The sequence below is a fragment of the Callospermophilus lateralis genome, chromosome 8 (assembly GCF_048772815.1).
Source record: "Callospermophilus lateralis isolate mCalLat2 chromosome 8, mCalLat2.hap1, whole genome shotgun sequence".
Lineage (NCBI taxonomy): Eukaryota > Metazoa > Chordata > Mammalia > Rodentia > Sciuridae > Callospermophilus > Callospermophilus lateralis.
In genome coordinates this window covers 69,468,347-69,612,525 of record NC_135312.1, presented here as the reverse complement: position 1 = coordinate 69,612,525, position 144,179 = coordinate 69,468,347, and the positions used below count along the sequence as shown (strand labels likewise).

The window sequence follows — 144,179 nt, the reverse complement described above, 5'->3', positions numbered from 1 at the left end:
TTCCACAGTGTATACCTGTATTGAAACATCACATTGTATCCCACACATGCAAATAATTATTTTTTGTTAATTAAAATTAAAATTAAACTTTGAGCACAGAGCTTTTGCTTTCAAGGAAACAAAGGAATGTGACCGTACTTCAAAGGGGACAGGAAATTAAACGAAGTTTTTATAAGATGGGAGATTCTAGAGCATGTTTATCTACTAATCATAATAAATTGGTAGTGGTGGAAGAGGCTGATTAATGATGCAATCCAAAAAGACATGATCTATAAGAGGGATATTCTTGGGACGTTGAGAAGGAATGCAATTCAGCACACAAACAAGGAGTTGAATTTTGTTTACAGGAGGAAACTTTAAGCTATTTTAGTAGAAAGACTGAGGAAAAAGAATGGATGCCATGGAGTTTATAGTCTTATAGAACAATTTCCAACTTTATCAACTCTTCCTTATCTGTTAACAGACTCACATGCTTAAATCAGCCCTTAGAAGCATGATCATATTCTTAGTCACTGCACTGAAATATTGAAGAACAAGACAACAGCATGACTTGGAAGCCATTTTTAAAAATATATATACTTCTGTGTGTGTGTATGTGTGTGTGTGTGTGTGTGTGTGTGTGTGTGTGTGTGTTAACATTATCTCCTGTGCGGTGTCCTGGGATTTTGAGCCTGGCTGATCTGCCTATCTTTCATTGACGTATCCCCTTATAGATACATCTCATAGCCCACAGCCCACTAGTCACCAACTCACAGTAATATTTATGGACACCTTTGAACTCAATCACACAGAAAGTAAGACATGCAGAGGAAGGAAAAGAATGACAACTATTAAATAACCCTTAATTTATTTTTCCATATTTCTTAGATCCAAAGTCAAGGGGAGAAATGTGTTCTATTAGGAAAGAGTGAACTGTGGTATATTTAAGGACACTTTCAAGAAACATCACATAGTAGAGGATTTTCTCTCCTCCAGAGGGGGGAGTTCTTTCTTCCCCACAATGAAGTGTCATTTTAGGTTTCCACCTACATGTGTCAATATTATTATAAAACAGATTTTATAAATCAGAAGCAATAATGGGATGCTGGGTGAGTGGGCATATTTGTGTGTGCACACGTGTGAAATTTTTAAATATTCAGTGTGAATATTTTTGCATTTCAGAGAATTAAACAAACTGTCGGGTCCAAAACCAAAAACTGAAAAGCATACACAGTGGTATGTCATGATAACTTAGCAACCAGAGCTGAAGGGGTTAAGATAGAAATTGCTGTCATTTCCTTAAATTTAAGAATTGGTGTTTTATACTCTCCCTGCTCCCCACAAACAAACACATATTTTGTCCAGGTGGTAGTTAACTGAATCGTATCTTTTACATATTTTAATGATTTTGTGTATGACAGTTTCTAATTGTGGAGGAAAATAACAATCACCTCCTGAGGACTGAATTTCAGGGCATCTGTGGATCCTTCATTGATCAAGATATTAAGTCTTCTGTACATAGCACAGGTGTTGCCAACTAGACTCCTAATTTTCCATTAGATCGTGGTACATATAGATGCTAAACAATCCCTGTTTGTAGATAAAGCACCAGAGGGGCTTAACCAGTTCTATGACAGGTGTGCTCTGGTACTAAAAGGCAGTCACTTCTGTCACACTTACAGTTGTGCAGCAACCCCTGCATGGGTATTACCATAAGACCTATCTGTTGTGGGTTTAGTCTCCCAGGCCAAAGAAATTCTGGCTTGAAATATATAAAAAGTTCTTTATCTTGATGGTGGAACAAGGAGCAGAAACGAAATATTTACAAATAAAAGGAAAAAAAAGGAGGATTATTAGAGTCTTAGGATGCTGATACATTTCAGTGTGTATAATGTCCTGAATGAATTAGTAAGAAGGCAGAGGAAGTTGTTTATCTTGTTGCTCCCAATCTTCTCAACATTGATCTGTCATATTGAGCACTCTTTATACCAGGCTCTTATGTAAGCAAAAGAGGCTTATTTGAGGGTAACAAAGAGCAAAGATGAAATGGCATCAATTTATTAAACCCCTTCTCCTAAGCTGACCCTAGGGTATGTTGCTTATAAGATCATGTGTTTCCTTAAGACAAGTGTGGTTGATGGTTAATTAAAAAATAATCATTCACCTTGAATATGATATGATTGTGCTAAATTTTTGCTGATACTTTCACCAACAATAACACAACTAATAAGAATCTCAAGGTACTGTGTGAAAAACAAAAACTTTTGGAATTGCATCTTAGGAGTAGTTCTAAGGAGCAACTCTCTTCATTGTTCCTGGGCCTGCACCTTTCCATCCAAAATAATGCTTACCTCACTGGCTCATTTTTTGGGGGGATTACTGAACTCAAAAGCAAGATATAAGTGTTTATTTATTTATTCCTAAAATGAACAATAACTTAATTATTGTCTCATTATTATATCTTAATTAAAGAGATACACTTAAGTACCTAAAATGAACAATAACTTAATTATTGTCTCATTATTATATCTTAATTAAAGAGACACACTTAAGTAATTATTTTACAGATAAAAATATTTCAGATCCAGGATTTATTGAAAATAACGATAATACAAATTTTATTTTTTGCTTGTGATTACATCATCATATCAGTTCTTGCAATTCATAAAGAAGCTTTTTATTTATATTTTTGCAGTTTTTTTCCTTTTACAAATGTGAAATTATATCAGCTAGATTCATGGAGATCATATGTATTAGGCACATATAGAAAGGTAGATATTAGCAGAAAGAAACAAGAGAAGCCATAGGGTTTCTTTCTTGACTTTTCTTATTCTGAATCTGATTTTTTTCTTTTATAGATATATACTTACAAGGTCTAAAAAGTTGCTTGCTACAGATACTGTCAAGCTACTTATACTTGTACCTAAACCTAGTGATAATCATACCAGGTTTTAGTTTTATTCCTTTTTATATCATTGTTGAGTCTGTTTCACAGCATCTTTTTTTGCTCTTTGTGGTCATGTATTTATTCATTTAGGAAGTATTAATTGAGTTCCTTTTGGGTCTGGTTCCATAGTCTCAGAAAGGAGGCTGTTTTCATCTTACAGTTCTGGGTCTTGGCTGGGCCCTCTGTGCTGTCACGTGCATGTCAGTTCAGCATGTCTGCTTCTAGGAGCTCTCTTATTGTCAGAATGACTGTGAGACTAGGCTGCATTTCAACCACCTTCTAGTTAGTTTGTCCAGATATGTTTATATGTGGTCACAAGAGTGGCTTGACTTAGAACTGGTAGACTATTAGCCTATAACAAGTAACAAATTTGGCTCAATTTATCAGGTAAGGAATTAGACTCCATGATTTCATGGAGGAGCTTGTACTGACCTTGCAAAGGTGCAAAGAGGGGCTGTATTTGCAATTGACCTCACGAATCAATGGCACTACATGCTAGACAATTTATATACATTTTCACCAATTTTTACAATAACACAATATGTTAATGATCACTTCCTCACTTAAGAGTTGAAGGCACTGAAGTTTAGAGAGACTAATTGCCTTGTCCAAGAATGTAAATAATAATCAGACAAGCTCTATCTTGGACAATAATTTGTGTGAAACAAAATCTTTAGGTTAATTTTTTTCTTGTTCAATTTCATATATTTTTTTTCTTTTATTGATCTTATCTTTTAATAAATACAGGACAACAGTGGAATGCATTACAATTCTTATTACACATATAGAGCACAAATTTTGGTCTCTCTGTATATAAAGTATGTTCACACCAATTTATGTCTTTATACATGTACTTTTTTGCATTACAATTCTTAATACACATATATACCACAAGTTTTCATTTTTTGTCTTCATAGTTTCACCTTCTGTTAAGTTCTGGTATCAAATTCTACCATCTTTCTTCCTCTGTTAAAAATCTTATTATACTTTAACACTATATTATTTTTTTCCAGTAATAATTTCTTTTTCTGTAATAAAAAAGCAAAAAATAAAATATTTTTTTCTTTAATAAAAAAAAATTTGAGAATTTCTTGATTTTATAAAAATCTAAACCTCATTATCTTAATTTTAAATAGTAAAATCTGGATAGTAGTCTGTAGTATGGATTTATTCACTATTAAAAACATTTTTGGGGGCTGGGGTTGTAGCTCAGTGGTAAAGTGCATATTTAGCTTGTATGAAGCCCTGGGTTTAATCCCCAGCACCACCAAAAAAAAAAAAAATACTATTTTCCAGTCCTCATGAGTATAATAAAAATTGGGGTAAGGGAGGAGAGGAAGATGTATGTCCAAAAGACAGGCAGGTGTTATTAGGACGAAGAAAACAAAGAGATAATAAATGTTCTAGAAGAAATGTGTAATTCTATATACACATCTATATGTGCCTTGACTAACCTTCCAGGGCAGTAGTAGAATGCAAAGAGCCACGTTCTCAAGCATTTGCATCTAAAGGTTTCTTGCACAACTGACTACTTGTTTGCAGTTGGTGCATCACCTCACTGCTCTAGCCCTCATATTCTGCACTAGAAAACTAAGGGTATTAGATTTATGAACAACTCTGAATTAAAATAATCCAACCTTCTGACTTTCTACACAGGACATCTGGAGGAATGTACTTACGGCTGAAATTTAACCAGCCTACTGTGTTGGGCTCTATCTGCTATGTAGTACCTCGTGTAATTTTCAGATTGTCAGTTTCTTAAAAAAAAAAAAAAAAAAAAAAAAAAAAAAAAAAAAAAACATGAATGTTCCATATTCCTACCAAAGGCAATGCCATTTAAAATTCTCTTAAATTGATATGAGGCTAACCTTGTTATTGTCCTTAGTGGTCTCTATTCATTGTCTTTCATAAAATGGGAGGGATACCTATACAGTGTTCTTCTCTTAAACTGTGGATTAACATAATTATCATTTCCTTCTAATTGAATGCAAGCAATTGGTGACAGCAGTAATGCCTAATCCTTATATAAAACATCACCTAATATTCAGTAATTGTTTTGACATTGTCTCCCCTTATGTCTGCTGTCCAAGATTAACTCCCTCTTAGAAGGAAAAAAATCAAGGGAAGGCCTGGGAACAAATGTTTAGAAAACCATCAGTCAGATAAACTCTAGGCTTCAGAAAAAACACTTTTTATTTTGTTTTTTTTTTCTTGCTGCTTCTCATCAAAATTGAGACCTTAGGATTTCAGATAAGGGTATGAGCTAGAAGTAAGAGCTCAAAGAGGTCTGTGTTTGGTGGGGTGCTATTGAAGAGTATGGCACAAAGAATCCTCTTGCTAGCCAGGCACCTCATGATTGAAGTTCTGCATGATACTTGGAATCAGAAAATCAACTTCTAATAAGAATATTCATTTGCTGTTTTTGTGCCTGATGTAGATCTCATTTAGGAATCTGTAACTTGAGCAGACACCTAGAAAGTTCACAGTGTCAGATGGTGGGGAACTTGGAACCTAAGTAATCTAATAAGTAATCAAGAGCATTATCCATGCAAATTCTGTTTGAGTACATTCTTACCATTTCTTATTTCTATGATCACTGAACTTTGCCATATCCATGGGTTGAGCATTGTTGTTTTTCAATTTGCTTTTACTATCTCAAATTACTCTTTTTCTAACAGGGCTTTAGGCTGTTAGAATACCAATAAAGATTTGGTATATTTGCTCTGAGTTTTCTGATAATGTTTTTCAAAATCAAACAGTTCCTTTATAATAATAATAATAATAATAATAATAATAATAATAATAATAATAGTAGCCGCTACTATTATAGTTTGTTAGAGTTGCCATGAGAAAATATAGATTGGGTAGCTTAAACCAAATAATTTTTCTCACAATTTTGGAAGCTAGAATTTCAAGATCATGGTGTTGACAGGTTTGGTTTCTTTTGAGGTTTGTCTTTTGGCTTCCAGGTGACTAGCTTTTAGCTATATTCTCACATAGTCTTTCCTTTATACTCAAGTGCCCAAGTGCCTTTGTCTAGCTCTTCTTAGGAATCCAATCATATAAAGGTCTCATTTTAACTTAGTCAATTCTTATCTCCTAATACAGTTATATTTTGAGGAACTAGGGACATAATAGATGAATTTGGGGGAACACATCTCAGCCCATTACAGTGACCTTTCTTTATTTCTGCCATGCATTATTCTAGTCACTTTGAATGAATTCAATTCAGGGTTCTTCAATCTCAGCACTAAAGACATTTTATACCTGACAATTCTTTCTTGGGGTAGGGTTAGGAGACTGTCTTATGCATTGTACCATTACTAAATGCATTTTAGTATCATCCTTGGCTTCTGCCAGTAACTCCCTCTCCCCAGGTAGTGATGACCATAATTATTTGCAGACATTGTCAGATTTTCCCTGGGGAACAAAATTGTTCTAATTGAGAACCACTGATTAAGTCTAATCTTCTCCACACTGTTTCAAGGTAGCTTTAATATCCCCACTTTATTAAGGAAGGTACTGAGATTAAGAAAAATTGAATAACTGGCCAAGTTCAATAGAAACAAAGGGGCAGGGCCAGGATTTGAACTTTATTTGTTTTTTTTCCATGACATTAAGCTGCTGCTTAGTGGTTATCCTGCACCTTTTCAGCTTTCACCACTGTCTCTAAATCTGCTACACCAAATGCTGAATCATGGCCTTAAAATAATCAGTAATCATGTGATGATCCTTTCTTTGTAATCTTTGTGAAATATTCTAAACCATAAACCTATTATGCTTTCTGAAACAGTGACCTAAGGGTATTACAAATTGTCCGCAGAGCCAGGCACCAATGCCACCCTCTTTATGGTCATTAATTGAACTGAGAACAGGCTGAAAGATACACATCAGCTGGATGTGATGTTATACAACTATAATCCCAGTGGCTTGGGAGGCTGAGACAGGAGAATCACAAGTTCAAAGCAGCCTCAGCAAAAGCAAGGCACTAAGCAACTCAGTAAGACTCTGTCTCTAAATAAAATACAAAATAAGGCTGGGGATGTGGCTTAGTGATTGAGTTCCCCTGAGTTCAATCCCCAGTACCCTCCCACAAAAAAAGACTGAAATACACATTAATAATAATAAATTACAAATCTTAGCTAAAACAATTCATCTTTTCACCTCCAAAATTATATGATAACCCAATTTTAAATATGAAAATGAAGTCTGGGGAATTAAGTTGGGAAATTGCCCTGATTAGTCAGAGTTAGGTAAAGAATGAAAATTATACTTCTGCTGTGTGGGAAATTGTTTAAAAACAAAAAAAATGCTTGCATAGTGCATCCCCAAAAATGTGACAGCTTCAGAATGGTGTTCAGGTTTTCCTAAGAACCCAGATGTTCAATGACTAGTACTTGAACTTTCAATAAACTCCAGAAATGTAAAGAAAACTAAATAATTGTGCATATGTGTGTGCTGCAGTGTTCTGAGAAGAATCCTTCTCTAATTCTCAAGAAGTAATATTTGCTTCCCCACCATGAAGCCCAAGACTTGATTAACTTTATCTTAACATACCAATAAATGTTGTATTGGCCATAAAAACAGTCAGCTCTAGTATAAATCCAACTCCAGTATTTAATTCCTTGACCTTCTATGTCAGGGATTCCCAGAAGCAAGCCTAAAAATCACCTGAAATCTATTTTTCAAGTTATAAATTGAACTTTATTGAAAAAAAATTCTGTTTTGTATAACATACTATTAATAGTATCAAAAACAAATCTTAAAATTGGGGGAAAGTATTTGCAAATCACATGTCTTCCAAAAGACTTATCAATGATCATAAACAAGGGAATTCACAGTAAAAAGAAAACTGATATAAAATCTCAAGACAGTTTACCAAATAAGTTATACAGAAATCCACACCTGACAATGTCTTCAACATCATTAGACATAAAACCACAATCAGATATTCTAATACTTATTAGAATGGCAGAAATTTTCAAATGAAACTAATAATTTCTGACATAGATTCAGAACAGCATATTACATGTTTCATGCAACAAGCTTCAATTTCATGCTTCTCTGTCTACTTTGAGAAAACTAAGTCTATGTTCACACAAAATCCTGCCAATGGAAATTGATATAAGCTATGTTTTTAAACTCAAAAAGTGGAAACAACTCCCAAATATATTTTAAATTGCGAATACATGAACCATCTGTATTATACTATACAATGGAATATTAATCAGCAATAAAGAAAGACAAAAAGTAATATGTGTAACACTAAATGTGAAATGTGTGAAAGAAAGCAAACACAAAAGGCTGAATTTTAATTATGATTCCAATTTATATGACTTTTATGCAAATACAAAATCTTAGGTTCAGAAATCAAATCTATCATTGCCAGGGACTAGAGGTGGAGGATGATTAGACCAGATAGAAGCAGAGAGGAATTTTGGAGGGTTGTTCTTCATCTTTTTTTTGCAGTTTTGCATATTATTACAATCTTTTTCAGAACTCACAGAGTTCTAAACAAATAAATGTTACTTATATACATTAATTATTAAAAAGTGGAGGCAGTTAGTTGTGATTGTTTCTAAAGAGATGGACAAATGATCATGTAGCACAATCCTCTTTCTTTGTTCATGAACTTTTAGTACAGACAGACGTATCATTCACTCATGTAGTCCATTATTTGGAATGAATATAGGAAGGGGGGTCTGTGATGGTATCAGGATAGAAGATGCAAGAATGCCTAAATACTGCTATTTTTTTAGATAACTATGACAATGCCTTAAGACGAAAACTGTTTCACCCTTTTCAGTCATAACAGTCAAATCTTGGAAATTCCTATACAAACAAGGAATGGATATTATTACAAATAAAAAGAACATGTAAAGGAAATAGGAGATAAATTTTATTTGTGTCTGGATTAGAATGTAGATGGTCAAGACCATTTATGTCATGGCTTTTCCATATGGGATATTTCCTAACTCTGCTTTAATATGAAAGAAGTGAGAAAATAAATATAAATATAAAAATGTTGCCCCAAATTGAAAGGCATCTAGGTATTCCATATTTGCCATGTATATGAACAGGAAAGGAAAGAGAATGCTATAAAATTTGACAAATTTCTTTGACTGATTCATATGTTTTCATAGTCAAACAGAAAGGAGAGAATGGGAAAAAGAGGGGATCCCTGAAATGATGAGATATGAAAGCCAGTATGCCAGCATTCATCTGACAGACCATGATAGCTCTCCTCTTCTTGTGTTCATCAGTTAATGCAGGGATTGAGTTACAAAAAGAGTACTAGGTTGAAGAAAGGAGGTACCCTTGATCTCTGGAAAAAGAAGTGTTTCTCCTGAGGAAATCACAATATTATTTTAAAGCAACAAAAATCTCATTGAATTGCTCTTTTGGACCATCAAAAGTGGGAGATATGGAGAGCTGATGGTAGATAGATATATAGATAGATAATACATTATTATAATAAAGGGAATTTTTAGAGATGATATGCTGGATGGATGCATTTGCCATACCTATTGAGTCTATTGTTTATTTTAGGGGTTATGAACATGCACAACATGATAATATTCACATATACAGGTTTCAAGTTGTTTTGGGCCAAGAAAAGTATGATTTCAGAAGTCTCAGTCCATAGATGGCCAGCTGCATTGCTCTGGGCCTGAGTTGAGGCAGAACATCATGGCAGAAGAGTGTTGGAGGAAAGTGACTCAGGACATAGCACCATGAAGCAGAAAGAACAATCACCTAGTATTTTTAATGTTTTCTGTCTATTTTCCAGCCCAGTGTGCCTCAGCCATAACTCCTCTTGACAGAACAGTTGATTCCCCAATACAGCTAGGAGATAGTGGAGATGAATCCACCTAGTAATTGCCACCTAGTCTTTTCTTGGTAAGCATTATGCTGAGTGGTGAATGAACTCATCAGATTCCTTCCGGATAGCAGGGCTGTTTAATTTTGTTTTGAGAAGGGGAAGGAAAGAAAGGAGATACTAATAAGATACCTGATAAGTAACAAAGGACAGTCTTTCCAGGGGCAAAAGTATCCAGAGTACTTTTCTGGTACTCTTGATGCTTTCAGACTTTGGAATAGGCGGGAAAAAGGTTCCCACCATTTGATACTCCCAAATAAGCATTTAAGTGAAACAGGAGCAGAAGCACCCCCAGACATGGATGGATTCAGTGAAAACCTTTGTGGTTTAATTGGAGGAAAGCAAAAAGCCCACCAATTCCTGAAAGTGTTCCTTTGATGACATCAAAACAGTGTATAATGCTTCATTTAACACATATCACACATGGGAGTTTGGCTCCATGAGTCTCTTATTGAGATGTATTAGTTATTTTTAGAAGTAAACTATTCTCTGACTATTAAAGCTGAATGATTTTATTTTCTTTTTGTTGTACTCAGGTTGAACTAATGCCCTCAAAAATGCCAAGAAAGTGTTCTACCACTGAGCTGAATCCCAAGCCCTTTATTTTTTGAATATTGATACAGGATCTCATGAAATTGTTCAGATTGGCCTCTAACTTGCAATTTTCCTGCCTCAGAATCTTGAGTTGCTAGGATTACAGGTATGTACCATCATATCTGGCCTGAAGAACCTTAGAAGTTCTCTATTTCTATTAATTAATTTATTTGTTTTAATTAGGTATATATGACAGCAGAGTGCATTTTGATTTATTGTACACAATTGCAGCACAACTTTTCATTTCTCTGGTCGTACATGATGTAGCATCTCACCATATTTGCAATCATACATGTACCTAGGGTAATGATGTCCATCTCAATCCACCATATTTTTTGCCCACGTGCAGCCTCCCTCCCCCTCCCTCCCCTTTGCCCAAAGTTCCTTCATTTTTCCTATGCCCTCCCGCCTGTTATGCATTAGCATCCCCTTGTCAGCCTTTGGTTTTATATGATTGGCTTATTTCACTTAGTATGATATCAATCCATTTACCTGCAAATGCCATAGTTTTATTCTTTTTTAATGCTGAGTAATATTCCATTGTGTATACATACCACAGATTCTTTACCCATTCATCAATTAAAGGGCATCTATGTTTCTTCCACAGTTTAGCTATTGTGAATTGAACTGCTAGGAACACTGAAGTGGCTACACTACTATAGTATGCTGATTTTAAGTCCTTTGTGTATAGACCAAGGAGTGGGATAACTGGGTTGAACGGTGATTCCATTCCAAGTTTTCTAGGGAATCTCCATACTGATTTCCAGATTGGTTGTGCCAATTTGCAGTCCCACCAGCAACGTATGAGTGTGCCTTTTCCCCCACATCCCTGCCAACAGTTATATTGTCTGTATTCTTGATAACTGCCATTCTGACTGGTGTGAAATGAAATCTTAGAGTAGTCTTGATTTGCATTTCTCTAATTACTAGAGATGTTGAACATTTTTTCATATATTTGTTGATCGAATGTATATCTTTTTTTAGAAGTGTCTGTTCAGCTCCTTAGCCCATTTACTAATTGGGTTGTTTGTTTTTCTGCTGTTAAATTTTTTTTAATTCTTTATATATTCTAGAGATTAATGCTCTGATGAGCCTGTGGTCAAAATCTGCTCCCTAAATGTAGGCTCTCTCTTCACCTCATTGATTGTTTTTTTTTTTAAGAATAAACTTTATAGTTTTGAGTCCATCCCATTTATTATTTCTTTATTTTATTTCTGTGCTTTAGGAGTCTTGTTAAGTAACTCAGGGCCAAATTTGATGTGATAAAGATTTGGGCCTCCTTTTTCTCTGTTAGGCACAGGGTCTTTGGGCTAATTCCTAGGTCCACAGTGCACAATTACCAAGTTGGGTTTATTCCAGGGATGCAAGGTTGGTTCAACATATGGAAATTAATAAATATAACTATCAAATCAATAGACTTAAAGATAAGAACCATATGATTATATCAATTGATACAGAGAAAGCATTTGACAAAATACAGCACCCTTACAAGTATAAAACACTGGAAAAACTAGGGATAATAAGAACATATCTTAACATTGTAAAAGCTAGCTATACTAAACCCAAGGCCAACATCATTTTAAATGGAGAAAAATTGGAAGCATTTCCTCTCAAAACTGGAACAAGACAGGGATGTCCTCTTTCTCCATTTGTACTCAACATAGTCCTTAAAACTATAGCCAGAGCAATTAGACAAAAGAAAATGAAGGGATACAAATAGGAAAAGAAGAACTCAAACTATCATTATTTGATGATGACATGATTTTATACTTAGAGTATCCAAAAAAACTCTACCAGAAAAATTCTAGAATTAATTAATGAATTCTTCAAAATAGCAGGATATAAAATCAATACCCATAAATCAAAAGCATTTCTATGCATCAGGGATTTATCCTCTGAAAGAGAAATTAGGAAAACTACCCCGTTCACAATAGCCTCAAAAAATACTTGGGAATCAAATTAACAAAAATGGTGAAAAACTTCTATAATGAAAACTACACAACACTAAAGAAAGAAATTTAAAAAGACCATAGAAAATGGAAAGATCTCCCATGCTCTTGGATAGGCAAAATTAATATTGTCAAAATGGCCATACTACCCAAAGTGCTATACAGATTTAATGTGATTCCAAGAAAAATCTTGGCATCATCCCTATAGAAATAGAAAAAGCAATCATGAAATTCATCTGGAAAAATAAAAGACCCAGAATAGCCAAAGCAATCCTTATCAAAAAGAGTGAAGCAGGAGGCATCACAATACCAAACCTTAATCTATACTATAAAATTATAGTAACAAAACCTGCATGGTATTGACACCAAAATAGACCTGTAGACCAGAGGTACAAAATAGAGGACACAGAGATAAACCCACATAAATATAGACAAAAGTGTCAAAAACATACATTGAAGAAAAGATAGCCTCTTCAACAAATGGTGCTGGGAGAACTTAAAATCCATATGCACCAAAATAAAAATAAACTACTATCTCTCACTATGTACAAAACTCAACTCAAAGTGATCTATTTCTTAATTTTTTTTCCTTTTTGCATATTTGACTCATAATGAGACATCATCTGTGCAGGATCAATCCTCACTAGACTCCAGATCTGACTTTTTACTGAGAATTGTTTTTTACCTCAGCACATTTTCTACTATCCTCTTATTAGTAGTATTCCAAAAAGGAAAGATAATAATAGTTTAAATCTTAAAACCATAAAGGTATTGTTTTTGTGAGCAAATACTAAAGCAAAATCTATGTCCTTAAGAGTAGCATGTTGTTCATTTTGAGGGAGCATGATTGGGTTAAGGATTAAGAGACAAAGTTTATATATGTTCTCTTCTATGCTCAGTACGTGTTACTATTATGGAAAATGAACTTACCTTACAGATATGGAAACATCCGGAAATTTGTAAATTTTTAGTAAGAATTACATCATAAAAATATCAAAGTGTAAACATCAAATTTGACAACAATTGGACTTTCAATTAGCAATAGTAAATCAATTGAAAAGAGTAAACTTTGGTTTGCTAGTTATGAATATGTACAGTACTCTTTGAGATAAAATGATCTTAAGTCACAATAAATTGTATTGTCTATGGGCTTTTGCTGCTGAAGTCCAGAGACAAGGTCACATCATTACAGAAACATCCTGTTACAGAAGACCACATGTATGTTAAAATATGTAATGTACAAAAAAGGGGAGGAGGGCTTGACATTGTTTTTGACTCCTCTCCTTTATTTACAGTCTATATCCAGTTTATCAGCAAGTCAATTATACCCTCAAAACATTTCCATATAACTAGTTCCTATTACCTCTACCAATGTCCAAACAACTGATCTTTTGCATGAGTTATTTTAATAGCATCATAATCAGTCTCTCTGCTACTACTTGTGTGCACACAAATCTTCATACCAAACTACAAGAATCCTAATTCATAATTCCCTGTTTCATTAATTAAATCATAATTCATAAATCCATTTAATTGAATTAAGCATTTTCCCTGAATTGGTCTAATACCAAAGAATTAAAACAAGTCAGATCTCATCAAATTTTCTCAAAACCCTCCAGGGAGCTTCTCAGCTGTTTTATGTTAAAAGCTAGAATGCTTACAAGATCATGCAAAGCCATACATGACCTGGTCCCCTCCTGGCTCTATTTGATTGTTCTGCTTCTCCACCCTTCATTCATTCAGCTTCTATTACTAGAGCATTCTTACTGTTGCCCAGACATGCCACTCATTTCCATTTTCAAAGCTTTGTACTGGCCATTCCCTCCCTGTTACACTGGATAATATCATAGCTTGCCCCCTAAACTCTGGACTTTTCTCTGAATTCATCTTCTCAATGAGGTTTCCTTAGTCCACTTTATATAAGATGGAAAACTCTTATTTTACCTAATAAACTTTTCCATTTCTATTCTTTCATGGTTTATTCATCTATTATTTATATCACCATCTAGCATGTTCTATTAATTATTTCTGCTAATTAACTCTTATATCTCTAAAATATAACATCTGTAAGAACAGAGATTGTTGTCTAGATTCTACATAGTGGTCTTTCCAGTCTTTAGAATGGTACTTTACCTAAAGCTGACACAAAAAGTACTGAATGAAGGAATGAATCAATTAGTAATTGAAGAATAGAGGAAAACCTACGTGTATGATAAGATTTTATTTTAATTCTTATTTTTCTGCTGTTTTTAGAAATTATCTTTCAAGAAATTTCTATGATGACAAATGTCAAACAGAAAAGGTACACAAGTCTACCTTCCTCTGTTAGAATAGTAGGTTTTTATTGCTGTTTTCATTTGCCTTTAAGTAGGTCATAGGTGCTCCTTTTCCTATCCTCATGTTTTACACCTGAGTGATTGACACATTTACTTTACGTGCCTGCCTCATTTGCTAACTCTACTAACATCATTTTAAAGGCTCCATAGAGAAGTATTACAGAGGCCAAAATCATAATTCATTAATTCATTTAACTGAGCACTTTCCATCAAATGTTCTAATGACAAAGAATCAAAAATGAAAAATTCCTTCTTAATAAGAAATGTATTGGGGTCACTGAAAGTTTGGGTCTTATACTCAGCAGACCTCTTTGGTACAAACAGTCTTTCTTTTATTTCCAGGAAGAGTACATTTCAGAGATACCATCATACTAACATAATCACTGCATATTTACTTCCTTTCTTCACATTCTCATGTCTCAGGCTTTCCTCCAGAAGAGTCCTTCTACCATTCCATCTTCATTGAACAGTAGATTTATCTCTGAGAATTGCTACTTCAGTCAAAATCCTCTGTCTGTTCTTTCAGGCCTCACCAAGCTTTGCCTTCAGGCCCCATAGTGGGAGCTACAGTCCCTACAGCCAGTGCATTCTAGTTTTCTGCAGAGATTGGCATTCAGTGAGAAACCCCACAACCATCCCCTGCTTTGGCCCAGCTATACTTACACGTAGCATCCATATTCCTAGCCCACAGGCTTCCATGTGAAGGCCTCCTTCTCCAGGTCCTTGGCTAAGGCACTTTACTCTGTGCCTTTCCACTCTTGGAAATTCTCTCTCGAGTTCATAGTTTATTTGGGGCTCCTTAGCAATGAGATCATTTTCCTTGTATGTGATGTATCTCTTCATCCTCACACAGTGCTGTTCTGTAAGAGAAATGAACACTGGGAATCTGGCACTTTTGTTCCCCTTTTAATTAATTAATTAATTAATTAATTTTTGTATTTACTGTATACTTATGCAGTAAATAAAGTCTTGATTCTGACTTTTAATTTGGTTTGTTGTCTTCATTTATTACCTTGATATCTCACTGATTATTTCATTGCTGTCTATATCAAAGAAGGTTATAGAGAAACAAATTGATTGTTAATCCTCTGTCTCCTTATATCTTCCTACTTTCTCTGACTTAATTTCATGGAAACAGTTGAAGGCAGAGCATTCTTTTGATTCTTGTATGCCATTTTGAGATTATGACTTCTATTTGATAATCTTTACCATTAGTAAAGTTAATTGAATCCACTAGAAGTCAATTTCTTGTTGTACCTAGAATGGCACCTAGGTTCCTTTTTATGCACAATAATGCCCCAGATATTAGACATTCACTTCTTCTTTAATCTTACATCCTATCAGTCTCTGCTTCATTCATTGCATTTCAGCCAGGTGGCTTGTCTTTTTCTTAAGCATATCAATTCATTCCTATCTCAGAGATTTTATACATATTTAACCTCTGCCTAGAATGTTTTCCCAGGATCTCAGCAAGACTAGCTCCTTCTAGTGTCTCAGCTCAAATTCCACCTCTTTAAGTTATTCCTTTACTGGTGTGTCCTTCATCCAGCCACTCTTCACGTCATTACTTTTCTTTCTTTTTATATCGGTTATCACTACCTTCAAATATTTTGTTCATGTATTTACTTGTTTATTTATAAAGTATAAGCTATTGCTTAGCACATATTTCAGTGTTTAGGACAATATCTCTGTATTGGTCAGCTTTTACACTTCCCTAACTAAAAGACCTGAGAAGAACAACTTTAGAGGAGGAGAAGTTTATTTGGGGACTCACAGTTTCAGAGGTCTCTATCCATAGACAGCTGTCTCTTTCTCAGGCTTCAAGGTGTGGCTAAACATCATGATAGAAGAGTGTGGCAGAGGAAAGCAACTCACATGGTGATCAGGAAGCAGAGAGACAGAAACTCCACTCACCAGATACAAAATATATACTCCAAAGGCATGACCTAATGCCCATCTCCTCCAATCATACCCTACTGACCTTCAGTTACCAGTTAATGCCATTAGGTAATTAATTCACTCATTGAGTTAAGACTCTCATAACCCAACCATTTATCCTCTAAAACTTCTTGTACTGTCTCACACATGAGCTTTTGGGCGACACCTCACATCCATACTAAAACAATGTATTATACAAATAAATAATAAGTCTGCTTTCTTATTCTTCTAGCCAACATCCACCCTCTGGTGAGTCCCTCATTGTGTTTCTATTGTTTTGAGGATATGTCCAGGTCACATTAATGTCCTATTCATGCCCTATTGTACAGTTTCTCATATTTTCTGAAATGTATTTCACCATTATTCCAGCTCAGTGAGTGATTCTCAAAGCCATAATTTGTCATCATCAAACTTCTAATATCCTCCTCTCTTAGACCACAATTACCTATCTTTCTATCACACTCTTTTCTAATTCTTTCTGAAATTTTCCTTGAAGGTCTTACTGATTTATATACCTTTGAATCCTTTTTTCTTTTACTTCTGACAAATCTTCTAAATTTCATTTTCTCGCTTATCTGCTTATGATCTAAATAACTAACTAATGACTAAGCATTTCAATGAACTCTCACAAGCTTTTTAAAAACTCCTTTGTGAAGAATGAAATTATGGCATTTGCAGATAAATGGATGGAGCTGGATAATATCATGCTAAGCAAAATAAGCCAAACCCAAAAAACCAACGACCGAAAATTTTCTCTGATAAGTGGATGCGGATACATAATAGGATGGAGGGCGGGCAGGGAAGAATAAAGGAACTTTGGATTGTGCAGCGGGGAGCGAGAGGAGGGAAGGGATGTGGAGATGGGAAGGACACTGGAATGAGACAAACATGTATGATTACACTACCGGTGTGACTTTGTACCATGTTCAGCCAGAGAAATGAGAAGTTGTGCTTCATTTGTGTATAATGTGTCAAAATGCATTCTACTATAACTAATTAGAATGAATATTTAAAAAACACATTTGTTATACAATCATATACTTGGACTTAGAGTAGTATAATAGATGTCACAATGACAGAGTTCTTTTCGTCTTGTACTGTTCCAGGTTTGAAAGCAAAACTAAAACATCATTTTTTCTTCATAATTCTTTGATTTCCCCATAATGTCTAATGCATTTTTTCTCATTCTTCAAAACAAATTCTCCTCTTTCCTTAAATCTCCAGGTGCATCTTACCTAACTCCAACTGAACATAAGATCACATATTTTCTGTTAAGGAAAAAAAGACAATGAAGTAGACATTGATTCTTTCAATTCTGTACTCTTTACTTTAAAACACAAACTACAGCACTTCCTGCTCTCTTTTCTTCAAATCTCTCTCAGAGTGTGAAGTATATGTTATTTATGTTCAGTACCTAGTACACATTCCAATAGGCATTCATTATATGTTGACTGAAAAAGTGGAACAGCTGATGGGCAGTTCAGATTTATTAGCAGAAACTGGCAGAATATTCTGAAGACAAATGGACACGTGATATATGTGTATATATATATATATATATATATATATATATATATATATGTATATATATGTATATATATATATATATTCTAGACTAAAACAAAGCTAAATAAATAAATGATTTTGACATAATAGAATTAGTAGGACATTTAATTTGCTGTTACACTTGCTTATACATGACTACATGGTCCCTGATACCATGTTGGTATTGGGGTTAGGGGACACAGTTTTCTAATCTTGACTTGGTTACTAACTGGCATTGGCTCTCTAGACTTTAATAACAAGCTTAAAATGAGGGCCTTGATAGTCTCTAATTTCCCTGGCTATAAAAATATGTCATTTTTACTTTCTTGTCAGTGTGGCAAATTGACAGCTGATGTGAGGATTTTGTTATAAGACAAGTGAACCAAATGACGGGGAAAAATGTCAGAAATAAGATTCTGGGAGAAGAGAAAGCACCAAGAATATATTGATGTTGGGGCACTGAGTTTACTGTATTGATTTGTCTGGGCCTGAACATAGTGGAAGACATGAAAACTTGAGGTCTCAACATCATTCTTATCACTTATTTCTTGGAGCAATACAGTCAACAGTAGAGAGGTGGATTTAGATAGAAATGTTTATTTGAAAGATTTTATACAGAATGCAAAAGATATACTTTTACTTTTTTATTTTATTGTATTTTTATTTATTTATTTATTTATTTATTTATTTATTTATTTATTTATTTATTGGTAATGAGAGAGGAAACCAAGGATACTTTACCACTAAGCCACATCCCCAGTTTTTTTTTTGTTTGTTTTTGAATCATGGTCTCACAAGGTTGCTGAGGCTGGCCTTGAGCTTGTGCTCCTGTTCGCTCAGCCTCTCAAATCTCTGGGATTATAGGTGTGCACCACCACATGAGGTCATACTTTTCCTTTTGAGGTCAAGAGAAGACATGAAACGATTTTACAAAATAATGTAACATTTCCTTTTAGGTATCACAGTTTGATGATGATAATTGTAGGGATACCACTGAATTTCCCAGAGTTCTACAGTGGACTGAATAATAATGTAAAATTTATATTGTGAGTGTGTATCTTCTTAATTTGTTATACTTAATCACTACTTATGGACAAAATCATGAGGAAAGATCTAAAGATGAATGTAGTCATTATCCTCTATTTTTCTGAGACTATTACTTGGTATTCTTACACATACAGACTGAAAACCATGATTTTAATTATTACTTGAGAAAGTTTTTACATTTTGCATTTGTCACTTAGTCTGTCCTGATGCTTTATTAAGCCCAAGATAAACACTAATGCTTAGTGACTTAGTGGGCAAAGAAAAAGAGCATGTTGGGGGTGTTGCCCTAAACTGGATTTGTTGGTTCTGCACATTTTGTGAGACTAAAAGGGTAAGCTCCATTCCCAGATGGGTTAGTCTGTTTTAGGATAAAATTCCACATTGGGCATATAGACACAAGAGCTGATACTTGCCTTTCCACAACAAAAATTGAGCAAGGGTATTTCCATGGGGAGGAAAGGCATGTCTTATGAACATGGCAGCATCCTATTTACCAAAAAAAGAAGAAAGAAATGTTTGTATGTTCCCTCACCAATTATCAGTTGGTCTGTGACATTATTGGTTATTGAAAATTATTATTCTTTGGAAGTAAGGGTAAGAGAAATGAGTCATATCACAATGGAAGATAGGCAGATACTTAATAAATTATTTTACTCTTTAACAATTGATAGCCATTTTTATTGCACTTAGTTTAAATTTACTTAGTGACCACATAGTGCCTGACAGCTTGCAAATGGCATAGGTCCTACCCTTACATGCAAATGGTCATATGTGGACAGATAGGAAGCCAGATGTTTCACATACTTACAAAATTCACTTAAAGTAAATAGCACGTAGATGGATTACAGCTCTAGTCAACTTTGGATGGCCAAAAGTGGTAAAAAGAAAAATAGATGCTGTTAAAAGGGGGGAAAAGCTATTCATCAGCCTTTAACTTGTCTGTAATATTACTGAAAGTGAGGTAACATGGATTTATCCATTGTTTACTTGAAGTAACTTTTGTGTCACTGTGCTGAAGTATTCCTATCAAATATCCATGAGCTATGTATTTTAAGACACCTGTAAAATTACCAAGTCCTTCTCCTTCAGCCCCATGTTATGTGAAACATGAAACAAAAACAAAAACAATTTCCAGTTGCTTTTTTTCCCTAGCAAATAAGAAAATCTATTTTCATACCTGAATATTCAGTTGTAATATGTGTAATTTTGTAGTCCTGCTGCAAAGAATATTTTTCCTCTTTGTACAAAGACATAACAGATGCAATTAGAGGATATTATATTGTCATATGCATCAGAGGAATAGAGTTGGTATTAAATCTTTCACGTGGCACTCAGGCACCAAGGCATCAAAAAAGGAAATGGCATTCCTCTGAACCCCTTTTCACCCTTCAACCCCAGGGAGTCTTGTTATATCTGAAGATGGTATTTGTAAAAGTCAAGTGCAGAATTGGCTATAAATTGTCTGAGGAGCTGTGGAGAAGGAAGGGGCTCTCATCATGTCTAAAGGAGCACCTTCTCAAGAATGGAGTAAAGTGCTGATTTTACATACTTTGTTGATTCTCCAGATACTGTGAATATGGGAAGGGGAGGTTTCATTGAAGAGACAGCCCATTTAAGATTGCAGACAATAGTAGGTGATGGTGTTGAATAACAATGGCCAGAGAACAGCTCATGCACCATTACTTACAAATCTTGATTAAAAATAAGACACCTACAAACAACTCTGAGATTTGGAAGTACCACTGTCCTTGTTTTATCAGGAACTTGGAGCAGCCTCTGTAGGGTCATCAACTGCCAGTCTTCATTGTATTAATATTCTGGGTTTCATATTCATTCAGATGAAAAAGTAATGAATTTCAAAACAATGTAATCATATTACAATGCTACTAAACCTACCTTCTCAGACACCCCCCTGTGCTTTGGATAATGCTTTGTGTCATTCAACAAGACATGTTTTTTTTTTTTTAATGCTGCATTAGATTAAAAAAAAAAAGCCAGAGAGAAATACTAATGCCTGTAGAACTACTCTGATGGATGTTTTTCAAGCCCTACAATATACTCTCCTTGAACAGAATTTTCTTCTCTGTAAATGGGGAAAAAGAAGCTTAGTTGAAAGAAAATTAACTTGAGTTTTTCTCACTTTTAACCTACACAGGTCCCAAAATGTATTTTTAAATTGATTAAGCACCTACTATTTCAGTTTTATATATTCATTTAACAACTATCTGTTAAATGTCACACATTTAAGAATGAACTAATGATATAGCAGTAACAGGTAGAAAGTCTTCCTTTCTTCGTGGAACTTACCTTCTATTTGTGGGGGCTGTTGTGTTAGGCAGTTTTCTGCCACAGTAACAATACATGAGAAAAACAATTAAAGTGAGGAAGGATTTATTTTGACTCATGGTTTTAGAGATTTCATTCCAAGATTGGTTGGCCTTGTGGGGAGGCAGAACATCACAGTATGGAACATAGAATAGATCTGCTCGCCTCATGGCAGTTGGAAAACAGAGGGAGAAAGTGAGGAAGGGGCTAGGAGCATGTTATATTAGTCAAGAACATGCCTACATTGATATGTTTCCTCCACCTAGGCCCCACCTCCTAGAATTTCCATGACCTCCCAATAATGCCATCCAATTATGAATCCATCAGTGGAGTAATGCACTGATGAGGTTACAGTCCTCATGATCTAATCATATTCCCAAAGCCCCACCTCTGAACATTCCTGCATTTGGTCTCAAGATTTCAGTGCGGACATTTTCCAGATGCAAACCTTACAGTGTCCTTACAGTGTCAAATAGAACACATAAATAAATAAAAACAAATACAATAATAAATAAATAAAGATATATAGATATACATGTATATGTATATATTCATCAATCAATATATAAAGACAAATATAAGCTAGGAGTGGTAGCACATGCCTCTAATCTCAGTGGCTTGAGAGGCTGAAGCATAAGGATCACAAGTTCAAAGCCAATGTCAAAAAGAGGTGCTAAACAACTCAGTGAGACCCTGTCTCTAAATAAAATACAAAATAGGGCTAGGGATGTGGCTCAGTGGTAAAGTGCATCTGAGTTCAATCCCCAGTCCCTACCCCCACGAAAAAGACAAATACTGATAGTAATACTAACTATAATGGAACCAAACATTTATTGAACATTTATCACATGCAAAAATGTACTAGGTGCTCTCAAAAACAAAAATAAATAACCAAGTATTTGTCCTCAGGTAGCTTATAGAAGTGTAGGAAAACACAAATCATCACTTTGTTCATGTTAAAATATTGTGCACACAATTAGTTTTGTGGTTTTATCTCCAAGTTTAGTTCTTCCTGTCTGAGTTTATATGTAGTATTACCATAATAGTAAGTATGGGGAGACAAGATGAAGATGAAAGTGAGATCCAGTACCTTCATTCATTAAAGTGTTCAAAGAAAGTAAAGAAAGAAAGAAAAAGAGAAAGAGGGAAGGAGGAGGGAGGGAAGGAAGGAAGAAAGGGGAAAGAAAAGAGAAAGAAAGGAAGGAAGAAAGAAATAGAGAAAGGGACAGTATTGAAGAAAAACAGGATAATTACTATCTTGGAGGATGTGGCAGGCAATAAGTTCAGTTAGGACACATTTTGTAGAGGGTAATCAGGCTATTTGAGACTTTAACTTTTCTATGTGACATATAGGATCTTTTCTTAAATGATCTACTTTCTTCCTGTAGGCATCACCCTTAAAGTTTCCATCACTTCCCAATAACACCATTGAATTATGGGAATTGGGTAGGATACTTGAATAGGATATCAAATACATGGAGCCTCTGAAGGGTGTAGGAGAGAGTAATAAAAGTCAAAACTTTTTTTGTAGTGCTCATTATCAAACTTGGCCTTTTCCAACTAGGCAAACATTCTACCAACTGAGCTATAATATTCTCAGGCAGAAAAGTTGAAGATTTAAGGTAATTGAGAGCTTTGACTACTATGTGTTTGTAGGGACATTAAAAGACCTGTGTGATTGATTTATCTTCACCAATCTTAAGCAGCCTAGAGGTTGAAAAGAATAAGGCTGGGTAATGAGGGAAAGAAACAATGGAAATACTAGGGCTAAAGTTATTAAAGGTATTGGTGAGAGCAAGATTGAGGTAATATCCAGGGATTGGATTCTAGTTAGGGAAATGAGAGAACCAAGAGGTGGCTGATCATCTGGAAGAAAATGGAACCCTTGAAGAACCATTGCCTCTCTGAAGTTAAAGAGTAGTTATGGATAGAGTGAAGGCATGAGGAACATGATGGACAAGAGTCTGAGATCAGAAAGCAGGGATTTGCATGTACGGTTTCTGATTTGAAATAGTTCTTTTTTCTGGTTGATGATGAGGATTAGGAGAAGGAAAGTGTATAGCTCAAGTGGTACTTGAAGAAAATTTTTATAAATGACTCTCCAAGGCAGATAGGTTAAGGTCCTCAGAATAGGGAAAGAGGAAAAGGCACCATGGCATTCTGAAAGGAGACATTGGGCCATGAGAATATCCTGTTGCTAACCCTGATAGCTACAACCATGATGGCTCTTCCTTAGTTATCCTTACCTGTTGCAATGGCCACCCACAAAAATCTACCCTTACATGAAGGGTGGCTTCTCCCTGACAGATGTGCAAAAGTACAAAGTTGGACCAATTCTCTTAATTACATAAATAAGGGATTGAATTTACACACCTCTGTTTGGCTCATTAAACTCAGAGCTTGAAGAGTTTAATTAGTCCAGACTAGCATCCCTCATTAACAAAGTCTCCACCTATCACCTGTGCTAGGGCATTAGGTATGTCTTTAAAAACCCCCAGGCAAAGAACAGCCAACAGCACCCTCCCATGGGACCCCTCCTGTTCTAATGGAGCCTTTTTTCTATGCTTTAAATAAATCTTACTTCTCTACCCTCTGCTTGTCCTTGGAAATCTTTCTTTGAATTGGCAAGACAAAGAACCCAACCCACCTATTACAGAATTAATTGCTGTATTTTAGGGGAAAGAGTAGTTACTACCAGGATGGCTAGCAAAGTGGAGGGAGATTATTGAACTCATTGATTTTAAGCTGTGGTTGCCAAATAACCCTAGTGGTACACACCCTTGTAGAATTCTCCTCCTAAGGTATAGCTTGGACCTGTAACTTGCTTCTAACCAACAGAATATATAAGTGATATGATATCATGCCTATAACTCCATTGTTGTTATGTGATATAGGTGAAGAATTTTGCATATATAATTGTTACTTAATTAGTTTAAAGTATAATAATGGGCTTTTTCTGTATTGAGCCTGACCTTGTTAGGTGAAGCATTAAGAGAGGTTCTAAAGGTCAGAGATGGGTGAAGTCAGAGAAATGCTCTTCTGTACCCTTTAAGGACACAGAAGGCATGTTTTGAATTTTCAGTAGAGGAGATAGCTTTGAGGAACTGAGGGCCTATTTCTATAACACAGGAATGAATTCTTCCAACCACCACATGAGTTCAGAAAAGGATCTCATGCCACAACAAGACTCCAATCCTGACTGACACCTCGATTGCAGATTTATGAGATCTTGAGCACAGGACACAGTTAAACCATGCCCAGATTCTTGACCTATGGATACTGTGATGTAATAAATGTAAGCAGTTATGCAGTAATAGAGAACTAATTAGGTATATTAAATAGACCACCGTATGTTAACAGATTGAAGTGTGCTCATAAATCTTGTGAAATTCTACTAAGAAAACTTTTCCAATACTTCATTTTTCTATAAAACTTTTATTCACAGGAACATTTATGAGATGGTTTCTAAATTAAGACTGTAGATTAGAGCATGAGAAGCAAGCTGTGCAGGAGATAGATATAGAACAATGGGACGGATCTCAGTCATAATTTTCATTACTCCTGCTCCTCCTTAGTCAACTTGTCTACATGAGGAGAAACAAAAGGAACAGGTGCGTCCAGCAGGAGGACTGAAGCTGCTGACAATCAACACCTCAGGAAAGAAAGCGGCTAAGAGAGGGTAAAAGATGTGAAGTTTGTGGAAGAAGCTGAGATGAAGAATGGAAAAGAAGAAGAGGGAAGACAGGGACAAGGGAAAGGGAGGAGAGATTCAGCTCAGTGACTGCTTTGACAGATGCATATAATTTCATGATGGCTTCAGGCATGCACCTTCTCCCCTAAAATAAATTATCTTTCCAGCCAGTGTGGGAGAGGTTGCCTTACCAGGCAGCAGTGATAGTAAAGGTTCTTTCGCATTGTGAATTCCTCCCCACAGGGTAATCATTGGATATTCCAGGACACCAAATAGGTCTGTATATAAGCATCTTCTATTTTCTTTGATTGTATCAATGGCTTTCATTATAAACAAGCAAGAAAAGTCTTAATGTCTTTTGGCTTTACTACAAAAATGAATAGCCATGAAGGAAGAAAACATTAACTGTTGAAGTATAAGAACATTTAATAATGTGTGGATTCATATCAATTCTACTTACATAAAAATCACTTAGTATTTCAGTTTTCATCTAAAAGTTTACTTTGGAATCAGAATGCAAAACCTTCTGAAATTGCTAAGTGGGGTTTCAGACTAAATTAGTAATTATACATTCGGGCATGGATAAACATTTGTTAAACACACCACAGAGCACTTTAAAGTATGTGGTGATTCAATAGGCTATAGGAATATACTGGATTCTTTGATTCATTATTTAAATAATCATGCTTGAGCTCCTGATATACAGTGATTTTTTCCAATGGTATCCATTTTATTTTCTGATGTGGCTCATGGTTAAGGGAAGAGGAAAGATGTAGTTGATCATCAATTAAAGATGTTAAAAACGATCTTTATTGGAGTCAAAATAGTCTGGGGAGTCACACAGAAAAAGTAAAAATCAGGACAATAGCCAATATGAACATTTCATCATGTATATTGCTTGAGAGTAATTTGTGTATTAAAGACACTATTTTAAAATCACAGCCCATTCATTCATTCAACAAATGTTTTATATATGTGGACATAGATGGATATTTTTATTCAGAGTGATCTTGATGCATCTTTGAATCAGAGATAAATCAAATCCTTCTCTTTCCACTTATGAAAGTTATTTGACTAATCACATTATAATGGCTTTGTCAAAGACCTTTACCTAGGTGAGAATTCAATTAATGTAGGGTAGTCAGAATTAATCACTAATACTTTTATAGCCTGTGTATCTATCTCTATGGCAAGAGTAGGCAGAAAGGAGATTTAGTGGACCAACAAGTTAAAAATACTACTTTTGTCTGCAGTTTGTAAAATGCAGGAGTTTGGTGTTCAGATATGTATGATTTGAACTGAGCAAAAGTAGATAGGCAGAATTTCAAAGGATCATACTTTATAAAGGTACATGAGGTTATTTAAATACAATATATTAAGTAAATGAAGAACTAGTAGTAAAAGAAAAATTCCTGAGATAGGATTAGGAAAAAATTGTCATGGCTAATAAGACTACTCTGGTAGGAAATAGGAATAAGTATCTGGGGAGAGACAGCTTGTCCAAAATAAGACCAAACATTAATTGTGGAAATGACTCAATAATCGCTAGTCCTGCCTCTGAGATCAGTGATTTTTCAGAGTACAATTGGGAAAAAATACATCTTTACCACCATTAGTGGCATTTTCCTGCCTTTACAAAGTTTTAGACTAGAGAACACATCTCCCTTGTTGTGCATCTATATATAAATATATGCATATATATGCATGTGTGTGTGTGCATATGTATGTATATATATATATATATATATATATATATATATATATATATATATACACATATATGTACTATCTCCAAGTACTACAATATAGCTCCAATTTTCTTTAGAATAGAAAAATCCAAATCCCTTTTTTCTACAAACTGTTATTTTCCCTACCTTTTAATCATTTCTCTTGTTTTCCTCTCTGAATTACATCCATTTTCCAGACACCTCTTTTAACACACTGAAATTAAAATGGTAAAATGTTCTGTTAAGGTCCTGGCCAGTTTTGAATAGCATCTATGTTTCTATGTCTTATTAACACTTCAGAGTTATTGACAGTGAGTCCTTTCATGCTCACGTACAGCCTGGCTGAGCCCTCTTAAAACAGAATAGTACAAGTAAGAAGTCGATATCTGTGCTTGCTGACAAAGGAAGCTGCTGTGGTTTCTTAGAGAGTTTCTGGCTCTCTCTAGACATTTCCAATATAGCAGCAGCTCATAAACAAAGTGCTTTAAGCAGTGTTTATTTATAGGATCTTCTTCAGTGAAGTGACATGAGTCTCAAAAATGCTGTTCAAATCACTACATGATGAACTGCACATTAAATGATCTTATGACACTTCTGATATTAACTTCAAAGAATCAGTTTAGACACATGCATCTCCTTTCTCCAAACAATGGATAAATCAAATAATGATTGTTTGACATTACAGGATTTGGAGCTGATTTACAATGTGATTCTGTGTCTTGTAGATACAGTCATCAGCTGGAAATTTCTCAGGCAAAGTAATTAAGCTGCATAGGACTACAGCATTCATAGCCTAAAGGGGAAATGGATCCCAATTTAAGAGCCCATTCATGTTAATTTTTATTTATCCCTAATGGTCATCTGCATGCATTGCATGTTGCCACATATTAGAAAACCAACACCTTCAGGTTTGATACAGGATAATCCTGCAATATTGCAATCCGTGAACCCACATTGTGGTCTGTTCTTCATAATGCAATGCTAGAGCACTGTGGCATCTTGAAACCAGAGTCACTGAAAATGTGCATGCTGCTTTGGTACCCAGTAGTTACATCATCTCTATGGTTCTACCATCATGAAACTATACTCCCACAGTAGTATGCAATTTTCCCAGCCAGGTGCTGCATCTCCTGGGTCTCCCAGGACCACACCACCCAGAGAGCTTGAAAAATTGTATATTAGAAATGAAGAAAGATCTAAAATTAATGATCTAAAGCTTCTGACTTAGGAAACTTTAAAAAGAATAGAAAGTTATCCAACCTAAGCAGAAAAATAGACATAAATATTAGAGCAAAAATCAATGATATTGAAAATAGGCAATCAATAGATAAAAATCAGTGAAATCTAAAGGTTCATGAGGATATATTTTGAGAATTTACATTCCAGTAAATTGGAGAATTTAGAAGAAATGGACATATTTTTAGACACATATTATATACTAAAGTTGAACCAAGAAGATATCGAAAACCTTAAAAATCCTATAACAAGCTGTGAAGTTGAAGCCATAAATGAATGGACAAATTAATCAAATAGATATTTCTAAAAAGAAGAAATTTACATTGCCAATAAATATATTTAAAATGTTCAACACCTTTGGACTGGGTTGTAGCTCAGTGGTAGAGAACTTGCCTAGTATGTGTAAGGAACTGGGTTCCATTTTCAACATCACATATAAGTAAAAAATAAATGAATAAATGTTCATTAACAACTATAAAAATATTTTGAAAAATCTTCAACATCTTTAGCAAATAGGGAAATGTAAATCAAAAATACAATGAGATTTCAACTCATTCCTGTTAGAATGACAATCAACAAAAATAGGAGTAATAATAAAAATTGGTGAGAATGTAGGGAGAAAAGTACACTTATACACTGCTGGTAGGATTGTAAATTAGTACAACCTGTATGGACATCAATATAGAGGATTCCCAAAGAGATGGAATTGAACTACCATATGACCCAGATGTACAACTCCTCAGCATTTATCCAAAAGAATTAGCATCATCATATCTAGTAATACATGCATATCCTTGTTATAATAGCATAATTCACAATAAACAAATATGGAATCAACCTCGGTGATGTTAATGGATGAATGTATAAAGAACATGAGGTACATATGCACAGTGGAGTTTTATTCAGCCATTAAGGAGAATGAGATTATGTCATTATGTCATTTGCTAGAAAATGGATGATATTAAGTGAAGTAAGCCAAACTCAGAATGTCAAGTGTTGTATGTTTTCTCTCATTTGTGAAAGATGAGAACAAGGAAAAGAAATGTTCGGGGTGGGGAATCTTATGAAATTTGAAGGGAGATCAGTAGAGTGAAGTAAAGTGACTAGGGGGATGGAGGAATAGAGGGGAAAGAGAAAACACTGGGGAATGATATTGGCCAAAATTATATTGCTATATTGTGCATATATGAAAATAACCACAAATTCCACCATTATGTATAATTATAATGCAATAATTGAAAATATTGAAGAAAATTTGCAAGAGAGAAACACCAAGTTATTTATAAAGGTAAACCTATCAGAATACCAGAAGATTTATGAGATGTAACTCTGAAGGTCAGGAGGGCACGAAATGATGTACATAAAGACATGAAAGAAAATAACTGACAACTTAAATTACCACATTCAGCAAAGCTATCCTTCAGAATTGAAGAAGAAATAAAATCCTCCCAAGATAAGCATAAACTTAAGGAATTAATAATCACTAAAATAGTATTGAAGAAATTACTTAAAGGATTCTTACAGAAGGAGACATACAGAATTACAAGAACATAGGAGAGAATAACGCTCACTAGAGGAGTAGATTAGAAATGAGGAATAGAAAATCATCAAATATTACAGGAATTAGTACATACTTTTAATAATAACCTTGTATGTAAATGGCCTTAATTCTCTAATTGAAAGAAACAGACTGGTGCGATGGATTAAAAAATAATATCCAACTCTGTATTACATGCAATAAATACACTTCTGGTGGTGCATATCGGTAAACCCAGTGGCTTGGGAGGCTGAGTCAGGAGGATCATGAGTTAAAACCAGTGGGACCCTATCTCCAAATAAAATACAAAATAGGGCTGGGGATCAGTGGCCAAATGTTCCTGAGTTCAATCCCTAGTACCTACTCCATATAATGGTAATAAATGCACCTCACCGAGAAAGACATACACAGACTGAAAGTGAAAGAATGTTAAATGATACTCTATGCAAATGGAATCTGAAAGCAAGCAGGAGTAACAACACTCATATCTAAGGAAGCAGACCAAAAACCAGCTGGGCAAACATGTCCCAATAACTCTGTGAAGTGTCTAGGACACATGGCAAGGAGATGTATTCTCCAAAGGACTTGGGAAGTCCCACTCCTTTGGTTGTGCTAGTTGTGATGGAAATGTAATTGCTGATTATTTTTTTTAGAAATGAATAGAGATTCATAGTAACAAATGTATATTGGGCATATTTATTCCAGGTACTGGGTATTATACAGGAATTCTCTTAGGAAACACATTCTTTTTGAAACAAGGTGTATTAAATTACACAAGCATGCAAAATCTGTTTCTGCATTTATTGTCATTAAGCATCCTTGAAGCATTTGAAGTGAGCATAAATATGATGTTTACAAAATCATATACAACCTAGAGTAGAAAGCTGCCATGAGGGAGCACATTACAATGGACATGGTCTGACCCAATGGCCCTCTGCACTTAATAATTACGTTACACCAAGGAGGCCATAATGAAAACAGAATGGTCTGTCACACAGTTTAGTGACAAAATAGGGTATAACATTGTGTCTCTTCAGAGAAGCTTTATCTGGCGTTTACTTATGAGGGCTGTGTCTTTCCTGTGTGTCACACAAGGATGCAGAGGAGACTGAGAATTGGCAATGGAAGAGCCCTCTCAGTGTTTCCATAATGCATGCAACAGTGCATGTTCTAAGTGTACTTCTTGAAATGGCTTGTTGTAGTTGTAACTATCATAGTTGTAATTTTTCTTGCTTTAAGTGTTGTTTCTGAAGTCCTAGGCCAGAGATCCAAAGTGGTGGAGTCCCAGAAACTTAGGTCCAGCCACTAGCCTCTAAAAACTGGAAGAAAAAGTAATGTCAAAAAGCAGTAAAGGAATTTTAATCAATATAAGTATACTGGAAAACAAAGGGGACCAGAGTTACCAGTTCTTTGTTTAGTGGTACTGATGTGATATTGTTTAGACAAGGGGGACCATAAATAGGCATAGTGAAGCAGAGTGGGAAGGACAAGATCATTAGAGGAGAGAGAAAGTCAATGGATGGGAATGACAAAGATCTTTCAAATGGATTCTGAACTTGCTGTTGCCTCCAACATTTTAAACTTTAAAATTGTGGTCTTGCTCTTACATGCAGTCCACCTGCTTCAACCTCCAAACTATGGCCAGTATTTCTGACTGATGCTGCTTCATTTTTCCCTTCTCTTCCACATCTCTAGTTACATGTAGATCAGACACCCTTCCCATCATGCCCTGTGTTCCTTATCCTCTTATGTAATTCTCTTCAATTCAGAAAACTAAAGTTTACTAATTCTCTTCAATTCAGTAAACTATACTAATTCTTTTCCATTGTCATTGTTTAAATTGTATATAAACTCAGCTATTGAATGCTTAATGTTTTTTCCCCTGTTCTGGGGTCAAACCCATGGTCTCAAGCATGCACACTACCACTATGCTACACCCCCACAGTCCCTTATTTTTCATATAAGAGACAGAGTCTCACTGTACTACCAGTGCTACCTGGAATTCATGATGATCTTGCCTCAGCCTAATCATATAGCTAGGACTGTAGGTATGCACAACCACTTATGGCTTGAATTCTTAATTTTGATTTCTTTTTTCAGTTTTTGTTTTCAAGTCTTGATCTGCTTAACTATTGGTTTAATTAACTTAATCATTTTCATACTTAATTTGATATCTTCCTAGAATTTAAATGTTTTCCTAGTGATGAAATCTGTTGCATTATAAACAATATTGGAGATTACCTTCTTACTTGACTGAAAGTACATAATAAACAGATATGTGTAGTCTGGACTCTAAATTCAGCGAACCTTCTCCTGTCCCTGATTGCTGGTCTAAGCCCTTTTTGGTAGCAACATTATGAATACTTTCAACATTAGAAAAAAGTACAGGGAATATTATGATGCTCATGTAGGCTGTCCCTGAAGTGAAGCTGTATCATAATATGCTTTTTGAAGTCAGGAGCAGTCCTCATCTTTTTTTAAGTACTGGGAATTGAACCCAAGGGTTCTGTACCACTGAGGTACATTTAAATTTATTTTGAGACAGGGTCTTTCTAAGTTGCCAAGGTTGACCTCTGAGATTGCAATCCTCCTGCCTCAGCCTTCAGATTAACTGGGCTTACAGGTGTGCATGTGCCAATGTACCTGGCTCACTTGTCTTTTTTTCTCCTTTATGAGTTGTAGGTAATTTTCATACTCAACTATTTTGCTTATTGGAATTTATCTGACATCCAATTTGAGTACAAGCATTTAAAGTGTCATCTGTCTCCCATTTTAGGTTCTAAGATTATTCTTATCATAGTGATGCAGGCTGTTTGTTCATTGGAAAAGAATTTACTCACTGCAGCACAGTTTAAAACCATCTTGTTTTCAATGAATTGGTATCTAGAGTTTACAATCTCCTTCATGTGGAATATCAACTTACTATTACTTTTCCCTCCATAGAAAGGCAAAACCTCTGAAGATGTCTTCCAGTAATGACCAGGTTGTTATCCCAATGCTACAAAGACACACCAATGACCTCCCTGAGATGATAGCTGGTGACCAGGAGACAATTACCCAAGGATCTGTGTTGAGTTTTCATAATATCTGCTATCGAGTACAAGTGAAGGGTGGCTCTCTGCTCCAACGAAGAACGGTTGAGAAAAAAATACTATCAAATATCAGGTATGTGCATGAATTTTTAAAAGTTCACTTTATTGACCTATAGGCTTTGCTTACTACCAATAGACTGCTGTGAGCATTTGTGTACAAGATTTGCAGAGACATATAGATGTATGCTTTCTTTCCTTTAGGCTAAACAAGGACTGATATGATTGGATCAGTTATCAGGTAGTTTAAACTTTGAAGAGAATTTATGAACTGCATCATGTTTTGTTTGTTTTTATGACTGTGCAATTAATGTGTCATTTAATTATTAAAGTGGCAGTGAGTTTGGAACCTCTCACTACTTGTATCTCTATGAGCTCACAGATGCTGGCCATTAGGGTTGTTAATGTTTGTCTGATTGCTAGAGAACTGCACTTCCCTCTAATGATTAGATAGAATTGACTAATAAAAAGCTGACAAGAGTTTTGTGAGATAATCATGAGGGGAACTGAATTTGGATTTGCCCTGGCAACACTTGTTTCTTGTTTTTTTGTTTTGTTTTTTACTAGAGGAAATAAGTACTCCTAGTGTAAGCAAGCAACTTTTTCTGACTCTCCAAGGCTGGGAAAGTGGTTATAAGAGTCCTGGTATGGTTGTACCTCTATATAAAATCAGGTGTTTGACCTGTTTTCTTGACATTTTGTATGCATCTGTGGTCTTTACTGTCAGTAGTGCCTAACATCTTTCAGAAGACAAGGAAGTGACAGGGTTGGCTAGACAGTATTGGGGTGTGCCTGAGAGAAAAATGGTGAGGATCTGAGGGTTCATGGGCTGAGCTCAGGGGCTCTGTGCAGGATTGGAACTCTTCTCTGGCAATACCTGCTGTCATGCCTGCTTCTTGTCTCTCTTGTGTTGGTTAAGAAATCCTGACCAGGTGAATAAGAAGAGGAATAGTGGATCTAAAGCTTTTATCCTTTGTTAATGATTAGATAGAATTGACTTATGAAAAGCTGACAAGAGTTTTGTGAGATAATCAAGAAAATGTTGGTACTTTCAGATTTTGTGTTGAAAGAGGTAAAAGGTAATTTGATTTGAATATGTGTAGGCTAAATACATATAAAGTACATTCTTTATATGAGGGTACATTTACCTACCCCTGCCCACTTTGGTGTTGGGAATCAAGCCCTTGGCCTTGTGCACAGTGAGCCATCTTGCTACCACTGAGCCACACTCCCAACACCTCTAGATTATCTTTTCCTCCAAGTAGACTAGTGATGGGATATCCTAAGTGTCACTTCTGCTCAAGACTTTTTGTTGTGCTTAAGGCTCAGTGTTGTGCCTCTCAGCAAAGGACAGGGGTCATGGTTTTGTGCTCTTAGGCTAATAAAAGTGCAGTCAAATCTTGAAGTTCCTTTAATTTTTACAGTTTCAGGGACTGTTGTTTCTGGTGTAAGTATCTGTGGGAAAGGACACCCATTTTTGGTTGTTGTGTGTCAGATCTTTTTCCTGTCTGCTCACTTCAGGTTAGTAGGCTATGGGATGGAGGAAGAGTTACTCATATTATTTTTTATTTGTATTTGGTAGCACAAGTCACCGTTCAAAACAGTAAGCATATTCCAAGAAATGTGGTGAGAATCTCGATTTTCCTTTGGATACTTTTTTGCTTTCCTTTAGTAAGAAGAAGTTAAACCAAATTTGACCTTGAGAATTGAAAAGATTTTTATACCTCATGAAAAACTTTCCCTTAAGCTTAGTTTGTCTTCATACACAGCGCTTGAACTTTTCCTTACCAATGTTTAATAACTATGGGGAAAATTATCCATTCCTGAAGATTTATGAATATTCATATAATGGTGAGGAAAATTCATTCTTCTCTTTAGGAAATTTTCAGATTAATGATTATTTTTTAAACGATTTCAAACATAAACCTGCATGAACATAATCCTTTCACTAGACTCCTTACCTGTTTACATTCTACTGTTTACTCCCATCACTGTGTCTCTTTCTGGGGTCGGGGGGTACTGGGAAATGAACTCAGGGGCACTTGACCGTTGAGCCACATCCCTAGCCTTATGTTGTATTTTATTAGAGACAGAGTCTCACTAAATTGCTTAGTGCCTCAGTAAATTGCTGAAACTGGCTTTGATATTGACATACTCCAGCCTCCACCTCCCAAGCCACTTGGATAACAGGCACATGCCACCGTGGCTGGCCCTACTGTGTCTCCTTTTTCATCCATTTTTACTAGTGTATTTTGGGAATCATTTGAGAACAGACTGTTCACATGATCATTTTCTATCCCTAGCTCTTTCAGCCTTACTTTTTAGAAAGAAGGACCCTCTCCTGTGTAATCACTCATTTGTTGTCTGGCAGCAGCTGAGGAGACAGGTATCCTCAGAATGAAGGCAGGAGTGGCTCTGAGGGCTGCCCATCACTGTGCTCCTCACCACATCATGTTTCTTCAGGCTCATCCAGACTGGTACCTTCTAATTCCATCCCACTCCAGGTTATGTTAAAATTGATCACCTGGTCATGCATCTGTCTGCCAAATTTCACCACAGTGTCACCATTTTCCTCTTTTCACTTCATTACTATTTTGAAGGGTGGTGTTCTGACATTAATCCAGAATCTTGCTCCTTATTATATTCCAACTCACCAGCTTTAGCTCCCATTCATGACTCCTATCTAGATCAGAAAATATGATAGTTACCAAAGGGTGATTTATTTCCATTATCTCATAATTTGCATGAAACTAAGAGGAAAAAGCTTCAGTTTATTATTTCCTCTTTAATTTACTCTATTGACAATAGTCAAGAATTCCTCTTTCAATAACACTTAGTGGTAATGTATTATTATTGTTATTTATCTTGATACTTCTGTTGGTCTGAACTTAGTCAGTGGGAGACCATTCAATTTGAGTTCCCTTCCTCCTTCACTGTTTTGACTTATTCTTTCATTCTTTGAGTATTTTCTTGTTATAGCTAGAAGTTCCATACACTTTTAATGTTGAGGCATATACCTGTAATCCTAGTTATTCAGGACACCAAAACAGGAGAATCACAATTCAAGTCCAGACTGGACAATTTAGAAAGACCCCGTATCAAAGTAAAATTTTAAAAAGGCTGAAGCTGTAGCTCAATTATAGAGTGCTTGTTTATCATGTATGAGTCCCTAGGTTTAATCCTATTCCAAAAAAAAAAAATAAAATCCAAACTGTGCACTGACCCTAGGCCAGAATCAGCTGATGTTCATTCTGTGGAATTGTGGAGAATGGTATTTATAAACCATCATCTGAGTGTTTAGAATGCTCATTGCTATTCATGTTTCATTAGAATTAAACCACCTCAGTGGACATGCCTAGAGAATATATGTATGCATAAACATGCGTGCATACACACACACACACACATACAAACATATATATATATGTTTGTATGTGTGTGTGTGTGTGTGTGTGTATATATATATATATATATATATATATATATATATATATATATATACGTAACTTTGTTTATAAAAATAAAACTGAATCCCTTATGCAAGTGCATGAGGTTGTGGTTCTGTCTGTCCAGGAGGGGTAAGTGGAGTGGTGGATAGCAGATGGTTCCTCAGCACCCTTCCATCTATACTCTTCTATAACTATTGTGTAGATTAAAACCTATTACTTCTAATTAATGCACCAATTCCAATTTAGCACTGTAGATTCTTCACACATTTTCCATGTTTAAAAAATGTATTTTTTAAAAAGTCTATTTAAAAACAGTGAAAAAATGCCTCTTCATAGTCTTAATGTAATTACTGATTTGTTCAGTTCTTTTATTTTCTCATATAAGCTTCTTCACAGCCTACAACTTTTCCCCTCTACTCTCTCACTGCTTCCCATCCTGTATTCCCAGATGCTGGTGTCTGTTGCCCTACTCCCAGGACATCCATTGTATTCCTATTAAGAAAGGAAGGGGAAGGGCAAGTCTAATATAAATGACTGACACATTGTGTGAGCATAAAATCACAGGTAGGAATATAAGTTCTGTTCAGTCAGAATATACCTATTTTCAGTAAGTAATTTCCTGCTTCTTTTTTAAAAATAATTAAGAGATGTTAATGAGAATCTGATGCAATTTCATGAAATTCTCTTAAGTGTGTTTAACATAGATCCTAATTTAATATCAATGGATATCAATTCTACTTGTATCATTTTCAGAAGGGTCTGCTGATATCTGTTTTTGCCCCCCTGCCTCTTTTTCTTCCTGAGAACATACTTGAATGTATCTTCCAGTAGTCATATCATACTTCCCTGTGCTCCACTTGGATGTTCAGATGGGTGTTGAAATTCCTCCCTGGGCTCTGCAGCTGTCTGTATATGGAGTCTCTGTAGTTAGCAGAGTTGAAAACACAGCATTAACTACAGCATTTCCTTGGGTTTGTTATTTTCATCTATTGAGTTACATATACTAGAGGGATAGTATAATAAAAGACTCAGTATGTCTTATTAAAATTGTATTTCCTTTCAGAATAATGTCCCAATGATGAACACCTTGACAGAGAATGTTTGCAGTTCTCAGCATCTCTTCGCCTTCCAACAACTATGCTAAATCATGAAAAAAATGAGAGGATCAATAAGGTCATTGAGAATTTAGATCTAAGTGAAGTAGCTGATTCCAAGGCAAAGTGAAAAAAACTGGTAGAATTGTAGCCAGGAAAGCGGACCTCCCTGTGTGGACAGTGTGACCTTAATCAGAAGTTTCTTATGACATGTGTGGCTGTTTTCTGTAATGATGAGAAAAATAACTACATAGATACTTTGAAGGTGGAAATGAAGCTGAAGAAACAATCTCAAAGATGGTGGAATCCCTGGAGTGGAGTGTGGTCTCATTACTGTAGTCAGGGCTCATTTGATGTCTTTGCACTAACTTTTCTTCTTCCTGGTTTTCTCTTCCTGACTTTTTCTGCTCTTTTCCTTCTCTTCTTCTTGGGACCTTTGTTTCATGGCTTTTTGAGGCATATTTCTGGAATTGATAAGTGACAAGTTCCAGGTATTATTTCTTTGTATATATAACTTGTCTGTAATTTGACTTCCAGAATTATATTTGATCACAGTAGGACTTGCATTGCTACTAATTTTTTCTATAGCTTATCTTTGGTAGTTTTTTTTTTCCTCATCCTCTCGTTCTTCCCATTTTTTTTTTGCCAATATTTATTTCCATACTCATCTACCAGGCTCTTAGGTATGAGAAGTATGTTTGTGGGCAAGAGTAATAGAATGGACTAAGTAACTCAACCTTTTTTGGGTTATGCAGGATCATGGAGAGAATGATCAAACTTTACAGTTCACTGCTCCACATGGAGGGTTTGTTTAGGAGATATTTGGACCTTTATGTGATAATGAGTTGTTTAGAGTGTAGTGTCTCTGAATGAAGCCCCTGATCTTCCCTCCTAAAAAAATGAAGAGTGTGGGTGGAGCATCCTACTGGCTGCTGCTTCCTGTTATATTTGCTGATAGGCTTTATGTGAAGTATTTTATTTGGAAAAATAGTCCTGTGATGCTACTTATTTTTGATTACTGAGTATTGATTTTCTTTTCCTTGGCTCTCTTTATTTATTTGATCTTCTCATTCCAGTTTGGTACTTTTTTTTTTTTTTACACTGTTCTTTACCATTAAGCACTCATTGTCCTTAGTTACTTGCTTGGATTTCTGGGGAACATATGTAAAGACTGTTTTTGATTTCTTATAATTAACATAATCTAATAGAATCAAATAATTTTATATAGTTTTAGTTTTCATGATATTTTGAACATAACAGAAATCTAGAGAAGATGTTCTGATTACTATAATAATGTGATTTGGGGGTAATTAATATATTAGTTGTATATTATCTGTACATTGTATTATTTATATATTATACATTATGTTTAGTATGTATCATAATTATGTTAATTATATGGAAGTTAATATAATTACTAGTACTGTTCACCTTGATTTCTCAATTGTTAACATCTCCCATAATTATTACAACTCTGTCTTACAGAACCATTTTATACAAATTTATATGATATTTCACCCCAAAATACTTATATGCATTGGGAAAAAAGGACATTTGCCTACCTTATCACAAAGCCATTACCAACTAACAAAATGAAGAGTAACATCATATCCTCATATCATCAACTATGTCAATCAGTATTCATCCACATTTCTCAAATTGTCTTCAGATGTCTTTTTAAAGCTCAGTTATTAAAAGTTCCCAATGAAGGGTTATTATTTGCATTTGATTATTTGTCATTGGAGACTCTTCATTTGAGAGTTGTTCCCTACTGCCTTTCTCCCCAAAACTATTCTAGTCCTCTCAGTTGAAAAGTTTGAACCAGGAATCTGGACTATCCCACCTCCTGCTTTTATCTGAAAAAATTAATTGGGAATTCTGTATTGAGTTATGGTGTAGATGTTATAAATTTAGAAAATCTTATGGGAATTAAAAAGTGCTTATGTGGTATAGCAGAATGTGAGTTCTCCTGGCTTCAGGTGTACCCTTTTCTTATAAGTCCACTCAGGGACTTTTGTCAGAAGCAATGAAGTGTGTGTGGAAGGGGGAAGGGGGGTTGTTGTTAGAAAACTAATAGAATACTCAAGGTGTTTTCCTTTTTTATCTCCTAGCTTTATCTCCTGTTTTAGACTGTGGTTTCACTGTGTCAGGTCCATATCTTTTAGTTTTGTTACTCACTGTCTCTAAACCTTTGACTTGGTGAGGAATATAAAGAATGTTAAAAGTATGAGCTTCATATCAGGTCCAGCCACTTGGATCCTCTGCCCTTAGCCTCCAGGTACTTATCTGTTCAAATAGAGACCTCCTTCTTCTTTCAGGTGTCCATTTATTTGTTGTTCAGAATAATTAGGGTAATAGAGAAAGAGTATCTTGTAGGACTGAAGTTAATCCACCAAATAGAGTTAATTCACTATGGTGGTGGTGACCATAGTGGTTCTTGTTGATAATGTAATAATCTGTGTTTTAGGTTTTATCTAGAGGAGAGAAAAAAAGGACCAGTATAGCAATGGAGCTGGTTGCTGATCCTTCCATTTTGTTCTTGGATCTACTAACAACTGCTTTACATATAAGCACAGCAAATACTATACTTTTGCTCCTGAAAAGGTAAATACTGTGGGAATGTTGTTCTTTTATTTATTTACAATCAGATCACTTCTATGTACCAGGTGTTTGGGGTGCCAGGGATTCACAAGTGAACAGCAAAATTTTTCCTTTCTTCTTAAAGAGAAATAGTCAACGAGCAAAGAAGTGTTATTAAGAAAAATGAATGGAAAATTTGGGGAAGAAAGGCCATGGAGGGAGTGAGGAATTGTTTTAAAAAACAGGATAGTCATGGAGGACCACAAGTATGTGACAAGAGACCTGTGACAGAGTGAGTCCTACTCTTTCTGTCAGCAGAGAGTTCTGGTTGGAAGGAGCATCCAGTGGCCCTGAGGCATAGCATGCTTGAGGCTTGATGTGTGTGGAGCATCAGAGAGGCCACAGGGACAGAACCCAGTGCAGGTTGGCTGCTAGATTCTTATAACAAGACCACAGGCTAGGGGCTGAATAACAGATACTACTTTTCTTCCAGCTCTAAAAGCTGGAAGTTGAGATCAAGTGCCTACAAGTTGTTTCTTCTTGCATCCTTCAATAGACACAGTTAGATGAGTCACCACTTAATGGCCTTCTTTAATCTTAGTGACCTCTTTAAAGACTCTCCAGAGGTAGCCACATTCTGAGGTGCTGGGTGTTAGGACTTTTACATATCAGTTTTGGAGAGGCCACAATTCAGCCAATTAGAAATGATGTAAAGTAAAGTTGGGCTTGGGACAGAATACAGAGACCTCATTGGCCCCTGTGAGACATATTTTCTGCTGCTAAGGTCCAGGGTCATTTTGAGAGTGTCAGCATTGACTGCACAATGAGGCCAAGGTGAATGAAGGACACCAAGAAATAGCTGCAGAAGTAGGCCTTGTCCTACTAGGATGCTGGTGGTCAGGTGGTAAGAAAAGCATGGGTTCTGGGTCTTTTTTGAAGGTGGAACTAACTGGATCAGCTTAGGAAATGGACTTGGCCTGTTATGACTCCTAAGTGGGGGCCTGGAAAAGTAGAACAATGGGAAAAAAGTCATTCATTTCTATCAAGAAAGGAGACTGGCAGGAATATAATAGGAGAAATTTTTAAGATAATTTTTGAACATCTTCTTTAAAATTATAAAAAAATTATTTCAAACTGACAAGAAAGTTCCAAGAAAAGTTTAAAAAAAATTCCCAGTTCCCCACCTGGATTCCCTAACTTCTATTTTACTGCTTTGCTCCCCTCTTCTTCCTTCTGAGTTCCACCTGTGTTAAGTTTTTTTTTCTGACCTCATGCTCCATCTCTGGTAAATTCTCCCCAGTGTAAATTGCAAGAGGCAAGGATATTCCACTACACCAGTCTTCAGGTAAGGAAGTTGACAGTGGTGGCTTCACAACCATTCAGTGCTTAGACTCTAGTCACATGTCACCAGCTTCACCTGCAGTGTCTGTTTCCTGCAGTGCCTTGGGATTTTTCACTGAAACATGTCTTTTCTGGCTTTCCTGTTTTGGTTGGTTTTGATAATCTGTGTGAGTTCCACAGTCCTTTCCTGTCCGTCACACTCTTGCAAGTCTTGGTGGATTTCATGGGATGAACCTCTACTGGGTCCATCCCTATATCCCATGAGCAGATTCTGGTCTCATAGGTGGTGTGAACTTCTGTCATTTGATCATGTTGGGATCTGCTGGGCTTCCCTGCTGGGAAAGTACTTTTCTTCTTTAGAGTAGATTAGTATTTTTTTTCTGAAAAGATAATTGTCTATTATACCAAGGTTGTGTTCCTCCTCAAGTCTCACCCAGCAATTTTAGCATAAGCTAATAACTCCTGTTCTTGTGGTAGTTGTCTAACAGGTAATTGTTGACATTTTATCTAAGGAAGAGTTTTTCCCCTGTTCATTTTCTGTGTGATGCAATGGGTTGGAATCTGTTTTTCTTCACTGTTTTAATGATTAAATTGATCCTGATTTGACTAGGGGATGGCTTTTCAATGGTCTGTGTGTTCTTTTGACCTCTCTCTGATCATTCTTCCATGATTTCTTTACTTTGTAGTCACTGTGATGTTCCATGTTTGTGTTGCACTTTTCCTGAGACAGCTATTTGTGGATGGATCTGGTTCGTTCTGGTTTAATTAATATTAAGAAACCAAAATGTGGTTGCTAGTGTGCTCACTGCTATTGGAGTGGCATTGCTTTTAGATCTTCAGTAGGCGTACCTAGGCCTACTGTATGTGTTTATAATAAATTTGGAAATATATTCTATTTTATTTGGAAACATTGGTCATGGATGAATTTTATATGTGTGTATAGAGATGTGTGTGTGTGTGTGTGTGTGTAGTGGGGTTTTTATTGTGTGTGTGGCAGGGTTCCTACCCATGGCCTCGTATTTGCTAAGCACTTACTCTACACCTGAGCTGTATTTCCAGTCCTTCTTCCTCCCTCCCTCCCTCTCTCTCTCTCTCTCTCTCTCTCTCTCTCTCTCTCTCTCTCTCTCTATATATATATATATATATATATATATATATATATATAATAAAAAACATGTAAACATACTTCTGTAATTATTGCTGTTTATAAGAGTATATATTTAGATACCCATGAGTTCACATTTTTATTTTTATTTCCAGTCAAATACCTCTGTGTCACTTTTAGTTCTTTCCCTTTCAGCCTTTGCAAGTCACTTCAGACCATGAGAGATGTGGCTCCTTTTATTTTAATATATTCACTTATTTGGTCTGTCTATAATTTAATTGTTTAAAACAACCAGTCTGCCACTTGCTTTGGGCAATATCTTTGTCTCCTACCTCTGGAAACCCCTCTACTTCATACTTTAACGTGCCTGACACACCACCTTCATGGCTTCCCCTAGTACTTACCTTGCTTTCTCTGATGGCCATGCACCCATGAGAAAGTTTCTGATAGGAGAGAAAAAAACAGGACAATGCGAAGATGGCTGTTTGTTTAAATATCTTATGCTCTAGATGTCAACATACGTATAAATGAAGATGCCAGGTTACGGGCCTGGAGTTCAGGTACCTTTATAGAACATACCCAGGAAATTTTTTATTATCTACAGCTCTGCTGACAGTGTTCATTAGACAATGATGAATTGATACAGAATATTGTAACTATTTCCTTTATGTTTTTTTACTGGGTAGCATTCAAGCATCTTGCCTCTTGCAGAGATCAAGCCCCGCTATGCACAGTCATCACTTGGGGTCTGATTAAAATGCAAATTCTGTTTCTTTAAGTCTGAAGTGGAGCCCAGGATTTTCCCTAGAGGACTCTAAGAGGAGATACTGATACTAATGCCACTGCCCATCCAATCACACTTTGAGTAGCAGGGCTCTCGTACAATTCTGCTTCCTGCTTCTAGTCGTCTACCAGTTCAATGATGTCTACTGAATACAGTTCCAGTTTCTGAGAGAAGGGCCAATCTTAGGCTTGTCATTCTCTTTTTGTAGTCTCTTTAGTTACCTTATTCATTTAATACCAAGTCACTGTCTCTCAGACACATATAAACACACCTCTTGCTTTCTAACACTGAGCTTCTTTGACCAGGAGTATCCTTTTTCTTAGCTCAGTCCTGTTAGTCCTTTTGATGTTCCACTTGTATCATCTTTAACCTAAGTTGTTAGCTTCCATTTTACTTACAAGGAACCCTTAGCTATATCTAGTCCACATTCTATTGAAATTTTTGGTCTTCTTGCCCAAATATCTTTGGGGCAGAGCACCCTTGGGCACACTGCTAAACTATACTAGGAACTAATCAAATTTGTAAATTGAAGTGGGTCTGCTAAAGTTTTTTGTTGTTGTTGTTGCTCTCAGGATTGAACCTCATTGTGCTCTACCACTGATCATGTGACCTTCTTACTTCTTATTTTGGGACAGAGGTACTCCAAGTGGCTTAGGCTAACTTCAGACTTGAAATCTTCCTGCCTCAACCTCCTGCCGAGCTGAGATTATAGTCACATACCACCACACCTGGCTCATAAACATTTTGAATAACCACTTTGAACATTTTTACCTTTATTTTTTGCATCCATAGTAATAACTCATGTGAAATGGCCTTTTAACACCATTTCTACCACAAATTAAACCAGAGATTGTATCATAGCCTTACTTCCTCATAACTGTGACTTAGAGGGCATTTGCTTGACTTTTAAGTTTTTCCTGTGAAAAAATTATGAAATTATAATATTGAAACTACCTTATAACAGTAGTGTAAAAATTAAAATGAAGTAATTTCTAAAGCATATAGCAATCTCATAGTACATACTTCAGAATGTTCATTGTTTTATCACTGTAGAAAAAAGAAAACTAATCCTAAACTGATAGAAGACAAATCATCAATGAGAATTATTTGTATGACTGTTGTCTTACTATGTACTCTATTACTACTTCTCAAACTTGATTTTATATATTTGTAAGTTGCCTGGACAGCTTGTTAATAATATGAACTTCTTGTATCAACCTCAGAAATTCTGATTCAGTGTCTAGAAGGACTGTCCAGACTTCTGCATTTTTAACAAGTCTTACAGTAGATTCTAGACTGTCCATGTACCATCTTTTCAGAAGCCTAGTGTTTTTAGTTTTTGTTTTTCTTGGCAAGAATTGTCTTTTTTTTTGTTTATCTTGATTATGTATTTTAATTGCTGTTATGGAACTTATAAACACTGCAAAACTCTTCCAAGGGAAAAAACTGATTATAAATGCTGCCAAGTTATATCCTGTTTAGAACACAAAGAATATTAATAATGTATATGAACAATTCTTTCAAAACAAGCAAACAAATAAAATATGCCCTTAGGGGTTATTATTAAAGATACAAAGACCATAATAATTACTACTTTTTCATAATAATTACTAAGGCGCACAAAAAAATCTTGATTTTTTTTTTTTGCATATCTGGGTATGAAACCCAGGGTCTTACATATGCTAGGAAAGCACTTTTGATGAGCTATGTTTCCAGCTCATCATGAATTTTTTCTGAGTTGCAGTGTTGTTGAAATAATAAAGAATAATAACATGTTTAATTTATAAATCACATATTAAAGTGAATTTCTAATAATTTAGTACTAATAAAAACATTGAATTAGGGATGAGTCTGTGGCTCAGCGATAGCACACTTGCCTGGCATAAATGATCATTAGCACCATGTATTAAAAAATAAAGGCCTATCAACAACTAAAATAAATAAATAAATAAATAAATAAATAAAGGTATGGTGTCCAACTACAAGTAAAAAAAACATAAAAAAAACATTGAATTTAGATTCTCAAAGTGTCATGTAGGTAACATAAGATGAGGTGAGAAGACTGTAAGAGAAAATGAAGTTAAACTGTGAACTCTTGTTTTAATGGTAAGAATAAACTGTTTTATTAGCAAGGGCAAGGTTCATATGTTTAATGATTTATTATCTTCCCTCTTTTAACTTAGGATTTCTGAGCAGGGACCAACAATCATCTTTACCATTAATCACCCTTGGTATTCCATCTTCAAGCTGTTTGACAGCCTCACCTTATTGGCCTCAGGAAAACTAATGTACCAAGGTCCTGCAAAGAAGGCTTTGGAATACTTTGCATCAGTAGGTTTGGTTGACTTGTTCATGCACTAGATCCTTCATTCTTTGAATTCTGGGAGAGAACAGAGGGGTTGATGGAAGTGCTGTTTGATCTTTGTATAAATTTACCTCTGGGTTCCAACACTCTAAAACATTCTTGGTCACTTTGTTGCCAAACATTTTCTTCATATGGCAGCATATGTGTGTGAGAGTGTTTGTACTCGTCCTGTGGCTGTTCTGCTTCCCAGTGACTGTGTGGGTTAGCTCTTCATTTCTATAACACATATCTGAGAAAAACTAATTACAAAAGGTTTGGCGGTTTTTGGCTTCAAGTTTCAGATGTTTCAGTCCACAGTCTACTGGCTTCATTGCTTTGGGCCTGAGGTGAGGCAGAAAAATGGTGGAGGAGAGCTGTTCAGCTCATGGCAACCAGGAAGAGAGAGAGAGAGAGAGAGAGAGAGAGAGAGAGAGAGAGAGAGAGAGAGAGAGAGAGAGAGAGAGAGAGAGAGAGAGAGAGAGAAGGAGGGAAGGAGGGGAGGAGGGGAGAGAGAGAGAGAGAAGAAAAAGAAGAAGAGGAGAAAGAGGAGGAGAGAATGAAAAGGAAAGGTGGGGAGGGGAGAGGAAAGGAGAGGAAATGGGTTAGGGACAAAATAAATCCTTCCAGGGCATGAACCCAGTGACCTACTTTTTCAAATTAGGTCCCACTTCTAAGTAATCTATTCTCATTATTATCCCATGAAATGAATTAGTTTCCTGGGGAAGTTAGAGCCCTCATAATCAAATAATTTCTTAAAAGCTCCATCTCTGTACATTGGGGACCAAGTCTTAAATTCTTTAGTATTTAAGTATTTAAAGTGTATACTTTATATCCAAACCATAATATTCTGCCTGTGACCCCAAAAAGCTCATGTCCATCTCAAAATGCAAAATGCATTCAGTCCTACAAGTTCCTCTAGTCTTTAACAATTCCAACATTTCTCAAACTCTAATTCCAAAGTATTCTGTGAGACTCAAGGTAACACCTTAGCTGTGGGCCCATATACATAATAAAAGGTAAGTTACATGTTTCTAATATACAATGGAACAGAGTAGACATTTCCATTCCAAAAGGGAATAAACAGCCTCCAAAAAAGCCTTGTTCTTTGCATATATCCTTCCTCAGCAGACATTCCATGGTTCATGGCATCTCTTAGTCCTGGCAACTCCATTACTGGTTTAGCTTCCTCTCACAGAATCTCACATCACCCTCTCAGGGGCAGCCTGCAGAGACTGCAACCTTGACACAAATTCCTATCTCCCATTCCTTCCTTTGAAATCTGGGTAAAAACTTTCATGAACACCCTACTTCAGAATTCTGCATTATTTAAGACTGGCACAACACAGATGACACCAAGGCCCACTTCCTGTAGGAACAGTAGCTGGGTCTGCTCAAACAATAGCTGTAGCAGCTACTGAGTGCTTGGACAGTGAAATGAATCCTAGCAGGACAAGTTTCTAGGTGGCCCTGTGCCTGCAATGTAACCCAGGACTCTCTTCTCAAAGCAGAGTCTTTCAAACTAGTTATCATTTTTACACCTTTAAACATCTTTCTTTTTTTTCTCCATGAAACATTGGTTTCTCTTTAAAGGCTATGATTTCTTCAGCTACCACACCTTCCTTATTTGCAGCTTTACAAGTGTTTTTCTGGCCAAACAGAAAATTTTTAAATGTTTCTGGTCTGCTTTTTGTTGCCATTTCTCACTAAAAATATGACTAAAAGCTACCAGCAATAACTATGCCACAGTCCCAATGATTTGTTGCCTTGAAATTTCCTCCAATAGATTAATTAGTTCATCACTTTAAATTCAGTCTCAGAGAGTGTTGGGACATGAACAAAATGGAATATCCTTGTCAGAATATACCACTTATGGACTTTAGTCCAGTTTCCAAAACAGTCCTCATTACAATCTGAAATCTCATGAACACAATCTTTACTGTCCACATTCTTGTTGACATTCTGGTCTCCTGAGGTCACACCATAATTGTCCATTAACCTCTGCTTACAGCATTCCAAAGCTTCTTTATCTTGTATCTCCACATTTTCCAAATTCCTCCCACAAATCATTTTCAAAGGCTTCTGAAGCACATGGTCAGGTATAGTCACAGCAATGACCCCACTTCTTGTTAATCAACTCTTTATTGTTGTGATAAGTAATTGAGAACAGTAACTTAGAGGAGGAAAGATTTATTTTGGCTCATGGTTTTGGAGATTTCACTCAATTACAGCTATATGCATTGCTTTGGGCCTTAGGTGAGAACTAAGCTTCATTTCTTTGGCCTTTGGTAAGAACATCATGGCAGAAAGGTGTAGTGGTGTAGTGGTGGAAACTGTTCAACTCTTTCCAGCGAGGAAGGAGGGAGAGAGGGAGGGAGGGAGGGAGGGAGAGAGAGAGAGAGAGAGAGAGAGAGAGAGAGAGAGAGAGAGAAAAGTGGATCAGGAGCATGATATATTCTTCCAGTGCATACTTCCAGTGACCTAATTCCTCCTACCAGATAGTATAGTCCATTCAAGTTATTAATTTATGAGATTGCTACATTGTGCACCATGCCTTAAATATGTGTGTTGTGGTTTAGATATGAGGTTTCCCCCAATAGGTCGTATGTGAGATGACATAAGAATGTTCAGAGGTGAATTGACCAGACTTTGAGAGGTATAACCTAATCAATGGATTATCCACTGCTATAGATTAACTGGATCATAACTACAGGCACATAGGGTGTGGCTAGAATGAAGTAGGTCACTGAAGACATACATTTGGGTTTTATATTTTGTTCCTGGTGAGTGAAGCTCTCTCCCTAATTTCTAATTATCATGTCCTGAGCTGCTTTCCTACTCCATGCCCTTCTACAATGATGTTCTATCTCCCCTGGGCCCACCACTATGGCATTGACTGACCAGGGACTGAACCTCTGAAATCATGAGCCAAAATAAACTTTTCCTTCTCTATATTTTTATTTTCAGGTCGTTTGGTCACAGTTGATTAAAACAACATGAATCTTTGGGGAAATTCATATCTAAACCATAACAGTGATCTTTCTCTTAAAGTTCAAAATTTAACTACTTAGATTTATATCCAGTTATTCTGTCAGTTAAATATTTATGTAATGGCCCAATATTATTATTTTGAGACCTATAACAGATTGCTTTTTTATTTTTGTTTTTACCATGGCATGTAATCTTGCTCTGCCTTCACGAGAGCTCATGGAGATGCTACTTAACTTTCTAGAAACATTAGACTCAAGATTTAGGACTTAAGTGGGTGTGAGTGATCTATTAGTCAATGGAATGGCTAATCCCAAATCTGATGGGACCAATATTTCAGGGATGCCTAATTCTTTGAATTTTTTATTAAATTATGTGATTTTTAAAAAATAGCTCATAGAATCTGCTTCAGAGATATTTGGGTATGATCATAGATGCTTCTCTATGACCTCAAACAGTTGTCTTTTTAAATTTTTTTTTGTTTAATATCTCTCCTTTAAAAAAATCAAGCATGTATGGATCTGGGGAGTCCAGAGGAGACAGGAATCAGACCACAGGCAAAGTTTAGATGATTTATGCCACTAGAAGTGGAGGAAAGAGTTCAGGTGTACTGTAATGGTCATTTTCTCTCCAGAATGCTACCCTGAAGGATTTGTTCCTCTTTGGAATTATGACAGATTGACAGATGATAAATTTGAAATATGAATTTAATAGGTGGAAAAGCTATCTTGTTGTCATTAGTACTGCCATTCCAGTATTTCCTGGATCACTCAGAGAATAAAATGCATCTGGGCCTTCAAAACTTCCTTCCTGTACTTAGCCTTAGTCTTATGAAGGAGTATTGATAAACTCCAGGAAATTTAGATAGCTTATTGAACTTTACTACTTATTGTAGATAATAACTAACATAATATGTTGTAAAGAGTCCAGATTTGGTTGGATATATATGTATGTATGTATGTATGGAAATGAGGGAGGAGATGATAATTCTGCCTTCCCTAGTCTCACCTGTCTCACACTGTGTGAGTCCTCTTTACTTTCAAAGATCATCGGATTGAGTTGTTGGAGTGCCTTCTTTTGCAGGTTATTCCTGTAAGCTATACAACAGCCCTGCAGTCTTCTTTCTGGAAATTATTAAGGGAGAATTTTCTGCTATGATATTAAACAGAGAGAAAGAAGGGCATGAAGGTACATCAGTCTCAGATTCACAGTTTTTGCCTAATCAATTTGGCTGAGGTTTTGTGATATGGAAAGATATTGTAACAGGGCTTTGTGAATTTGCATTAAATTAATGTTGTGTTCTGATACCAGTCAGCAGATAGGCTTTGTTACCTGAGAGTTCTATGGGTTTTTGTTTATTTGTTTCATTTATGAGTGAGCATTTATATGCTACTTTTGATTTTATGGGGGGGTTTCCATTTAAAAATAAATACGCTTGGGCTGGGGATGTAGCTCAAGCGGTAGCACACTCACCTGGCATGCACGTGGCACTGGGTTCGATCCTCAGCACCATATAAAAATAAAAACTAAAGATGTTGTGTCCAGCGGGGGGGGGGGGGAAATACACCTATATCACTCCTTCTATCATCAGCTCAGGTGGATTGTCTGGCGTTTTTTCAAGAACTTGCTGAGTGAGCCTGAGGAAAACATATTAAATATTAAAAAATTCTCTTAAAAACAATATGCTCATTGTTATAGTATTTAAAAATGAGAAACAGTTTTTTATGCATTAACATGTGAAATAAAAGGACCAGATTTTTATATTAACATTATAACTCTGTATGAAGATATTTTTTTAATAGTTAGGATCCAAGTTGGGAGGAAAAGGTCAGTGAGTTTGCTGTTATCTGTAATTACAGTCACAGTAGTACCCAGCTCATTCACCTGTGTATTCCTAATGTAAAATGTGGCAATAAAGGTAGTAATTTTTATATTCAGGCTCTAAAATCAAATTGTTATTGAAGAAAGGAGTCAAAGAAAAATGGGTTAAATAACTTGTTGTCTAATAGTAGTGTTTTTGTTCTTTATTCATTTTCTCTTTGAAAGTCAGCAAGACTGAAGAGCTCTCCAAGGAGAAAATACCAGTCATAGAAACATTAGTTGAGTTTTACCTCAACTCCTCCATCTACAGAGAAATGAAAGCTGAGTTAGACCAACTCTCAGGTGGTCAGAAGAAGAGGAGCTCAGCCTTCAAGGAGAACACCTATATCACTCCTTCTATCATCAGCTCAGATGGATTATCTGGTGTTTTTTCAAGAACTTGCTGAGAGATCCTGAGGAAAACATATTTCAGGTGACCTGAGACTCTTTTAATTATGCTGTGAAGTACCCATGTAGAAGTAACATGGTTTTGATATGATCTACTTCAGGAATTGGTTTATTCTCTTCCATTCATTTATTATCCTTGCTTCATATGGTATATAATCATGGCCAATAGAACAACAACAACAAAAAATCACAAGTTTCACTTATGGGAAAGTTTCTTAGTGACTCTTAGATTACCTCACCCAGAATTTTTGTTGATTTAGACAAAGTATAATGGGTAATATTGAGTAGAAAAAAATTTTCTTCAAAAAAAGAAAATAAAGACAGTGTATCTCAGATATGTATGGGTATTGCATAGCTGTCCACTTTCATTTGCAGAGTCATTCACAAGATCATATGCTGCATTTTGGGAACTCACAAAGCAGTACACAAAATGAGTAAAAATAAACATTTCTGTTCTCATGCAATTCATTTGTTATGAGGGTAGAGACATGATAATTGATATATCAGATTGCAGAAGGGTCTGTACAGAAAATGTCAGCACAAATGGAGGGAGAAGAGGGGTGAGAGACAAAAGCCAGTAGGGGCCAGAGGGTTGTTTTGCCCTTGAAATGAGGCAGTGAGAGAACTTGATGTTACTGAAACAGTTGAGGGTTGTCTAGGCTGACCATTGTCTGGGCTGCCCACTGTCTGCTGGAGGATCCTGTATGCAAAGTGCTGTTCTTTATAATTCACCTTCCTTTTGAAAGATTTTAAACTTTAGAAAGCACTAGATACCTCAAAGAGTTTGCATTTTATGCACAGATAGTAACCAGACTAAACAAGGCTATTCACTGTCAGGTTAACCCTCTTAACTAGGATGATATAATGTTCTTTTCATCTTTGGGTAGCTCTGTGGTCATTGTTGATTATCAATTTTCAAGGTTTTTCTGTTGTTTTTAAACCTGTGTCATACAAAGCTTTTCTAACTTCCAGTTCATTTGTCCATCATTTGTAAGGAAATCAGTTTAGCTGAAATCAGTTTAGCCTAGACCCTGGCGCTCGGACTGCATCTTAAGGAGGTCTAGGATGAAATGTACATTATCAATCATTGATTTTCAGTTGAGTATTGAACGATGACCTTTGTAGGCTCTAATGAACTACTACTGACTATCTGACTATTTAACATTAATTATCATAATTTTCATATGTAATTATTGCCTGCATTATGTATTTTTGAACAATGTGATGTAATCCATTCATTCTTTCATAAGATTTATGTATTATGTTTCTTACTTGCTTCTCAAAGTAGTAGTTCTGGACAGAGTATGATTAGGACATAGCTACTTGCAAATACACCAGGATTGTGCATTTGGTCCTAGGTGTCCTTAAGATGTAAACAGAAGCCCAGTGCCTCCAGGCTTGGTGTTCAGCCTTCTGGTCTCATTAGTGAACTCAGTTCTGCAAAAGGAAGTCCAGCAATATTCAGAGAATAGTAGTCTCTATAAAAAGGGGAGAACTCTTAGAGATCCCTGAGCTTAGTGGGACAAATCTCAACAATTTTTTAAATGCCGGAATGTTTGTGTAGGAACAGGCAAACCCATTTTTTGGAAATTACCAAATAGTTAATATTTTAGATTTATCAGGCCCATAGTTGCTTGTGGTCAGAAGAAAAAACAGTGGCTGTCCCCATTTGGCCTGTGGGGCATAGTTTAATGATTCTTGTGGCTTAGGACTCTTAAACTGGACTGTTCTTTTTGCCTAGGTTTTGAAGACAGATTTGTTAAAGTGTTAAGACAGATTTGTTTTATGGCTTCCTTCTTATAAGACCCTGTCTGTTGTCTGATAGCTATGCTTGGTTTAAAGTAGTTATTTACATGATTCAGATTTGACCCCTATCCAGCAGTTGTATTTAGAAGTTCTTAGAATAAATTAATTATCTATGTAAAAATGTTTATTCAATGTGCTAGTTTTCCTGATTAAATTGATTTGGAAGACATTATTATCAATCTGAGAGTCATTGTTTCTATTAACATATTGAACATTTATGGATTTATTTATTTATTTAGTGAAAGCAATAGACATCTCTCAGAACACATCCTTGAGAAATGTTGGTTTAACATATTTGAACAAAGACTGAGTAACATTTTGGGGGAACTCCTTTTTCATCTTGTGTTTAAAACAATCCAGATGCACAAAGCTTGTATATATGGCCGCTATCACTATGTACTGCATTGTACAATACTTAGTTTTCTTTCTTTTTTTATGTAAGACAGAATAATATGGGTAAACTCATAAAAGCATGCATGATATTCTCATGTAATTCTTTGTTTTGTTAAATGTTTCAAAACTGATGACTGTAGAGTTTTGAAAACTCTAGGAAACATCTTAATGATAATACTTATTGGTAGTATAAAATGATAAGTTTGAATGCAAAAGAAACTAAGAATACGGAGTGTTGAAACTGAAAGATTGAATATTCTTAAAGTTATACTGTATGGAAGGAAAGACTGTGGTCTACCTGTTTATACTGCATATTGGTAAAATAATCAACATTTGTTTTGAAATCTTTCCAGAATAATGTCCTCACAAACTATTCTTTATAGATCATGCTTCATTTTTTTAACTTTGTCTTCCTTTATGCCATAAATGTCCTTCAGAGATTATTTCATGTTTTAATACTGTTATTGTATTAAGTTTCATTTGTTCCCAAATGACTGCCCCAGGTCCCTGCACATCTGTTAACTTGTGTAGCATTTGTAGGTTCAGTACGTGAGTTGAACTGCACCCTTATAGCAGTGCCTGGTGAACACTGAGAGTAATTTTAGCTTGACGAGTACTCTGCTTGTTGTCCTTTCTATTCCCTGAAGAAAAGATACCTTTAATTGCCATCTAATTCAGATAGCATTTTCAAAACATATACTGCTTTATATTCTTCTAGTGACTCTGGCCATATCATTAAAGTGTTTATTGAAATGGAGAGATGTGATTATATATATATCCATGTGTTATATAATAATAAGTGATATGAAAAATCTTAGCTCTAATTGAAATTCTTACCTTTTTATGTTCATTTTTCTTTTCAAAAAGATAATTGTGGCAGTCATTCTGGGAGTGGTCATAGGTGCATTTTTCCTGGTACTAAAACATGATTATACTGACATCTACCATAGGTAGGTAAATTTGGATCTTGATTTTGATAAAATGCCACTACTTTATTCAGGCTTGTAGACATCCATTAAAAATTTGGATTTATGATAAGTATGATGCAAAACTCAGGAAAGAGTCAATATTTCTTTTTACATATGTATACATATTTGTGGTAAATTATATGCAAGCTGAAGTTTACCCTTTCAGCCATTTTTATACATACAATTCAGTGGCATCACATACATTTATACTGAGCATCCATCACTGCTATCCACCTCCAGACCTTTCTTTCATATTCTGAAATGCATTCTTCATATCATTGAATAGTAACTCTCCATACCCACCTCTCCCAACCCTTGGCAAACTTTTTAAAGTATTTTTAATCCTTTCTTTTATTGAAGGGTATGTAATAAAAAGTACAGTTGAATGAATTACCAAAAAATGAAAATATGTGTGCACCTCCACTTTCTCTGTTGCAGTCATATAATATTTTTTTGCATGTGACTGGCTTATTTCCCTTAACTTAATAATATTAAAGATTTGGAACAGCTATAAGAACACTGATCAGGAGTCTAGGGCCTAGGTACCATGACCAATTCTTTATAAGACACCTCTTATTTGTAAACTGGAAGTGTTACACTTTATAAGTGGTTTTTATCATATAGTGTGTTATCATAAGTAGATATTTCCAGTGTATGTGTGAGATAAAGAAACATAAAAATTCAAAGCAATGACCCTGGGATGAAGTCTGAGAAAATGCAACAGTGATCTATTAAATCAATAAACCCCAAAGTAACCATCTTTCTCTCATTAATAAGAGGAGAGGGAAAGAACACATGTGTATACAGACTCTTTTCTTTTCTATATATTTCTGTAGACCTTATCAATAATCCATACCAATCTAAATTTTATCTGTATATAGTTATATGTTGAGAGACAAAGAGAAACAATATAGATAGGCAATAACTATCACAGCATCTCAGCATAGTGTTGAGTTGTTTTATAAATTATTTTTATGTTTCTTTATGATACATGGCATCTCAGTAAAATGAAGTTTTGTAAATATTGAAAGTTCTGTTGAGTAGAGCATGGGGCATGTGTGTGCAATTCCAGTTATTCAGCAGGCTGAGGCAAGATGATCTTAATTTTAAGTCCAATCTGAGAAGCTTAGAAAGACCCCATCAAGACAAAAATTTTTTTAAAAAACAGCTGGGGATGTATCTCAGGGGGAGAGTGTTTGTCTATCATCCATGAAGTCATTGGATTGATACCCAGCACTGTACCAAAATCAAAAACAAGAAGATTCACTTGGGAAAGTCTTGAAAACAATGCTCAACTGAATGGCTAGTGTTGAGCATGCACAATGGATACACACTTCCCTAGTGGTGGCCAGTTTTATACTTCTAATTGTAGGAACCATAAACATGCTGGCAAAAGAAATTGGTTTTAACACGTAAGCAAAACTAAAGACACATCCTCTTTGTATTGTTACTTACCTATCAAGAAGTATGCTACACAAGTACATATAATTGGCAACAAACTCCTGGGTAGTAAATCAAATACCAGTTTTCCAAGAAGTAAGATGATACATCATATCATTCACTAATAAGCTCTTATCTACAAAACAAAAACACACACCACACATCCCAATTAGTCCAAGGAACAGCCCAGCTGAGATGCTGCTGTCCAGGTTCCTGCTACCACCAGGTCTGCCACCAGCTGCCCATGGGCTCTAGGCTGACCCCCGCACCCTGCCCCCAGCCCTTCTCCAATGCAGGTACAGTGATATTTCTAGGGTAAAAAAAAAATCATGATGATAGCAAAACTTACTGAGACTTCTAGTGGGGTTCTCAAATCTGAGTAGTCTTTACTATGGGTTTGAGATTTAGTTAGTCAGAAAGCCAGGCTGAGGATATGGTTCTTGTGCATTTCTGGGATATTCTGGCTCTGAAATAATTTTACTCCCCAGATGTCTGGGTGGCATATATGTGGTTAATTCAGAATCTCCTGAGAGCTCTGTTAAGATACCAATGTCTCACCTTGCCTGTCCCAACACAGCAGCACCTGCAGACCTGCCTCCTTGAAGAACTTGCCAGGGCTAAATTTGGTCATTTCCAAGGCCTTTCGAGCTCTAAAAACTTTAGACTTATAGTCTAATGACAAGATCCCTGTACTTGTTGTACACCTCGTTTATTTCCATATACTGTGTTCATCCTCACCTTTATCAAGAATGGGAAAGTATTTGCCAGTAATACTGAAGTATTTTTTAATTCTTTCTTTTATTGAAGGGTATATAATAAAAAGTACAGTTCAATGAATTACAAATAATGAAGATATGTGTGCAACCTCGAGTTCAGGTCAAGAAGGTAAAACATGGCCAGCACTCAGGAGGCCCAGGTGCCCCTTTCCCAATCACTACTTCCTCTTTTCTCCGTGGGTTGTTTTTGAAATGACACTTGTGTATTCATCTCTGTTGCTCTTATCAGGAAATCACTACAGGCAGGTTTGTTCTTGTGTGCATCGGTACATAGTTAAATCTCCTTCCCACATTTTTTTTTGGAAACTTTTAATTTTTAAATAGTCTAAGATTTATAGAAAAGTTGAAAAGATAGTGTAGGAAGTTCTCATGTGCCCTTTGCCCAGATTCGTTTAATGTTGATATTTTATATGCTTCATATAAAACAAGGTACAGTGATGAGGCTAAGAATTAATGTCAAAACATTGCTGTTAATTCAACTGCACACTCTGTCCATTTCACCACTTTGCTACCATCATTGTTTCACTGTTCTAGGCTGCAATTCAGGAGGTCACAGTCCATCCAGCTACCCTTCCTAAAAGCAAAATTCTTACAGGAATCAAGCAATTTGGGGACTAGTAAACAGAGATCCCCAGTTACTGGTGATCTTGGTATATCCTTTTAGCCCTTCAGTGCTGCCGCCATGTTATTACAACATGTGTCTGAGGACAAAGGTTTTGTATTTCTATCATTGAACTTTAAGGAATTTTTTTTCTTCTTATGAATTGACTAAGGCACCATCTCAAAACTTATTCAATTTTCCTGGTTATTATGTGAATATCAAGGTGTATAAATTTTTTCTGTGTTTTGTACAATTCTGGCCATTCCTACCTCACTGTGTAAATGCTTTCATACTACATACATCTATAACTTACACTAGACCAACCAGAACAAGACAAGTGATCAAAATTTAATACCAACTTTTAAAAATATGAATTTAATAAGAATATATACTAATATGTTTATCTCACTTTTGTTGGGTTGATTTTGAAATGATCCTCTTTGTTGCTGTTATCAGAACATCACTGCAGCTCATGTTTGTGAGTTTTTGTGAATATATATATATATATATATATATATATATATATATACACTTAATTCCCTCTTCCACTATTAAAAAGCTTTTTAATATTTAAATAAGTTTATATTTACAGAAAAGCTGCAAAGTCAGTGTGGAAAACTCCCATGTGTCCTTTTCCAGATTACCTTATGTAAAAATTTTATATTCCAAGCTCTACTAAAGTTCAGAAATTAACATTGGGACATCTCTTTTAATTAAACAGCACAATTATTTCAGATTCCAACATTTTTTTTTACTAATAATCTTTTATTGTTCTGGGATACAATTTTATTCCTCATGCTATATCTAGCTCCTCTTTGTACAAGGAAATGAAGGAATGAAAAGATCCAGGGAATCACCAAATATAGACCCCTGGGACTGTAATTCTCTTGGAACATCATTTAGCTGCCACTGGGTGCTTTTCCATGTTACTGCAATGTCAGTCTAGGGACATGGCCTTATATGTTTATCTTTAAACTTTAAATAATATTATTTGTTTTTATTACAATTGATTAATGCATCTTATAATATCAGTTTTACCATATTATCATGTCAACATCAAGATCAATTCATTTTTCCTGTTTTTTGTAAAAAATTTTTTCTATATAGTGCATTACAGTTCCCTGCATGTATATTTCAACACAGGGAGAAATATATATCCATATACATATACAACATATACATGCCAGGTTAAAAAGCAGCCTAAATTATGAATACATTCTTTTAAATGTATTAAACACATAATTGTACCATATTTTATTTATTCTTTGCATTTTAATTGCCCTTTTATATGTTTGTTATTGCAGCAACAAACAATAAAATGACCATCTTATTGACTTCTAAATTGAGGAAAATTTTTAAAAGCATGATATTATTTTCCATAAGTTAAAAAAGGAAATGTTACTTTATGGAAATTTCCTTAATAATGTGGATGCATATTATATAATTTGTTTTTATTTCTTTGGATATCAGAATTATTGTATAATAGTGGGGAACTAATCTATTATGCATTAACAAATCAAATGTCAGTTGATATTTAGTCTCCAGTTACTCTTCTTGGGAGGTGAATAGAGACTGCAAGAAGATTGCTGCTATGGAAGTTTCCTCAATATTTTGGAGAGGGAGGTAGAAAGAGGAAAAATGTATCTAATATGGGAAGGTGTTAAAGAGGAAATGCATATACCACTTTCTCTGTTTTTGAAGTCATCTTCATGAATCTATGATTTGAAATTTATTAAAAGCTGTTACATTTAAGTAGATTTGAAAAGTAGTAATGCTGATTTTTGAGATGTCGTTTGCTGATTCCAGTGGGCTTTAGAAGAGAACTGCCAATGGGGCAGGGATGGAGGCTGTCAATAGATCCTACAAGAGCCTGGGCTGACACCAAGGTTGATCTGCTGAGGGCCACCTTTGTTGCTGATGTTAATGTTTCAGTATGGTACTTCCCTTCTACCAGCCAGGAGCTTGATGGCAAAATGATGACATGCAATAACTGAATGGTTATCCCTGATGTCTTTGAGGACAACTGCACTGGAATATAGGTCCTTGTGGAGCTATGTTTTTGTGATGGCTATGGATGTTTTTGTTCTTCCAGAGCAAAGTCATTGAAACAAAGACCATGATCCCCTGTGAAACCTAAAGTATTTACTCCCTCACCCTTTATGTAAGTATACAGAAACCTACATTAAATCTATATGCTCTGTTTCAAAAAGTGGGAATACTCAGGTCCATGAACCAAGCAGTACCAGCCTCTTTCAACATCATTTCCATGAACTCATTTGCAGAATCTATTCTTTAGGTCTCTGCACTTTTTGAGTCAGATGTAATAGAAATCCTGAAAACTGAAGAATAGGTGGACAGTGGCACATTGAAATACGGGAAATGTTCCACAAAATCTGACAGTGTTTAACACTTAATCACTTTGGGATTTTCACAGTGGTGTAACAGCAGCAAGAAAGGATTTATAATATTGGTTATCCCTGTAACCCTGAAGACTAGGGTTACTGCCACATAATGGGCAGAGAATTCACAGAAGTAACTCAGAGTTTCTCTGCAATAAGGTCTCAGAGGCCTCAGTAGTGAAGGTCAATACCAGGCAAATAGCTTAGAGTACAGCTGAAGTTTTGGCTAAGAATGAAGAACTTCTAGAAAGGAAAGTGGAAGAGGGAAGCAAAAACTTGTGATCATGAGCAATAGCAGCAATGGGGTCCAGCAAGTTCCACTGAAACTTTGAACCTCCTTTATTGTGTTTTCTAGAAATTACAACAGGCCTCTCCCTCAAGCTGTCCAGAGTGGACTTAAAGTACCATAACTGGATCTGTGTACTGTGAAGAGTGGGCTGAATTGGGTGGTTTTGGTTACAGCCATTGTGTGCAGTTCCATGTTGGTTAACCCAACCAGTGAATTAATCTCCCTTTAGGGATTAACTGAGTAACTGAAGGGAGGAAGGGAGTAGCTGGAGGAGACGGGTCACTGGCGGCTCGTCTATATTTTTTATCTGGCAAGTGGAGTTTCTCTGCTTTCTGATCATCTTGTGAGCCATCTCTCTCTGCCACATTCTTCCACCATGCTCTTCTACCTCACCTGGACCCCACAGGAATGGAGACAGCTGCCTATGAACTAAAGCCCCTTAACCATAAGCCCCCAAATAAATTTCTAGTTGCAGCAGCAGAAAAGCTGACTAAAACAGATATAATTTAGTTATTTTTTTAAGATGACTCTTAAGGAAAGCATATAACGTTAGTGCTAGATGAAAAACACCTGGTACCTAAATTAAGGTAACATAATTTAATATTTTTCAGTGGACTAAGAGAATGCACAGATGTTAAGACAGAGTGCAGAGAAAAAAACCTTTAAAACTATCTTAATTAGCTTATATAAAAGTGTCCATTTGTACCAAATCAAAAGACTTAAATTTTTTTTAAATAATTGTTAAAACAGTTTACATTCATTATTGGATTGAGTATCACAGGTAATATATGCATATTCTTTGTAGGTAGACTTTAGATATTTACGAAGTGTAAAATATGAATGAGTTAAAAGAGAATGTCTTTATCTTGGCATGCAATAATTCACTCAAACACTTCCTGTGACATCCTAGATCTAGCTTGCTTTTCAGTTTCTATTTTTTTTTAAAGAAAGAGTGAAATGAAAAGTCATGCTGCCAAGTAACTATGAAGTGTTAACATTTGTGTTAAAAATCATGTGAGTGAGCATGCTCTTCTTTTGAGGCAAAGCACTGTCTTAGATAACTTTATTAATCTGCACTTGTTCTTATTTTTTTCATTGAGTAAAAACATGCATATGGATAAATGTAAGGCAATGAAAATAAATATTTTTAATGCTTAAAACTCTAAATGAAAGAAAACTAAAATAAATTTTCCAAACTCAACGTTTTTTCTACTTCTTAGTTTATTTGAAACAAGCAGGAATAAAGTGTGAATAAAAGAGGAAGATTTATGAAAATAAAATTTAAATCTTTTCATTATAAACAAAACTGTACATACCAAAAGATGAAGAACAAAAAGAGCACAAAGGTAGTATAATACAGGGATCCCAAAACTTGATTAGCTTCTCTGCAAAGTTGATATCATTCAAAGTGATACAGAATTGGGTGATGGTATAAAAACAAAACACAACATAATACCATAATACAGAAACAAAGAATGTCCAGCAACTGATGCAGCATTTCTTAAGGATGATTTCACATTTTGGGATCATTACAGCTAAATGGATGGCTGCCAAATAATAGAAAATCATCAATTCCCTTGGAGAAGTCTTCTCCTTAGATCAGCAATGGAAATTTTCTGTAATAAGAATATGTTTTCATACTATATGTTATTTCCATCTGTTTAATATTAAATATAATTACTATTAAATAATTTACATAGGGTTTGGCTCTAACAATCCAAAACATAATCTGGGTGAAGTCTAGAAGATCTATATCTCTACCATGGTCACTCTGGGCCTAAAGATAATATCTTTTAAAAGAAAAGATTTCTTAAAGGATGGCCAGAATTGTATGTGTTCAACAATCCTATATTCTCACATTCATTCAAAGTGAAAGAAAAGTGGCTGGATTTTGTGAGTGCTGGGTCTTAATAAAATCATTTCCATTATTGACTTTTATCAAACACCAAAGTAAATTAGGGATCCCTATGCACAAAACCCTGTCAACTTCTTCATCATGTCATTCCTCTCCTTTCCTAACTACTAATTCCTTTGTAGATGGCACAGAAATCTGATACTGGCTCTTTTTTTTTTTGGTTTTGCTTTGTCATATTTTAAAAATTTGGGGAAGAAGAGTGAAAATTTCTATGCACTGCTACATTTCTTCTAGAATGTCTGAAATACTTATTTCCTATAACTCAAAGTTCAAAATGTAGTGCAACATATTAAACCAGAATAAAAATATGCACAAATGGCCTTTTACAGCCTCTCATGTGCAAGGAGCACTAAGAGGACCTTGGCCTTGGAATAGTGTTGGTTTTCTGTGGCTGTTCCACTGTATCTCTTTACTTGAGGGCTACAATCTTTAGCATCAACATTTCAGAATGGATTAACAACTTTGCATTGTTGATAGATGTTTTTGGAAAGGTGACTATTATCTTGAATATTTTTAACACTGTCATAGTAATCAAATAGCAACTGTGAAGATTTCTTTATCCTTGAGATGACAGTTGTTATATTTACTGATTATATTTTTCTTCTTAATTTTATTTGCACTTTCACAAATTCTTGGAAAGTACTGAGATCATCAACCAGGTCACCAAAGACAAGGTGCACTAACTGAGCCTAAGCTAAGTAAATACTGAAGAACATAATGAAAAACCCCAAAGAGGCCTTTTTCACACTGACATATATGGTGTGGACTTTTGGCTTATAGTCCTGTTAAAATTCTTGATTTTGAATAGCTCTGTAAGAGGGAAGACATCAACTGATAAATGGATAAACACAATGTGGCACAAGCCAACAATGGAATACATGTTCTGCCACAAAAAGGAATGGACTTTGGGTCTACAGTACAGCACAGACCTTGAAAACATTATGCCAAGGGTAATTGTGTGTCATAAAAGATCAAAATTTTACCCCTGCACTTACATGAAACACTCAGAGTGGTCAAATTCATAAATAAAGCAGAAAGTACATTACCAGGGGCTGAGGTGAAGGCAAGGTGGGAAGTCAGTGCTGATGGGCAGAGTTCCACTGTAGGAGGATGATAAAGCTCTGGTAATGCAGAGTAGTGATGGTGGCCCCACACTGTGCATGCACTCCATGCTACTGTGCTCCACACATTCAAATGTGAGAATGGCGAGTTTTCAGTTACATATGTTAACCACAATAAGACTAAAAGAGAGAAGAGAGAAAAAGACTTGATTTTTTTTCGGAACCCAGTACTTCTATTCTCTTTTTCCTAAAGGGTTTGTTGAATACCTACTCATGACAGGCACTGTTCTTATTGCTTGGAGGAAGCAGGCGACAGAACACAGCTGCAGCCTAACGTGGTAACAATTTTCCAGGATGATGAGAATATCTTGAAAATGGGCTTGCTTACTGTTACAAGGATTCATGATAGTTTTCCTCAAAAGACAAAAGAGAAAAAAACTAACAAATAAACACCACAAAATTGTTTTCAGGAAATTCTATTTGTGTATTAGTATCTGTCATATATTTGTTTATTAATTATGTGGATAAAACAATGGTTTAGGTCACTGCTTTGAATCTGCACAGTGACTGAAATGCTGGCCTTCTATACCCATATTTAGGTGGGACTAGGAGCCAGGAGGGACTTGCTGTGTCTGAATGGCAAAGCCACCTGGAGCACTGCTCTAGCCAAGGCCCAAGAATGTCTGCCCAGGTTGTGCAGTTCACAGCCCTGGGTATAGGACACCTGCACAGCTCTGGGGGATGTCAGAAGTGCAGTCAGGATCCTTGCATTAAAGATCTTAATGGTCAAGTTTTGGGAATTGAAACACAGCAACCCAAACTAAGCACAACCACCTAAGGTCTATGATGGGGGAAAAAAGTATTTTTCTTACTGGTCTCTTATAAAAGGTATTTGTTCACAGTAAAAGAAAAATGTAAGTGTGATGAGAAAATATCATTAGCAAAACCCCCAAATAAATAATTTTCTCCAATTCTCATGTATCATGCCAAAGACAAATGTGAAGTAGCAAATTTTTCTGTGTCATGATTGTGCTTGAGAGCTCACTGTGAATGCCTCTTGAGCTTCAGAAAGGTTTCACCTCACAAATTGGAAAATAAGTGGTACCCCACAAGTGTACATGATCAAATAAAATTTCAGTTTGTCTCCTGGGAATATTGAGATACAAAATTCTAAGGAAATCAAGGATAATATTTTAGAATAGGGTAGAAAATTTGATGTTCTCCAAACTACCACAATGATCACTGGTGTCCAGACAATTCCAGAAACCCTGAAAAATTATACTTTCTGATTGTAGATGTTCACTGTCTCTTCCACCATGTAGTAAATGATAAAGAGGCAAAAAAAACCCTCACTGTTTTCCAGAGAGGAACCAAAATTGGTGATGTATCAGTGAACTTTATCAATATAATTGATAAGAGTGAACCACACCAAATTTTGCTGGTAATTCAATCAATAACCTGCACTGCAATAAGAGAAACTAAAGCAATAACAATACATAGATATGTCCAAAAAGAGTATCTATCTCTTCTTTCCCTGCCTTTATAAGGCAAAAACTACATCCAAAACTACATCCACTTATTCCAAGTTAGCGGCAAGTCATTTTATGAGCTAATACCTTCATACTTGTAGAATCTTGCACTAAAAGAAGAACCAGACTTCTCAAGGCCTCTTTCCCAAAGGATTCCTTCCTTTTCAGGTCCCCATTAAGTCTTCTGGTACATATACTGCTCAAAATATTGCACATTTTTTAAATGAAAACTTCCCCAAATACTCTAAGGTTTCTTTTGGATATAAAGATATTTTACAAGGTAGAAAGAAGAAAAAGGAGACACAAACCATGCACTGCAAACAAATATCATCTAGTGGAGAAGACGGACATATATTTTGCAATATATAAAAATAGGAACCAAGTGTCTCATTCATTCAATCAGTAGACAACTCATGATCGGCACTGAAGTTTGCCGCTAGGGTGCTTTTCCTCTCCTGGGCAGAGCCTGATGGTTCATAAGTTCTCAGTAAATGCATCTTGGCTGAAATAATAGCATGCATATTTTACATTCCCAGGGATGCCACTGATCTTTAGTGCTTTCCTGAAACTGAGGTGAGGATTTTTCTTGTCAAATTCTCATTTCATAGGTGTCATGCTGAGAAAGTTAGGTGATTCACTTAATGGTAGCACCTTCCTGTCAATCTGGAAATATAATGTCTAACTCCATAATTTCAGACATTTAAAATCCCTGGTCAGCTATTAGGCATCACTATCTCCTCTGGTACTGGAGGGGAGGCCACACCTGAAACCTGAGCTTTCAGCACCCACACAAGCTCCAGCGATGATCAGGAAGGAGGAACTGTGGCAAGTGAGGATTCCTATTCTTGTCAAATTTCCTGTTTTTTTCTATCATACTTGACATGATGGGAGTAGCAATAGGGAGCTGCCTGCCCAGCTCTGACAAAGGCATTGACAGTATGAAACACTCTGTAGAGACTTTTCATGGATCCAGAGCCTATGGAGGGGAAAAAGCTGACATGAAAGAATAATAAGTGAAGGCTCAAAATACCAACTAAGTGATTAAGTTGATTACCTTCAATTAACATAAGATGAGAAAGTAATTTGAATGGATTAATACAGAGCTCTCGAAGTATTTTGCCATTGACTTTTATATTTGTAAAAAGAAATGTTGAAAATTTATTCTAATATTTTCATTACTGAATATGGTGTAGTTAAAATAATAATTAAATATAAATATTCCAGCCATTAATTAAAGATATATTTACTTTCTTTTGCCTATTGTGCTTAATATCCAGTATGGAATTTTGATCCTGAAGGTTTCAGGATCTGTTTAGCTTTCATTGCTTCAGTAAAGGAGATGAAATGAATGGCCTTGGTTGTGCACCACCACCTTCTGGACATTCAGGGAAACAATGCCTTGTAGCTTTGAAGAATCGATTTTTATTTTTATTTTTATTTTTTTTAAGGATGATCATTTTAACAGACTTCATTAAACATGAACCCAGTCTTTTTTCTGGGGAAGGCGCTTGGATGTCCCACATGTCATTGAGTGACAGTTCTTCACTTGGCCATGAGTCAGCAACACAATGAATTAGCAACACAATGAGTCTATGTAAGGGGCACTTAAATGACCCCCAGGTTTGGGGTCAGATGATAGAAACCAGATTTCCAACTTTGCTCCATCCTGAATATCTACCACTGAGATTCATGATTGTGGATGTTGGTTATTTGCTAGCTAGTAACTAGCTAAATGGTACCATACTCAATAATTTAACCATCATTAATCATATGGATTCAATAGTTGAGTTTCAGCACAGAAAATAACACCTACTAGTAGTATGAGAAGAATTAGCAAAATCAATTTGCTATTGGGAAGTTCACCCTACATCTCTCAAACTTTGATGGAGAAATTAGAGAAAAATTATCTAGGCATAAGAGTTTGAATTGAATATGGTACTTACTATATGCACATAAAACTGCATGCATGTTGAATATTCCTAACAATTCTGAAATCTGAAAATGAAAATGTTTGTTTGGTCAATATGATACCACAACTGGAAAATGAAAAAAATTTAAAAAAAAATTACATTCAGTTTATGTGTAAAATGTGCAAATATCTTAGGTCCATCCCAAAGAAATTCCACCATATCTCAAATCCAAACACTCCTAGTTCCAAATAGTTTGAGTAATTTGCATAAAGGATGTTCAATCTTTACTACCAAATTATTACCCACCAGAAGTATTGCCCTACATGAGTCAGAATCTAGAATCTACTGATCATAATACTTTACAATTATTCAGAGTCAAATGGGCAGGAAAATAGACTTATCAAAGCCAGCTTTGAAGAAAGATAAAAGAAAACTTTTGTTTTGAATTTATATCTTCAGAAAATTCAAGGGCCAAGAAAGCTTTCATAAGAGGAGATGGTGTTAAAGTGAGACAAGAGGGAGGAAAATATATATATATATATATATATATATATATATATATATATATATATATATATATATATATATATGAAGGTTTAGCTAGTCTATGTTAGTGAACATGTCAGTGGGGCCTGGCCAGGGAAAGGGTAATTTCTGTTCTCAACATGAGGAAGTTCAGAAGGTGTGACGGTTTGGAGCTTTAATTTCTCTTAATTTTAGATGCATTCCCATAATTTTTGAGGGAGTCAGTTTCAGATTCTTCTGTTTAGTATAGCCTTTAGTGTTGAGAGAATTGGGGCTCCATCTTATCTGGCTGGCTGTCCATCATTGGATCAGTGTGCAGAACCTGAACATAAGGAGATTCTTATTCCTAAAGGAGGCAAGTTCTGAATTATTTAATAGCTCCAGCTAGGGGAAGGGCTTTACTCTTAGTTTGTGTAATTGCTCCTTCCATGCCTTCACAGATGTTTATTTTGGTGGGGTTAGACAGGTTGCTTCACGTCTCTGTAGTAACTCAATTGTATCAGTGAAGAACAAATCATGTTTATCAAAGTAGGAGGTTAGGAAGATTTTCAGGTCTATGAGATCAGTATTAGATTAACTCAGGATAAACTCAAAACTCTAGTGTTTTGTGATCATTATTATTAGGTACCCCCACACCACAACCCTTCCTTTATAACCTTCATCTTTACTTAATTTTGCTGGGGCTGACATGAGTGTACCTCTTAAGTTACATTTGAAAAAAAACAACAACATTGCTTTCCTTTTAAATGTCCATGTAAAACCGTGCTTGGATTGTACTCTCCTGCCAGGTGTTTAAAATCAAGTTGGTCCAAACTGACCTGTTCCTATCTACCATTAAGAGTCAGCTGAGATTCCGCAGGGATTACTTTTGGGAATGCATGTGAAGCCTCTTTGCCCCTTTATTTTTCCTCTAACAGGGGTGCCATCTGCCAGGATTGGTCAAAATCTTGCTGACCATACATGGCTTCTGTTGGAAGCATCAGTGACATTTTCCTCTCAAATGATCCTTTCCTTTGCAGAATGTACAATGGTTGGCTTTCTATTCAAGAGGGTCCTTTTGATCTCCTTGACCAGCAAATCAGGTGAGTCATCAGTGTTACAGAGCCCAGAGAGGGGGTCCTGTCATTCTCTTATTTTTCCAGATGAATTTCATGACTGAATTTTCTATTTCTTTGAGGAATGTCATTGGAATTTTGGTCAGAATTACATTAAATCTGTATAGTGTTTTTGGAAATATGGTCATTCTAATAATATGAATTCTGCCAATAAAAGAGCAAGGTAGGTCCTTCCATCTTCTAAGGTCTTCTTTGACTTCTTTCTTTAGGGCTCTGTAATTTTCATTATATTGATTTCCAAGTATTTTATTTTTTTAGGCTATTGTAAATGGGGTAGTTTTCCTCATTTCCTTTTCAGAGGATTTGTCACCGATATACAGAAATGCCTTTGATTTATAGGTGCTGATTTTATATCCTGCTACTTTGCTTAATTCATTTACTAGTTCTAGAAGTTTTCTGGTGGAACTTTTAGGATCTTCTAGGTATACAATAATATCATCAGCAAATAGTACCAGTTTGAGTTCTTCTTTTCATATGTGTATCCCTTTAATTTCTTTAGTCTGTCTAATTTCTCCGGCCAGTGTTTCAAGAACTATGTTAAATAGATGTTATGAAAGAGGGCATCCTGTCTTTTTCCAGTTTTTAGAGGTAATGCCTTCAATTTTTTTTCCATTTAGAATGATGCTGGCCTGGGCTTAGCATAGATAGCCTTTATGTTGTTGATATATGTTCTTGTTATCCCTAATTTATATAGTGTTTTGAACATGAAGGGGAGCTGTGTTTTGCCAAATGCTTTTTCTGTGTCTATTGAGATGATAATATGATTCTTATCTTTAAGTCTATTGCTGTGAAGAATTACATTTATTGATTTCCATACATTGAACCAACCTTGCATCCCTGGGACGAATCCCACTTGATTGTGGTGCATGATCTTTTTATATGTTTTGTATTCAATTTGCCAGAATTTTATTGACAAATTTTGCATCTAAGTACATTAGAGATATTGATGTGACGTTTTCTTTTTTTTGATGTGTCTTCACCTGGTTTGGGAATTAGAGTGATATTGGCCTCATAGAATGAATTTGGAAGTGCTCCCCCCACTCTCTCTCTCTTTTTGTATTCTGAAATAAGTTGAAGAGTATTGGAACTTGTTCTTCTTTAAAGGTTTTACAGAACTTGGCTGTTTATCCATCCATTCCTGGACTTTTCTTGTTAGTAGACTTCTGATGGCATTCTCTTTTCATCACTTGAAATTTATCTGTTTAAATTGTGTATATCATCCTTGTTCAATTTGAGCAAATTATATACTCTAGAAATTTGCCAATGCCTTCTATATTTTTTATTTTATTGGAGAACAAGTTTTCAAAATAATTTCTAATTATCTTATGTATTTTTGTAGTATCTGTTGTGATATTTCCTTTTTCATCACTTATGTTAGTAATTTGAGTTTTCTCTCTCCTTCTCTTTATTAGCATGGCTAAGGGTTTGTCAATTTTATTTATTTTTTCAAAGGACCAACTTTTTTTCTATCAATTTTTTTAATTGTTTCAATTTCTTTGATTTCAGCTCTGAATTAAATTATTTCCTATCTTCTAACACTTTTGGTATTGATTTGTTCTTCCTTTTCTAGGGCTTTGAGATGTAGTGTTAAGTCACTTCTTTGTTGACTTTTTCTTCTTTTAAGGAATGAACTCCATGGATTCAACTTTCCTCTTAAAACTGCTTTCATAGTGTCCCAGAGATTCCAGTATGTTGTATCTGTGTTCTCATTCACCTATAAAACTTTTCAATCTCCTCCTTGATGTCTTCTGCAACTCCTTGTTCATTTAGTAGCATATTATTTAGCCCCCATTTGTTGGAGTGGATTTTATTTCTTATTTTATCATTAATATTTAATTTCATTCCATTATGATATGAAAGAATGCAGGGTAGTATCTCTACATTTTTATATTTGCTAAGAGTTGCTTTGTGGTATAGTGTATGGTTTATTTTAGAGAAGGATCCATGTGCTGCTGAGAAGAAAGTGTATTCTCTCATTGAAGAATGAAATATTCTATATAAGTCAGTTGAGTCTATGTTATTGATTGTATTATTGAGTTCTATAGTTTCTTTGTTAAACTTTTGTTTGGAAGATATACTTAGTGATGAAACAGGTGTGTTAAAGTCTCCCCAAATTATTGTATTGTGGTTTATTTGACTCTTGAACTTGAGAAGTGTTTGTTTGATGAACAGTCACTCCATTGTTTTGGGCATATATATTTATATTTTTAAGTCTTGTTGGTGTATGGTTCCCTTGAGTAGTATGTAGTGTCCTTCTTTATTCTTTTTGACTTTAGCTTGATATCTACTTTATTTGATATGAGGATGGAAACCCCTGCTTGATTCTACAGTCCATGTGAGTGGTATGATTTTTCCCAATCCTTCACCCTCAGTCTGTGAGTGTCCTTTTCTATGAGATGAGTCTCTTGAAGGCAGAGTATTGTTGGGTATTTTTTTTGATCCAATCTACTATTCTATGTCTTTTGAATGGTGAGTTTATGCCATTAGCATTTAGGATTATTATTGAAACATGATTTGTATTCCCAGCCATTTTTGTTTATTTTTGGTATTTAATGTGACTTGGTTTTTCCTCTGATTAGATTTTCCTTTAGTGTAATCCATCCCTCTGCTGATTTTCATCATTGTTTTTATTTTCTCATCTTGGAATATTTTGCTGAGGATGTTATGTAGTGCAGGCTTTCTAGTTGTAAATTTGTTTAACTTTTGTTTATCATGGAAGGTTTTTATTTCATCATCAAATCTAAAGCTATAAGGTTCTTGGTTGACTTCCATTTTCTTTCAGAGATTGGAATACATTGTTCCATGATCTCCTTGCTTTGAGGGTCTGGGATGAAAAATCTGCTGAGATACAAATTGGTCTTCCCTGATATGTGATCTGATTTCTCTCTCTTGTGACTTTTAAGATTCTATCCCTATTCTGTATGCTCGGCATTTTCATTTTAATGTGGCTTGGTGTAGACCTGTTGTAATTTTTTACATTTGGTGTCCCGTAAGTCTCTTGTATTTGGTTTTCCAATTTGTTCTTCATGGTTGGGAAATTTTCTGATATTATCTCATTGAGGAAATTGTGCATTTCTTTGGTTTGAAACTCTGTGCCATCTTCTATCCCAATAACGCTTAGATTTGGTCTTTTGATGTTGTCTCGTTATTCTGGATGTTCTGTTCATGGTTTCTTACTATCTTCACCGTGTGATAAACTTTATTTTCCAAATTGTATACTTTGTCTTCATTATCTGACATTCTTTCTTCCAAGTGATCTAGTCTGTTGATTATGCTTTCCATTGAGTTTTTTATTAGATTTTTTGTATCCTTTATTCCAAGGATTTCTAACTGGTTTGTTTTTCAGAGTGTCTCTCTCTTGAAGTAGTCCTTTGCTACTTGTATTTGCTCTCTTATCTCTTTGTTGCAGTGATAATTTTTTTGTCTATAATTGCTCATTTAGTTCATTCTTTAATTCACAGATCATTTTTACTATGAACTTTCTGAACTCCTTCTCTGACATTTCAGCACCTTTGCTGTCCATGGATTTTGTTATTATAGTATTCTGATTTGTTTGGGGCACTTTCCTCTCTTGTTTTTTCATGTTGTCTATGTGTCTTCCTTTCTTGCAGTGTGGATCTGAGATATTACAGTTTCTTCCCTATATTATTGTAGTACCCATGCAGATTGCCTGTACCTAACCTTGATTTTGGGCTTCTATACACTTCTGATGTCCCTCAATGTATGCTACTGCATCTAAAGGTGATGGTGGCAATAGCTGAGGTAAGTTGAGATAATAGTTAAGGTGCCCCAAGATGGAAGGAATGTCTTACACAGATGAGGCTGAAGGTGAGAACCTCACACTTCCTTTGAGATGCCTGTTCGGAGATGCAGCTGCTTCTAGACCCTGTCCATTGTCAAAAAGGTAGGGGCTACTATTTGGGGAAGGCTATTTTCCAGTTGTGGTGTCATAGTGACCAAACATTCTCAGATTTTTAAGCATTTTCAGATTTCAGATTTGGGGGCTAAATATGCTCAAACTGGATAAAGTTTGATGTACATATAGTAAGTCACATATTCAATTAAATCCCCTTTTGTCTACTTTATCCATCAAAGATTGAGAGAGGTAGGGTTAACTTTCCAGTTGCAATGTGATTTTGCTAATTCTTCTCATAACTAGTAGGTATTATTTTATATGTTGGGGCTCTATTATTCAATCCATGTGATTCATGGTCGACAAATTATTAAATATGGTTACATTTATCAATGTCAAATAATCTTTCAACAGGCCCCAGGTTCATCTTATACTCTCATTTAGCAGATGGGTACAATATCAAATAGCGACTTTTTAAAGCATTTTGTCCCTCCTACAACTTGCAAAGATTTATTTTAAACATTATTTTGAGCATATTTTCAAATTTGTGCAGATTTCTTTTTCATTTTGTAGCATTAATTGGAACTTGTCATTAACAAGAGCTTAATCCTTTTACATTTCTTGCATTTGTCAAAAGTCAACTATCTTATCTTTTCCTTTTCCAACACTCTCCTATTATTTTCTTTAATTTTCTCTTCTTAAATATTCTTTATTTGCTCTTATTCTAATGATTATAATTTATGCAATAGATAGGATTCTAAATATCTTGTATTTGTATTTAATATTTGTATTTATATCTTCTCAAGAATATTAAGACTAAAAGTACACCGTTATGTTGGAATAACTTTCAGTTTACAGCTAGCAGCTAGCAGCTAGCAGCTATAAGCAGCTCGGAGTGCTTAAAGAATGTACACTCATCCAGGCCTGATAGGAACGCCTGCAGGATGGGATGCTCTGCTCTAGCAAGAAGTTAGTTAAACCACATCCTTAGCACTTGTGGTTAGCATTGCCAAGCTGCCAGACCAGGAAACCGATACCTGGGAGCTTCAGGCATGAAACTCTTAACTTAGAAACCCACTCCCTTAGGGACAAAGATTCTTCCTGATGATAGCAATATTTAGAGCATCCTCATAGTGTGGTTACATTAGGCATAAGATGATTGGCTTATGGATACTATCTTGCTTATGTAAGATTGATGGGCACACCCCACTCAAACCCTATAATGATTGCATGCATTCTAAAAGTAAACTGAGCTACTGGACAATGACTTGAGGTGGGTATCCAGCCAGTTCTCTCACCAGTTCCTGGAGACTGTGTGTGGATCCTGTGTCTCTACCCCCCATGACTGAGGTAGGTGAGCAGCTAATTGACCACATCAGTGACAAGAAGCACAGCACCATTAACTATTTTAAATTGATAAACCATGTCTTACAGGCAGCTTTTGATAGTTTACATACTGTTTGTTCTAGTGTAGTTCATAGAAAATTGAAAATTTATCATTAGGACATTAGCCAAAAGTCAGAATGATTATATGCTCATCGATATATACATGATCTTGACCTAATGTATGTTAATTTTCTCTTCTTTCCAGCACTCATTTCAGGTTGTCTGTTTTTATTTATTTATTTATTTATTTATTTATTTAGATAGCTGTGTTGTTCACAATTCCTTTCATTTAGGGAGGGTGGGTGCCACATACCAAGTGACACCTTCTATTGAAGAGTGAAAGGAGAAGTGATGGAACCTTCACATTTTCATCACATTTTACAGTGTGCAAATGTTTTCACATTTCTTTAGCCAGGCTTCACAAAAGTCATACATATTGTTGGAGGCCACCCTGAACAGGAGCTATGCATACATCTTTTGAGACTTGAATAAAGAGGAACTGAACTGGCATTGCACCCACTGTGATGCATGGGGACTTACCTCAGTGGGCCAGGTGAGGTGCAGCCCTGAGATTGGGTGTCACCCTATGTGGCTGAGTTACACCCACCTGTTTTTGTAATATTACCCTTTCCTTTTTTTGGATGGAACATTCCATCAAATATACCTGCACCACCATCGATAAATTGGGCTTCAAAAAGTACTCTTGCCCTCTCTCCCACCTCCCTCCCCTGATTTTATCTTGCCTGCCTTGTGGGAGCTTACATCTGAGGTGGAAAAGCCTTTTTGGACCGCTCATGAAAAAGGTTCTTTTTGTGTTTGTCTGCATGATTATTTCTTGCTAACCCAAATTCACCTGTGTGACCCTGGTTAATTAGCCCATGCTGGATGAGGGCTACACAGTTGGCTTCTGGACAGGGACATCTTGGCGTGAATTTGGAGGGTTTGGCTTTGGTTAAGTGCACTTAAAATTTCAGAGTAGTGGGTTGGTTTGTAAAAGAAAAGAGATTGCAGCTAGAAAGTAAGGGGACGATAATCAGTAACATGGGGAATCCTTCCTGTTTGGAAGAGGCACTCTATTTCACAATCCTATAAACTGTAGTGAGAGGTAGAGGGAAAGAAATTAGAAGAGCCCAGCTCACAATGTGTTTGGGTTTGCATTTATGTGAAGAAGAAAAAAGAGGCCAAGACAAGGACTTGTTCCAGGTAATTTACTTGGCAGTTGATGTTAGAAACCTGTATTGGAAAATGAGATAGAAAAGGAGAAAAGGCCAATACCCAGGGGCTGCAGAAGTTGCCTCTGCAGGCAACCATTTAGATTCCTACTCTGACCACATGAAGGAAAGAATTCCATAATTTCCTGTCTGAAAAACATTGTGCTGGGACATTTCTGCTTGGCCCTATTTCTGCTGGTTACGAGTTCTCATGGGATGTTACCCTTGAAATTCCTCAACACATTTGCCAGCAAACTGGGGACCTTACCACATAGAAACAGGACTAAGAGCAGAAACATGGAGAGGGGTGTGGTGCAGCGTGGAGAAGGGATGCTGCTGGAATGAGCTCAGCTCACATGGAACTGCCTACCACAGCTTCAACCAAAAGTGGACGTGCACAGAGATTTGACAATGCAACAGCACCTACTTCAGCCCACCCCTCGCACAATGCATATCCACTTATGCTCACTTTAAGTCCACTCTGGACAGCTTGAGGGAGAGGCCACTTGTGGTTTCTAGAAAACACAACATGGAGAAGTGTAGAGGTTCAGTGGAACTAGCTGGTTCCCATTGTTGATCATGATCACATTTTTCTACATGTGTCTTCCACCATCCTTTCTAGAACTTCCTCATTCTTGGCCATTGCTTCAGCTGTACTCTAAGCTGCTTTCTGGTATACTTATCCACACCTTTACTCTGGAGGCCTCAGAGACTTTATTGCAGAGAGACACTGAGTTACTTCTGTGAGTTCTCTGCCTATTTTATGGCAGTAACCCCAGCCTTCAGGATTACAGGGATGACCAATATTATAACTCCTTACTCTGCTGCTGTGACACCACTGTGGAAATCCCAAAGTGATTAAGTGGCAGACACTGTTAGATTTCATTGAAAATTTTCTGTATGCCCCTACCTACCTACTCTTCAGGATTCAGGACCTCTAATACATCAGGCCCTAAAGGTGCAGAGACCTAAAGCATAAATTTTGCAAATGAGTTTATGGAAATAATGCTGAGAGAGGCTGGTATTACTTGGTTCATGGACCTGAGTATTCCAACTTTGAGGAACTGTTCCTGTAGGTTTACTTGAGGTTTCTGCAAACTTATATAAAGTGTCAGTAAATACTTTGGGTTTTGTAGGTGACAATGGTCTTTGTCTCAATGACTTTGCTCTCAAAGGGCAAAAACAGTCACAGCCAATATAATAGCATCACTCCATGAGGACCTATATCCTAGTGCAGTGGTCCTCAAAGACATCAGGGATAATCATTCAGTTTTGGCATGTCATCATTTTACCACCAAGTTTCTAGCTGACCCAGTCTCCTGGAAGGGCATTACCATACTGAAAGCTCAACATCAGCACCTGCTGCTGCCAGCTCAAGCAACAGAAGTGGCCCTCAGTAGATCTACCTTGGCACCAATCCCAGGCATTGTAGGATCCATTGACAACCTCCAGCCTCCATTCCTGTCCCCTTGACAATTCTCTTCTAAAGCCCACTGAACATACACTGGAGTCAGAAAAAGACATTTCAAAAATCAGCATTATACTTTTTAAATGTATGTAAATGCAATAGATTCTAATAATTTTGAGATCTAAGGTGCAAGAACATGACTTCAAAAACAGAAAAGTAGTATGTGTATGTGGTGAGCCGCTTCTGCAGATTATGGTCGCCATTGCAGGATGGCGCTGGCTCCACTGTGGTCTGTGACAAACAACTCCTTGTTTGGGAGAGTTGGTGCATGGTTTTTCAGCACCCTGTGAGAAAGTTCCACGTGGCAGCTTCGCATTGGGGCTTGGGATGCTTTATTAAAGCTGGGAGGGGCATCCGAGGAGGAAGTAGAAGAAATATCAAGGACCTGAATAAACTGCTGAAAGAAGATTCCTGAGTTTCGTCTTCCTTGCGGGCAAGGGGTCGCGACATGTGTACTTCCTCTTTAACATCTCTCCAAATTACCCACTTTTTCCCCCCCTCCCCAACATATTGAGGAACCTTCCATAGCAGCAGTCTTCTTGCAGTCTTAAATTGTATCCCAAGGGGAATAACTGGAAAATAAATATCAATTGACACTTTATTTATTTCTGCATAATAGATTGGTTCCCTTCCATTATAGATTAGTTCTGACATTCAAGGAAATAAAAGTAAATTACATATGTATACATACGTGTTCTTAAGTAATTTTCTATAAACTAATATTTTGTTTTTCAGCTTATGAAAAATTAACTCACATTTTGTTAACGTTCCTTCAATTAAAAGGTAACAAGATGATAATTCTATTGTGTGTTTGTTACCACAATATAAAGTATATTAAAAGGCAATTATAGTGCAAAGAATAAATAAGATATGGTCCACTTCAATGATTAATAATTTTAAAAGAAGATATTGATAATTTGGGCTGTTTTTTAAACTGGCAGGTGTACATTGTATATAAATATGGATATGTATTCCTTTCTGTGTAATAAAATGTGTATATAGAGAACTGCATCATATAGATAGAGGAAAAATTCTACCAAAAATAGAAAAAAAATTAATTGACCTTGATATCTACATAATAACTTGGTAAAACAATGTTATAAGATGCATTAGTTAAATGTTATAAAAAGAAATAATATTATTTAAAGAAAAGTTAAACATCAACAGCCATGTCCCTAGATTGACATTGCAGCAGTATGGCAAGGTATTCAGTAGTGACTAAATGATGTTCCAAAACACCACAGTAGCAGGGATCTATATCTGGCAATTTCTTAGGTACCATCATTCCTATATTTCCTTCTGAAAAGGGGAGCCAGACACATTGTGATGTCCTGAATTGGATCCCAGAACAATAAAAGAATATTTGTAAAAAATGTGGTGTAATCTGAAACAATTGTGCAGTTTGATCAACAAGGATGTTTCAAGGTTCATTTCTGATCTTTGACTGGTGAAGCTTGGAATATAAAAAGTTAACATTAAGGGAATCTGGGCAAAGGTCACATGTGAATATTTTCACACTATTTTTGTAGCTTTTCTGTAAATATAAAATTACTTAAATATTAAAAGCTTATTAAAAATATAAGAGAGACCTTAAAGACTTTTGTGCCTGTGCACAAAAAACAATCAAACAAACAAATAACCCACAAACCTGAGCAGCAGTGATGTTCTGATAACAAGAGAGGGGAACATACATGGATCATTTCAAAAGCCTCCCATAAAAGAAGAGGATGCAGTGACTGGGAAGGTGCATGCAGGGTCTTCTGTACTGGTCACATTCTAATTCTTGACCTGGACTGGCACACGGCTACACATGTGCCTTATTTTAATAATAACTCAATGAACTGTACTTTTTATTACATTTCCCTTCAATAAAAGAGAAGTTTTAAAGACACATTCATAGTACTGTTAAATAGTTCTCTACTATAAGTAAAGAATTAAAGGAGAATACAGAAATAAATTCAGTGTACAAATGTTGGGGAGACCTTGTGTAGATCTCCAAGTTATTAAACCATAAGCATAACATTTTCAGAGTTGAAAGAACATTGGAAAAGGTCACAATCAGCCCTGACAAGTTCTTCATGGAGGCACCTCTGCAGGTGCTCCTGTAGTGGGAGGGGCAGGACCTGACATCTGTGTCTTAGCAAAGCTCTCAGGAGATTCTGATGCAGCCAGATTATATACCACTGAGACATGCAAGGTGGTAAAGTGAATGTTCAGAGGCAGAATGTTCCAGAAATGGCACAAGAGCCTCATCCCCAGACCCTGGCCCTCAATTCCACATGCAGCCCAAGGGTTACAGTTAAGATCCCTAAACCTTTACAATTCCACTGTAGAATATCTGTAAATTCCATCACCCTCAGTTACCTTATCCAAGACTTGATTTTTTATCATCATGGATTTTTTTTTAATCCAGAAGAAGCACTGATTTTCCAGAATAATTCAAGTTTCATACTTCTAATACAATATTTACACATTTTATTTATTTAATGGCAGATCATATTTAATGGTAGATTCATAGACTATTAAAACTGGAGGGCTACTAACCTGACTACTCATTTTGTGCATGGAGAACCTGATGCCAGAGATAATGGAAAGTTGTTATGAGTTTCTAGAGACATGTTCTCCTTTTTCAGGTCAATAAATTAGCCTGAATTCTTCCTAATATTTACATTCTGTTGAGATAAATTAATACAATATGAAATAGCATTAGATTTTGGTTTTTGTTCTTTGATGCATAATTCATTTTGTTGTTTTTTGATTTTCTGTTGAAAATAATTGTTCCTGATCAACAGTGAGATGGAACTGAACTAAAGACAAAAAAAATTATTAGATACTTAAAGTAAATTAGGGTGCTTTTTAAATGTGAAAATAATTTGCAGTAAATGAAAGTGAAATTTAAGAATTTCTTTTAAGGTATAATATTCTTAGGTAGGCAATTATGAGAAAGATAAATATCAGAATATTCAAAGCCACATGATTCCTCCATAAGCCCCAAGGTGAGAGATCCATATCCTGCATTAACAAGAATTCTTCACCAGAACATCTGAAATTAAGCAGAAAACGTAACTTTATTCCTGACATCTGTGAAATTTTGGTCAATTTATTTGCTTTTCCTTAAAGAAACCTATGGACTAACAATATCTTCAAAATTATTCCTTCACATACAATAGCTATCAGTCATTGAATGCAGACATGTTACTTGATACTATGCTAAGCAACTTGCATATAATATCTTACTTAATCCATAAAATGATCCAAAGATGTAGAGGTATCATATTCATGTAAGAGCAGGGGAAGTAGGCTTAATGGGCTCAGCCAAGTTTACAGTCACAGCCCAAGGGACTTGCTGTATCTCATTGCAGAAAAAGGAAAATCCTTATGACATTGGACACAAACTTACATTACATAGCCAGGACAGTTATTGCTGTTTGTTATATTGAGTGTTGGACAGAAGTTTCTTCCCCAAAACTCATTATGCTGCAAAGCCTATATAACACAAAAAGCATGGCATGATGGTTTTAAATTTCAAAAACTTTTTGAAGAATTGTCACAATTGAATCCTCAAGTTTAGTCTTTACAGTAACTTTTGATTTGTTCTTTTCAGATATACATGAGACTAGAGTGCATTTTGGCATATTATACATACACAGAGTACAGCTTATTCTAATTAGGAGCCTATTCTTATGGTTGTACATGTTCAGAGTTACCCTGGTCATATATTTAAATACAAAGCTAGGAAAGTTATGAACAATTAATTCTATTGTCCTTTCTATTATCATCTTCGGTCTCTTCTCTCCATTTCCACTGTCTATTCCAATCGACTTCTATTCTTCACCCCTATTGTCTCTAATAGTGGCTTAGTATCTGCATATTGAACAGAACATTTGGCCTCTGCTTTTCTGGGGTTAGTTTATTAAACTCACTATGATATTTAAAGACAAACCAAGTTTCATATTTGCAGTCTGTCACAACAAAGTGACTGAAGTTGTTAATCAAGAGGTCCAGGGTTGGGATGTTGTTTCCAATTAGCCAAGAAGGAAGAACTCTTGCTAGATAACCTCATAGCCCCTCCCTCCTGCTCTCTCTGTGTCATCCTACAACCTTATAATTCTAATGATACATTGTTGTTCATTAAATACTGAAGACTTATTGTAATGACATTTCCTGTTCTTTTCATTAAAACCATTTATAATGATAGGTAATAGAATCTTGGTTACACTGTATTAAGGCACCATTTTTTTAGTTGAGTAGCTTGCTAAACAGGGTTGAGTGCTGCATAGCCTTTGTTTCTCTCATAATTTCCCTTTCAACATGATCTATGTATTCCAATCTCCCATCTTTTCATTTCCTTATTGAATAGAAACAATGTTTTGCATCAATCTTTCTGCTTTACTATGAGATTTATTCTCCCCACCCTTTCTCACCCTCAAACAACAGGATGACAGAAGAAAGACCCCAGATGACTTCCTGACCTTGTGCTAATGAAGGCTATTAGAGATTCCCCATCCATTTCTCCTGAAAGGAAATACTTGGGTGGAAGATGGTCCTAAGTCATACCAGGGAAAATAAAATGTGTAGGTTTTATTTTCTCTGTTCCTATCTTGGAGACACACTCATAAGGGCAGAAAAGGACAGCTTACCATAAAGCCATAATAAGGAATGCTGAAGAAGTGAACCCATGAGAATTGAGGTGTCCTGGTTCCAAAATACAATGACAGACCCAAAAGAATCTACACAAAGAAAAGGTATGAATTAGAACAGTCCAAGGATTTCAAGAAGAATTGTAAGAAGATGCTTTCCAAGAACTCTACAATCTTCTAAACATTTCTGCTAGAAACAACTCTTGAAATTTTTGCACTTATTCTGCACATTAACCTTCCCTTGCATGTTCAAACCTCTCCATGGCTAAGGCGTTTACTGTTTTAAGTCAAGGAAAATACACTATAAACTATGTTGTATATTTCACTTATTTGGAAGACCCTTAATGATCAATTCATTGTCCTCAACTTCCTCTGCAACTATATATAATGGAAGATTAAGAAGTATACTTGTCTCTTGGTATCTAGAGAGCCCAGGTTCAGAATCCATGCATACACGTACGCAAACCTATAGATGCTCAAGTCCCTTTATTTTTAAATAGCATAATGCTTGCATGTAATCCCAAGTAAATTGTTTATACTTTAAATATATGTATCCTTTATATTTTACATCACCTCCACATTTATCATATTGTGTAACAGAATAGAAATGCTATGTGTGTAGTTTTTACCATGTATGTATAACCATATATACTAAGTAGTTTATGGAATAATGAATAAAAATAGAAAAATTGTACATATTTTGTACACACACAATTCTTGTTTTATGAGTTTTCTGTTTGGGGTTGATTGCATCTTAGAATGCAGAATGCAAGTATTTATGCGCCTTACTATGCTCACTATTCTAATTATATCCCTAACATGTGTTGCCCCTAATAATCATGAAAATCTAGGAACATATGCAAGAATATTCCTGAGCATCACAAACCCCTCTCTACTCCCATACATTAATAAGTATTGTTATTTACAGTCTTTGCATTTTATATTCATGATGTTAATATTAAATTGTGCTTCAGAATTGCTGGCTTCAGGTTTTTCAAAGGCTAGAATTGATAAACTAAATAATGCAGTGTAGTGCACCAGAAAATATGGTAAATCCCTCTATTTAATGCTAGAAAAAAGCAGTATAACAATGCTGGCTCAGGAAGGAATGTTGGAGATGAATGAGAGGAAAAGCTTTCATACCCCTGCACACCTCACTCTTGTTCTAACTGGGTGAGGTGTGCGGAGATATGCACACCAATGAGAGTGCTGGTGTGCCTGCAAACATAAGACATAACTTAACAAGTGCCTGATAAATAATATGGCCTTTCTGAATAAAATGTGATTTTATGACTGGCTTTTAAAATTCCACATGGAGACTTTTAAATAAAAAATCAAAGTATCAATAAATCAAACAAAACATCTTTTTTTAATTGAAGTACATTTCCTTTACAGTAGATAAAATATAAATAAGACTTATCACTTCTCAATGATATTCATTGGTAGTTGCCAAATTCAGAAACAGAGAACGAAACTTTGGCAAGAGTATGTGCTAAGCCATGCTTGAATGGTTATGCCAAAATGAACCCTAATATTATGAATAATTATAACTTAATAATAAGCAGTTTTTAATAGAGAGTATGTGCTTCATAAGTGTCATTGGAAGACATCTCCTCCTACTGTAATTTGAGCATGTCTCTATAGCTGATGTTGTAGTAGATGGAATGTGGACAGTTAATCTGTTTATCTGTTGATTCATTTATGTTTGTGCTAATTTTGAGAGCATAAATGATTAAGACTTAGTAATCTATATTTTTATTTAAAAAAGATGAAAGAAAAATATATTGATATAAGAGATTCTCAGGAACCAGAACAATGGATCCTGAGAATCTCTTATATGGACTTTAGAATTTCCAATAATTTTAAAACATTTTTAACATGCAAGAGCATGGGAACTAGACCATTGTTACACTTCTCATGGAGCTTCACTTTCACCTTGGGGAGTAGTGAATCCAACCAAACCACCTTTGGTGCTTAAACAGCCGGAAGTTCTCTAACACCAGCATGAAAGGCAGGCAGAGAGCTATGTGTTTGTGAGGGAATCAGCTAATTTTTCTGTTTTTTGAAGTTCTAATTTATCAAGGTTTCATAATATGTCACCAAAAAGTCTCTATTAAAAGATCATTAGTAAGAACATGGTGCCTAAGTTAAGTAAGTACATTAGAAACCAGCAAAAGAGACTAGATAAGAGTAAGGAGGAAAGTGTTTTCTTCTATAATGTAAAGGATATTTCAGTCTGTGGCCTCCTGAAAGTATGAGTCCCACCCACCAAATCCTCAAATCTGGGTTTACATGACAGGAAGTGCAGAAGAAACAAGGGAAAAATACATCCCAGAGAAGCACAGTAAACACTCACCATCATAAATGTAAAATAGTCCATGATACGGATTACTGTACCTCTGTCAGTGTGTCCTGCTACTATGGTCAGGGTCATGGAAATGGATGAAAAAGCCACCGCCAAGAGAGTTAAGAACATGATGAAGAAAATCTCTACTCCTGGCTTGGATCCTTAAAAAAAGAAGGGATTAGTCCAATGTAGCTCCCTGTGTATTAGGGAATATTTATTGTGCCAATATCAGTATAACATTGAGAAAACAGTACTAGCAGGACAAAAAAGTCACCCACTATTCCAACACCATAGGTCATCAATTTCATTGCTTCCATCACAAAATTGAGAGGATGTATTTTCAGATTTAATTTCTTATAGACAAATTGCTGTAGGGTTCAATGGTTCAGAATAGGGCTGTTAAGTTTCTTAAACTACTTTATAATTATCATGAATTAATATTCTGTGTCACATGATCTGAGGATTTGGGAACAGCTACAAGAACACTGATGAGGAATCTAGGGCTCTAGATCCCATGCCTAATTCTTATGCCAAATGTATTATTTGTAAAACAGAAAGTTGTAAACTCCATCATTTCTTCAAATTCTATACTTTGTTGTCAAAGAAATTTCTGGTATGTGTGAATGTGTGTATGTGTGTGGAGGGGGTGGGTATTTATCTGTAAAACATATAAAAATGATAATTCAATAAGTCTGGGGTGAAGCCAGAGCATAATGCACAAATGATATTGTCTACTTCATCAAACAAGTAATTTCATTAGATCCATAAACCCCCAAGTTACCATCTTCCTCTCATTTGAAAAGTGAACAGGGAGAGAATATATGTGTATGAAGGCTTTTGTCCCTCTCTATGTGTATCTACACATACTATAGATATTACTGCCTATCTATATTTCATATCTATGTTGAGATTCATGTAGAGAGAGAAAAACAGTAGAAAAAGACAATAAATATTCCAGCTCCTCTAGCACAGTTTCAAATAGTTTTAAAAAGTCAGTCTATGTTTTTTTAAGACACACAGCATCTGTATTATTTCAATAGTGGCAACAGATAATTTATAGTTTTATAAGTAATTTTTAAAGTTCATTTAGAAAAAGTCTAGAAAAGCATGTGCATATAACTAGCTGTTTAAGAGAATATACAGTAGAGATGTGCTTTCTCCCTTATAGCGTGTTTTACAGTTTTGGGAACCCAAAGCATGTTTGCAAAGCAAAGTTAACTTCTCCACATATCCAAGAGTAAATACACATCCTCTTTGTCTTGTTACTTACCGACCATGAAGTATAGTGTACAAATAAATACAAAACTTGTCAAGAACATCGTGAGTAGTAATTCAGACAAAAGACTTCCAAAGAAATAAGACGACACTCTGTAATACCCACTGGTGGACTCATGTCTATAGAATATAAATATATACCAACACTCCAGGTTAGTTTACAAAGGCAGAGCCCAGAGGAGAGGCTGCTGTGCAGACTCCTGGTGCTACTAGGTCTAACCCTGCAGCTGCCCACAAGCCCTGGGCTGATTTCCCAGGCCCTTTCCCCATCAGGTGCAGCCCCCCTGGGGCATCAGCACCTCTCCTGCTGCTGCCCACTCTGGCCCCATATAACCCTTCCAGGAATGCAGAGTCTGCATCTCCTCACTCTCCTCAAAGACTCTGCTTTCCCTCTGAGGCTGGCTCTGCTGGAAGAAAGGACTAATCTCAGTGGTACAAGGGACTATCTTTTCCTTACTTCGGAATGTGAAGGTGATGTTGTTACCCTCCAAGCCTCCAATGTAGCTGAAGATTCCCCAAACTCCTTTCAATGTTAAAACATGAAAATGATTTCCTTCTTTAGTGATCATGCTTTCCAACAATACATCCTTTTCAGATATCAAATCTTAATCTTTGCTCTTCCAAACACCTCTTTTTACAAATTCCAAACTGTTTCATCCATATCTTCATTCCTTTGCTTTCTGGTGATTCCTGTCCTGGGCATGTGGGCATTGGTAAGTCTCTTCCATCTTTGAACAATACAAGGAATAAAACCATCCTGCTCTTTCCTGTAAGGCTGCCCTCTGGCTCTCTCCACTCTGTGACCCACTCAGGGCTGTGCTTGGCTACATACTTTGTCAACTTCGTAAGTCATCTCCAATTTGCTGCTTAATGCAACACCTAAATGTCTACCAAATTTCCTGAATTTTTCTTGAGAGGGTCCTTATGACATATTACTTTACTCCTCACTTTCTCTGAAGAATTGGGATTAGTCGACCTCACCTCATTCTTGACATTTCTTTTCCCTGGGTAGCAGCCCTCACATGTTCTTGATTTTCCACTCCATTTAAGACTGCTTTTCTCAGTTAATATTGGTAATCCTTGTATATATTTCAAAAGCTTGTGTTGTTCATGATAAGTAAATACAATTTAAACTTCAATTTTAATAATAAGGAATGGAATAGTAATGAAAAGGAAAGAAATTTTCCAGTAATACCCACTTTCAAATCCCTGGCCCAGGATGGAAACAGTTTGCCCACCAGCCAACAGTGCCCCTTCCCTGAATAGAGGCCAACTCACACAAAACGCTTCTTCTGGAGCACAAAGTGCTGCACCGTCCATTTGCTGAAGCCACACTGGCAGGCTATTTGGTAGAAGAGCATCAGTGCTCTGTCAGGAGAGAATGGGAATAAAAGAAGCTCAGTCAAATCACACTGTTAGTTTGGTTTCTTCCCACAGAACTCCTTCCAGAATAGAACTCTTCTGGTTTAAACAGACAGGAAAGCATCACCTCATCAGGTCTCTCTCTGTGTGTCCTCAGTGATGCCCTAGTTACTCTACATGATAGCACATATTGAAATTTCTGTGTGGATTGCTGTGCACTGACTTGTATTCACTAATTTTTGTTTTTATTTATGTTAAAGAAATAACCCTCAGTACCACAGTACTGAGAAGTATGTCCTTATGGGAGTATAAGGTTTAGATGAGGTCATGAGATTGGAGTCCCTGTGGTGTGATTGCTGCCCTTTTAAGAGGAAGGAGCCCCAGACACTCTGTACTATGAGAAATGCGGAGGGAAGCAGCCCTCTACAGTCAGAGAGGGACCCTCACAGCAGTCTAACCTGCTGGAAGGGGGCTCTGACCCCAGACTTCCAGACTGTACAATTGAAACAAAATGAAGGTTTCTCATGTAAGTCACTGAGACATCATTTTCTAGTCAAAACAATCAATCACTAATCATCTAATCATTAAAGGAAAGGTAGTTGAAGCACACGTAAAGGTCATTTTCACATAGTCCAAAATAAAAGAGAATAAAATCATGGCATTTGCAGGTATAGACATGGAGTTGGAGAGTGTATTGCTAAGTGAAGTTACCAATCCCCCAAAACAAAATGCTGAATTTTTTTTTCTGATATAAGGAGGCTGATTCATAGTGGGGTAGGGAGGGGGAGAAAGGGAGAAATAGATGAAGACTAGATAGGGCAAAGGGTTGGAAGGGTAAAGGAGGGGGCATGAGGTTAGAAATGATGGTAGAATGAGATGCATATAATTATTCAAAGTACATGTATTAACACACCAATGGAGTGAGTATACTTTTTATACAAGAAGAGATATGAATAATTGTGTTCTATATGTGTAATATGAATTGTAATGTATTCTGCTGTCATATAACAAATTAGAATAAAATTTTTTAAAAAAATTAGCCTATATCTGGGGTTCACTTTAGGCATTCAGTAGGCATCTGGCTATTCAAAACCAGGGGGCTTATTTAAAAATGATTTTTTCTTTTCCTTACTCTTTTCCTTCTTGCCTTCCCTATCTATGTGGAATCAAGAATAACATTCTTTTTGTCTCAGGCATGGTTATTATGCTCTTCAGCTTATTAATAATAAGAAAATCTGTGTCATTAAGATGTTAAGACCTGGGAACTGGTACCAACAGTTCTGACCAAAAGCTACCTCAAACACCATGTGTACATTATGCATACTTTTTAAGGGGCACATAATGAGTCTGTCCCAGAACTTTTCTTTAAAAGCCCTTTGTTTGACCTGTACAGAAGACAATAGCTCTGGAAATATTAGTCTAGTATTTTTCTCATATGATAGCAAAACAGTAAATTAATATCTTTCTTTTTCTCAAATTCTTCTCACCAGGTGTAGTGGCCCATGCCAAAATCCCAATGACTCTAGAGACTGAGAAAGGAGGATCACAAGTTTGAAACCAGACTCAGGAATTTAATGAGGCCCTAAGCAACTGAGACTCTGTTTCATAATAAAAAAAATAATAATTAAAACATGGGCAGGGGCTAGGAATGTGACTCATTGGTTAGGAGTCCCTGGGTTATGTCCCCAGTATAAAAACAAACAAACAAACAAAAACCAACAACAAAACACCATGTCCTCATTATTTGAATTAGCTCCTCAGATAAAGACCATGCTCACCTGTTCTCAACAGTAAAATGGAGATGAGACCATCCACTCCTCTATCCCTTGGACCTTTGGAGGCAACATAGCCATAATTGTGAAGCAGGGAGCCCAGTGCCTAGTGAGGGATGGTTCTCCATACATGAATTATGAGAATCATGAGGTCTGGGATATTGAGAATCTATTTAGAAATTGAGGCAGCTGTTGAAAATGTCTTCATGGGATAAGTTAAGGGCACATTATGACTGAAACTAGAAAGGATCATAACACTGACTAGAGTGCTTTGCATAGGAGAATCAGGAACAACTCATTCCCATCCACATATCCTACACTCCCACAAAAAATACCAAAACTAAGGAAACTGCCTCATTACCACCAAAGAAAACATATCAACTGGACGATTTTAAAATTAAAAACATCCTTGCATAAAGGCCTTATAAATTAAGTGAAAAGAAACCCACAGAATGGGATAAAATATATCTAAACAATATATCTGAAAGGGATGAATAACCCCTAAACATAAAAAAACTTCAATCATTATCAACAACAAAACACCCAAAACCAAACAAAACAATTTTAAATTTAGCAAAGGACTTAAACCAAACATTTCTCCAAGGAATCTGTGGATCTCTGTCTTTTAAAAAGAAAAAAAAATAGTAAAGTTTTGGTGAGAATGTGAAAAAATTGGAACTCTGTGTGCTGTTGGTAAGAATGAAAACTGCAGTAGAAAAGATTTTGACAGGTCTTCAAAAAATTTTTAAAAGTACCAACTGATCCAGCAATTCTACTGCTGGGTATCTGCCCAAAGACACAGTTGAAAGAAGGATTCATGCAGATGTGTGTATACCTATAGCAACATCATTCCAATAGCCAAAAGGTGTAAGCAAGCCAGATTTTCAGCAATGGATGAATGGATAAATAAAATCTAGTTTATACATATATACAATTTTGCCTTAAAAGGGAATGAAATTAGAACACTTGCAACAATTTAGAAGAAACTTGAGGACTTTATGCTCAGAAAAATAAGGCAGTAATGAGAAGACAAGTATTGCATGACTTCACATTGGTGAGATTCCTATAATGGGCACACTCAGAACAAGAAAGTTGCAGATGTGGCAATGATGGGTGTGGGTAGTTACTCTAGATTCCACTTGAGAAGATAAAGAAATGGTTGGGAGTTGGATGGTGTTGACCAGTGACAACATGCATGTATTTGATGCCACTAACTGTGCACTCTAAAATGGTTAGAATGTGCATGTAATGTGTGTAATTTACCACCACACACATATATAAATTTTGAAACTGAAAATTAACTCTTCCATTCAGTTTCAATGCACTAACTAATCTTACCCTATAATAAAACAGCAATTTTTACCCTGTATTGTCATAAATTTGAAATCTTAATGGATGTTCATGGGCTTAAACAAAGTGATGGCATTTTCACAAAATGAGATCCAAATTTACTTACCTATTTTGGATTTCAGAACAGGCATCCCTCAGCAAAATGAACATGACACCTATAACCAGTCCCTCAACAAATGAGGAAATTATCTATTCTAAAAGAAAGAAAAGTGAAAAATGAGAGGAAAGAGTTTCAATTTCAAGTAAGGATTTATAACCTAATCAAATCTCTCCACTGAAATATACATGTTAAAGAGATTGACCATAGTCACTGAGGAATTATCAAACAGTGATTGTTATTAGACACTTTATAAGTTAAATTGAAAATGTAAAGATTCTGTTTTTTGAGTACTGACAGGACAAGGAAGCAGATGACCAGACAAGCTAAGATTCTTCCCAGTGTCCACCAGGCACTGTCCACAAATGTCACATAGGTTAACAGCATGAGAAAGTCATTTGAGGAAGATGTTTTGGGAACAATATAAGAATTTTGACTTCAATTGAATTCTCATCTTTCATGCCAGTGAATGTGCACAGTTTAGTATTTCAAGGAGTCCAAATTAAAACTGGATGACTTCACTATAATTGTTAGAAATAAATGAAATTTCAGGGATGTGTATGTAGCTAAGCTACAGAATGCTTGCCTAGCATTTGCCAGACTCAAGATTTGATCCCAGTCACTGCAAAATGAAGAGATAAGTAAAATTTTAATGCCACTCAAAAATTTTATCAATGGAATTTTGAATGATAAGTAAGTAGTGATATGCACATATTCAAACTGTTCTGAATTCCCACCTGAACAGAAAAAGTGCATTGTCACAGTCACCAAAGCACATTGCCACCTGGGAGCATCTAAGTGCTTCAGTGATGATCTCCTCTGACATGGCTCATTTTTCAATACCAACCATTGAGACCTACAGTTAACGTGGCACACCTGACCCACCAATTCTTTGCCTTTATTTCCCATCTTCATCTATTCAGTCTGTGTTAATGTCTCCCAGAGAAAATGGACCAATATTATTACATTTGCTCTTAGAATAAAAATATCTTAAGGATGCTTCAGTGGGCATAAGGCCAAGGGCTATATTAGAATATATGTGAGGAATTTTTCTTATACATGGGTTAACTATAATAGTACAGAAGATGGGAAAGTAAAGAAAACAAAACACCCTTCCAGTTATCTTGGAAATGTAAAAGTTTTTTTGTTAAATCTCAATATTATAACAATGTCAAGCCATGAACTAATTTGTAATGGACAGTTGGCAAAATGGCAGCCAAGGTGCAAAGAAAAGAACCATGATCTGTAAAGAAGAATTTGTAAGAATGAGATTCTGGAGAGAAGATCATTGAAATGTTTCACATATGATATAACCCTAAAATTCTTTGCTAATAAGACAAATATTGGGGGTAGGTTCAGGAATCCATTCCACTGTCATATTTCCAAAACCCTCAGAAACTGCTCTTTCTTTCAACTAATCAAGATTCTAAAATCAATGCTGATGGCTCTACAAGGTTCACATGTGTTGTTTATTCTTGCATGAAGTAAAAGAAAGCCAGCCATTGAGCAAACTGAACATTTCAAAACAGAGTAAATGACACTATCTATGAGATTTGTGCATGTGTGTTCTGGTCTCTGTTCAAAACAGGTAAAAGAAAGAAATTATCCAACTACATTATTCTGCTCTTGTTCAGATGTATTCAAATAACATTTCTCATGGTGTGTTCTAAGGGATGTTTGTAGTTTGTACTATAACAAATTAATAATTAAAAGCATAGTCAAATGTTTAATATGCAATTAGAAACAATGAAGCTTAGAGAGATTAGTGATAATGTTGTACAAGTATATATGAATGAACAAAACACCTCACTTTTCAAGTAATCCATTCATTGCTATATCTTCTAACATATCATCTGGTTGAATGTCAAGTCAAATCATGGCAATAAATAAATAAAATGCAATAAGGCAATAAGTAAAGGATTATCAGCAGGAAGTCATTAAAACTTTTAATAACTCCATTTACAAAAACTTAGAAAAATTAAAATTATACAAAATTAGAACCCTATGTCAGAGCCAGACACAGTGGCACATGCCTGTAATCCCAGCAACTTGGAAGGCCGAGGCAGGAGGATTGCAAGTTCAAAGCCAGCCTCAGCAATTTAGCAAGGCCCTTCCAAGTTAGCAAGACCCAGGCTCAAAATAAAATATAAAAGGTCTAGGGATGTGTCTCAGCAGAAAGCCTCCTGGGTTAAATTCACAGTACCTTAAAAAAAAAAAACAAACAACCAACTTACACCAAGATCAGAAAACTATGGCTCACAGACCAAAACCAGTCACTAATTTGGTTAAGCCCACAAGCTAAGAATACTTTACCAATTTTTTCAATACCTGGAGGGTAAAAGGTCAAGAATAATATTTCTTCCAATATGAAATTCAAAATTCAGTGTCCGTGAATAAAGTTTTAGTGGAATGCTGACATGTTCATTTGCTCACATATTAGCTGTGGCTTCTTTTGTAATGAAGTGCAGAGTTGACCTTGTGAGAAAAACACCATGTGTGGCTCTGAAAGCCTAAAATATTTATCTTCTGAACCTTTACCTAAAAGGGTTTGTCTGCTCCTGAGCTAACATTTCAACATTTAAAATCCTGAACAAGAGTTGTCCCACTGAGCTCATGGATCTACAAGGTTCTTCCCTTCCTGTAGAGACTACTGCTTCCCTGAACATTGCTGGAATTGCTTTTGGAGAACCGAGTTCAATGATGAGACAAGTAGGCTGAATGTGCTACCTGGAGGCTCTGGGCCTACTGTTTGACTCTTAAGGGAGCCTAGGCTCAAAACACGCATACTCTGATGTAAAAACACCTGTGTTCTAATAACGTCTTGCCCAGAACTACTGTATGTTTCTTGGATAAGACACTTAAACATCAGTTTTAGAGACAAGTAAGAAAAGTCTAATGAACAAATCATTCTGAAGAATCAAATTATTATAGCATCTTCCTGTTGAACAATGGGCTACCAAAGTTAATGCATCTAATTGAACTAACGTTCTTTCAAATGATGTCAAATCTATTATCTAAGAATAATTTATTGTCCTTGGACAACAGTACACTAAAGTGCTTGAGAGAAATGCCAAATCACATGAACTAAAGAAATCTGAAGTAATAAACATCATCACTGTAATGGGGATGCAGATTCTCATGTACACATGGAAAGCAACTTAAATATGAAAACTGTGCCACTCATGCTGAGAATTCAGTTCATTAGAGCCTGCAATATGTCATATCTTAATACTCCAGAGAAATACAATGATTGATCATAAAAATAATAAACCAAAATAACCAGCTGAATTGAATTCCCTACAAATATTGGACAAATGAACTAAGAGAACCAGTGTTTTGTGTGAAATAGGGGTTTACACTAACTAAAAAATGGGCTGAAGGTGTAGCCCAATGGCCTAGTGTGTGTGAAGTTCTGGGTTCAATCCCCAGTATTGCAAACAAAACAAAATAAAGCAAAATACAAAATTTGAGGATGATGACAACTACCAAAGAGTTGATCAAAAGGAGAATAGAACATCATTGCATCATATTTAAGAGAGTTAAAAACCAATGTGAATATCTGTTCAAGTATGGTTACTTTCTGTGCATAAAGTGCACATTCTTGGGTTATGTATTGCTTTGACAATATTAGAATCAGTCAATGAGGAGGGTCAATTATAAGGAAGAGCATTCTTCCTACAGTCTCTTCTCTCAGACAGTGGACAGAACAAACTACCTTCAGGAAGAAAAAAAAAGACACTAGGTTGCTTCAACACCTGATTTCAATGGGAAATCAATTGTCTTCTCCCCACCTCTAGCCCTCTCTCTCCTTCATTCACCTTTTCACTCCCTAAATCTTATGCATAGTTCATTCTACCATCTCACATGCTCTGTATTTTCTTTATTCAGCTATCATTTTGCTTCCTTCATAAGGAAATAAGATGCACACATGCAGAATTTTTATTTTTAACCCATTTATTAACTACTGTAGTAGAGTCTTCAAATGAAACACATGATATTGGAATGTATCTTTGGAATGAATCAATAAATGATAATGGACAGCTACTAGAAAATGACACAATTGTTGATATTTTCTTGTCCAAACACTGTTTAAAAATAAAATTTTGACTAACATTATCCATTAGAATTTGATATATTGCCAACATTTTTGAGTTATGCAGTCCAGAAAGCCACTTAAATTATTTATATGCATAGGAACTTCATTGTTTTTCACCACTGTGACAATACAATTAAGAGAACTAAGAAAGACTATGTTATGATTTGGATATGAAGTATCCACAAAAGCTCCTATGATAATGCAGAAATATTCAGAGATTAAATGATTAAATTGTGAGAGCTAGAACCTAATTAGTCAATACCAGCTGGAATGGACTGACTGGGTTTTAGCTGTAGGTAGGTGGGGTGTGGCTAGAGGAGATGAGTCACTGGGGGCAAAGCAGGGGTGACCTGAAAGCATTGTTCTTCCTGTGGTCTCTTCTCTGTTTTTTTCTGCTTCTGAACCCCACTATGAACTGGGTAGCTTTTTGTATTGGGTCCTTCCTTCATGATGCACTGTCTCACTGTGGGCCAAAGCAATGCAGTCACTTCTCTATGAATTGAAACTTCTGAAACCATGAGCCCCAAATAAATGTTTCTTCCTCTAAGTTGTTCTTGTCATATATGTGGGTCTCAGCAACATGAAAACAAACTAAAACAAGAGATAAGCTTTATGTTGGCTCACAGAGTCATATTTCAGTTCATAGTCTGATGGCTGAGTTTTTTTGGGGGGGAATAAGGTGAGGCAGAACATCATAGCATGTGGATATGGAGGAGGAAAGCTGTTCATCTCATGGCAGCCAGGAAACAGAGCAAGGAAGGGATCAGGGACAAGATACATCCTTCCAAGGCATGCAACAGTGACTTACTTCCTCCCACTAGGCCCTGAGTGGTGCAGTTACATCATCTCCCAATAATGTCATCAAATTGTAAATTCATCAATAGATTAATCTTTTGATGATGTCAAATGATATAGCCACTTCCAAAGAGCCCCACATCTCAACATTGCTCCATAGAGATCAGCCTTCAACCATGAGCCTTTGGGGGACAATTCATATCCAAGACAATACACTAAATTGATTGGCTGATTCCAAATTCTAACTGAGTGGGAATGACAAATAAATGGAAGGGTGAGTAGAAGATAAAAGAATCCTGCATAAGTCCATATTAGAAACAAATTGCTCCCACATTGGTATTTCATAGCATAATTGGGAAAACATGTCACTTACCAAAGTTGCCCAGTACTGGGGATTACCCATAAAATTTTGGAATGAACGCCTGATGAGGTCAATGAGCTGATGGCTAAAGGAAGTGACATAGGGAATCTCCTTCTTGACTAAGCATATTTTCTTCTCATCCTTTGAGCATTCTTCCAATTCAGTTTTTGTGTCATTGTAGAAAGTGGACTTGGAAAACTGAATAGATAATTCTTTTATCTCTGAATCATCTGTCGTTGAATGTATTTCAGTCTTGTAAGCTTCAGAATAAAAGTGGATAATAGGCCATACATTACTAACTCAGTGTCAACAGATTACTACTGATTTCACAAGTTTTTCTGAGACCTCTTATTTGTGTAACGACTCCCACAAAAAGCTTTTGTACTCAAGCTTTAGAATTAAAGCTTGAGTATAAAAAATAATTCAGATGTTCAATCATAAATTAAATAAAAATACACACAGTACTCACTTTCAACAAAATCTATTTGTTCATTACAATAACATGTAAATTCACAAAGCCATGTTTTAATAAGTAACCACGTTGCTACAACTCAGCCATATTAATTGGGAAGAATTATGTTAATCTGAGAGGTTTACATACCTTCATAATTTTCTGAATCCCTTTTTATTACACCATCGGTGATATCCAGGAACAATTCTGCAGGATTATTGTAGAATTTACAGGGAAAACCTACAAAATAAGACACCCAAAGAACTCAAGCTGGTAGTCTTTGAAAGTAAAGAAGACTCACATGCAGAGGACATTGGATATGAGGGTAGGGAAGACAGACCGAACAACTTTTTCCTCATCTTTCTGCTCTTTTCTGCCTTCACTAATTTATCCTTTCCTCTTCTTTATTCAATCACACAACATTTTGACAACTATCTGTGTCCCAGGCAAAAAAAAAAAAAAAAAACTTATTCCAAATCATTTTTGGACTTTTCAGAACATTTTACATTATTCTTTTTCTCTCATAAGTCTTCAAACCCCAGGAAGCTATCAGTATGCTCTGTTGCTTATCAGTACTTCTTCAAAAATCTAAATGTAGCTCCCCAAAAAGATATTAAATTTCTGGGAGCACTGTGCTCTCTGAATTCACCTAGAGAATGCTGGAATGCCAGTTGGCAGGTCAGCACATTGCTTTGCAACCTACTAAATTCAGAGATTCAAATGGACACCTCCCAAGCTGCCATAATTGCAAATAGACAACAAATCTTCAGAGCAGCATTATCAAGAGAATGTGACCAGCACAGCACACGTGACATCTTACCTCAACTTCCTGTGAAATAAGCATCTTAACTTGGTCTGACCTCTGATTATTTTTATTCCTTCTATTTAGTTTTACATGACAGTAGAATGCATTTTGACACTTCAAATACATGGAGTATACCTTCTCATTCTTCTGGTTGTACACGATGTAGAGTTGTACCAGGCATGTAATCAGATATGTAAATAGGGCTAATGCCCAATTCATTCTATTATCCTTTATAGCCCAGTACCCTTTCCCTTTCTTTACTCCCCTCTATCTAATCCAAAATACCTCTATTCTTCCTAAGCACCTACTCCCTTATTGTGAATTAGTATCTGCAAATCAGAGAAAATATCTGGTCTTTGCTTCTTTGAGTTTGAGTTATTTGGCTTAGCATTTATGCCATTTACTAGCAAATGCCATAATTTCATTCTTCTCTAAAGCTAAGTAATACTCCACTGTGTATATATACAACATTTTCTTTATCCATCAAGCTGTTGAAGGGCATCTAGGTTGGTTTCATAGTTTAGCTATTGTGAATAGAGCTGCTACAAACATTGATGTGGCTGTGTCACTGTAATAGGCTGATTTTTAAGTCCTTTGGGTATAAATCAAGAAGTAGGATAACTGCATCAAATGCTGGTTTCATTCCAAGTTTTCTAAGGAATCTCCATACCGCTTTCCAGCATGATGCACCAATTTGCAGTCCCACCAGCAATATATGAGTGTACCTTTTCCCCTACATCCTCACCAACATTTATTCTTGTTGGTGTTCTTGAAAATTGCCATTTTGACTGATACGAGATAAAATCATAGGGCAGCTTTGATTTGCATTTCTCCAATTGCTAGAGATGTTGAACATTTTTTTTCATATATTTGTTGACTGATTGTATTTCTTCTTCTGTAAAGTGTCTGTTCAGTTCCTATGCCCATTTATTGAATAGGTTATTTGTGTTTTTGGTGTTTAAGATTTTTGAGTTCTTTATATATCTTGAAGTTTAATTGCTCTGAGTTGGATGTGGTAAAGATTTTTTCCCATTCTTTAGGCTCTCTCTTCACATTATTGATTCTTTCCTTTACTGTGAAGGAGCTTTTTAGTTAGATTTCATTCCACTTATTGGCTCTTAAATTTACTTCCTATGCTTTAGGAGTCTCATAAATGAAGTCATTTCCTATGCTGACATGGTAGAGATTTGGGCCTGCTTTTTTCTTTTATTTGGTGCAGAGCCTCTGTTTTAGTGCCTATGTCCTTGATCCACTTTGAGTTGAGTTTTGTGCTGGATGAGAGATAGGGGGTTAATTTATTTTTGCAACATATGGATTTCCAGTTTTCGCAGCACCATTTGTTGAGGAAGTTATTTTTCTTCAATGTATATTTTTGGTGCCTTTGTCTGGTATGAGATGACTGTATTTATGTGGGTTCGTCTCTGTGTCTTCTAGGCTGTACCATTGCTCTACATGTCTGTTTGGTGCCAATATCATGCCATTTTTGTTACTAGGTCTCTGAAGTATAATGTAAGTTCTGATACTGTGATGCCTCCTCTTCACTTCTCTTGCTAAGAATTGCTTTGGCTATTCTGGCTTTCTTATTTTTCCAAATGAATTTTGTGATTGCTTTTTCTACTTCTCTGAAGAATGTTATTGGGATTTTAATGGAATTTGAGCTGTGGCTCTTTAGTTCACCTTCCCTGGACTCCCCATACTCACATGTGTTTTATTTTTATTTCCTTCTTTTTAAGTGACAGATATTGAATTAAAAAAAAAATAAGAAAGAATGATTATTGGAGGTGGACCCGGACCCACACAGTGGTGCAGAACGCAGAGTCTTTGCTGCAGTCACCAGACTGAGCTCTGGCCACAGCACAAGGTCACCCCAGTGCCCCCCACCTCACCAAACACCAGAGGCAGGAAACAGACAGAATCCATCTTTGAAAACTTTACTCGCCATATATTGGTGGGTGTGGCTACCAGCACTGTTCTGCAACTGATCAGGTACCAGGTTTCTAACTCCCCCACCTCCAGCTGTGATGACTCAAACTTTTTCTCACAATGTTTTGGGGAGCGTAGCTATCAACATGGAACTGCAACTGTATAGGCCCCTGGTTTCCAACTCAGAGAGACTGAGAGCAGGAAGGTTCCAGGTAGAAGCTCAAGCCCTCTCACACTGGCTACCTCCACCACCCTGAATGCAGAGACTCAGGCTTGGAAGAGACAATGCCACCTACTGGAAGAAAAGCAAACAAAATTCTGAGAGGTTTTTTTTTTTTTTTCTTTTTTTTTTCTTTCTCTCTCTTCTCATCCATTCTCCTCTACCCTTCCCCTTCTGGTCCTCACAACCCCAGCATATGTGAAACCAAGAACTTTGCATGAAATAGGACTTTAAGAACTGAATCACCAGAATAATATAATATAGAGGCATTGCATATGTCCCCCTCCCCCTCTTTTTTCCTTATTTACTTTCTCCCTCTCTCTTTTTTTCTTTTCTTTCTATCTTTTTATTTTTTCTCTTCCTCCCTCTATCCCACTTTCAACCTCCTAACTTTTACTATTTATACTTTGGGTAATTCTCTAAATATATATATATGAGTTTGAATTTATACATTCTTCCATAAATTGCCCCCTGTCTATTCATTAGAGTTCTCCTCCAAAGGTGCTAAGTTAGATTAACCCCATACCCTCACACCCTTCCCCCTTAACATAACATCCTATGCCTGACCCACTGTTCTCTATATGCCACCAGAAATGGTATGCCTTTTATGAAACTAATGACTATACTTTGAAAAAATAAATAAGATTGACAGACCCTTAGCCATGCTAATGAAGAGAAGAGGAGAGAGAACCCAAATTACATGCATATGTGAGGAAAAAGGCAACATCACAACAGACACTACAGAAATACAGAAGATAATTATAAATTATTTCAAAACATTATACTCTAAAAAAATAGAAGATAGTGAAGGCATCGATAAATTCCTAAAGTCATGTGATCTGCCCAGATTGCGTCAGAAATATATACACAACTTAAACAGACCAATATCCAGTGAGGAAATAGAAGAAGCCATAAAAATATTGCCAACCAAGAAAAGCTCAGGACCAGATGGATATACAGCCGAGTTTTAAAAGACCTTTAAAGAAGAACTAATACCAATACTCTTCAGTATATTTCAGGAAATAGAAAAAGAGGGAGTACTTCCAAATTTATTCTACGAGGCCAATATCACCCTGATTCCAAAACCAGACAAAGATACCTCAAAGAAAAAATCTTCAGACCAATATCTCTAATGAACATAGATGTAAAAATCCTCAATAAAATTCTGGAAAATCAGATAAAAAATATCAAAAAGATTGTGCACCATGATCAAGTGGGATTCATCTCAGGGGTGCAAGGATGATTCAACATACAGAAATCAAGAAATGTAATTCATCACATCAATAGACTTAAAGATAAGAACCATATGATCATCTTGATAGATGCAGAGAAAACATTTGACAAAATACAGCACCTCTTTATGTTCAAAACACTAAAAAACTAGGGATAACAGGAACTTATCTCAACGTTGTAAAGGCTATCTACACTAAGTCTCAAGCCAACATCATTCTAAATGGAGAAAAACTAAAGGCACTCCATCTAAAATCTGGAACAAGACAGGGATGCTGTCTCTCACGACTTCTACTCAACATAGTTCTTGAAACACTGGCCAGAGCAGTTAGACAGATGAAATAAATTAAAGGAATAACTATAGGAAAAGAAGAACTCAAAGTAGCACTATTTGTTGATGATATGATTCTATACATAGAAGACCCCAAAAAAACTCCACCAAGAAACTTCTAGAACTAGTAAATGAATTCAGCAAAGTGGCAGGATATAAAATCAAAACCCATAAATAAAAGGCATCCCTGTATATCAGTGACAAATTCTCTGAAAATGAATTGAGGAAAACTACCCCATTCACAATATCCTCAAAAAAAAAATATTGGGAATCAACAAAAGAGGAGAAAGATCTATACAATGAAAACTACAGAACCCTAATGAGAGAAATACAAGAAGACCTTAGAAGATATAAAGATCTACCTTGCTCATGGATAGGCAGAGTTAAAGTTATTAAAATGATCATATGACCAAAAGCACTATACAGATTCAATGCAATTCTGATCAAAATCCCAATAATATTCCTCATAGAAATGAAAAAAGCAATCATAAAATTCATCTGGAAAAATAAGAGACCCAGAATAGCTAAAGAAATTTTAAGCTGTAAGAGTGAAACAGGTGGTATTTCTATACCACACCTTAAACTATACTACAGAACAACAGTAACAAAATCAGCATGTTACTGGCACCAAAACAGGCTCAGCTCGTAGACCAATGGTACAGAATAGAGGACACAGAGACTAACCCACAAAATTACAACTATCTTATATTAGACAAAGGTGCCAAAAGCATGCACTGGAGAAAGGATAGCATCTTCAACAAATGATGCTGGGAAAACTGTAAATCCATATGCAACACAATGAAACTGAATCTCTATATCTCACCATGCACAAAAGTTAACTCAAAATGGATCAAGGACCTAGGAATTAGTCCAGAGACTCTGTGTCTAATAGAGAAAAAGTAGGCACTAATATTCATCATGTGGGTTTAGACCCCACCTTCCTTATAAGACTCCTATAGCACAAGAATTAAAACCAAGAATAAACAAATAGGATGGATTCAAACTAAAAAGTTCCTTCTCAGCAAAAGAAATAAGGTGAATAGAGAGTCTACATCCTAGGAACAAATTTTAACCCCTCACATCAGATAGAGCTCTAATCTCTAGGGTATATAAAGAGCTCAACAAAATAAGCACCAAAAAAACAAATAATCCAATCAACAAATGGGCCTGGGACCTGAACAGACACTTCTCAGAAGAGGATATACAATCAATCAACAAATATCCAAAAAAAAATGCTCACCATCTCTAACAATCAGAGAAATGCAAATCAAAACTACTCTAAGATACCATCTCACCCCAGTAAGAATGGCAGCCATTATGAAGACAAACAACAAGTTTTGTCTAGGATGCAGGGAAAATGGTACACTCATACACTGCTGGTGGGACTGCAAATTAGTGCAGCCAATATGGAAAGCAGTATGGAGATTACTTGGAAAGCTGGGAATGGAACAACCATTTGACCCAGCTATTCCTCTTCTCAGACTATACCCAAAGGACCTAAAAACAGCATACTACAGGGACACAGCAACATCAATGTTTATAGCAGCATGATTCACAATAACTAAACTAAGGAGCCAACCTAGATGTCCTTCAGTGGATGAATGGATTAAAAAAGTAGCATTTATACACAATGGAATATTACTCAGCACTAAAAAAGAATAATATCATGGCATTTGCAGGGGAATGGATGGCATTAGAGAAGATTATGCTAAGTGAAGTTAGTCAACCCCGAAAAAACAAATGTCAAATATTTTCTCTGATATAAGGGGGATGACTCAAAGTGGGGTAGGGAGGGAGAGCATGAGTGGAAAATTACCTCTAGATAGGGAATAGGGGAGGAGGGAAAGGAAGGGAGAATGGGAATAGCAAGGATAGTGGAAGGAGACGGTCATTATTATACAAAATTTATGTATGAAGATGTGAATTTGGTGTCAACATACCTTATATACAAACAGAGATATGATAAATTGTGGTATAAAGGTGTATTAAGAATTGTAATGCAAAAAATATGAATGTAATGCACTCCTCTATTGTGATTTATATAAGAAATAAAAGAAGAATGACTATTTACAACTTTATTTGGGGTCATGGGGAAGCATCTACAATCATATCCAAAAAGCTCTAAATTTAAGCAGATAGATAAGTTGTTAAAGAAATCATAGTATTCAATCTGAAATAAAGAGAACAAGGCATTCCAGAAATTTTTGGCCCATTAAGTTTGATTCAGGACCAGCCTTTCTATTGAGTAATGGTCACTTATACCATTCAAGACATAAATCTTCAATCTAATGTTACTAGAAAATGCAGCAGTATCTCCATGAACCCTCACAAAGGCAGAACAAGACCATGTATCAGGAGAAGTACTATGAAACCACAATCTGTTACATGATCTAAAAGACAATATTTTGGCAAATAACCCAATCAATACATGGACTAAGGAACAGAAGACACTTTGGAGAAAAAAATAAAGTCAACAAACATATGAAAAAATGTTCAAGATCTCTAGCAATTAGAGAAATGCAAATCAAAGCAACTCTAAGATTTTATTTCACTCCAGCCAGAATGGCAGCTATCAAGAATACAAACAACAATAAGTGTTGGTGAGGATGTGGGGGGAAAAGGTATACTCATGTATTGCAAACTAGTGCAACATGCTGGAAAGCAGTATGGAGATTCCTTAGAAAACTTGGAATGAAACCACCATTTAACCCAATTATTGCACTCTTTGTTTCATACCCAAAGTACTTAAAATAAGCATACTACAGTGGCACAGCCACATCAATGTTTGTAGCAGCTCAATTCACAATAGCAGAACTATGGAACCAATCCAGTAGCCTTTCAGCAAATTAATGAATATAGAAAATTTGGTATATATACACAATAAAGTATTACTCATACTTAAAGAATGAAATCATTGTATTTTCCAGTAAATGGATGGAGTTGGAGAATATCATGCTAAGTGAAATAAGTAATTCCCCCAAAAAAAACTCCAAATGTTTTCTCTGAGATGTAGATGGTGATCCATAAAGGCATGTGGGTTAGGGAAGAATGGAAGAACTTTGGATTGGGTAGTGGGAAATGAGAGAAGGGTGTGTGGGGGGTAGGAAGGATGATGGAATGAGTCAGATATTATTACCCTAGGTACACGTATGATTGAATGAAGACTTTGAAACTGCATCATGTACAGCCCAAGAAATGAAAAGTTTTGCTCCATTTATGTACAATGATTTGAAATGCAATTCTGCTGTCATGTACAACTAATTAGAACAAATTGAAAAAAGGCAATGTTTTGGGACTTTTCAAAATCTTCAACTGACAGAATAACTAGCTGTGAGTCCAACATTCTAATTATTGACCTTTCAGGGGAAGATCACCATAACTGGGAAGGAGAACAGATAAAGGCTCATGAGAAATACACACACACACACAGACACACACACACACAAACACACACACACAAGCACACACACCATGCATAGTCAAATTCGAGAGGAGAAGAAGAGAGACGTGAACCATAAGCAAGTGCTGCATAATGAAAAAAGTTCTGGTGCTGAACTGACCAAAGATGTTTTCCAGTGGAGTCACCCCAGTTATTTCTATGTAAGATCAAAGAGCATTCCTATAGCACTCCTGTGGACTCCTCTGCTCTTCCAGAAGTCTGTGAATGACGAATCTAGTGCATTAAAAGGTTAATCGCACCTGCTGATTGGAAGTACTCCAAAGCCTTCTGAGCAGGACCATGATACATTAGTTCCCCTGAGGCCAATATGGTAAGACTGTCAAAGAGCTTGAAGATGGAATAACAAGGCTGATGGATGGTGAAGATAATTGTTCTCCCCTGCTGAGAAATCCTAAGTAAAAAAGGGAAATAATGAATCATTAAACATCTGGACCTTGCACTTCTTGGTAAAATACTTACTTCTGCCAGTAGAGTTTTTTCTCTCAGTTCAACTTGATTTTCTCTTACAAACTTGTCATCTCAACTCATTACATACTTGGTAGTTGAGGAAAATAAAATTCAATGCTTTTATTAAAAGATTAAATATGCTTAAAGTTTGGTGCATCAGCAGTCTAGAATTGTCTATAGAGATTGAGAGAAAATTAATTTTCCTAGAGTCTACCCAGACAGTGAATTCAGGGAAGTTGGTACACAATCTCTGATGGTTGGAATAGGGAATCCATATTATTACCAAGTATCTCAGATAATCTCTTGAGTACACCCACTTTCAAGAACTAGTTAATGACCTGTGAGACTACAAATAGTACAGTATGGAAAAGTCTAACTTAAGGTTAGAAGAAACAAAGGCCAACATCACTTTCCCAATTTTTTAAAGTATTTTGAGAAAAGAATCACTTCAATTTAATAATTTGATTAGCACCTCATAAATCTATTGTATCCAAGGGGGTTCTGCCTCATGGAGAAATAGGTAGTAAGATCTATAATTTCATTCTAATGTGGATTTGAAGTAGTTAATGGCTCCTTGTTAAAAAAAAAAAGAGTGATAACTCGTTTGAAGGTGATATATGTAGAATATCCAAATTCCCAATGATGGCGAGCTAAGAAAAGAGATGCAGTGAAAGAACAAGGTGAACAAAGTGTGAAGTGAACAAGTCTATTCTCAAAACTGTAAGAAGCAGTTCCATGTAACACAACAGGCAGTGTTTATGTGTTTGCTTGTGTTGGTGTTGTTTTGGGTGAAGAAGATAACTAACAGAGATGGCAAAACAGGCCTATGGTGAGCACTTCAGAAAAAGATGGAAATTCAGTCAATAGGCAATAGGAGCTGGGAAAGGACTGGAAGATGGACATGGGGTTTCTGAGAGCTCTGACACTGAAAGTGTGCTCTGAGGACTAACAGTGTTAGTATCAGTGATTCTTCAAATCTCCTTTGAAGAATTTTAAACCCTTCCTGAGACCTACAGAAACATGATCTGCATTTCAACCAGACCCCAGGTGATGAACTTGCACAGCAGTGTTTGGGAAGGACTAATTAGAGCTCTCTGCATGAGGAAAGATGCCTGTGTGCTAAGCAGAGCAAACCACAAAGAAAATGTCTATGAATCTAAATATCATACATGGGTTCTGTAATGGGGCCTGATCTCCAGACCCATGACTGGGCATCATCACTTATATGTGCAAATGGCATTTTAAACTTGTGATGTCTAACTCATAAATATCTTCCTTTCTTGCTGTTTCCTCTCTTCTAGCATAGAGACTTGCTCATAGGGTTATGAGCATCAGAGGAAGCAAGGTTGTGACAGAGAGGGGAAGCCTTGAAGATAGTGTGATTCACACCTTAAAACAATGAGGCAGAGGAGTTTCTAGAGATGGTAGATAAAGGGAGAGAGTAGAACTACTTGGAGATTGGTTCCAATAAACAAATAAATTACATCAGTAAGCAAGGAAGTAAATATTTTGAGATAATGGGAGCCCAAAATCTCTCTGTCTGAAGTCACTTACAAACATGAAAATAGCAAAGACTAAATGTAAGACAGAGGTGTTAGTTTGGAGTCAGAAATATTATTATGAATTCATGGGCTTTTCAATGTATACACAATAACAAAACAGCAATAGTTATAGATCTCTGTTCATGCATATATTTTTTAGTAAATATCTATGTATAAATATATGTGTACCACAATTAGATGATAAAGGCTGACATTACCTGTGCAGGTTGCATTCTCAAGTGTGTTGCACTGAGAACTCAGCATCCATTCATTCTTGAGCATCATGCAACACTCACTGGGATGGACCCTGCAGGGGGTCACACCATGAATTGCTCTAGATTGTAAGAAGACAGGAAAAATGTATTTCTGGAGAGATTCTGACAGACAGGAAACAGACACACTAGCTCTGATTGCATACTAGCAAAGGATTTGAATAGCCATAATTGGATCCTGGCAAAGAAAGGCTTATTGACTGGGAATTGAAGATGATAGTGTGTTCTCCTGGATTGGAGTTTTTGGTAGGAAGTATTTGGGGTCAAAGGGCATGATGGCAGAAGAAACTACATGGTAAGTAGCAGAGAGGAAAGAAGGGGCTACAGATATAGTGAAATGTAACAGAGGGAAATCCAGGTGAGAAAAGTAGAATTTCATTTGTATTATTCTTGGATATTTCCTTTCAGTTTGAAATATGTTTCTATATTTTTAAAGATGATGTCTAAGTCTCAACTATTGAAAAACTTCCTATAAACATCCCTTCACATTTTTCTTCTTTTATAAAAAGAAATGCATTTGTCTAATTTCATTCTTCCACTTCTTGAAGCCTCAAATGTCAGAAGTCATTGTCTCAATCCTCCCATGACAGGTGGAAATCCTGAGCTGATCCTGTTGGTTCCCTTGAAAACAGATCTAGAATCCACCCTCTGCTCACCAGGACCATCCTCGTCAATGCTTCATCATCCTTCATCAGCTCCTTCATTGGATCTTCCCTCATCCTTGCCTAACTGCGGTCTTCCCGCAACCATTGCTGTGCTCCAAAACTCTCAAAAACCTCCCCATTTCCTCTCATGACAGGAAAAGCCATACTTCTTACATGACCTCTGCCACCAGCCCAACTCCACTTAAAATCCTAATCCACCTGTGAAGGGCTAAACTGGGTCCTCCCCAAACTCAGATGTTGAAGCCCTATCCCCCAGTGCCTCAGAATGTAGCCACATTGAACATAGTGCTTTCAAAGAGGTCTTTAAATTTAAATGAGGTATTGAGGGTTCTCATCTGACTATGTCCAGTTAGGAGTTAATTAAAACACAGACATACAAAGGGAGAAGGTGACCATCTGCAGCCAATGAGAGGCCAATGAAGAAACAACCCACAGCATACACTTTTCAAATTTCTGCCTTCAGAGTCATGAGAAAATTAATTTTTGTGTTTAAGCCTCCAGTCTGTGGTATTGTGACAGTTCACCAAACGTCACTCCTCATAGTCTCTGGGTCTGTCCCTCTGGCCTTGCTGGTCTTCCCCACACATCAGACATGCTGTGCTTCAGAGCCACTTGGCTGCCTTTTCTAACACGAACTCTCTTCTGATTTATAGCACATCTCACTCATTCTCTCCCAGCATATGTGTCACATGATTGTGGCCTTTTCTGATCCTTCTAATTAAAAAGCTCCCTGCCTTCACCTTAGCCTTCCTTTCCTATATTCTTGCTTCATCTTTCTTGAACCACTTCTTGTTTATTGACTGTATCCTGCTACGAAGAAGAAACATTAAAAAAAAAAAAAACTTCTGAATCTCCTGCACAAGAAATACCAGTAAAATAAAAGTGATCAAAGAGTAAATGAATGAAATAAAATGTTGCCATAGTTTTTACCTTTTTAGAAGTGTAAAGACATCATTAGCTGTTCTCCCATCTAATCCAGTTGTGGGTTCATCCAGGAACAAGATGAGAGGATCAAGGATCAACTCCATTCCTATACTAGTCTTTTTTCTTTCTCCTTTAGATTCCACCTAAAACACGAATTATTATCATGTTCAAGAATTTCCATGGTCACTGCTATTTGGTGAATTAACCAGTACCATTCCTGTTAGAGACACTTTACTTCATTTTCCTCATTATTCTGAGCAGGAAATAAATGACATCTGGGGGAAAAAAGTTTTTCTCTAACCCCATGTGTAAGCTAAGCCTCAGTGCAAAGTAGTCACCTGATTTGAATCTCATTCTTTTAATAGTCCTGAGCATTCCTTGACAAATATTTTAAGAGAGTAAGTAAAAACACTAAAAAATCAAACCAACTAAAAAGAAAACTATGATGTAGGGAAATAAATTTAATAAAGGAGAGCCTGGCACAGTGTAGTATGCCTGTAATTCCAGTGGCTAGGGAGACTCAGAATGATGTTCTCAAGTACAAAGCCAGCCTTAGCAACTTAATGAGGCCCTAAGCTACTTAGCGAGAACCAATCCCTAAATAAAATATAAAAAAGGGCTGAAATGTGGCTCAGTGTTTAAGCATCCTTGGTACAAAAAAAAAAAAAAACAATAAAACAACAACAAAAAAAAGGAAAAGAAAAAGAAACTACTTACAATGATCATTTAGTGTGTTCTGAACATCCCATACAGACACACCACATCTACAAAATATCCCAACTGGACTGAAAAGAAGATAGTCACCTTGGAGCCAGGAGCATATAATTTCCAACATACCATATTAGCATCTTTTAAATTTCATATTTTTCCCCAAAATGATTTTTTCTATATGTAACTTACCTCAGAATTGCTCACTCATCTTTTCAGAAAAATCCAGAACCGGGAATATTTCACAAGGTGAGTGGCACAATATTTGCAGCCAGTAAATGTGTGGGGAGGGGATAAAGAAGATTTAGGGGAGGTAGGAAGTACAAAATACACAACCCTTGAATGGTTTCTATTAAGAACTGATCTTTAAAAGACATTTGGGTACCTGATCAAAGTATTATATAAATGTATAAGTATGGCACAATGAAATATATTATTTTATATAATTATTATAAGCAGAGAAAAAGGCTTTTGGGAACAATTAGGGTCATATTAATAAATATAAACATGTAACAGCTCATAATATAGAGACCTTGTTCCATTTGTTCGATAATGGTATCAGTAAGGTAAGATATGTGCTCATTTCCTTAGGTTATTGTGAAAGAAAAGGGATACAAATGACCATTGAAGGGACTAGTACTACCCTATAGAGGCAGTAATTCATTGTTAGGTTATCCATCATATCATTTGAGTAATCAAACTATTTGTCTACATTTTTGTTATGTTAAAATATCATAAAGAGCTAAAAAATAAATTACTTAAATCAATGAGATTATATGATTCTAAGAAGCCAACTATTACCTTTGTACATTTCCCCTGGAAATCCAAGAAAGCAACACACTAAAGTGCCAGCTTGGACCTAAGTAAGAGTAAAAGAAAGTGTCTTCCTAGAAAGATAAAATCAGTTTAAAAGGCAGCCCCAATCACTCAACAACAACAACAACCAAAGGGGCTAAAAAGTAGCTCCTGTGCCATCGTAACTCAGGAGAGATCCACAGAAAAAAAATGATGTTTATCTGCTACCTATCCAAGCCCCATTGATATCCAAACCAAAATTTAACAAGATTTTTCTTCACCTTGGCATGGTTTACTATGGATAATTCTAACATCAACTATGATCATTTATATAACTCTTTAGCATGAATGAGTGTTTTAACCCCAATAGCCAACATTGTACCTTCAATCCATTTGAATGTATTTCATCTAATGGTTTAAAGTATTATAAGAATAAATCTTCTTATCTTTGTTTTCACATCTCTAGTTTATACTTGTTCCTCTTACCCCTGATTCATTCTCTTGCATTATCTGCTACTACCTCACATACCCACTATCCATCAATTTTACCTTTGTACCTTACTGCAAATTATCTTTTCTCTCTCTCTTAATTTTTCTCTTTTCCAATCCTTTAGGGCCTATATTCCCCAATTCCCCACCAATCCCTCATTTATGGTTACAGTAATTGTACTAAATTTAATAACTATTATTGGAGCTATTCCAGAACACTTTTAAAGGTTTACATATGTATTTGGGAAACTGTGGAGAAAAATAGCAACAAGCTTTTCTTTCTTATAAGGTTGAAGAATACTAGCCTTGGCTCTGAAGTGGTTATAGTAAATAGGGTTCAGTGGCATCCTTGAAACTGGTGCTGATATTAGGATCAGCAGAGGTCACACATTGACAAAAAAAATAACATCTGAATAGGAAATCATCCCAGGGTTCTTAAGAAAAAAAAAACCTCACAAGTAGTCATTCTCTTAAAAAAGAAGTGAGAACTATACCAAGAGATGTGCAGGCATAGAAATGCTATGAAAAAAGAATCAAGAAAAAAATCACCCCAAAGTCCCTAATATTTCAACAACTGACTCCATAGACACTACCATAGAGAATATGTCAGAAAAAAAATTGGAAAGTTAAAAGATAAAATATTATATAACCTAAAAAGGTAAAAAAAGTGAAATCAGAGGAAAAATACAGAAAGTGAAAGATTACTTCAATAAAAATAAAGAAATTCTAAAAGGGAACCAAATAGGTATCTTAGAAGTGAAAGACTCAGAAACCAAACTGTTAAGGTCTGTAAACGGCTCTCACTCCTGCTATATCAAGGTACACAAGTTATTCGTCACCCCCCGGTTATTTTGCTGCAGCCGGACTGCAGCACCAAACTAAAAGCTCAATGGAAAGCAACATGAATGGATTATATCACTTTGAAGATAAATCTTTACATCTTGAAAACAAAACATATAATCTAGAATAAAGATTGCATAAAGATGTTAAGAATGAATAGAAAATTCAATATTAAGATGTTAAGAATGAGTAGAAAATTCAAAAAATATGAGCTATCACTAAGATACCAAATTTAGTATTTATTGGGATAGATGAAGGCTCTGAAATATAAGCTAAAGGCATCCACAATTTTTTCAATGAAATGATATTAGAAAAATTTCCAACCCTTAGGAATGAGAGAGAAATTCAAATCAAAGAGACATATAGGAATCCATGTATACAAAATCACAATAGATTCACACCAAGAAACATTATAATGAAAATGCCTAGCATATAGAGTAAGGATAGAATTGTAAAAGCTACAATAAAAAAGGGCTGGCCACATTTAGAACTAAACCAAAACAGATTTCAACTGATTTCTCAAGTCAGAATCTAAAATCCAGGAGATTTTGGAGTACTATAAACAAGGTTCTGAAAGAAAATGGTGTCAACCAAGAATTTCTATACCAAGCATAATTAAGCTTCAGAATTAAAGATGCAATAAAAATATTTCATGAAAATCAGAAACAAAAGAATTCATAACTAGTAAGCCTGCATTATAGACATATTCAATTAAATTTTCCATATAGAAGAAATGAAGAGTGAAAATGAAAAGAAACATAGGAATGAAGTCCCTGAAATAAAAGTCAATTAAAGGAAAACAAGTCTGCTTTAAACATGAGAAATAGATCAAATGTTTGGAATTATAAACCATCTCTCAATAACAACATTGAATGTAAATAGTCTAAAATCTTCAATCAAATGACAGATTGGCAGACTAGATTAAAGAACAAGACCCAACAATAGTTGTCTGCAAGAGACTCACCTCAGAGGCAAATATATCCATAGACATAAGGTAAAAGAATGGGAAAAGATATATCATTAAAGTATAACCACGAACAATCAGCCATAACTATTCCAATATCAGATTGAGTGTATGTTAAGACAAAATTAATTAGAAAAGACGAAGAAAGTTACTTCATACTACTAAAGGGAATCATATATCAAGAAGATAATGATTAAAAAGATCAATGCCTCAAACAACAGAGCATCTACATACATGAAACAAACCCTTAGCAATATTAAGAATCAAATTGATCACAATACAATGACACTGGGTGACTTTAAATTTCCTCTTTCAACACTGGATAGATCAACCAAACATAAGCTAAGTAAAGATTCTAGTTCTGTAGAGAACTAAAAAATACCATTAATACATGAACCTACAAGACATTAACAGAATATTTTATCCATCAATGACTGAATTCACTTTCGTCACTAGAGCACATGGGAAATTTTCTGAAACAGGCCACCTTTTCAGTCACAGACCAAATCTTTGCAAATACAATAAAATAGAGATAATATTTTGAATTCTACTATAACACAACAGAATGAATTGGAAATCAAAAATAAGGTAAAAAGCAGAAACCACTCTAACACCAGCAGATAAAATAAACCACTTTTGAAGATGAATGGATAGAAGAATAACTCAGGGGAAAAATTAAAAATTTGAGAAGTAAATGAGAAGAGTGATAAAATATATCAAATTCTCTGTGATGGTATGAAGACAGCTCTAAAAGGAATGTTCATAGCATTGAGCTAATACATTAACAGAATAGAAAGGTAACAAATAAATAATCTAAAATTACATCTCAAGCCCCTAGGAAAACAAGAACCAACAAACCAATGCCCAAATCATTAGACGATAGGACATAATTAAAGTGAGAGCAGAAACCAATAAAATTGCGAATTCAAAAATTTTAAAAAGATCAATGAAACAGAGTTGGTTTTGGAAAGGATAAATGTTTAGCTAAACTAACTAAATTAAAAGGGGAAAATGCAAATAAGATTTGAGATGAAAAAGGAAATATCAACCTTTATGCTACTGAATCCATAGAATCATCAGAAACTATTTTGAAAATTTCTACTCCGATGAACTATAAAATCTTAAAGATATTGACATATAGCTTTTACAATGTTGAGATAATTTTTTTTTCTATCTGTAGTTATATGTGACCAAACTAAGGTCAACATTATATTAAATGAAGAGAATCTGAAAGCATTTCCTCTATAAACAGGAACAAAGCATGCCTCTTTCCCCACTCCTATTCAACATAGACCTTGAAATTCAAACCAGAGCAATCAGGCAAGAGAAAGAAATTGAAGACATGTAAATATGAAAGAAGAGCTCAAATTATCTCCGTTTAATGATGTCATAATCCTATATTTAGAAGACCAAATAACTCTAGCAGAAGACTTCAAGAGCTCATATATGAATTCAGCAAAATAGCAGGATACAAATCAGCACCCATGAATCAACCATATTCCTATAATCAATGTTAAATTGGCTAAAAAACCAATTAGGAAAAAACCCATTCACAATAGCTTCAAAAATCAATCTGAAAAAAGAGGCAAAAGAACTTCTACAATGAAAACTACAGAACACTAAAGAAAGAAATTGAAGAAGATCTCAGAAAAATGAGAAATTATACCCCATTTGGTTCAAAGGTATGATATGTCAAAAAAAGAAAATGGAAAGACCTTGAATATTCTTGGATAAGCAAAACTAATATTATCAAAATGGCCATTCTACCAAAAGCAATGTTCAGATTCACTGCAATTCTCATCAAAATTTCACTGACACTCTTAAAAGAATTATAAAAGGCACTTATAAAATTCATTTGGAAAAATAAGAGACCCAGAATAGCCCAAGAAATCCTGAAAAAGCAAAGCAAAGCAGGAGGTATGACAATATTGGACCTTAAATAATACCTCAGAGCTATAGTAACAAAAACAGCATGTTACATGCACCAAAAATCTCACTCACAACCTGAATGGGAAGGGAGTGGGTAACTATGAGAGGTGTGGACCAGCTGTAAATAAAATCTAGGAAAGTAATATTAAAGAAATAAAAACAATAGGTAAGAATTGTATATATTTTCAAAGTGTGGCTGTGATGGGTGGAACACACCTGATGGGGTCTTACCCTAATAAAGAGAAAAACCTGTGCTTACTTTATGTATAGTGGTAAAGATCAAAGGGCATAGTAAGTAATTTCATCAGGAAAAACAGGATAAGTGTGGGGGGAAAACAGATTGTTTAGTGCTTAGGTGGTTACGCCCACATCCCAAGGGCTGTGTTTGATCCTATGGCTGTGAGCTAAGGCAGGGCACCAGCATGATCTGGGCTTCTGGAACCAAGGAATTTCACCCAGGAGTTCCCAGAAAAGCAGCTTCCCTGCCTTATCCTGCCTCAAACAAACACAAAATTTATCATAATTCATACATGGCTTCCAACAAAAACAGATATGAAGACCAATGGAATAGGAGAGACACAGACAAAGCCACAGAAATACAGTTATCCCATACTAGAAAAAGATGCCATAAACATATATTGGAAAAAAGACAATATCTTCAACAAATGGCACCAAGAAGACTGAAAGTCCATAAGGAGTAGAATTAAATTTAGATCCTACCTCTTGCCCTGCACATATCTCAATTCAAAGTGGATCAAAGACCTAGGTGTTAGATTAGAAACCCTGTGCATGCTAGAACAAAATGATGGCCCAACACTCCAAAATATTGGCACAGAAAACCTCTTTCTTATTAAGACTCCTAGAGCACAAGAAATAAACTCAAAATCAATAAGTGAGATGGTATCAGATTTAAAACTTTCTGAACAGCCAAGAACTAAGAATTTGAAGAGAGAGCCTCATAAAGGCAGAAAACATTTCTTACCTACTTCTCAGGGCATTAATTTCCAGGAAATACAAATAACCCCCCCCAAAAAAACTTAACACAAAATAAACAAATGAACCAATCATTAAATGGACAAAATAATTAAATAGACAGTTCTCAAAAGAAATAATACATGAAAAAATGTTCAATATCTGTAGCAATTAGGGAAATTCATATTAAAACTACACAGAGACTTAATCTCATTCTAGTCAGAAAGGTGATTATCAAGAATAAATATAACAATAAATGTTGGCAATGATATGGGGAAAAAGGTGAGCTCATACATTGTTGGTGGAACTCCAAATTATTTCACACTCTGGAGTATGGAGATTTCTCAAAAAAACAAAGAATAGAACTACCATATATCAGCTGTCTCACTCTTTGTTATATATCGAAAAGAATTAAAATCCGCATATTACTGTGATGAACAGCAATGTTTATAGCAGATGATTCACAATAGCCAAGTTATGGAATGAAACTATAAGCCCAGGCTCTTGCCCAGACAGAAACAGGGGAAACCTAAAAGGCAAAATTGCTAATACCTGGAAATCACTAATACCCTTTAAAATTAATGGGTAAAGAAAAAATGGTATATATATACACACACACACACACACACACACACACAATGGAGTATTTCTCAGCTATAAAGAGAACAATTTTGTGTCATTTTCCAGTAAATGGATGGAACTGGAGAATATCGTGCTAAGTGAAACAAGCCAAATCCCCCCAAAAGACAAGGGTTGATTACTTTCTCTGATATATGGAAGCTAATTCAGAATAAAGGGTGAGGGGATAAAAATATAGAAAAATTCAGTGGAGTCGACAAAGTGGAATGAAGTGAAGGGAGGAAAAATTAGATAAGAAAAGGCAATGGAATGAATCTGACCAAACATTTTTATGTACATATATGAATATACTACAGCTGTATTTTGATTCTCAGCACCATATATGTGTGTGTGTGTGTGTGTGTGTGTGTATATATATATATATATATATATGCTCAGCACCATCATATATATATATATTTATACAAACACACACACAAAGAAATAATGCTAAAAATACTGTAAGTAAATAGACAGATCAGTAGAGTAGAGGAATAGGAACAGGGGAGAGAGTGAGGGGAAGAAAAGTGAAGTACCGGGGAATGAACCAGAACAAATTATATTCTCTGCTTTTATAATTATGTTAAAATGAATCCAGTGTTCCATATAATTTAAAAAAGAATACTTGGATTCTTTTCCTTTATGAAATACAGAAGTATACCTCAAAAAACATGTAACAATATTTCCAGGAGGAAGAGTTGGAGAAGAGCAGCTAAAAGAGGAAAAAGAAGAACAAGAAAAGTCAGTGCAAAGACATCAAACAACCTGTGTCTTCAACAATGGGGGTGGGAGGACCATGGAAACGGCCATGTGAGGGGCTCTCTCCACATAGACCTACTCCTTCTTCAGGACTAGACCACAGTTAAGATTGTTCCCCACATATTTCCCTCTTCATACTATGTAACTAGTTATCTTTCTCATCACTACAGAAAGCAGCCAGTTTTGACACCATACACATTAAGAAACTTCTGAGCTCCTCTTTCCTGGTTATGACTCTATCAGATTTTACACATTACGTTGGAATCTGCCACTTCCTCCAGATCTAACTCTTTAATGATGTTGTTGATCCTCTCCTTCTTTTCCTGTTATGTCATAGTTGTTGGAAGCCCAAGAGCTGCTGAGAACCATAAGTTCTCTCTCACAGACAGTGTGTGCATCACAACATCATCCTGAAGGCAAATGTGATTTCATTGAGAAACACTCTAAGACCATCACTTCTGTGTATGTAACTTAAAATATGAAAATAATAAAACCAGGGCTGTGGTTGTGGCTCAGTGTAGAGAGCTCGCCTAGCATGTGTAAGACATGGGGTTCGACTCTCAGTACCACGTATAAATAAATAAAATAAAGATTCATCAACAACTAAAAAAATAAATAAATAAAATAAACCCAAAGGAAAGTTCTAGCTATTGTAAAGTTTCAACTCTAAGGATTTCAGAAATTCTATACAGACAGCTTTAGAGCCCAAGGGAAGTTATTTGCATACTCAGGTGGAGCACTCATAATTATGATGACTTCTAGACATTTACAAAATGATTTCTATGAGGAGTTGCTAAAGTCATACTAGAAGAAGAAGAGAGGTGAATGAAGAGCCAAAAAGACAACAGTAGATGGTTTTGGAAATGATATAAAATCTAGAATTGATACCACTGCCTAAAAGTCTATATTCCAGGTTCTTTCTGCCTCCCCTTTTGACTCCTACCTCAATCTTAAAGGAGATTATGTAAAGGTGGTATAAATAAAGTTGGTACTGAGCATCTTCAATTGGAAGCATGTAAAACTATAAGCACAGTCTCTTGCACATACAGAAACAGGGGAAACCTAAAAGGCAAAATCACCAATACTTACCTGTACCACATAGCCTGTATTATGTGGTATATTGGAATCCTCAGGTACTTCATGTACCCAAACATCTCCAGATATACCACTTGGATCCTTGCTTGCAGCCAATATATCTAACAACCTATAAAAGGACACACATGTTCAGAGATTTTTCCTTCCTACAAAGGCCACATCTCTCACCTCCTCAGAATCCAGATTCTGTTCAAGTTAAAAATTGAACTTGTCAAAAACTTCTATGGTTTAACATATGTGTGTGTTTGTGTAGGTGCACACACACATAGAAATTCTTAGCATCCTTTTCTTCATGTGCTATAAGTCATTCCAAAATCATTAAAGCAAAATATTATTGGCTTATCCAGTATAGACTCCCAGTGACCCTCAACTTCATGGTCCCAACCCAGGCAACAGTCTTCTTTATCTCTGATGCATGATCTCCCTGAGAACTTCAGCTCCTTCTGTTCACTTTTAACATTATTCCCTTATCTTCTTTCCACTTTAGTTCATAATATGATGGACTGATATATTGTGATCACTTCATCATGCCATGTTGTTAAAGCTGAATTTAATAAGACTTCCTGGTCCTTGGATTAAAACCATATGCTAGTTTAAATTGATTTTATCCATATTACCTAGCATCAGACAGGAAATGCATAGCAAATTCATGTGATTTTTTTTTTGTGGGGTGGGGCCCGGGTACCAGGGATTGAAATCAGTAGTACTTGACCACTGGGTCTCATTTGCAGTCATCTTTTGTATTTAATTTAGAGACAGCAACTCACTGAGTTGGTTAGCACCTCGCTTTTGCTGAGGATGGTTTGAACACATGATCCTCCTGCCTCATCCTTCCAAGCTGCTGGGATTAGAGGAGTGCACCACCATGCACAACCAACGCATGTGATTTTTAAAAAGCATACTAAAATGCAGCCAAAAAGGCTTACTTACACCTTCTTTTGTACTCACAAAGTATTGCCTGAAACTGAGGGTCCCACGATGGCATTAAGGCCAGGGTTCATGATCCCACTGTAAACACAAAAATATACTGATTTAGTATTTTACTTTACAAAGAGTTCCATAGGTTTAGGGTCTACACTGAATGCATTTAGGAAAGGTTGATGAAATTGCAGATAGATAACAAGCACCAAATATTAATGTAAAATATCATTGATTACTAGAAGTCTAGTCAGGACCTATAAAAAATGTCTGAGATCCCTCAAATATCTTGAAATCCCTAATCTCTTTGGGGGAAATGACATATTTCATGTTCAGACCACAAAATAAGTAGCCATTTTTTTATGAATGATCTGCATTACTTTTACTCCTTTTAAAACAGTTTCTAAATCATGTTTAATGATCAGCCTCTTCAAATCCCCCCACCTGCTTCCCAGTCAAGTTAGACACCATTAATGAACACTGATTTGGAGATTGATCAGCAGTAATGTTCTCACTTTTAAAATCTAGTCAGAACAAAAATTAATATATCTTCAGTAGAAATCAGAGTGGAGCAAAGTACTCCAGAGTATAAAAAAAAATTGCGTGTTCTTCACATTCAGGAAAAATGTCTTACCAACTAAAAAAAAAACAGGGTAGATGATTCACTGCTTTGTTAAGTATCTGATTAATTGACTGGAAAGTGTTCTGTGTGTATTGGGTGACATCCCTGTAGTATGGACATCCTTGTGAGATGCACAGTCAGAAAATGGATATAAGTATGCTTCAATCAAATTAAGAGAATTCCTGAGGGTAGTAAACAATCGGAGCAGAAGAAGATGATTATGGCAGTGTTGACTGTGCTAAGACCTAAGAAGTCAATTTTAGGCTGATTATTATCCTAAATATAAGAGGTGAATCTACTAGGAAGAATTAGGTGGAGGAAGAGAACTAAGGGCAGGGCTACTGCAGGGGCACAGGAGTGCACACAGCAGTCTGACTTCAGGCATTCAGAACTCTGGTGTGTATGCCAGTCCCTCTTTTGAATTGCTAGGCACATCAAGATGTGTTCTACAGTGGAATCAGTATCTATTCCAAGCACAGGATCAAAGCCAACAGCTATGTGCCCTCACATACTGATACCCAGGGAGGTTGATCCTATGATTGCATAGGTGTCATGAAATACAAAAGTCCCAGTGCAACTGCCCCACAGCACTCACATCTAGAATGATCTCATCTTTCTTGGACTGTAGCACCTGATCTTTAACAAATGAAACCAGTGCTGCCAGAGGCTGAGGTGATATGTACCATTCACTTTGTTTATTAACTGTGGAAACTCTGAATCACTGGACTATTGAGAGTGTGGTAAACTTGGATTCAGAAAATTCTTAATTCATTTGCTATCCTTCCTCCCCCAGTGTAAAGACCCACAAATGACTGGGTATGACTGGGGGTGTAGGTCAGTGCAAGTGGGGGTATTTAGCATGCATGAAGTCTTGGGTTCAATCATTAGTAATAACCCAAATTCACAATGCTTGGGCAAACTCTCAAAGTGCATTTGTCTACAGTTCTTAATGCATCTCCTTTATTAATATCTACCTAGAAACTGCTTCAGAAATGATCAGGAAAAGACTTTTTGTTTCCTAAGTTTTTATTGCCTAGAAAATTTCCCATGTTTTCAAGATATGTAGTCAAAAAAAGAGCAAGCCATCCTGAACGATTCAACCAGAAAAACAAATGTGAATATAGTAAGGCAAAGCATTTCAGAAGTCCCTTTGTTTGGCTTTCTTTGACAGTAAATCCCAGTGTTACAGAAAACATCAGAAGTGTAGAAACCCAAATGCCACAGTTACTATGTAGGGCACTGACTAGTTCCACATCCATTCAGGCAACACAATTATGTTGTGTCTACTATGTATGTACAACATACTATTTTAGGACATGGGATAGAGATGAGAGCAAATCCAGTAGATAAACAAATGGAAAAACAATGTCCTAGCCCCCTGGAGTTCACACTCTAGTCAAGGGAATGAGCACCTACAGGTGGCCAATTATTTTCTATTTCTCAAACACCATGAGCAGACAGAACTATGCTAATTTGTTTCAATAGAGTCTGGAGCTACACTCATGTCAAAAATTCAGTTAAGTCCTTCACCTTTCCTGTTCTCTCCATCTTCACCTCCACCCTTCTCTCAGCCCTCACAAGCCATTCCCCTCTTATTTTCTGCTTTACAGCATATGCCTCTCTCCTAAAACTGTAAAACCTTGCCAAGAAGACTGTGTCTTTCTGTAACCACTTCTCCCTCCTGCCCTTCTGCTGCACCCTGCACTACTATTAATTCAAGTTTCCATACTGGGTGGGAGGGTATGGATAAAAGACAAACAGACACACAAATAGAGAAAAAACTGGGGCCTGGTAGATCACTGTACGTTGATAGATAAATAGTGACCTTGAGCAGGCTCAGCAAATTCATTATATAGGTTTAAACAGCAAAAGGAACAATTGTGAGAAAGTTTCTTCAAGAAAAGCAAAACTGAAATTTTGAATACAAACAGCCCAATTAGAACCATTAGCTTACACCCCTAATTCTCTTCCCCCAGGCAGCTGGTATTTGAACCTAGGTCATGAACTGATAAATCCATGGCTAGTATGGAATTTCCCTTTGAACATGTTATCACTAAAGAAGCTCTGTAGTCTCAAATTGGCAACTTAGGCCCCTAGAGTTTCCAGGAAGGGCATCGTCTCTGAATCCACACAGTTCAAAGACCATAATTCATTTACTGCCCTTGACACCTTCTGAATCCCAAGTACTGATTCTACAACATGAAAAGACCCAAAGGATTCCTGTTGGATCTACTACACATTATGAGATCATGGTACACCCTTTGGTCTTGTTTTGCTTATAGTCAAAAGAGTTAAATGCCATTCTTGGGACATGGTCAATCTCTCTCTCTCTCTCTCTCTCTCTCTCTCTCTCTCTCTCTCTCTCTCTTCTCTCTCTACATACACACACACACACACACACACACACACACACACACACACAGAATTTTCACTTACTGTATCTCCATGTGCCCTCCAATGGAAGATGAGGAGGTTCTATATTGTCTCTGAATACTTCAATCAATCACAGCAAAAAAAATGCAGAGAAACTGATATAATTTTATAATTCTTCCATCAGACTAAAAGATTTCTATGAATAGAGGGCATATCTATAACTAGCATCTTCAACAACACCAAACACCTACTAGGATCCCTATTTGGTTGAATAAGAGAATATCCACCTTAGTTTTTTGAGCACATAATTAACTAGCAAGAAGGGATAAGTGAGGTAAATGAACACTCATACATTGTGTGCTTCATGGTTGTTTAACTTGCACATATTCAAAGCATGGTACCTTCTACCTCGTTCATCAAAAAATTTGTAGGGAAAATTATTTCATAATTACTGTGTTTCACAAAATGCTTGTCAGCTTTTCAGTAGTCAATCTATCTAATCATCTAGCAAAAGATCAAAGCCTTACATCCACTATTCCTCTCCCTATTCTAGTCAGGATTACTTAACCAACACAAGAGAAAGACAAAAAAGTAGGCAAGAGAGCAGGTATTGCTGCATGGACAGAGTTCCAGTCCTGCACAGCAGCCCTTGCCTCAGCCAAGTCAGCCCTTAAATCATTGCTAATTCTTTACCTCCAATGACTCAAAAATTTCTATGCTATTTTCTCAATTCTTTTATTTCTAAAGGGAGTTGGCTGGCATTAACTGAAAAGTGTAAAATCATATAAAATTATCAAGAAAATAGAACAAACATCAACTTACGTATAGATCTGCAGCCACACTGAGTCAAAAAAATTATTTTATATCCACTCTTCAGCCTTGAAAAGCCAGTTGAAGGTGCTTACTTTGACTAGGGATGATTATTTCCCTTATTACAGAAACAGAATTTATAGGCAATGGTATCTGAGCAAAGCCAAATTACATCATGACTCCATAGAAGGGAAGCAGAGGCTCACAAATATCAGAAAAATGCTGACACTCCTAAGGCCAGCATCTGTGAACTCATAGAGGTACCTCAAAGTAATAGGTTCTATAATAACACTCATCTCCTTTCTGCTGTAGATCTCACTTCAGCACCACACTTTGAATTCTGATTATGTTTCTGGATAAAAAGAATAAAATTAAGTTACAATTATTAGGTACTCTATAAACTACATAACATCAGTGAGATTGTAGGGATCTTAGGTTGTAGGGATGAGATTGTATATGTTCCATCTGTTTTCATTATAGTAATAAGTAAATTGTTATAGAATGTGAAAAATCATAGACCATTCATTTAAAACCGGTCTATTTAAAAAGAAAAGTACTTTAACAATATGCTCTCATTTCAACCTCCTTGTTGTAGACTCTAAAGGACATAAAGTGTGCAAGTACCTAAAACCAATCTGTTTCAGAATGCTCATTTGAGTAGTGAAATAGAAACACATTCTGTTTCACTGTTTGGAAAGATCAGTTATATTATGTACCCAAAATCAAAAAACAATAAACTATCCTGGTGTGATGGCACAAGCTTGTAATCCCATCAGCTCAGGAAGATGAGGAACAAAGATCCTCAGTTCTAGGTTACACTCAGCAAATTAGCAAGCCCCTTACAACACAAGGAGATCCTATTTTAAATAATATGTGAAAAAGAGCTGGTCTGGACATGTGGCTCCATGGGTAAGTGCCATGGGTTCAATTCCCAGTACAAAAAAAAAAAAAAGAGCAATAAATTATACCACCAGGCCTATTTCAACAAAAACATGTGGTTGACACATGAAAAACTAAATGGCACATTAATTTGCCAGTTTCTCAAAGATTGATACACATGGTACAATCACTTTTACAAAGGGATTGTTATTTCAGTTCCTTTCAAAGTTAAACATACACTTAAGAGATTATCTCACTTTTACTTTATACAAAAGAAATGAAAGCATTTGTTAATATGTCTAAAGATTTGAACACAAATATTCATAGAGTTTATTGGTAATACATAAAACCTGGAATTTCATTGTAGGTCAATAAAGTGATCCTTTAAAAGATCATGCACAAGAAGAGCGAGGCTGGAGGCATTTCTGTTCCAGACCTTAAACTATACTACAGAGCAATAGAAACAAAAACATCATGGTATTGTACCTGTAGGCCAATGTTACAGAAGAGAGGACACAGAACCTAACCCACATAACTACAGTTATCTTATATTAGACAAAGGTGCCAAAAACATACACTGGATAAAAGAGCACCTCTTCAAAAAATACGGCTGGGAAAACTGGAAATCCACATATAATAAAATAAAATTAAACTTCTATATTTTACCATGCACAAAACTCAACTAACTCAAAGTGGATAAAGGACCTAGTAATTAAACCAGAGACCCTGCACCTAATGAAAGAAAAACTAGGCCCAAATCTCCATCATGTCGAATTAGGCCCCAACGTCCTTAGTAAGACTCATATAGTGCAAGAAACAAAATAAAAAATCAATAAATGGGATGTATTAAAACTAAAAAGGTTCTTCTCTGCAAAAGAAACAATCAGTGAGGTGCCTAGTGAGCCTACATCTTAGGAGCAAATCTTTGCCACAAGCACATTGAATAGAGCACTAATCTCTAGGATATATAAAGCACTCAAAATCTTAACAGTAAAAAAACAAATAACCCAATCAATAAATGGGCCAAGGACCTGAACACACACTTCTCAGAAAGGATATACAATCAAGCAACACACATATGAAAAAAATGTTCAATATCTCTAGCAATTAGAGAAATGCAAATCAAAACTAGTCTTAAGATTTCATCTCACTCTAGTCAGAATGGCAGCTATCAAGAATACAAACAATAAGTGTTGACTAGGATGTGTGGAAAAAGGCGCACTCACACATTGCTGGTGGGACTGCAAATTGGTGCAACCACTCTGGAAAGCAGTATGCAGATTCCTTGGAAAACTTGGAATGGAACCAATATTTGACCTAGCTATCCCACTCCTCACTTTATACCCCAAGGACTTAAAAACAGCATCTTACAGGGACACAGCCATACCAATGTTTATAGCAGTACAATTCACAATAGCTACATTGTGGAACCAACCCAGATGCCCTTCAGTAGATGAGTGGATAGGAAAACTTTGGTATATATACACAATGTAATATTACTCAGCATTAAAAGAGAATAAAATCATGGCATTTGCAGGTAAGTGGATGGAGTTCGAGAATATATTGCTAAATGAGGCAAGACAATTCCTAAAAACCAAAGGCCAAATGTTTTCTTTGATATGAGGATGCTGACTCATAATGGCAATGGTGGAGAGCATGGGAGGAATGGAGGAACTTTAAATAGGATAAAGAGGAGGAAGGGTAAGGGAGGTGGGAAGGGGATAGGAAAGATGGTGAAATGAGTTAGACATCATTACCCTAAGTACTTATATGAAGACACGAATGGTGTGAAAATAGTTTGTGTACAATCAGTGACTTGAAAAATTGTGCTCTATATGTACAATATGAAATGAATTACATTCTGCCATCATGTATGACAAATTAGAATAAATAAATAATTTAATTTTAATAAAAGGTCATGCACATACTTGATACCTGATAGTATCCTTTTCTCAGTTATTTTCTGTTTAAACAGGAAGCCTCTCTTCTCTTTTACATGATAACAGATGTTGTAGAAACATAACACAGGCCCTTTCTGGTCATTGGAGGTGGTCCCAAGGAAGCCATCACATTTTATTGGGAGTAAGTCGATTGAAAATGAGTCCTTATTGGCAGACATTCGCAGAGTTATGTTTTTCTGTAGAGGGAAAACCAATAGTAAGTTGATAGTTCAGGTAATCAAGATTTTAAACACCAGATAAGAGCACATTTAAACCAAGTATCTTCTAAACTGTGCCGCAGTGAGTAGGTTCTTTCCCAAAGAACAGCCCACATGATTGTGATAAGAACAACATTAGAACCTATAATCAGAGGCAGATACAAATTAGAATACTGGCATTCCAGTTAAATATCACATTTCCAAATTCAGAGGTCCTAAAAAGTAAAAATTATGAAAATTATGAAAAACCCAGAAAGGAAGTGAAAGGCAGATGATAGTTATATCTTGTCTGACTTGAAATTCACACTATGATACAACTTCACTTCAGGAATAGCCTACATGATCATCATGCGGCTCCTGTATTTTTTTTTAATATTGGAGTTTATAATATTTTGAGTACAAAAGGAGCTTAGTACAGCAGTCAAGAGCTGGAAAGATCTTTCTGAATTTATAGTTTCAACTTGTACATCTCTGGTTGTTGCGCACCTTCAATTATCTAAAACTATCTAAATTATCTAAAACTATCTAAATTATCTAAACTCCAACATTGTTTTGTACTGACATTATTATTTATTTAATGGGGATACATATGAAAATGATTAAGTAAATCAAATGAATAGTTAAACGCTCAAGGCCTTAAAGAAAAATCAAATATTAAGTTAATGTGAAGTGAAAAATGTTTCATTGGAGAGTTACAAAAGGCTCCTTAAATCAATTCAGAATAAGACTTGGTGCTGAACTGAGGTTGTTAAATAGGTTTGAAATACTAACTGCAATAATTAGAGTTTTCATTTGTGAAATCCAAAATCATCCATGAAGAACTTTCTCTTTGCCTATGGAGGACAGCTGCTCCATCCTGCTGAGAAAAACCACTGAAGCAGACAGAACATGAGAAAGAGCATGTGAAAAGTCTCTGATGAGAGCAACAAAGCCACAGGAGTGGAGAAACCAAAATCCCAGAAAGTAGGAAGAGAACTGAACAATCCCAGCACCTCATGCCTTTTCCTCTCCAGGTATTTGGAAATGCAAACTTTATACACAAAGGGGCAACATTGGGATCAGGCAGGAAAAGGCTGCTAGAGGCATCTTCCAGAAGCCCTTAATACATCTGAGCAAATATCTCAGCAGTCTTTAAGCCAGGGAGACAAAAATTGGACAGCTGGGCCTGCAGTGGTGATAAGGTTACCTAAGAACCCAAGCTTTAGTGATCCCAGAAGCATTATTGCCTGGGAATAAGGGAAAAACCAAAATAGACCATTCTCTGCTTAATCGGGGTCATCTGCTCAGAAGTTGCTAGAAGAAAGTTACATCCACTTTCAAAGAAGATATCAGCCAAGTGTGCTGGCACACACTTGTAATTATGGGATTCAGGAGGCTGAGGCAGAAGATCACAAGTTTAAGACAGCCTCAGCAAATTAGTGATGCCCTAGGCAATATAGTGAGATGCTGTCTCAAAATAAATAAATAAATAGGGCGTGGATGTGGCTCAATAGGTAAGAATCCTGGATTTAATCCCTGGTAACAAACACCAAAAAAAAAATCATTGCACAAACTTTTAATCAAATATTCCCAGGCATGCCAGAATACAGGAGCTAAAGTTCCAAATCAGAATATAAAGAAAGACCCACAGGTGAAACACACTGGAGTTATCAAACACTGACATTAAAACCATTTATTAATATGTTCAGGAAAACATAGTTTATCACCAAATAAACAGACCTTTAAAAAGTAAATTAAAAACTCCAGTTAGATGTGATGATACAAATCACTATAACCAGGTACAAAGGGGACTCAGGTAGAAAAGGTGGTCAGGAAAGTGCACTCCAATGAGACTGTTGAGCTGTCACTGAGGGAGGCCATCTGGAGGAGCAATGCTGAGCTGAGCACTACTGTACAAAACCAGCAAAGAGGCCAGAAGGCCTGGTGTGTGATGGAGGGCAAGAAGAGAGGAGCTAAGGTCAGAGGAAGGACAGCTGAAGCAGAGCCCATAAGTAATTTGACTTGGACTAGAAATGAGAATGAGAGGTACCAAGAAGTTCTGGGTAAAGGAATGGCATAATTTAACTATTTTTACCACTCTGACTTTTATCAGAGGTAGGGATGGAGCAAGGAGATCATATGAGAGGCTACTGTAATAATCCAAGAGCCAGGGGACACTGTTATGAACCCTCCTCTGTCATAAGATCTTAGAAGTCTTCTTTCTCTGTGTGTGTGCTGCCACAGTACAATATCACTCAAGAACTCCAAGAACAGAAAGAGCACCAGGTTTATCAGACACAACATACCAAGAACACACCACCTGAAGAACTCTCTCCTGGCCCAGTAGAAAATGCAGGTGCGGATGGGAAATGCACAGAGCTTCAAGAGGAGGAGAACCTCATTTACCAGCAAGGACCCAACTGAACAGAGGATTTGTAAGGGTTCTTTATGAATTTAACTTGTTCCAAACTATCCCAGCCCATGATCAATTTGGGGACTTAAAAAAAGGGGTAGGAATGTGGCTCAGTGGTAGAGTGCTTGCCTCTCATGCATGAGGCCCTGAGTTCAATTCCCATCACCAACACAAAAAAGAAATTTAAAAAAATAATACAATACATAATAAAGATTGATGTTATGGCCCTTGGAAACTAGAGAAAAACTCATGTAAATGTAAAAGGAAACCCCTTTGTATTCAATAAGAGGAGTAGGTAACAAGACTCAGGGGAGGGGTATCTGAGGCAGTTAGGAAGACATCACTGGCAGATGCCCTGGGAAGTCCTCACCTTTTGTCTACTTTCTGCATCAAGCTGATCCCATGCTACTGGCACAATCTTTAGACCTTCTTTGGCTCCTCTCATTCAGTGCTTCCTCTTTCTTCGAAAAATTTCCATCCAGTGTGTTTAGTGGGAGATTACAAGACTTGTTACCTTCTAGAAACATCTATTTTACCTTCTACATGGATTGAATTGTATTACCTAATGCTAACTGAGCCTAAGAACTAAATTCCAGACAGACTCTGCTCTAAATAGCAGCAAGGTCTTCTCCAGTCACAAATCCAAGAAATTGAGGTAGTAATCCATAAAGTATAGGAAAACTGGTTCAACAGTTTCCCTGATGAAGTAGAAATTTCATTCCCTTCTTGTTAAAACAAACTTAACCATAGATGGGAGCAGAAGGTAGCATAGCGATTTTTCTCTGTACTTATCACACCCATTCCTGGCTTAAACGACTGCTACACTACTAACTTTAAATATGATCCACTGAATATTTTCTCTCTATAAATAAATTTACTGGGTAACTCAAACTCAGGGATCTACTCTTCTCAGCCTCCTAATGAGTGGAGAGAAGGAGTACTCATCTGTATGGGTTTTGTAGGATTATGGTGCATGACTGACTTTGAATATATATTAATATTAATAGCAATATATATTAGTAACTGTAGAGGTGTACATTAAGTAGGAGAGATATACAGTATAAGAATAAAATTATACAAGACATTATTTTAAAAAGAAAAAATTATGGGAACAAAATCATCTAGCCATCAATTTTTGGTTCACATTCTGAAGTGAACTCAGCATTGATTAGTTAAAGAATAGATGAAGATCTTGTAGGTCTAGAGAGCCTATAGACACAGGTAGGGAGACCATTTGGGCTCTTTCATTTTCATTGAAACCTTTCAATCCTAGCTTCCTACCCCAGAGTGTATGGTTCATTTTTAACATAATATAAATCTTCCTCCCTCCTTGATCCTGTCTTCAACTGCTACCAAACTCATATCAAAAACTGTCAGCATACTGTTTGAAGTCAGAGATAAACCAATTACCCTCATCTAATAGTTGCACATTGTAGATGTCTAAGAAAATGTTACACCAAACACTTACCTATGTTTAATTAGTGTGGGTCAATTGAAAACTATATACATATATTTTTTAAACTAATGACAAACTCATTTATAGTCTATTTAAAGAACATGATGCCCACCTATCCCTCTATAAAATCCTGGTTTATTCCCAAATAAGATCCAGCCATCAACAATAGCATGTGGGACCACAGGGTCTTATCATTCAAGTGAGTCCTGTAACACTTAGAGTAAGGACAGTTACAACTCCAAAAATCCTCCTTAGGAAGTGCCCTTAGAACATACACTACAGCATACATATGGATCGCACTGAGGGTGCTCTCCATTGCCATTCCTCTGTCTCTTCTGCATGCCTAGGTGACTGACACACACACACACACAACATATTGCTCAAAAATAACTGCCATGAAAACAGACCACAGATCAATGGTACAGAATAGAAGACTCATAAACAAAACCATTCAGAAATACTCAAATAATCCTTTTAGACAAAGATGCAAAAAACATGCATGGGAGCATGGACAGTCTTTTAAAAAAATGGTTCTTGGAAAGCAGGTTATCCATATATAGAAGAATGAATATACAGTAGAATGGATATAGAAGCATGAAAATGAAACAGCATCCTGTCATTATGTACACATAAAATGCAACAAAATGGAGAAAAAAAGTTTTAAAATAATAAAAAGTAAACACCAGGAAAAGCTTCTCTCATGAACCAGCTTCAGAGGAAATAACTGATCATTCTCTCTCTCTAATGGCCTACAGGATACACATTTTATGTACAGAGGGCCTTTCAGTTCACCTGTGTCTATTGCAATGTGCTCCCTCAGGCAATGTTCTACTCTAGGTGGTAGTTTACTTTATCTTTCACATGCTCACTTCAAATGCTTCATGGGTGCCTAAAGATATTAAGTTCAGAAACAGGTTTGCACACATGTGCTTGTATTTTAATACATGTTATGTAAAGTAATGTGTTCCCCAAGTGAACTCCTGAATAATGTCCAGGGCCCTGGAACAAATAAGCCCAGTAAACACACTTGTTGCTATGAATCTGTATATTTTTTTGAAAAAGGAATGAATAAACAATTAATATATATACACACACACACACATGTTCACATGTTGCTTTGTATACACAACATTTTAAAACTTATCTACAATTTAGTTTTTGGACTGAATTTTTTGCATCATTTGAATATTTTCAGTATTGTTTTTAGTAAGTGTTGTAAATAGTTGGTTAATTTTTACATTTAATCATCAAAATGGAAATATTTCCATAAAAATTCTGAAAGAGACCTCAAGAACTCTGTAGCAAACTACCCAAATTGATGAGCAAAATATCCTAGGAATAAGAAAAATAATTGCTTCACCAATCCCTTTAAAGTATTAATGCTAATAAATATTTCCCCCACCAGCAGTAATTCCCATGCTCAGGAAAGTTTTCCTTCTTCAATATTAACTCTCCTTATCTTCACACATTTGAGAACAGGCAAGAGTGTTATCTTAACTGACCTGTGCAGGGTGGACTCCCTACCAGACCCAGAATCAGTTGCACTGACACATCGTTGTCTGAAAAAAATTCTGTATGGACTGTTTTTATTTCCTACTCTCAAATCAAACTGCCAAGGGTACAAACTCAGCCATGTCATTTAAGCTGTGTGCTCTTTTCTAAAAAAAAAAAAAAAAACGTGCACCCAATACCTACCCATCTTTCCTGGCACACAAACTTGTTCACTTAATAGTAGTTCAAATGACCAAGGGCACAAATTTCTGCTGAGAGGCATAGCATAAAACTGATGGATATAAAGCACAGATATGGAGGTCAAAGGGAGTCAGCTTTAACTTCCATACAGGCCATGAAACATCAGCTTCTAGTCCACAAGGCCATCAAGCATCTGTACTGTTGTAGAAATCCTCAAGCATTTCCCTCAGTCCCCTGGCTCCTTTCCTCTGCCTTCCTTTCCCTCCCTCCCCAGTGGAGGTCTAAGTGCTTCCCCTCTCTCCTGCACTCTGATGAAGCTGTCTGTGGGGTTGAGGACAGTGCCCACAGCCTCCACTGATCCCTTCCCAGATGGAGATGACCCCACCACTCCCTCTACCCAGAGGAGAAACACTCACCTAGTGGGAAGGTGCTAGTAGCCCCTCTCAGGGCTGTGGGCAGCAAACTGGACCTCTAGTAGATAGCCTGGACTGGACTTTGGTACAGGAGACTCAGGCTGTGGGGCTAGCATGCCCACGGCCACCTCTCCCTGAAGTATGTTCCCTGGGTCAGGGCGGGGGCAGAAGGCAAAAGGTGTGGCACCAACTGATAGACTGTGGTAAGCCTCTGTTTTTAAGACACCAAACCTCAGGGACCACTTCCCTGCTGCGGAGTCCAGTTCATGGAGAAGACTGTCCCTGACCACACAGGGACAAACCAAAATCCCCACCTCTGGTGCTTTTTCAAAGGAACAGAAGCAATTCGCTCTGGTGGGTACTTCCAAGGCTGATGGACCCCTCATGTGACTGGATGGGTTTGGCACTGTTGCGCTCACTGTCCCTGAGCACTAGGAGTTCTGACACCTAGGCTTTTGCTCTCACACTTCACCCATCCCAAGGGCAAGAGGTGATTTCTGGTCAATGAATTTGGGACAAATTAGATGGTTGTGTCCCAGGGCCCAATACATCAGGAACTGAATCTAAAGGGATGAAGGGTTTGAATGAAAGTATTCCTGTGGATGGTTTCAATGTTTTCATACTGCTGAAATAACTATTTCTCTGCATTAGTTTGAGACAGGAAACCCTAGAAAGTGATAGCATGGGTTCAGGAGAAGCTCTGGTTACCAGGTTCTGTGAGCAAGTACTGCCATCCTAGCATTCAACCCCTGCCTCTGGCCTTAGAAAGTAGCACCTGCATGTGGACAAAATCTTCTATTTGCAGTTTACAAAGAAAAACCATGGTGTCATGCTGTTGACCTCAGGAGTTATTGTTAATATTGTGTCCTATTCAGGAAAATCAGGCATGAAGGGAAGGTAAGAAAATTGACAGTACATAATTTTTAGAATATCAAAGGTACTATATTGGAGACTTAAAGAACTTCAAGTATACGTCCATGATGAACACAAACATTTTCATGATTTTTTTTTTTTTGTTTAGGATTCATTCTGTCACTGGGAAGACTCATATAAAAATACATTTATTCAGTTTCATTTTAAACCAAAATTGGGATACTGTTCATAGTTGAATCTTAATGAATACTGTGGTATCAGCATTCTCTGAAAGCAACTCAAAGAAAGTTTAAACATACGAAAAAGGAGAAAGAAAATGTGGTTTTGAGACCAAACATAAATAACAGAAACAGGATATTAGGTTGTATAAGGTATTTTTGAATTTATATAAATAAAAGAATTCAGAGTGCTGGGGATGAAGTTCAGTGATAGAGAGATCACAGCCTAGATTTGCTTCCTGCACACACATAAAGTAGTAAATAAATAAATTCAAAATATATACCAAAAACTGTTATGTAGAAAATACTTGAATGAAAATAATGAAATAGTGCTCGCTTCGGCAGCACATATACTAAAATTGGAAGGATACAGAGAAGATTAGCATCTAAGGTACAAGAAATCTAAGGCAGAGACTGCAATGAAGATCAGGCCCTCTTTCATGCTGTGCCTGCCATTGACTGCATTGTAGCTCTAGAACTTGTCCAGTTGGTTTTCTATTCCTCTGTACTACTTATTAATTATGTTCCATCTCAATTACTTCCTTCCAGAGGTCTCAGTGTAAAACTGAAACTTAGAAACAGCTCTGGAAATAATTTTTCCAAATAATTTTAATGGCAGAGTGCAGTGCACATAGATTATCAATTATCCCAGAGCACAGTTATTTTTGTGACTCTTAAGGATATATACCCTGCTTCTTGATCTATGTGGATTTAGTTTTATTTAAGTTATTGAGAATCTGATAAAAGTGCAAGTATTATGTTTTCCAAGGGAATAGCATAATTATTTTCTTTTTATCAAATGATTTCAATATTGACCAAAGACTAGGCAGTATAAGTCCACATTTTAAACTTGCATGTGTATTAGTGAAAAGTTTGATTGCATATCCCAATGTGTGTATAAATTCTCATATGTATTGGAATAGTGCGTATATCTCTAAAAATATACACATTTAGAAGAGCAGAATATAGATAATTATAAATAGAATTCTAACACTTTCTCACCACCTCCCTACATGTTTTCATGTTCTCTTCCCTTACTCCAGTGGGTTGCCTTGAACCCATTATGCACACACATGGGAAGATAGCTAATCTCGCAGGAGTCATGACCAGATTCTTTAGCCTAGTAGTTGCAGCAGTATGATTGTTTTTAAAGTTGATGCCTTTTGTTTTCTTTTTTATTAACTCTTTACACTGCAAAGGTAAGAAATCAGAGTGCTTTTGTGAAGAACAGGGAAGGGTGACTGCCAATTCACTTCTCCTTTAGAAAGTTTTCAGAGCAAGTAGAGTAAGACTTATATTTTGCTTCCCCAAATGCATCCCACACTTCATCACACCATCAAACCTGTGAATATGGACAAGGCATTGAGTTTTTTTTGGCTCCAATTTTGTAAGTTCACCTGAAACCTAAACAAAGTAATTACATTCTATACATTGAACCTTGACATCACTTGAGATTCTGTCCTCTATTTTCCTGTTTTATTTCTCCAGTGTGTGCTCTGAAGTCTACAGGATAGTGTCAATCAGATATTTGTCTTAAGCAGTAGTCTTTAAAATCTAGAAGAATTTCTTGGTTTAGTAAAATAAACTAGTCATTTTAAGACTCTTTTTATTTATATACTACAGGAGTAAAATATAAAACTTTTTTTTCCAATTCTTAGAGAGATTTTCATTTACATCTGATCAAACTAGTGGGGCTCATGTGACCATTCTTCTAGGCATGGGTAATTCTATTTCTGGTGCCAGAACTCTTCTACCATCTGACAATATAGGTTTCATTTACCACATGCAAAAGAGGCCTTTTCATTATGTAGCTAGGCTGGGAAACCACATACTGGGACTCAGGGGCATATTTGAGTATCCCATGATAGTGGGTACTCAGGGAAGAAGAGGAAGCCAGAGTCAGAGAAGTTCTTGTGCAGGTGAGGGAGAGATGCTGCACTTGAAAATGTTAAGGATCCTCTCTTCCAGAAGGAGACCAGAGAAAAAAATTAGAACCTATGCTGGCATAGAAACTTCTTCTCAAGAGTTCCTCACTCACATGTTTCCCTCTGTTCCCAAGATATAATGTGCATTTCCAGGTGGGTGATAGATTGGGTCATTTAATGTACAGTGATCATTATTTCTGGAGATGCTGGAAATTTTAATACTTCTGAGGAAGCTCCTAATCTGTTACCAGCTCAGGTTCTTATTGTGCTGTGTAGACAGTGGCCACTGGCTACAGGTGGCTATTTACATTTAATTTTCAGTGAATAAAGTTTATATGCAATTAAATATTCAGTTCCTCAGTCCCATTAGGCACATTTTAAGTGTTCAATGTCTAATGTTGCTAGTGGCTACTATAATGGAAAATTGAAATACTAGAAAAAATTCCTTCATCACAGAAGTTTCTCTTGAACAGCTGTTTCAGAAGGTTCTTAACAAGCTCTATGTGTTTTCCTGAATTGATGTTTATACCTAGAAAGCTTGAGGTTCATCATAAGGTACAGACCTCACCTTTTGTTTTTCATTCTGCTTACTCAGCAATATTTCTGTTCAGGAGATACCATAACTAACATTTCAAACCTTTATCATGCAATAGGTAAAAAATAACCAGGATATTGAATGAATAGCATCTAAGGGACATCAAGAGTAATGTTGAATTACATCAGCATTTACATTTTTCTTTTACTGTGAAAATAAAAACTTTTATAAGAGACCTTAAGAAAAATACTTGAGTTTTTTTTTTTTTTTTTTCATCATAGGCCTTAGGTGGGTGTGCTTAATTTGGGTTGTTGTGTTAATTCTTTCAATTCCTAAAACTTGACCCTCAAGTTCTTTGAGGCAGGGATCCTGACTGCACTTCTGATATCCCCCAGATGCTCTTCCATAAGGCTGCTCCCCCAAGCTGTGCAGATGTCCTGCCCCCAGGGCTGTGAACTGTTCAACATGGGCAGTGGTTCTTGAGCCTTGTCTAGAGCAGTTCTCCAGGTGGCTTTGCCATAACGCACAGCAAGTCCCTCTTGGCTCTCAGCCCAGCCTAAATCTGGGGATAGAAGGCCAGCCTTTGAGTCATGGTATAGATTCAAAACAGTGACATAACCACTGTTACATCCACATCATTGATGCAAACATGAATGACAGTTACTAATGCACAAATAGCATTTCCTGAAAATTTGGTGTGGTGTTTGGCATAGCTTTTTTCTCTTTTATTTTGTCTTTTCAGACTATCACTAGTGGATGTAACTAAAAGGAAGGCCATTTTCATGATATTTTAATCATTCTGGAAAATTGTTGCCACTTGAGCCTGCAGCTGTGTTCTGCCTCCTGCTTTCTCCCAGCAACAATAACAGTGCCTGTCATGGGGTAGGGACTCGGCAAACCCTTCAGGAAAAAGAGAATAGAAGTTCTGGGTTCAGAAAACAACAACAAAATCAGTCCTTTCTCTCCTCTCTCCTAGTCTTCCTGTGGTTAACTTATAAAACACAAAATTGCCATTGTCACATTTTAACGTGTGGCATAAAGTATATGCACAGTGTTGGACCACCATCACCAGTGTGCACTACCAGAGCTTTGTCATCATCCTAAGGTGGAACTCTGCCCATCAGCACTGACTTCCCATCTCCCCCTCACCTCAGGCCCTGGTAACATACTTTCTGCTTTCTATTTATGAATTTGACCACTCTGAGTGCTTCATATGAGTGCAGTGGTACAGTTTTGACCTTTTATGACACACAATTTCCCATAGCATAATATTTTCAAGGTCTGCATGGTACAAGATACCCAAATCCCATTTCTCTTTGTGGCAGAATCATATTCCATTGTATCTATGTGCCACATTGTGTTTATTCATTTATCTGTGGATATCTTCCCTCTTTTACAGCTCTTCAAGTTTATCAATCCTAATGGGACCATGAGCCTACTGCCCACACTGTTTCTTGGTTTGCCAAGGACCTCTTTGGCTTTGCCATTATGTTCTTTATCATTTTCTTAGCATAGGCTCAGTTGGTGTACCTCTTCTTTGGTGATCTGGTTGATGATCTCAGTAGTTTTCAAGAATGTATGAAAGTATACATAAAAATAAGAAGAAAAATATTATCAGATAAAATAAAGCTGTCATCCCAAGGACAAAGAAATCTTCACTATTGCTCTATGCACCATGGCAGTGTTAAGAATATTCAAGATAAGAGTCACATTTCCCTAACATCTACTCAGTAATACAAAATTGTTGATGCATTCTGAAATGTTGATGCCCTCAAGTAGTGAGATGTAGGAGAACAGTCACAGAAAACCAACATGATTTCAAGGCCAAGCACAAGGTAGTGCCCATTGCAGAGGAAAGGCTCTAAAAGGCCATTTGTGTATATTTTTGTTTTTGTTGAATATGTTGCCTTACATTTTGAACTTCAAGATATAAATAAAGTAAAAAGTATTTCTAATATTCTAGAAGAAATTTAGAAATGCACAGAAATTTTCAGTCTTCTCCCCAAAGTTTCCAAATACGTGACAAAACAAAACTACAAAAAGAGCCAGTATCAGATTTCTGTTCCATTTACAAAAGTCTTAGTATTGGGAATATGAGAGAAATAACATGATGACTGAGTTGATAGAACTTGGTGCATGGGGAGACCTAAATCATAGCTATTTGGTAAAAGTCAATATGGAAATGATTTTTATTAAAACCCAGCACTTATAACATCTAGCTGTTTCCTTCACTTTGAGTGAGTGTGAGAATATTGGAGTTTTGAACAGATACAATTCTGGCCATCCCTTAAAAAATATTTTCCTTTATTTTTCTTTTAAGAGATATTGTCTCAGGCCCCGGGTTACCATTGTAGAGATTTAGAATTGCTATGTTTTACCCAGATTATGTATTGGATTCTTAGAGCCAATTGCTATGTATGTTATCAAATAAAAATTATATTTAATATTAACCAGGTGGAAATAACATATAGCATGAAAGCATATTATTATTACAGAGTACTTCCATTGCTGATATAAGCTGCAAATCTTTTTCAAAGCAGTTGACAATTTTCCATTATATGGCATCTGTCCATAGTGATCCCAAAATGTGATATCATCTTGAAGAAATGTTACGTGAGTTTCTAGACATTCTCTGTTTCTGTATTGTGGGTGTTCTGTTTTGTTCTTATAGCATCACTCAATTCTGTATCATTTTGTTTGATATCAATTTTGTAGAGATTGAAGAAGCTAATCAAGTTTGGGGAGTACTGTGTTTCACTACCATTGTGTTCTTTATGTTCTTCATTCTTCTAGTATGTATGCTTTTGTTTATAGTGAGATTTAATTTTCATAAATAACCCTCTTCTCTTTTTTTTAAACTTTATTCTTCATTATTTCAAATAAAGATGAGGACATAGAAAAAAGTATTGATTTGGAAAATTTATTTCATTTTACATTAATTTCAAATTTTAAGCCTTAAAAACAAAAAATTAGACCAATGCAGATTAATAAAGTTATCTAAGACAGTGCTTTGCCTCAAAAGTAGAACATGCTCACTCACATAATTTTTTAACACAGATGTCAACACATCATAGTTACTTGGTGGCATGACTTTTCATTTCACTCTTTCTTTCTTATAAAAGTAGGAACTGAAAAGCAAGCTAGATCCAGGATGACACAGGAAGTGTTTTAGCAAATTATTGCATACCAAGATAAAGATATTATCTTTTAACTCATTCACATATAACACTTTATTGATATGTAGAGACTACCTACAAGGAATATGAATATATTAACTATAGAACTCAATCAAATGATGATTATAAATTGTTTTAATAATTATTTCTTTAAAAGATTTTTGAATCTTTTGATTTGGTACAATTTGACACTTTTAACACTTTTGATCTGAGTTACTTAAGATAGTTTTAAAGGTTTTATCTTTTCTTATCGTGTTAACATTTGTGCATTCACTTAGTCCACTGAAAAGTATTAATTTAAGTCAACTTAGGCAACTGGGGTTTTTCATCTAACACTAACATTTCATGCTTTCCCTAAGAGTCATCTTAAGAAAACTAAATTATTTCTGTTTTATTCACCTTTTTTGAAGCTGCAACTAAAAGTTTATTTGGTGGTTCATGATTTCAGAGGTCTCAGTCCATGGGAAGCCAGCTCATTCTTCAGGGATCCAGGTGAGGCAGAAGAGCATTGCAGAAGAATGTGGCAGAGGGAGAATGGCCACATGATGATAAGAAGGCAGAGACAAACTCTACTTGCCAGATAATACACACACACACACACACACACACACACACACACACACACGAAAGTCACGCCCACCATGACCCACCTCCTCCAGCTACTCCCTTCCTACTTTCAGTTACCACTCAGTTAATCCCTCTCAGGGGATTCATTCACTGATTGGGTTTACCCACATGGAACTTCCCATTAAAGCTGCAACCCAAAGTGGAGATGTACATGTGACAGCACCAACAGCACCCAAATCAGCCCAGCCCTCATACCACACAGATCCAATTGTGGCCACTGTAAATCCACCATGGAAAGCTTGAGGGAGAGGCCAGTTGAAATTTCTAGAAAACACAGTACAGGAGGTTCAGACATTAAGTGGAACTTGCTGGTCCCCATTGCTGTTTGTGCTCATGATCACAATTTGTTGTTTCTCTCTTCCACATCCTTTCTAGAACTTTCTAATTTTTGGCCATTACTTCAGCTGTACTCTAAGCTGTTTTCTTGGAACAGATGTCCACACCTTCACTACTGAGGCCTCAGAGACATTATTACAGAGAAACATTGAGTTACTTCTCTGAATTCTCTACCCATTATGTAGAGGGCTAGTAATCCTGCCCTTCAGTGTCACAGGGATGACCACTATTATAATGCCTTTCCTTGCTGCTGTGACACCACTGTGGAAATCCCAAAGTGACAAAGGGGCAGCTACTTTCAGATTTGTGGAACTTTTCCTGTATTTCCATGTGCCCCTGTCCACCTACTATTCACGATTAAAGATGTCTAATACAGCAGATCCTAAAGGTGCCTAGACCTAAAGCATAAATTCTGCAAATGAGTTCATGGAAATGTTGTTGAAAGAGGCTGGTAATTGCTTGGTGCTTGGAGCCATTAGCCAAGTAGGTATGACAATTTCCTTGCCAGCGTACCCTATGTTGCTTAGTGGAAGGACTCCTGGAAGGTGACCTTGCTCAAGGACCAGGGCGGATCCGGGTTTAGGGTGTTCCCGGTTTAGGACAATCTGTGTTTAGGGTGGTTCCAGATTATTCCTGCTGGGAATAGGGCATATCCTGCTGCCCGATTTTCTCTTGAGTTCTCACGGGATTCAGACAGTATTTTTGGGAGACAGAAGCCCAGTGGAGGTGTGGATTTGGGCAGAGAACGTGGATTTCCCCAGAACGTGTTTGTAGAAGGCTGGTGTGAGATCGGGAATAAAGAATTGCTGTTTGAATCTACAAAGCTGTGAGTGGCTCATGATTTGTGCCCAGCCAGACTGTGGCAGCTTGGCTTATGGACCTGTTTCCCACTTTTTGGAAACAGAACCTATGGATTTCATGTCAGTTTCTGTAAGCTTACATAAAGGGTGAGATAGTAAATATTTTGGTTTTACAAGTGATCATGGTCTTTTTTTCAATGAGTTTGCTGTTGAAGGGCAAAAACAGCCATAACCAATACAAAAATATAACTCCATGAGGACCTATATCTTAATGCAGTGGTCCCCAAAGACATCAGGGATAATGACTCAGTTATTGCATGTCATCATTTTGCCACCAATTTGCTGACTGGTCTGGTTTCCTGGAAGGGCAGGACCACACTGAAATATTAACATCAGCAACAGAGGTGGTCCTCAGTCAGTCAAGCTTGGTGCCAGCCCAGGCTCTTGTAGGATCCATTGACAGCCTCCATCCCTGCCCCCTTGACAGCTCTTTTCTAAAGCCTACTGGAATCAGAAAAGACATCTCAAAAATCAGTATTACTACTTGTCAAAAAAATGTAAGTACAAGAAATTTTAACAAATTTCAAATCTTAGGTGCATGAAGATGACTTCATAAACAGAGAAAGTGATATATTTATTACCTCTTTAACACCTTTCCACATTACCTACATGTTCTTCCCTTCTTCTCTCCCTCCCCAACACACAGTGAGGAGCATTTCAAAGCAGCAGTCTTCTTGAAATCTTGATTGGCATCCAAAGAAGAGTAACTGGAGAATAAATATCAACTGACATTTCATTTATTCCTGCATATAGATCAGTTCCCCTCCTTTATAGATTACTTCTGACATGCAAGGAAATAAAAACAAATTACACAAGTATATATATATGTTCTTACAGAAATTTCTATTAACTAACATTTTATTTTTTAACCTAAGAAAAATAATATCACACTTCTTTAAATGTTCCTCAATTTAGAAGTTTGATAAGTTTATAAATTTATTTTGTGTTTGTTGACTCAATAAAAAGTGTATAAAAAGGAAATTATAATGCAAAGAATAAATCAAATATGGTACAATTAAATATTTAATAAATCCCAAAAGAAGATATTGTTAATTTGAGCTATTTTTAACCTGGCAGATATATGTTGTATATAAATATGCATATACATTTCTCTCTGTGTGATTATGTATATATGTAGGTAACTGTAAGCACAGATACAGAAAAATTTTACCAAAAGTAGAAAAAAGTATTTGACATTGACATTTCCATAAAAACTTGGTAATACAGATATTATTCGATGCATTAATCAAATGTCATATAAAGCAATATTCTTTAAAGTGTAAAGATAGACATCTAAAGTCAGCTCCCTTGACTGACATTGCAGCAACATGGAAAAGCACCCAATGGTGGGTCAGTTATATTCCTAGAGAACCAAAGTCACAGGCATCTACATTGGTGAGTCCCTAGATGTTTTCATTCCTGTATTTCCTTCTGCAAGAGAGATCTAGACACAATGTGATACCCAAAATTTGATCCTAGAACAATAAATGAACATTAGTTAAAAAAAAGCAGGGGGTAATTTGTAACAATTGTGCAATTTGAACACAAATATGTCCCAATGTTAATTTCTGACCTTTGATTGGTGGAGCTTGAAATATAAAAAGTTAAAAGTAAATGAATCTTGGCCAAGAGCACATGGGAGATTTCCACACTCTCTTTGCAGCTTTTCTGTAAATATAAACTATTTAAATATTTAAAAGCTTTTTAAAAAGGGAAGAGGGAATTAAGCATGTAGCTTTCCACAAAAAAATACAAACCCGAACTGCAGTGATGTTCTGATAACAGCAACAGAGAGGAATATACATAAATCATTTCAAAAGCAACCCATAGAGAGAGGAGGAGGAATCAGTGATTAGGAGGGTGCATGCAGTACTCTCCTGTCAGGTCACATTCTACTTCTTGGCCTGGACTGGTGGCTGCACACCTGTCATCATTTTATGGTAACTCACTGATTTGTATTTTGTTGTTGTTGTTGTTACATTGCCCTTCAATAAAAGAGAAGTTCTTAAACACAGTCATAGTACTGGTAAATAGTTCAGGTAAAGAATGAAATGAGTATACAGAAATAAATTAAATGTACAAGCATTGAATGGGATCTTGTATAGGCAAAGATATCCAAGTTATTAAACCACAAGCATAACATTTTCAGAGCTGAGAGAGCATTAGAAATGGCCAAATTCAGTCCTGACAAGTTCTTCATGGAGGTGGCTCTCCAGGTGCTCCTTCAGTGGGAAAGGCAGGACCTGACATCTGTGTCTTAGCAAAGCCCTCAGAGATTCTGATGCAGCCAGATTATATACCACTGAGACATGCAAGGAGGCAAAGTGAAATTTCAGAGGCAGAATGTCCCAGAAATGGCACAAGAGCCATAACCCCCGACCCTGGCCCTCAACTCCACCTGCAGCCCAAGACCCCAGCTAAGACTCCTGAACTCTTACAATTCCATTAGCGAATATCTGTAAGTTCCACCAATCTAAATTATCTTATTTAAGACATGATTTTTTATTATCATGGATCTGTTTCACCCTAGAAATAGCATTATGTTTCCAAAGTAATTTAGTTTCATACTTCTAATACAACAGTTACACAACTTATTCATTTAATGGGATCATATTTAATGGTAGAGTCATAGAATATCAAAACCAGAGGGCTACTAGCCAGCCTACTCATTTTGTATATGAGGAACATAATGCCAGAGATAAGAGAAACTTGTCATGAGTTTCTAGAGATCAATTCTTCTTTTTCAGGTCAATAAATTAGCCTAGATTTCTTCCCAAAACTTATTGTCTGAGGGAGATAAAGTAATATGCACAAAGAAATACCATCAGATTTTGGCTTTGGTTTTGGGATATATAATTCAGTTTGTTGGTGTTTTGTGATCTTTCCTATTGAAGATGATTGTTGCTGATCAGCAGTGTGATGGAACTGAATAGAAGACAATAAAAAAATCATTAATTACTGACAACCAATCCAGGTGCTTTTTAAATGCAAAATTAATTCACAGTAAGTGGAAGTAAAATTTAAGAATTTCTTTTAAGGTATAACATTCTTAGGTAGGCAATTATGAGAAAGATAATCATCAGAATGGACAGAGCTACATGATTCATCCACAAGCCCCAAGGTGAGATATCCATGTTCTGCATTAACAAAAATTCTTCACCAGAACATCTGAAATGAAACAGAAAATGTAACTTTATTCCTGGCATCTGTGAAATTTTGGTCAATTTATTTGCTTTTCCTTAAAGAAACCTATGGATTAACAATATCTTCAAAATTATCCGTTCACATACAGTAGCTATCAGTCATTGTTACTTGATGCTATGCTAAGTAACTTGCATATAATTTCTTACTTATCCCTAAAATGTTCCAAAGGGGTATAGATATCATATTCATTTAAGAGGAGGAGAAGAAGACTTAATTAACTTAGTCAAGTTTACAATAATATTATAAACCAAATTTCTAGTGTAAGTAGAAACCAGATTCATTTGTTTCCAAGTATATAATGCTACCCTCTTCAAAAACCAGAAATAGGCCAGGTGTGATGGCACAAATCTGTAATCCCAGCAGCTCTGGAGCTGAGTAGGGAGGATGGGGAGTTCAAAGCCAGCCTCAGCAACTTAGTAAGGCCCTCAGCAACTAAGTGATTCCCTGTCTCTAAATAAAGTATAAAATGGGCTGGGCCTGTGGCTCAGTGGGTAGTTGCCTCTGGGTTCAATCCATGGTGCCAAAAAAAAGCACAAATAATTATCAACTGATCTTTCACTGACTCCTGATGGGGACAAAGTACTCACCCATAAGATAATCATCCTGAAAAAAAAAATGGCTAAAAATTCTATAACCAAAAGGGAGCAAGGGCTTGTATGCAGAGTCAAATCTGTCAGTTGTCAGTCTAACACTGTGATGAGCATCACAGATATTCAGCTACAGGATGTTACTTGCAGGCACAGAAAAAAGACTCAGACCTTAAGAACCAGCTGAAGCAGGGCATGATGGAGCATTCCTGCCACAGGTAGAAAAGTATCCCATACTAAAACATATGATGTGGCTACAGTTGTTGCCTGCTGCCATTTTTGTGCATATTGGCATTTAGCAGTTCCTAAAATAGCCATGCCCTCTTTCTGCCTAGAGGAGAGATTCCCCCTTCCTCTTGTGAGGATAGCCTTTTGTAAACAGTTAGACTGTGGTGGCTCCTGCTTATCTGTTCCCCTGTTTCCAACCACTGCATCCTGCCCAGCAGCCTGATGGTGACTCTGTGTTACAAAGACACCACACCCAGATCAAACCAAGGTGAAGGGGGCCCAGTAGAGAAAACTCTATTCATAGAGGTTTTACCTCTCAGTAATTCAAAATAGGAACTTGTCTGATTATTGCAAGTTATTCTATGTTATTTGAATATTCAAAAGGGATTGAGGACATCAGCATTCTCTTTTCTCTCATTAATAGGCACCTGGCCTATTAGCAGCAATAATAGAAAAGTAAAATATTAAAATATAAAACAAGGTCTTTTAATTTTTTAAACCTCTGTATTTCTGTTTTAAGGACATGATGCAGAAATAATATTTATTTCTCAATTGGCTGAAATATGTGTTTCTTTCATTGAAAACCATAGCCACTGTGAGAGAATATTCCATTTCAGAACACAAACACACACATACACACACACACACACACACACACACACACACACACACATACTCACACATGCACTACATGGCCTTGGATTTTATGTGTCTTCCAATGGCCTGAGCAAAATGAATGGCCAAAATCTTGGGGACAATGTTAACTTCATGTATACTATTGCTGCCCTGAAACTTCTTACTAACATGAGCTCAGCTGACATGTAGCACAGAACCCATACACTGAGAGATTAAAACCTTTGCTAAACTATCAGAACAACCAACCCATTTTCAACTTAAATGGTCTGAAAATTGAGAACTCAAAATTACTCAAAACTCAACTGTAAATTTAAAAGTCAACATGATCTTTTGAAAGGGCCCAAACATTTCTCCACAATAAGTGCAATTTTCACTGTAGCAGAATATAGCATGTTCATATTGATTAGTGCACAATGACTCAATTTATGAGGGAGAAAACATAGGCTCAGAATGTTTTTTGACCTTGAAAATTTTCATACCAGCTATAAGCCCAGGGAACTTGCTGTATCTCATTACAGTATTATGTAAACCCCTGATGACACTGGACACAAACTCACATTACATAGTCAGGATACTTATTGCTGGTTGTTGTATTGAGTTCTGGACAGAAGTTTCCTCTGAAAAACTCATTATGCTGCAAAGCCTATGTGACGCAAAGAATAAGACATGATGATTTTAAATTTCAAAAACTTTCCAAAATATTATCACATGAAATCCTCAAGCTTAATCTTTATTAGTATTTTTTATTTCTTCTTTTTAGTTATATATGACAGTAGAATGTATTTTGATATATTATAAATACATGGAGTATAACTTATTCTAATTAGCATCCTATTCTTGTGGTTGTACATGATGCAGAGTTACACTGGTCATGTGCTCAAATACAAGGCTAGGGAACTTATGTCCAGTTAATTCTATTGTCCTTCCTATCCCCTCTCCCTCTCTTCTCTTAGCTTCCCTTTGTCCAATCCAATGGATTACTATTCTTCCCCTCCCCACTCTCCCTTGTGGGTTACCATCCACATATCAGAGAGAACATTCAGCTTTTGGTTTTGGGAGATTGGCTTATTGAGCTAAACATGATATTTAAAAGCCAAACCAAGCTTCATATTCACAGTCTGTCATGGCAAAGTGATTAAAGTTATGAATCAAGAGGTCCAGAGTTGGGATGATGTTTTCAATTACCCAAGAAGAAAGACCTCTTGCTAGATGACCCTATAGCCCCTTCCATCTTCTCTCCCTGTGAACTCTACAGCTTTATAAGTAAAATGATACATTGTTGGTCATTGAAAACTGAAGACTTATTTTAATGACACATCTTCTTTTCAATAAAAAACACAATAAATGATAGGTGGTAGAATCTTGGTTACACTGTATTAAGACACTGTTTTCTTTGGAGTTGGTTAGCTTGCTAGAGCCAATAGGGCTGAGTGTTATATAACCTTTGTTCCTCTTATAATTTCCCTTTCAACACGATCTACTATTCTAGTCTCCCATCTTCTCATTTCCTTGTTGAATGCAAACAATGTTTCACATCATTATTTCTGCTTTACTATGAGATTTATTCTCCCCACCCTTCCTCACCCTCAAACAACAGGATGATAGAAGGAAACCACAGATGATGTCCTGACCTTGTGCTAATAAAGGCTATTAGGAAATCCTCATTCACTGCTCCTGAAAGGACATTCCTGGGTGGGAGGTGTCCACAGGTCATAGCAGGGAAGGCTGGGTTTTATTTTCACTGTTCCCATCTTGGAGAAACACTCACAGGTGTAGTAAGGACAGCTTACCATAAAGCCATAATATGGAATGCTGAAGTACTGAAGCCAGGGGAACTGAGATCTTCTGGTTCCAAAATACAAAGACACACCTGAAAGAATCTACAGAGAAAAAAGTATGAGTTACAAGAGTCCAGAGATTTCAGGAAAAATTGCTCAGAAGATGCCTTTTGAGATCTCTAGAAACTTCTCCACATTACTGCTGGGAAGAACTCTTGAAATCCTTTGCACTTATTCTAAACATTAACCTTCCTTTACATGTGTAAACCTCTGCCTGGCAAAGGATGTTCATTCAACTTCCTCTACACCAGTACACAATGGAAGATTAAGAAGTATAGTTTTCTCTTGGTATGCAAGGGAGATCAACTCCAGGACCCATGGATACAGATACCCAAATCTGCAGATACACAAGTCCCTTTATTTCATAATAGCATAGGATTTGTGTGTAATCCCAAGTAAATCCTTCATATTTAAATGTATATATATATATATATATATATATATATATATATATATATATCCTTTGATTTTAAAT

General features: G+C 36.2%; 3 pseudogenes; 2 read left to right on the top strand and 1 right to left on the bottom strand.

Annotated features, from left to right (window-relative positions):
- Positions 1–22,591: 22,591 nt before the first annotated feature.
- On the top strand, positions 22,592–53,923 carry LOC143405708 (broad substrate specificity ATP-binding cassette transporter ABCG2-like; annotated as a pseudogene).
- A 1,623-nt stretch (positions 53,924–55,546) lies between these two features.
- On the bottom strand, positions 55,547–125,545 carry LOC143405707 (broad substrate specificity ATP-binding cassette transporter ABCG2-like; annotated as a pseudogene).
- Positions 125,546–130,081: 4,536 nt separating this feature from the next.
- Positions 130,082–130,138, top strand: LOC143406572 (U6 spliceosomal RNA; annotated as a pseudogene).
- The last annotated feature ends 14,041 nt before the right edge of the window (positions 130,139–144,179 follow it).